This window comes from Sorex araneus, chromosome 2, assembly GCF_027595985.1.
Source record: "Sorex araneus isolate mSorAra2 chromosome 2, mSorAra2.pri, whole genome shotgun sequence".
Lineage (NCBI taxonomy): Eukaryota > Metazoa > Chordata > Mammalia > Eulipotyphla > Soricidae > Sorex > Sorex araneus.
In genome coordinates this window covers 317,222,991-317,331,445 of record NC_073303.1, presented here as the reverse complement: position 1 = coordinate 317,331,445, position 108,455 = coordinate 317,222,991, and the positions used below count along the sequence as shown (strand labels likewise).

At 59.7% G+C, this 108,455-nt stretch overlaps 7 protein-coding genes across 17 annotated transcripts; 3 read left to right on the top strand and 4 right to left on the bottom strand.

The window, feature by feature from the left end:
- Positions 1-9,539: 9,539 nt before the first annotated feature.
- IRF6 (interferon regulatory factor 6) lies at positions 9,540-19,060 on the top strand. Its single transcript, XM_004616186.2, has 8 exons — positions 9,540-9,690; positions 13,069-13,245; positions 14,411-14,615; positions 15,070-15,198; positions 16,860-17,003; positions 17,586-17,978; positions 18,271-18,389; positions 18,677-19,060. Exons 2-8 carry the CDS (start codon positions 13,072-13,074, stop codon positions 18,899-18,901), a joined length of 1,389 nt encoding a protein of 462 aa, XP_004616243.1. The 5' UTR covers positions 9,540-9,690; positions 13,069-13,071; the 3' UTR covers positions 18,902-19,060.
- A 1,939-nt stretch (positions 19,061-20,999) lies between these two features.
- C2H1orf74 (chromosome 2 C1orf74 homolog) lies at positions 21,000-22,391 on the top strand. The gene is made up of 2 exons (XM_055127303.1): positions 21,000-21,174; positions 21,299-22,391. The coding sequence occupies exon 2, from the start codon at positions 21,323-21,325 to the stop codon at positions 22,154-22,156; it is 834 nt and encodes a 277-aa protein (XP_054983278.1). The 5' UTR covers positions 21,000-21,174; positions 21,299-21,322; the 3' UTR covers positions 22,157-22,391.
- A 90-nt stretch (positions 22,392-22,481) lies between these two features.
- Positions 22,482-33,651, bottom strand: TRAF3IP3 (TRAF3 interacting protein 3). 2 transcript variants are annotated; one of them, XM_055128951.1, is made up of 10 exons: positions 33,574-33,651; positions 29,712-30,020; positions 29,239-29,341; positions 29,022-29,085; positions 28,844-28,868; positions 28,664-28,693; positions 28,503-28,598; positions 27,486-27,557; positions 25,825-25,965; positions 22,482-25,731 (listed from the first exon to the last, which is right to left on the bottom strand). In XM_055128951.1, exons 2-10 carry the CDS (start codon positions 29,970-29,972, stop codon positions 25,489-25,491), a joined length of 1,035 nt encoding a protein of 344 aa, XP_054984926.1. In that variant the 5' UTR covers positions 29,973-30,020; positions 33,574-33,651; the 3' UTR covers positions 22,482-25,488. The 2 variants fall into 2 exon arrangements, with proteins under 2 accessions (XP_054984926.1, XP_054984925.1); XM_055128950.1 differs by lacking the exon at positions 33,574-33,651 and adding an exon at positions 31,715-31,899.
- A 281-nt stretch (positions 33,652-33,932) lies between these two features.
- On the bottom strand, positions 33,933-47,433 carry HSD11B1 (hydroxysteroid 11-beta dehydrogenase 1). 2 transcript variants are annotated; one of them, XM_004616213.2, is made up of 7 exons: positions 47,379-47,433; positions 41,034-41,191; positions 40,369-40,499; positions 39,432-39,543; positions 39,130-39,315; positions 34,495-34,638; positions 33,933-34,183 (listed from the first exon to the last, which is right to left on the bottom strand). In XM_004616213.2, the coding sequence occupies exons 2-7, from the start codon at positions 41,119-41,121 to the stop codon at positions 33,954-33,956; spliced, it is 891 nt and encodes a 296-aa protein (XP_004616270.2). In that variant the 5' UTR covers positions 41,122-41,191; positions 47,379-47,433; the 3' UTR covers positions 33,933-33,953. The 2 variants fall into 2 exon arrangements, with proteins under 2 accessions (XP_004616270.2, XP_054984927.1); XM_055128952.1 differs by lacking the exon at positions 34,495-34,638.
- A 3,149-nt stretch (positions 47,434-50,582) lies between these two features.
- G0S2 (G0/G1 switch 2) lies at positions 50,583-51,002 on the bottom strand. Its single transcript, XM_004616214.2, has one exon. It carries the CDS (start codon positions 51,000-51,002, stop codon positions 50,724-50,726), a length of 279 nt encoding a protein of 92 aa, XP_004616271.2. The 3' UTR covers positions 50,583-50,723.
- Positions 51,003-59,523: 8,521 nt separating this feature from the next.
- On the top strand, positions 59,524-74,126 carry LAMB3 (laminin subunit beta 3). Of its 4 annotated transcripts, none has more exons than XM_004616215.2 (23): positions 59,524-59,652; positions 60,522-60,575; positions 60,893-61,047; positions 64,473-64,587; positions 64,707-64,780; positions 64,976-65,167; positions 65,747-65,810; positions 65,903-66,096; positions 66,490-66,610; positions 66,946-67,134; positions 67,323-67,478; positions 67,590-67,786; positions 67,943-68,054; positions 68,405-68,783; positions 69,367-69,527; positions 70,185-70,405; positions 70,646-70,843; positions 70,969-71,113; positions 71,722-71,929; positions 72,098-72,239; positions 72,415-72,591; positions 72,930-73,083; positions 73,909-74,126. In XM_004616215.2, exons 2-23 carry the CDS (start codon positions 60,536-60,538, stop codon positions 74,043-74,045), a joined length of 3,531 nt encoding a protein of 1,176 aa, XP_004616272.2. In that variant the 5' UTR covers positions 59,524-59,652; positions 60,522-60,535; the 3' UTR covers positions 74,046-74,126. The 4 variants fall into 4 exon arrangements, with proteins under 4 accessions (XP_004616272.2, XP_054983317.1, XP_054983318.1 ...); XM_055127342.1 differs by having other exon boundaries at positions 59,529-59,589; XM_055127343.1 differs by lacking the exons at positions 59,524-59,652; positions 60,522-60,575; positions 60,893-61,047 and adding an exon at positions 61,948-62,230.
- Positions 74,127-75,078: 952 nt separating this feature from the next.
- CAMK1G (calcium/calmodulin dependent protein kinase IG) lies at positions 75,079-82,636 on the bottom strand. Of its 6 annotated transcripts, none has more exons than XM_055126295.1 (13): positions 82,499-82,636; positions 82,107-82,281; positions 80,881-81,010; positions 80,637-80,765; positions 79,885-79,959; positions 79,675-79,813; positions 79,342-79,465; positions 78,875-78,950; positions 78,043-78,155; positions 77,628-77,706; positions 76,794-76,884; positions 76,032-76,435; positions 75,079-75,708 (listed from the first exon to the last, which is right to left on the bottom strand). In XM_055126295.1, the coding sequence occupies exons 2-13, from the start codon at positions 82,156-82,158 to the stop codon at positions 75,624-75,626; spliced, it is 1,497 nt and encodes a 498-aa protein (XP_054982270.1). In that variant the 5' UTR covers positions 82,159-82,281; positions 82,499-82,636; the 3' UTR covers positions 75,079-75,623. The 6 variants fall into 6 exon arrangements, with proteins under 6 accessions (XP_054982270.1, XP_054982271.1, XP_054982272.1 ...); XM_055126296.1 differs by having other exon boundaries at positions 76,794-76,881; XM_055126297.1 differs by having other exon boundaries at positions 80,881-81,007.
- Positions 82,637-108,455: the final 25,819 nt, after the last annotated feature.

Sequence of the window (108,455 nt, the reverse complement as noted above, 5' to 3'; positions counted from 1 at the left end):
TAAAAACTACCCTTCTATGTGGGACTTGTGACTGAAAACTCCAGGTTCAATGGAAGCTGGAATGGGTGACCTCACCCCATGTCCCCCTGTTTCTGGCAACTTGGCAGCCACCCCACAAGCCACTTCTGGCTGGCACCAGATTATCTCATCACGGCTATGGTCCAGACTCATTGTCCTTCTCTCCTGAAAGAGAGCATAAACACACTCGCCATAGTCATGCCGCTGGACCTTGCACCAGCTGTTAAATTCGGGGCACCCTGGAGAGAGGGGTGGTGTGTGAGGTCCCTCCTTGCCCCAAGGGATCCAGCCCTGGCAGCTGAAAACCTCCAGAACTCAACCGCCAACATGCTCATGGCCACTCTCCACAAGCTCAGGCCGAGCATCACCCATGAGGGAACCTATCCCTGGACATCTCATACCTCACTCCACTCATACTCTAGTAGCACACCACATTTGATGGGGTTCAAAGTAGAGGGCAACCAATCTTAGGGAGAAATATGTTTTTACAGATATACGTATATATGTATGTATTATTTGTGTGTGTGTGTACACAAGGCTCAACCCTTAACATATTAGTAATCTCTTATAGAAGGGCTTAATAGCCCCTGGGTGAAATACAACAATCTTCACACAGTCTCCTCTAAGGAAAGTTTTTTGGAGCATTTTCAGCGCTTTATTCATAAACAATACAAAATAAATTATTTCGGTTCTGCTTTTAGGGCAGGGGTTGGTGTTCAGGATGGAAACATTCAAAATATGGTGTGGGAAGGTATAGTGGTGATGGGATTGTTTGAATATTAAATGTAATCAAATCCTCTGAACTATTTTATAAAAATAAAATTAAATTAGAAAAAAACACTACCCTGCTTCACACACACAAAGAATCACTCCAAACGTGGAGTGAGATCCGCGGTTGCATGACATCCCTGCCAAGGGCCTGGATCTGTGGGCCTTTTTTGGGAGGGATGTTTTTGGCAGTGCTGGGGTGCAAACCCAGGGCCTTTGACATAGAGAGCCTGCTTTATAGCATGGAGCCGCAACCCTGGTGTGACATGGGAAGGGGTGTCTGGTGTAAAGGTCCTAGCTGGTCACTTTCTGATTCGATCTGAACTTCCCTGGGAGAGGTGAGATATGACAGCAGGGAGGGGTGCTTAGTACCCCATTGCCTAGTTCTTGGGGGCAGGGCTGGGGGTGCTGGTCACCAGGAGACTGAGTTTGGGGATGTGTGATCTGATGCTCTTTGATGCTCTTTGGCATTGGCCCACACTCAATGTGGGATTCAGGGCGCTCTGGGCCTGGGGTGTGGTAATGGAAGGCATGTGGAAGGCCGTGGGGAGAGAGGCAGGGGTGGGTGCTTTGGGGAAGGGAGCAAATGTCAGATGAGGAGGTCACATCTGAGACCAGAACAGCAGCCCAGCATGCTTCCCACATGCCTGTGTGTCCCCTCCTGACCTTGAACAAAGAGGACTCTTTGTGACCATCCTGCCTACCTTGTACCTCAGGAAGGACCCAGCATCATGCAAGACCTGGCGTGTCCTGACATGAAAGAAGCACATTGATTTCCTCGTTTACCAGACATTGATGATGCTGGGTCTACTGTCAGTGAAGTCTGGTCTGATTCTCCTAGAAACTAACCACATAGATGGAGCCAGGGCTGGGTGGGGAGGGCGAGGTGCCCGTTAGTGGACAGTGGAATGCTGCAGGCAGGAGGCCTCAGGACTGTTGGCCTTTGGGGCCCTGAGCTGTGCCTGGTAGTGAGCAGCAGCACATGGTCCATTCAGGGCTTGGGTGGGGTGGGGGCTGTCACTTATGGGGGGCCTTCTGTGATGTGGGGGGTCTCTGTAAAGGAGGGGCTCTGTCCATGATGAGGGCTCTGTCAGTGGTGGGGTCTCTGTCGGTGATGGGGACTCTGTTGGTGATGGGGGCTCTGTTGGTGATGAGGGCTCTGTCAGTGGTGGGGTCTCTGTCAGTGCTGGGGGCTCTGTCGGTGACGGGGACTCTGTCGGTGACGGGGACTCTGTCAGTGGTGGGGTCTCTGTCGGTGATGGGGTCTCTGTCGGTGACGAGGGCTCTGTCAGTGGTGGGGTCTCTGTCGGTGATGGGGACTCTGTCGGTGACGGGGTCTCTGTCGGTGGTGGGGGCTCTGTCGGTGACGGGGACTCTGTTGGTGATGGGGTCTCTGTCAGTTTGGGGAAGCTCTGTCGGTGATGGGGTCTCTGTCGGTGACAGGGTCTCTGTCGGTGACGGGGTCTCTGTCGGTGATGGGGACTCTGTCGGTGATGGGGGCTCTATCGGTGGTGGGGGCTCTGTCGGTGATGGGGTCTCTGTCGGTGGTGGGGGCTCTGTTGGTTTGGGGAAGCTCTGTCAGTGACGGGGACTCTGTCGGTGACGGGGACTCTGTCGGTGATGGGGTCTCTGTCGGTGGTGGGGGCTCTGTCAGTTTGGGGAAGCTCTGTCAGTGACGGGGACTCTGTCGGTGGTGGGGGCTCTGTCGGTGACGGGGGCTCTGTCGGTGATGGGGGTCTCTGCCGGTGATGGGGGCTCTGTCGGTGATGGGGACTCTGTCGGTGATGGGGTCTCTGTCGGTGGTGGGGGCTCTGTTGGTTTGGGGAAGCTCTGTCGGTGACGGGGACTCTGTCGGTAATGGGGGCTCTGTCGGTGGTGGGGGCTCTGTCGGTGACGGGGACTCTGTCGGTAATGGGGGCTCTGTCGGTGGTGGGGGCTCTGTCGGTGATGGGGGTCTCTGCCGGTGATGGGGGCTCTGTCGGTGGTGGGGGCTCTGTCGGTGGTGGGGGCTCTGTTGGTGATGGGGGTCTCTGCCAGTGATGCAGCGGGACTGTCAATGATGTGAGGGGTTCTGTTGGTGAGGGGGAGAGTCTCTGTCAGTAATATGGGGCCTTCGTGTACTGGGTCATTTCGAGTGAAAGTAGGCATTCGCAGGAAGAAGAGCATGAAACTTCTAGGAACGAGATGACAGACCCACGATGTCTGGGCTGACCTGTTTGTACAGTGCAGGCCTGCTCTCTGCAGTGTTTCTGCCCTGAGATAGGAACTTCTCCAGGGTCGGGCATGGGGAGGGGGCCGTCCCCCTCTCCGAGCGCCCACAGGCAGGGTACTCCAGTCCCCACGGATTCCTGCAGGAGAGGGGTGAGCCTTGTTCTGAGGGTGCTAATTAGGTGAGTTACAGTGAGTCTGCCCCCCACCATGGCACCCCCAGCTCAGAGTGGATGGCTTTCATCTCTATAATTACAGCCCTATTCAGAACAGTGCCCTGCCTTCACAGGGGCTCTGGCAGGGCAGGCTGGCATCAAAATCTCAGTCTCGGGACCAACATTGGGAACCTCACTGGACCCAGAGCAGATGCCCACGTTGCTCTCTGGCTCAAGACTGATGTAGGCCCCAACAGGGGCACAGAGGGTGCAGTACCCTCAGACAAATGAGCCTCACACAGCAGTGAGTACTCAGGCACAGAAGACAGTGGGGCTCTCCTCGCACACAAGAGCCACACCTGCTGCCTGCCCACCCTTGTCCCCAAGCACCCACCATCACGCATACTCATATAGTCTTTTTTTTCTCTGCTTTTTGGGTCACACCCGGCAATGCTTCGGGGTTACTCCTGGCTTTGCACTCAGGAATTACTCCTGGCAGTGCCCAGGGGACCATATGGGATGCTGGGAATCAAATCCAGGTTGGCTGCATGTGCTATCTCACCAGCCCCACTCATATAGTCTTCACCTATGCACACACCCCACACACATGTACACATATGCTCATATATGCAGGCACATACACACATGCTTGCTGCACACACATACATGGGAACACATGCTTATCATCATGTATGCATGCTCCCCACCTGCACACAGGCACAATACTTGCACACAGTTGCATACAATCACACATGAATACACATGTGCACACACAGGTTACCTGCAATCACACACAAACACATGTGTGTGCATATAAGTTTGCACACATGATGACACAGAGCGCACATTTGCGAACATGGGATTATGCAAACAGGTTGCTTAGCCCATCTGACAGGTCCCAGCTGAGAGGGCAACAAGGGGATGGGCCCCAGCCCAGGACAGCCCTTCTCAAATCTGCTGAGACCCACCTTTCCCCACCCATGGGAACGTGGGACTTGGCAGCTACCTTACTCCTTTGCTACCTTGGGTTTGGCAGCAAACCAGCCTCAGGAAGGGCCCACCTGACTGTCCCTCTCCCCCTATGCTGGGCTGTCCACACTGCTGCCAGAATCCATAGACACAGCTGGAGAGGGCAAGAACAGTCGGACCCAGCCAGCACTTGGTGGAGGTGTGGAATCCGGGCAGCCGGGACAGGACGGGCCTGGGCCTGACCATCTGTGCGCTGGCTCCTGGCAGGCGGGAGGGAACAAGCCAGCGCCTGCATGCAGGGCTGAGCCAGAGCGAAACTCGACCTGCTGCAGAGTGAGGTTCCCAGGGGCCAGCAGAGGGGTGCCTGCATCCTGATCTGGGACTGCCCTGTGGCTGTGGGCGCAGAGACATTCCAGAGCTGCCTCCCACTCAGGGCCAAGGAGGCTGGCGGCTGCTCAGCCTGGCCAGGCCCAGGGCACGATTCCCCATAGAAGGTCCATGCCCATGTTGAAATATGGAACGTAATCAAGGTAAAGAGAAAATGAAGTGAAATTCATCAGTTATACAGTTGGGGGTGGGGGGCGGGGGCAGGGGGCATACTGGGGATTTTGGTGGTGGAATATGGGCACTGGTGAAGGGATGGTATTTGGACGGTATTGTATAACTGAGACATAAACCTGAGAACTTTGTAACTTTCCACATGGTGATAAAATTTAAAAAAATAAATAAATAATTAAAAAATATTTAGACATAGAAAAAAAAAAAAGGTCCATGCCCAGCGCATAGTGCCCTTGCTGGGAACTGGAGGTGTTTAAGAGGCCTGCCTGATGGACATGGGGCTCCTGGTGCCCAGCTGTGACTGTCCCTCCTTCCTGCAGACTGGAAGGTTCCAGAAGAGTTACTGTAGTTGCTTCCTCTGAGAATCTTGAGGACAGTAGCAATTGCTAGTGTGAATGTATGAATCCCAGTAGCTGGGCGAAGTCCCTCTCCCTCTCTTCCTACAGGACTCGAGTCGGTGTGGTGAACTCAACTCTCAGCACCCGTGACTCAAACATCACCTGCCCGGCCCAGGGCAGAGAGCACAGGAGTTTGTTGCTGCCCATCGACTGAGGAACAGACCTACTGTCTGAGTTGAGGGGAGGGAGGGAGGCGAAAGGAGAGGGGTCTCTGCTATGGCCCCTTAACACCTCTCCTGCCTGCAGGGGCCAGATAGAGGGAAGTGAGGGTCCTGGCCCTCCAAACTGCTGGTTTCCCCAGAGCACGGGTGGTGCCATGGGGAAACTGAGTCAGACTGGAGATGTGGGGTGGTGGGGATTGTCCCAGACTAGGGACAATGGGCACAGTGGGGACTGTGGAGACTGACCCTGTGTCTGGGAGAAAGGGCCCTTGGAGTGGCACCCAGGGATAGTCTAGCTTCTCTCACTTCAGAAAAGCAGCAGGGGTCCTCTCTGGCATCCTGCAAACCTGACCGTGCCCCAGCAGCCCCCACCTGTCCTGGTGCTCTACTTGTTGCTCAGACCTGCTCTCCCTCCTGCTCTGGCCACATGAGTCTGCCTTTATTTTGTCTTCAGGACAGTGTTGGCCTGAAGACACCATCCGGTCAACAATCTCTTCAGCAGAAGCCCAGTTCCTGCTTCCCCTCGTTCTGCACCCCACACATGTCTGGAGGAGGGAGCCAATTCTGCACACTAACTTGTGTCAGGAGGGCACAGCTGGATGCACACTGCTTGCCTGTCCTTGAGCCTGGGTGGATCTGAGCTGGGAATGCAGAAAGAAAATGCATTCTCTGCCAGCACTCAGGGTAGGGGAGTGAGGATGAGACCCAAGCACTTTCCCACGGGCTAGGAACCTCCAAGACAAATCCTGGCCTAGATGGAACATGAGGACCCCTGAGGGCTGAGTTCTGAGGCAGTGGTGATGCCTGGACTGGAGCATGGCTCCCCTGGCAGGGGCCGGGGCTGACCTCACACAACCCAAGGCCAGAGGAGAATCAGTGGACCCCTCAGCCCAGCCCTGGCTCACGGCTTAGAGCTGGGTGGTGGAGGCAGGGATGGGAGCGGCTATACTTGCTTTGAGAGTATCTGAGGGGCTGGGGCTGGAAGTAGCTGAGGTCTCTGGGGGGCATCTGGGAGATCACACTGTGGGGCGTCTAGTGGGATGGGCCTGGGAGTGGACATGTCTGCTGTGGGGTGTCAGGGGGATGGACCCTCATTCTAGCCAGGGAAGCTCCCACAGCCATGACTCAGACCGCTGAGCTGCAGCACCGCCTGAAACTAGTCAGGCTGAGTCAGTCTTTGCTGTGCAGGGGGACCGTGGGGGCAGGAGTGGGGAGCACTCAGGGGCCCCACCCCTCAACCCCACCTGCAGGCATGTGAGATCCTGGGGACTCAGGAGGTACTTTCTCAGGAGCCCAAGGGGATCCCTGGCTCCCAGCCACACAGGTGGCACCTCCAGTGGACACGTGTGCCCACTGGCAGGGCCCTTACTGCAGAACCCTAACGCCTATTGCAGACCCCAACCCGTACTGCGGGACCCCAGCCCCTACTACTACTGTGGGACCCTAACCCCTACTGAGGGACCCCAACCCCTACTGAGGGACCCCAACCCCTACTGCAGAATCCCAACCCCTACTGAGGGACCCTAACCCCTACTGTGGGACCCCAGTCCCTACTGATGGACCCTAACCCTACTGATGGACCCTAACCCCTACTGTGGGACCCTAACCCCTACTGAGGGACCCCAACCCCTACTGAGGGACCCCAACCCCTACTGCAGAATCCCAACCCCTACTGAGGGACCCTAACCCCTACTGTGGGACCCCAGTCCCTACTGATGGACCCTAACCCTACTGATGGACCCTAACCCCTACTGCGGGACCCTAACCCCTACTGATGGACCCTAACCCCTACTGCGGGACCCTAACCCCTACTGCGGGGCTCCCTGGTCTCCAGAGCCATGTGCCACAGGGACCTTCAAAGGCAACTTAAAGTCTCTAGTCTCTCTCAGGAGCAGAGAGAGAGCCCCAAAGAGGGGTCGAGTTGCAGGTCTTGCATAGGGTCAACCAGGTTTGTTTCCCCCACACCCCATATGTCCCAAGCTCCACCAGTTAGTGGTCCATGGGCTCAGAACCAGGAGTCAGCCCTGATCATCTCCAGGTGTGGCCCCAAACAGAAGAAAACATTTTCTCTGCAAAGGGGCAGCACAGTCTCATGGGATGCTGCCTGGGGCCAGACTTTGTGTTGTGGCTTCTTTGCTGTGTGACCTCCAGATAATCACTCACCCTCTCTGGGCCTTGTTCGGTGAGAGAGGATTTCTTGGGCCTGATCTCTCCCTCAGACCAGGCCATTGGATTCACCTTCTCTTCTTGTTTTGCTTTTGGTTATTTTGGGCCACACCCACAGGATTCAGGGATTACTCCTGACTCTGCACTCAGGCCATATGGGTGCTGATCGTGCAGCGAGCACTTCTGTGCTCTCGCTCCAGGCCCACCTCCAGTCTGTCGCACAGCGCACAGGGATACAGTGCCCTTAGTCACCCGCCCATCCCTGAACATGGCCTAGCTACAATTTCTCATTCTAAAATGTGCATCTTACTGAACTACACTCCTAGGTATGGCCCAGGTGGTCCCCAAACACCATCAAGCCTGTGCCATGGGGCAAACACCACAGGGAGGTCACAGGCCCTCTGGCACAGCAAGGTTTGGCCCCTAGAAAAAAGAAAGTGTCTTGTTTGAGGGCCAGGAACTGACTTGATAGACTGAGTGCAGGCCCTGAACTTGGTTCCTGGCACCCCATTGCCCCCAGGCAGCACTGGGTGAGGGGGGAGAACCCAGGCTCCAGCACCAGGGACAGCCCCTGAGCTCTTCTGGGTGGGTCGTTAACAAATCATAAATACACACAAGTGAAAAATAAAGGAAGCGTCACCTTCCAGAACAGGCAAGTAATTCCCTCCTCCTTGGCTCAGTCCCTGCCAAGTGAAGTGGGGGGTTGCTGGCCCATGTGCCTCTTAGCTGTCCCCTGGTCCCACTTACCCAGCCAGGCCTCTGCACAGCTACAGTAGCTGAGGCTGAGCCCGTTGGGGGTGGGAGGTGCTGCCTGTCTGTTGGTCTGGCTGAGGGGAGCCCCTGGGAGAAGAGCTTGGGGGACAGCTGCAGTCTATGTGGTGCAGTGGCCTTCTGGTAGCCACACCCCCTAAGTTCAATGGGCACTTACAAGCAGCCTTTACCCACTGGGAGCTCCCAGCATGGGAGAATGTTCCAGAACTCCCTCCAGAGCTCCCCACTGTGTCCTCACCTGTGCCCTCTGCTGATGCTATTGTGACAAACTTGGGGTACACATGGCTGATGACTGGAGGCAGGGAATGGGGTCCCCACGATGCTGGCCCATGCCCCATACCTTGAGCAGGCAGCAAGTCACCCCCTTCACCACACACAGCAGTCAGGGATACACACAGGTGTGTGTGGAGGGCGGACAGCTGAGCCGCCTGCAGCAATGCTGGGGCCCAGCCCTGGGCCATACACTCGCAAGGCAGTGCTCTGAGCCACAGCACCCTGTGTGATTTTTATAAGGACGTGTCACAAGGCAGACCCACTTCAGGGTCTACACTCCATCCTTATGTGCAGATGCATCTTGACAAGCACATGCTGAGACTTGGGCTTGGGGGCCCACGTCTAAGCTGAGACCCAGGGCTTGGGGAAGCCATGTCTGAGTCTGGGAACACAATGTCCCCCTCAGCTCTACTCTTTGGAGGTCTTGCTAGAGGCTTTGCACCACAGCCCCAAAGGCCTTCCCAGTTTTTCTGGGCTGTACCAGCTGGGGATGGAGGGGTCGAGGTGCACTGGCCCCTGTGTGCAGGGGACAGCGAGGGTCCCTCGCAGCATGATCCTGTGGGCTGGTGTGGTCGGCACTAGGCCCAATAGAGAGTGCTTGCCTGTGCACCATGGGGTACACATGGCTGATCACTGGGGGCAGGGAATGGGGTCCTGCTAAAGCCCAGTCCGCTGTAGCGCCTCCTGAAGGTGGCAAAGGGGGACCCAGGCCGTCGAGTTAGCTAGTGGATGGGGACTGAACGCCAGACCTTGGTCGAGTGACCCAGCAGGCAGCCTCACTTTCCTCTTGGTTGGTGAAGGTGAAGGAGCCCAGCACCCCAAGGGTCGGGCAAGAGGCCACTGGAGAGGCGGCGGACGGGGAGCGACCTCTTGCCCAGGAGATTGCAGGCGCCCGTGCCCGCGACCCATTTGCCAGCAGTGGGCAGCAGGGTGACGGCTGGCCTGTCCCGCGGGGTGCAGAGAAGCCCGGGTGGGCGGGACCGGCCCCTGCGCTGGCCGCGCGTTCCGGGCGGGGCCTCGGGGGTCCGGTTTCCCGCCGACAGCCAATGGCGCGCGGGGGCGGGGCCGCGGGGGCGGGGCCTGCGGCACTGGGCGCGGCGCTGACGTGAGCCCGGCTCACCTGGGCCGGGCAGGTAAGGCCTGGGCGCGGCGGAGCGGAGCCCGCGGCCCGACGTGAGCGCGGCCGGGGGCAGCCAGCCGGGACGTGGTGGTGGGCCGCCGCTCCGGGGAGCCGAGCGCGAAAAGGTGGGTCTCCGGCTGCCGTGGACGCAGGGTCCCGGCCGCAGTGTGGGGACCGCTCGTGGGGGACCCGGCGCGGGCGGGACCGGCCGCCCTGCCCTGGTGCCTTTGCAGAGGGCGCCCTCCCGACCCTTTTCCTCGCTCCTGCTCCGACGGCGGCTGCGGCTGGGAGCTGCCCCGTCGTTCAGGAGCCCCCGCGCCGCTGGCCCCTAGGCCCGCAGTTCTAGTGGGTGTTTGGAAATCGGGGTGTGCCGGGGGCCCGCGCCTGAGTTAGATTCCTCTCCCCCAGGGCTTGGGCCCTCCCCTGAGAGACACCCGGGGCTTCCCGGGGAGTCGAGCTGGGTGTGGGGCAGTGGCCCTAGGCGTGGCTGCCCGCGGGGGGGGGGTGTGGGGGGGTGGGAGGCCTCATCTTGGGGGCAGGAGCACGCGGGGGACCCGGCTCCCCGCAGGCCGTCTGGAAGCAGTCTGGAGTGCCTCTGCCCCGAGGCTGCCCATGGACAAGGGGTCACCCCAACTGCTCCAAGAGCAAGGAGGGCAGCTGACGCAGAGAGGGGCTGTGGAGGGGCACCCGGACGAGTGTGGGGGCCAGGGGCTGCCATGGGAAAAGGATGTGGGGGTGAGGGCTGGAGGCCTGGGCGGGGCCCCCGGAAGGGAGGAAAGGCCAGGGAGGAGCGGCTCAGAGGCTTCTAGGGGCCAACCTGGCCTCCCACCCCTTACCGGCCGCCAGGGCCAAGTCCTCGATCCATTCCTGGGCCGGAAGGGACACTGCAGCCCTGCGCCAGTCTGGGTCCACTTGCCTCTGTGGCTCAGCAGGTGAGGGTCTCAGTCGAGCCCCAAGTTTGAGGTGTTGGAGGTGGGTGCCGGCAGCCCCGGACTATCCTCGCAGTCCCATCTTGATGTTTTTGCCTGTCCTGGAGGAAGGAGGGAGGGTTTGGGAGGGCCTGCAGGTTCTGGGCACCACATTCCCTGGGGGCTGGGACTGGATCCGGGAACATGAACTGCTCTCAGCCTCAGTTTTCCCAACTGGAGAGTGGGGAGATCTGCAGGAAAGAAATCCACCCGCATCTGCAGACAGAAAGATTTAAATGCTTCCACTGCCTGTGACTGCAGAAATGCTTGTTGTACTTTATTTGAAAGGTGACTTTGTAGCTGCCTGGGCTTTGCCTCTTTCCGAAGCCCCTTTACTTGGTTCCTCCCACCAAGGGCAGATCATGAATCCACACGAGTCCTTTCCTTAAAACACAAGTGGAAGAATCCCAGCTCTGCTACTGGGCCTGAGGTCCCCAGTATCCAGCACTGTTCTGGGCCTGCTGGCGCCTGAGGCAGATCCACGCCTGCCTGTACCCAGTGCTGAACCCCCAGCTCCCTAGTGTCTGTCCTTTTGTTTTGGTCAGGGGGTGGGAGTCCCAGCCCGTGTACTTCCTTTGGCAGGACCCGTGGATTTGCAGGTTTGGGAGCATATGCTGCCCTCCTGGCACAGAGCCCTCTGGGTATTGTATGCTGACGGGCCCTTCCTCTTATAAATGTTTCCCCTAAAGATGTGGGTCCTTGCCCCCTCGCCCTGTCCCACAGGAGCTCCATGGCGCAGCGGGTCTGGGCAGGAACCCGTGACTGTTGGTTTCCTCGCTGCCCAGTCAGCATCAGCGCCAGTGCAGTTGGGGGATCTGGCGATTGGCAGAGGGTGAAGAGGTCCCAGGCCCCCCAAAGGCTACGAGCCCCCCACCCAAAGGAGGGTGATGGGCCTGCCTGAGAGCCCAGGGTCAACCAGGGCCAATGCGGGCTCTTGTAGGCACAGAGGCTCCCCAACCCTCAGTGACACCCCGAGTCCGTCCTCCTGTTCCTCGGGCTGGGACTTGCCCCGGAGTGTGCTGGCCTCTCTGTCGGCCAGGCCCACCTGACCCCACAGGGCTCAGGCCAGGGCGCCCCCCCCGACACACACCGGGGTGCTCCCTGGGGAGGCTCCCGTTGCACACCTGGTATCTGGGTCAGTGCAGGCGCCAGCAGGCTCTACTCTCGGGGAGCAAGGCTGTAGGCGGGGATCCCCACAGTGGGGAGTCTGACCCTGGAGGCATGGCATTGTGGGTAGCCTCAACTCAGCTCCTCTGGGCAGGGGGGTTCTGGGGGCTGAGGGGGGGTCCCTGAGAGATGAAGATTGTCTCTGGGACCCAAGGAAGTCTCTGGGGGACTGAGGGGCTCTCTAGGGGCTGAGGAGATCTCTGGGGGCTGAGGGGGTCTTTGGGAGCTGAGGGTTCTTGGAGACTGAGGGTCTCTCTAGAGGCTGAGGAGATCTATGGGGACTGAGGGGGGTCTCTGGGGGCTGAAGGGGTCTCTGGCCTGGGTAGAGCACTGTACTCAGGCGAATGAGCTCTCGTGTTGGGGACAGCATTGCACTGACCTCACAGGAGCCTCTGAAGGGTGCTGTGGGCTTGTTGTTTCTGAGGCGACTCTCTCACCCATGTCAGGGACTGGCACCTCCCCCAGCCAGCCTATGGGCCCAGTTTTACACCAGGTGATGGGCACACAGGAACCGCCCAAGGACCACACCCCTTTTCTGCAACTGGAACCCTGGGCCAGACCCCTTCCCATGGTCCCAGAAGGAAAACTGGGTCCATAGGCTGGCTGGGGGAGGGGCCTGTCCCTGACATGGGTGAGAGAGTCGCCTCAGAAATGGGAAGGGGTCTGGCCCAGGGTTCCAGTTGCAGGAAAGGGGTGTGGGCCTTGGGCAGTCCCTGTGTGCCCATCACCTGGCGTAGGACTGTGGACGGCACAGAGGAAGAGGCCCTGGAGCCCAGCGCCAAGCTGTCTGCTTGTCTGTGCAAGGGAGGCCCTTGCTGCCACCCCCACCTCCGGCACTGGCTCCCTGCAGATGGGGAACTGCTCTGGAGGGCAAACAGCATGGCCCTCCCTGCCCTCCCCTCTCTCCTCCCTTCCCTTAACTCCTTTCCTCTCTCTTCACCCTCCTCTTCTCTCTCCTCCCCTCTCACTCTTCCTCTCTTCCTCCTCGCCTCCCCCTCTCCTTTCTCCTCCTTTTCCTCCCCCTCTCCCTCCTCCTCTTCCTCCCTCCCCTCCTTTCTCTTCTCCCTCCCTCTCTCCTTCTCTCCCTCCTCTTCCTTCCCCATTACCTTTCCAGACCCCCTCCTCTCCCTAGCACCCCCCCCCCTGCCGCTTTATGCGGAAACATGTTCCAGCTTGGTGACATCATCTTTCTATTTTTCTGCTCAGATTTAACTGGGAGAAATGTGATCTGCTTCCCTGATAACTCTGGTTTGGCTGGAGCCAGGGTGGAAATGGCATCAGAGCAGGAATCAAAGATTCTTTCCAGCTCTTTTTTCCCCGCCCACCTGGCACAGTGCATCTGTGACTCAGTTTCTCCCCTCTCCCCAGGTCATGGCACTGCACCCGCGCAGAGTGCGCCTGAAACCCTGGCTGGTGGCCCAGGTGGACAGTGGCCTATACCCAGGCCTCATCTGGCTGCACCGTGACTCCAAGCGCTTCCAGATCCCATGGAAGCACGCCACGCGCCATAGCCCGCAGCAGGAGGAGGAGAACACCATCTTTAAGGTGCGGGCGGGCCTCCTCTGGAGCTGCTCACTCACTGCATGACACTGCTGCAGACCCAAGATGGGCTGGGGCTTCACCCACTGTGTGGGTTGGGCTCCTGGGTGAAACTACAGGGAAGTGGGGGCGGTAAGGTCCCCACACACCGGTTCCCGGGGCTCACTTGAAGCCCTGCAAGCTGATACCACCCTCTGTCACCAGCTGAATGGCCCAAAGGACAGCCACTGGGCTCTCAGAGGCCACCTTGTCCCCCATTTCAGTCCTAACAAACACAAGGCACCCCCCGCACCCCCACAAAACCCCGGAATCAGGCCCCAGAGTCCCAGGAACATTTTGGTGTAGCCAGGCCACTTTCAGACCAGAGCCTTCGTTCCAGCAGTGATGCTTTCCTCCCAGGGTCTGCATGTGTACATGTCAGCATGTGATCTGTGTGTGTGTGTGTGTGTGTGTGCGGTCGTTGTGTGTACATGTGTGTGGTCTGCATGTGTGTAGTGTACACATGTGGTCTCCATGTGTGTGGTCTGTATGTGCTATTTGCGTCTCTGGCTCCCTTCTCTGCCTGGAGGCTGGATATGGCACACAGGAAGGGGTGTATATATATGAAGAGATGTGTAACAATATGTGGTATACGATGGTATGTGTGGTGTGTGTGATAATGTATGATTTGTTTATGATGATGTGTTTGGTGTGTGATGGTATGTGACTGTGTATCTGGTATGTGTGACTTGTGTTTATGATGATGTGTCTGGTGTGGCTGATGAGTATGATGGTGTGTATGTGTAGTGTGTGGTGTGTGATGGTGTGTATGATGGTGTATGTGATGGTGTGTGATGTGTGTAATGGTATGTGATGGTGTGTGATGGTATGTATGGTATGTATGATGGTATGTGATGTTGTGATGTGTGTGATGATGTGTGATTTGTGTTTATGACAATGTGTGTGGTGTCTGTGTGGTATGTGTGATGGTGTATGATGTGTGTTTATGATGATGTGTTTGGTATGTGTGGTGTATGTGATGGTATGTGATGGTGTGTGTGTGGTGTATATGATTTATGTTTCTGATGTTTGTTATGTCTGGTGTGAGGTGTGCTTGCATCTGTGTGATGCCCATGGCAGAGACTGGGCATGCTCTGGGTAGTTGCAGCATGCACTGGTGCTCTGCCCACAGGCCTGGGCAGTGGAAACGGGCAAGTACCAGGAGGGTGTGGATGAGCCGGACCCTGCCAAGTGGAAGGCTCAGCTCCGCTGTGCCCTCAACAAGAGCCGCGAGTTCACCCTTATGTATGATGGCACCAAGGAGGTGCCCATGAACCCTGTGAAGATCTACCAAGTGTGCGACATCCCCCAACCCCAGGGCTCTATTGTCAACCCAGGTGAGAGTCCTTGAGGCTGGGGCCATCAGTAGGGTGGGGGAAGCCAAGGTAGAGGAGGGGGGCAAGGGAGGGAAGAGGACAGGAAGGGAATAGAACAGGGGAGGGAGGATATGGACAGGGGAGGGAGGAGGAAGACAGAGGATGAGGAGAACATGGCTCTGTGGTCAAGCGCTTGCCCGGAGCCCTGGTTGGAACCCTGGCCAGCAATGAGAGGAAAATTGAAATATATATTCAGAGGGGGTGGGAGGAAAGCTGAGGGACTCAGGCAAGTGCCCACTAACTGTCCAGTTCTCCCACTCAGGGTCCAGTGCCCACCAGTGCCCTCTGCACTGGGCCCAGCTGTGACACCCAGGGTGTGAGGGCCCTGGGGGAAGGTACTGTCCATGAAGGGGGCTCTCTCCGGGGAGCGGTGGGGGCCCAGCTCGGTCATGACCTAGGTTGGTATGTGGGACAGGTTCCACTGGGTCTGCCCCCTGGGACGAGAAGGACAACGAACTGGACGATGAGGATGAGGAGGACGAGCTGGACCAGTCTCAGCACCATGTCCCCATCCAGGACACCTTCCACTTCCTGAATATCAGCGGTGAGTGGGGCAGGGCACAGGGGGCAGTGTAAGCCCATCCATGATGGCATGTGGGCACAGACACTCAAAACAGGGATGGGGAGCTGCCACCTGCTGCCAAGTTTGACACTGTTCTCTGCAGCTCATGGGTACCCTGTGCAGGAACAGCCTGCTCTAGGGCATGTCTAGGGATACTTGGTCCCCTCTGGCATATTGGCCTGGGCTCCACCTACTGCTACCCCTATCCTTCATGAGTCCATGGCCAGCATTGTTGGAGGAAAGGGTCAGGGACTGGGGGGCTCCTTCTGCACCCACCACTTCTTTCCACACTCCCCACTCCACACAGCCAGCTGAGGAGTAGCCCACCCCACTCCTGGTCCCCTGGTCAGTAGGCCCCTCCTGTTCCCTTGCAGCCTGAGCCTTGCCCTCCATCTGCAATTTGTTTTCTATGTTTGGTTTTTGAGCCACAACTGGCACTGCTCGGGGCTTACTTCTGGCTCTGTGGTCACTCCTAGTGGAGCTGAGAGGACCCTCTGGGGTGCTGGGGATTGAACCTGGGCCAGTGTGTGGAAGGACCCTCCAAGCAGTCCTAGACCGGACCCACTCAGGCCATTCACTTGGCCCCAGGCCAGCACAGCACTAACTGGGGGCCCATTTGCCATTTCTTCACGGGAGGGAATGTCATGGACTGTCTTGTGCCTGCTGATGCCACCCAGCGGGCAGCCTTGGGAGGTGGCAGGAATGTGGCGGTGATGTGGTAAAGCTGTGTCAGCACAGGGAGAGTGTGCTGGAGACCCAGTCTATGATTCTGAGCACTGGGCAGAGCTCCAGGCCAGAGAGGCTGGCCCAGAGGAAGTTCTCCAACTTCTCATATTTCCTTTTTTGTTTTTTTTTTTGTGTCATACTCACTGATGCTCAGGGCTTGCTCCTGGCTCCTGGTGCTGCTCAGGGAACCAAATGGGATGATGGGGATCAAAACCTGGTCAGGGGCTGGAGCGATAGCACAGCAGGTAGGGCATTTGCCTTGCACGCGGTCAACCCAGATTCGATTCCCAGCATCCCATATGGTCCCTTGAGCACCACCAGGGGTAGTTTCTGAGTGCAGAGCCAGGAGTACCCTGTGCATCGCCAGGTGTGACCCAAAAAGAAAAAACAAACAAACAAACAAAAAAACCTGGTCAGGCAAGGCAAACACCCTCCCACTGTGCTATTGCTCCAGCCCTCATCTTTCTTTAGAACTTTCCCTGGGGGTGGGTGGAGTGAACAGTATGGTTCCCATGGTTTGAATTTCTTAGTGGTATGAAGGAGATTTTCTTCCCCCTTTCAGCTCCTAATCCTTTCTGGGGCCTGGATCTTTCTAGGTCACCATGGATGGCTCTGTCTCGGATTGAGTGCTGGCCTGCTCGCACTCACTGACTTAGCAGAGTCCATCTGGTTGAGTCAACCCAGTGCCTGATTGAGTCACCAGAGCCCAGTTTGGGGGTACCCGATTCATGTCCTTTTCATGTGAATCTCCGAGAAAGCCCCCATGTCTGCCCCTCTTCAGAAGAGGCCTCTTCCAGGACACTGTGAACCTGGGGCTGGCCCTGACCGGACTCTGCCCCATCTGTGGGCACACGCATGAGCTTGGAGCATGAGTGCAGTGCCCTGCCTGCTCCCGTCACCTACCTCGTGTCTTCTAGGGTCCCCCATGGCACCAGCCAGCGTGGGCAACTGCAGCCCTGAAGCAGCATGGCCCAAGTCGGAGCCCCTGGAGATGGAAGTGCCACCTGCCCCCATGCAGCCCTTCTACAGCTCCCCAGAACTGTGGATCAGCTCCCTGCCCAGTGCGTGCACCCTTGGGCCTCTGCTTGACCCCAGGCCTGGCTGATGAGTCACTGGGGTAGAAGCTGCCTGCTGAGGGCAGCTCTGATTGGTGGCAGCGGGAGTGGGAAGGAAGCCGGGTCCCTGGTTTGGCCTGCCAGGTGGGGACCAGGCCAGGGGCCAGGGAGGGAAGCAGCCATAATTTGTCTGAGGGAGTGCTTGGGAGTGTGAGGGTTTGGGGCCCTGGGAGAACTTTCTGGATTGGGCATGGATTGGTCTCATCTTCCCTTCATGCTACATGTGGAGGACTGGCAGATGTGTGAGGGGCCGGGCGGACGCATGGGTGTCACCTTTGTCAGATGGGACAGTTGCGGCCTATAGAGGTTCCTTTTGGGGAGCAGGGGGGGCTGGCATGGGCTCTTGTTCCTAAGTTGGGAGCCACTGGTTCTGGTCTCAGTTCCTGAGGGGCGCTGTGCCTGGGGTGTGGCATGTACAGGCCTTGGACTGTTGGCTTCAGGTGGCCTTGTACAGGCTGTGTGGATGCCCCCCCCAGTCTCTGTGCCTGGTGATGGCCCTGGCTGGTGCTTACTGAGCTCTCCCCACAGTGACGGACCTGGACATCAAATTCCAGTACCGTGGGAAGGAGTATGGGCAGACGATGACGGTGAGCAACCCGCAGGGCTGCCGCCTTTTCTACGGGGACCTGGGCCCCATGCCCGACCAGGAGGAGCTCTTTGGGCCTGTGAGCCTGGAGCAGGTCCGCTTCCCTGGCCCAGAGCACATCAGCAACGAGAAGCAGAAGCTGTTCACCAGCAAACTGCTGGACGTCATGGACCGGGGGCTGATCCTGGAGGTCAGCGGCCACGCCATCTATGCTGTGCGTCTGTGCCAGTGCAAGGTGTACTGGTCTGGGCCCTGCGCCCCTTCACCTGCTGTGCCCAACCTCATCGAGAGGCAGAAGAAGGTCAAACTCTTCTGCCTGGAGACGTTCCTCAGCGGTGGGTCTCCTCAAGCGCTGACTGGGTTCTGGGCTGCCCTCGAATCCGGGGGCTGGGGTGGCAGCCCCTGTAGCAGAAGGCTAAGTCTCAGGTGAACTGGATATATCTAAGAGGTAGGAGTGGATCTGTGGTAGGGTCTGAACCCCTTGTCTGACAGTGTGATAGACCTGATGGGGGGTCTAGGCTTGGTGTTGGTGGTGGATGCTGTGAGTGTGGGCCGCAGGGGACCGTGTCCTGGCTGTGTGTGCAGCCGGTACTCCTGGTGCTCACATGCAGACTCTCACTCCCCCAGAGCTCATCGCCCACCAGAAGGGGCAGATCGAGAAACAGCCGCCATTTGAGATTCACCTGTGCTTCGGGGAGGAATGGCCGGATGGGAAGCCCCCAGAGAGGAAGCTCATTCTGGTCCAGGTAGGTGCAGGAGTCCTAGAGCCCACGTCCCCACCTCCAAGGTCAGATTTGTGCCCCTTCACCTGGGCAGATGCAAAATGAAGTGCAGTGGCTCAGCATCTGCTTGTGAGCACTTTCCCGGCCCGGACCCTACTCAGCCCTGTCTCAATGCCCTGCGCTCTGTCCTGTCTCCAGCCTCATCTCACCGCATCCCCTCCCCACCCACACACACCCTGCTCTGTTTCCCTGTCTCCACTACCTGTGCTCTGTCCTGGTCTCAACCCCCTCTCCCCCGCACTGTCCCACAGGTCATCCCCGTGGTGGCCCGCATGATCTACGAGATGTTTTCTGGCGACTTCACACGCTCCTTTGACAGTGGCAGTGTGCGTCTGCAGATCTCCACTCCCGACATCAAAGACAACATTGTCGCTCAGCTGAAGCAGCTGTACCGCATCCTGCAGACCCAGGATGGCTGGCAGCCCGTGCCAGCCACCCCCAACATGCAGCTGCCCCCTGCACTGCCCGCCCAGTAGTCAGGCCTCAGTGCCCCCTGACCCTGCACATTGCTGCCCCTAGCCAGGCAGGCAAGCCTTTTGCTGTTTTTATAGATGAGATTGTACATACTGGTGTTTTTTTGGGTTTTTTTTTAATGCAGATTGAACCAGCTTTGCCCCCTTCTTCCTAATGTGTTGGTCTTCTCTGATCCTGCAACTCTGCCAAGGCTTGAAAGTTGATTTAATTTATGGAAAAGTCACCCTTCAGACTCTTCTTCTCTCTGGGTGAAATGGCATGAAGTGACAATTAAGGGGCTGGCTGGGTAGTCAGGACCGGGTTCCTGTGGCACTTTTGCTGCCAGTTGCATATGACCTCGGACCAATCTGAGTAACTTGGTGGAGCACCTGGGTCCAGTTTGCACCCCCACTCCCTTGTCTGGCCTCCTCTCCCCACCAGCTTCCAGAACATGCTGGCATCATTCTGTGTCCTCTTCCCCTTGCTCCCTTGATCCTCCGTTTGACCTGTTCTGCGAGTACTGTGAGTGACCCCTCCCAGGAAGTGAGCAGGCGGGGAGACTGGTTGCCTAGGAACAGACTTGGTATCTAAATAGAAAGAGGTGCCAAAGTCTGAAAGGCGTGCCTGTGCCTGCACTCATGGCCATGGAGGGGGAGGGACAGTGCAGGCCCTGGTGTCAGAAGAGGAGCCGGGGGAGGCCCCCTGGAGGATGGGGGCTCCCTCTCCCTGAGGTATATCAGGAGTGGGTCTTCTGTGCTGGTGCCTGTGTGGGCTCAGTGCAGGAGGGCCCCAGCCTGGTGGAGGTGCAAACTACTGCCAGCATACATTTCTCCTTGCTTCATCTCTGAAACTGAGGCCTTTAAAAGTTTTCAAATGAGGTGGAGCTAAATAAACCTAGGCCCTCACAGGTTCCTCTGCTGTGGCCTCGCCCACCTAGGAAGCCTATCTAGGAAGCGGAGACCTTTCTTCCTCAGGCTGCCGCACCCCCCCCCCCCCCCCCCGCCCCAAGCTGCACCTGCAACAGTGGCTGTGGGTGGTTCAAACCCAGAAGTCAGGAGGAGGAGGGGGCGTGTCCCCAGTGTGGCTGAGGAAGAGATAGGTCCTGGTGGAATGCTCACTGACCAGCCCACTCCCCTTCTGGGGATCTGGGGATCTGCAAGGATCTGGGTGTGGGAGCAGGATGTGCAACAGGACAGGAGCTGGTGGTGCCTCCCCAGGCCGACACCAGCCGAGCTCCAAGCAACAACTGGTGGGTGGGGGCTTGCTCCAGGGCAGGACTGAGATGGGGTCCAAGGCGGCAAGTTCCTTGGGAGGGTAGGTTCTCAGTGCAGGCGGGCAAAGGACCCTCCCAGTCTGCAGTGCTTTCCATGTGCAGGGGCTGAACTGGCCAGAGGCGGCATTTCCGGGGCTCAACACTAAGCACCCTGGAAGGAAACAGCAGGCTCTGCCCACGCCCCGCTAGTCAGAGGCGCCTGCAAGCGGCTGACCGGCTTCTCTGATCCTCGCCGAATCAGGAACCACATTGGCGGGGGTGCAGGGGTGTGAGCAGAGGGACAACCCCGTCGGGCAGGCGCAGCGATTTTCTTTTCTACCGTCCCGCCCGTCTGTCCACTCCTGTGCTGCTGGGTGTGGGCGCTCGGCACCCAGAGCGGGGACCGTCCGCCCGATGCACCCCCTGCAATCCAGGGAGTTGTCAAGTGCCAGCGAGAGGGTGGAGGGGTGCAACCCTAGCCAGCACCGCCGTCGGCACGTTCCACCCTACGAAAAACTTCTCCGTAGTCCTGGACCGCCTTCCGCCCGCTCTCCACACCCCGCGCGGCGCGCCTCTTCCCCTCCTCCTTCCGGCGCTGCCAACAGAGTCGCTGGCCAGGTGCCCTCCTCCCGCTTTCTCCTAGATCCAGGCTTTCCCTCCCCTGGGCTCCGCCCTCTGCCCCGCCTTCTTTCGACTATTTTTGCCAATCCCCGTTTCCTCCGCTCAGTTCCGCTCTCAAGACCCCGCCTCCTCGAGCCCAAGCGGCTCTCCCGGTTCCTACGCTGGGCCGGAAGGGGCGGGCCGCGGGGAACTCACTTCCGGCGTCGGCGGCGCCCGCCCGGCCCGTGAGCTTCACCGGGGCGCGCGAACAAGCCGCCTGACGTCAGGGGTCTCGGGGCATGCGCAATAGTCGGACCTCGCGGCCGGGCGGGGTCGGCTGGCCGGCTGCTTGCCCTCGAGCTAACGCCCCGGGCCGGAGGAAGTCCTTAGTCGGCGGTGCCGGCGGGGACCGTGGGGCCGCCCGCTCGGCGCGCTCGGTGCAGGGTGCGGTTGCCGGCGGGCCGGGCGAGGGGTCAGCCCCTGTGGGGGGCTCGCGGGTCTGGCCCCGGACGGCCGCGCGCCGAGGGTCTGCGTGACTCCACGCTCAGCCCGCCCCGCTCTGTTGCAGGCCCGCCGGGGAGCGCAGCTGCGGATGGATGAGGCCGGGCGCCGTGACGCTCGCGGGCCCGCGCGCGTGCCTAGTGCCCTGCAGCTGGTGGCGGCGGCGCGGCGGAGCCTGGGCTCGGGCCGCCGGCGGGGCCACGGGCCACCGCGGGCCGCCTGCTTGCACCTGGCCGGGGAAGTGCTGGCCGTGGCCCGGGGGCTGAAGCCGGCGCTGCTCTACGATCGCGGCGGGGCGGGTGAGGCCGAACTGAGAGGCTACCTGGAGGCACTGCGGGGCCTGGGGCTGCTCACCCAGCGGCTGCACGTCCTGGACCTCGGCGATCACCTCTTGGTGCTCAGCCCCGAACGCGCGTGGCAGCACTTAGAGCTGGTGCTGGGCGGCGGCGTGGCCTTCGTGGACGTGTCGGGAGAGCAGCCGCACCCCACTCTCTGCTCCTTGGACCAGCGGCCGGACTTGCGGGCGCTGGTGGCTGAGGTGGGCGCGCACCTGCGGGAGCTGCAAGGGAGCGCAAGCCCCGCCGTGTCTAGCAGCCGCCTGCAGCCGGCGGACTGGAGCCTGTGCGCCCTGTTCGGGATCCTGCTGGGCTACCCCACACCCTACACCTTCCGCCAGGGCCGGACCGAGCCCAGCTGCTTGGAGCTGGCGCCGCTGCGCGTGTTCTCGGTGCGGCTCTCCTGGCGGCCGGCGGGGCTTGCGTTCCCGCTCTATTCCTTCAGCGTCCCGGAGTGCCTGCTGCCGGCGCTGGGCAGCGTGCTGGGCAGCTGGGAGCGTGAGCTCAGGGCGCGGTGGCGGGCGCAGAGCGACTTCGCCGACCTCAGCATCTCATCAGAGGTGGTCACACTCCCCGTTGTGGCCCTCTGACGCCAGGCATGTGGGGAGCCCCCAGGAGTGCCTGCCTTTTCCCTTCCCGGGCCCTGGCCTCAGCAAGCACTAGACATGAGGTAGTCGCGTTGCCCACCTGACCCTGTGGGCAGTGAATGCAGAGAAGAAAAGGGGTGACCCGGGACTCCCCACGCCCTTGTCTCCCCTGTTCTGATTGGCTGAGGGAGGCTCAGGTTGTTCTGAGTCCTTCGCTAATAAACAGGGTCTTGAGGTATGGGGCTAGTGAAGTTACATTTGTGTGAGTGTGTGTGTGTGTGTGTGTGTGTGTGTGTGTGTGTGTGTGTGTGTGTGTGTGTGTGTAATATTTTTTGACAGCAGGCTGCATTAAGGTTCTTCCCATCTCTCTCAGACTGCTGCCCTTATTGGCCAGGATGGCGGCCAGGTCCACCACTGGCCACACTGCCTCTATGGGGTTGGGGAGGCCCAGGGCTGTCCTGTAGAACCTGGTGGGGCTAACACTCACTCATAATCATCTCCCTCGGGATAAAGCCTCTAACTGGTGGCCCGCAAGCCTGGTGGTGGCTTCCAATAGGATGGAAAAGCTCTGCAATGCCAGTGATGGTTGAGTTCTGCACCCCTTTGCTCTTCTTTCTGGAACCTGCCTGGGGGTGTAGACGTTCAGGCTCTGCTGTGGGCCAGGAGGCAGCAGCTGGAACGGGACCTTGTTGTGGACTCATACCCACTCACATGCGCCTGTGGTTGGGCAGCAGGGGTGGAGGGTGCTCGCGGTGCTGGGCTGATCCTGGCAGCACTGCAGCTTCTGCAGGCAGGTGTCAGGGCGGAACACCAAGGCTGTCTGGCTCTGCTCACGCACAGGTCCCTGTACAAACCTGCCGACCTGGGTATGCCTGAGGGGCTCTCGCTTCACTGCATGTTCATGTGCTAACAGGCCAGTGATCTAACATGCCTGTGCATGTAGATGGTATGTGTGTGAGTGATATGCGCACTTGTGAGCCAGCAGGCACATGTATGTGGTTGGTAATGTGTTCATGCATGAACTTTCAGGTGCTTGGGTGTAGATTGTAACATTCATGTATGAAATGAGGGACACTGCATATGCACTTGAGTGGTGGCTCATGCTCATGTATGATCGCGGAGGTGCACCGTGTGTGCACATGAATGGTGATGTGTATATGAACCGGGAGGTGCACTGGTGTGTGAATGGTGATGCGTGTTCATGTATTATCCAGGAGATACACTGTGTGTGAATGGTGATGCGTGTTCATGTATGGTCTGAGAGGTGTACTGTGTGTGCACGGTGACACATGTTCATGTGTGATCCAAGAGATGTACTATGTGTGAATGGTGATGAATGTTTATATATGATCCAGGAGGCATGCTGTGAGCATGTGAATCGTGATGCATGTTTTTGTATGATCTGGAGGTACATTGTTTACATTGTGTGAATGGTGGTGTATTCATATATGATCCAGGAGGTGCATGTGAATGGTTGTGTGTGTTCATGGATGATCTGGGTGGTACGCTCTGTGTATATGTGGTTGGTAAATGCATACTCGTGTGAGAGTCAGGGTATAGCTGGGGGTCTGCGGGGAGCTACATGTTTAAAGACATGGGGAGGTTCTAGGATGGTTAATGCATGTGTCTCTAGTTGCCTCTCTCGGGGGTGACTGTCCCCTAAGAACGTGGCGGGGGTCCTGGAGAGAGGGACCTGAGCTGCCCTGCATTGCTGTCCCACTGCTGGCCCTGTTCACCACCCCATCCTTTGCTGCCTCCTTGGCCCAAGGCAGAGCCACCTCCTGCAGCTGCTCTCACATTCCTGGCTGCCCCGGGCTCCAGCACGATCTACAAAGGCAAGCCTGGCTGGCCGTGTCTGAGGGTCACCACCCCACCGGGAGGTGAGGGGGATGCTCTGGTTTCTGCAGTGTGTCCAGAGCAGGGGCTCAGGCCATTGTAGGCTGGCTTCTTACTGAGTCCCCTGTCCCTTGCAGCACCTTCTACAGGGCAGAACAGTTTCTGTGACTGACCGAGGTCCGCATATTTAGTTGTCTATGTGCTGGAGGCCCACTTGGCTTCAGTCTGTGCCCAGGGGTAGGGTGGGGGCAGGCAGGACCCAGGCAGGGGTTTCCCTGCAGCTCATCTATGAGAAGACATGCAGTCCTGAATTCAAACGGCCTTTATTGGATGAGGTGCACACAGGGCCTTTCCCAGAGGGAGGCCAGACTCCCCCTTTCTGCTCCTGTCTGACCATGGCACAAGACCTGGGTGCATCAGATGGTGACACCAAACTCTGGTGTCAGAGTTCGTGGGGGCAGGCAGGCGCTGTCTGGTGCTGGGGCTGGTGGGTGGCATCTGCAGCAGACCTGCTGGAAACGGGTCTGCCTCAACTCTGCCCGAAGGGTGTCTGCACAGGGCTTCACAAGTAGGGGTGATGCTATGGGCTCTGCCCCCCAGGTCAGACTAGAGCACATTGGGACTCAGGCTGACGCCTGGGGTTTGAGCAGGGATTCAGGAGACAGCTGAGGGCCTGGAGAAGGTCATGCGCCCCAGTGCAGTACTATGAGGAGCAGGGACTGGTGGCACGTATCTGGCTGGGGTGTGCTTAGGCCCCCAGTTCTGTGGGGCAAGGGGCACAAGAGCCACCCCTCATGCTATCTCCTACTTGCTCCTGTCCACAACTCCTCTTTCCTGGCTGTCTTCCAGGCCAGCTCCATGTGGGAAAGGTGAGTTGGCCACCTCATTCCAGCTCAGTTGGGGGCCTGGCATCCTATGTGTGTCCTGACACCAGTGTGTCCTAACACCCTGCTTCTCCCTCCCCGCCCCCCCCCCCACACTCCTGCTTCCCCTGCTCTGAAAAGGTGGTTTTCAGGTTGAAGTGGAGGGGTGAGGGGAGGAGCGTGAGGGAGGATGTCTTGGCCCTCTGCCCCCTTGGCAGGTGGTCTGTGCCTATGTGGGGCTGCTCTGAGACGTGGGTGGACAGGAGCCCTGGGCCATCCAGGGAGAACTCACCCTACTGGTCACTCTGCAGCACGGGGACACGCCTACGGCTGCTGCAGCTGGGCTGGAAGGAAGCACAGGGCCCTGTATAGTCACGGGGTAATTTGGGCTCAGGCGTGGCCAGTGCCAGTGAAGGGTGCTGGGGGGCCCTGGGTTCTGGGAGGGTGGCCAGGTTTAGAGTTCTCAGGGCCTGGTCTGGAATTTACCTGGGCAGGTTGTGGTACATGGACCATGTGGGCCTCTGTCCCTCTGTGGGCCTGCTGCTGCCTCCAGGCCGTTGCTCTGCTCTGTACCCTGTCAGAGGAGGGTGAGGGGATGTGGGCAGTGGGAGGCTGGTCCCCTTCTGGCCCACAGCCTCATGGACTCAGGGTCCAGTCCCGTTCTGATTCTCCTGCCCTCCAGGCCTGTGAGGAGCTCTGCACTTGCTGGGATGATGCGTCATCTTGAGCACCCCCGGCATCCCCCCTCCACTGAGCAGCCCTGCTGACCTGCGGCCTGCAGCTGCTCTGGCGTCCCTGCGGGCTGCTCCCTCCTGCCTGGAGGGCCTTGCAGCGGGCCCTCCACTCCGCGCACTGCTGCTCGGCCAGAGCCAGGGACCGCTGCGGGTAGAGCAGGGTGCGGGCAGGCTCAGGGCTGCTGTCCTGCCCGGCCCCCGGCCCCCGGCCCTGTCAGCCTCGCCTGCACCTGCTCACCTGTGTGCTCCGCAGCTGCTGTTCGGCCGCCCTCTTTTCCTCCAGCACCTTCCACAGCAGCTCCTTGGCCTGCAGCTCATAGCTGCTCCGCCTCTGCTCCGTCTCCAGCAGGGCCTTCTTCAGGCCCCACGGGGGGGCTTTCTGCAGTAAGATGTGGCACACACACATGCTCATACACACGCACACACATGTGCATGCGCACAACTGCTGGGTGCTGGGCGTCACCCTGGGAAGAGACGCCTGGAAGCAGGACTGTCCCTTGAGGGGATAGGGGTCTGGGGGCTTCCCCAAGTGGCAGAAGCCCTAGACATACCAGAAGCTTATATGGTTCACTGCTGCACCTGCTTCCTTTCCCCTTCCCTGTTCCCGTCCGTCCCTTGCCTGCCACCCATGTCCATCCTGCCTGATCAGGTCAGCCTGGACTGCTCCTGCCTACACGTCTGAGGGGTCTCCGCTATTCTTAGGGGTCGCTGGCTCTCCAGCCTGTCCCTGACTTTCCAGGACTGTCTCCCGGGGAGCAGCTACTCCTTCAGGAGCAGGGCCCAGGTTCCCAGCATATTCTGGCCCCCAAGGTGATGGTGCAGATATAGAACTGTCGCTTGTGCCTGGGGGAGGCAGCAGCCTTGGGGCCTTCAAGAAGGCCAAGCCTACCAGGTCAGTCCTGGATGGCCGGTGGGCAGGTGGGGCTAGGCAGTGGAGGGGCTGCAGAAGGTAGATCAGGGTTCCATAGCATTTGAGAGCCCATGGAGTGGCCCCATCTGACTCTGGAAGTATCGGGGGTTCATAGAGGTGGCCTGTGTGTCTCAGCCTTGTCATGGGACCCAGGTATAAGGGTTACGAAGCCACTGAAGTGGGGGCAGGGGGCTGGCAACGCATTTCTTGGGGTGTACTAATAAAAAAAAATAAGATGTGACCTAAAGTTGTCACCAGCCCTGAAGGGGCCCCAGAGTGCAGAGGCTTGACCCCAGAGGGGCCACTCAGGGTAAGAAGTCCCAGTCAGAGCAAAGATGGCACCTGAGTGAGGCTTCCCTCATGGAAGTTCCCAAGTCAGTTAGGGCAGAGACCTATAAGTCCAGCTTTGCAGAGGTGAGTCCGACTCTTCCCCCCACTCTTGGGGCCTCAGCCTTGTCTGTGTTGTGCCACTCTGCTCCCCCAGGAGGCCTACCTCCCACCTGATCTCTGAATAAAACCTTTGAATTCTTTGTTGGCCTGATCTTTCCTGCCTGGGCAGATGTGCTGAGGGTAGGGCTGTTCCTCTTGTCCCTCAGTGGGCATTTGCTCTGGGTACCTGTCCCTGCACTGCCTGTCAGCTGTCCAGCGTGTCCCTCCTTGCACTTCCACACCGCATCCCTGGGGACCTCTTCAGCGGTATCAGTCATCTCTTGCGTGAATGCAGGGACCATGGGGTATGCAAGCCTCTGGGATCCCCATGAAGCCTGGCCCTGAGCCAAGACAAACATTCAGCAGATGAAGCTCTTGCCTGGCAGTCCCTTTTCTTCTGAGTCTGAACTCAGGCTTCCTGCACCCTACTGTGCCTGGCCACCTGCCCCGTTCAAAACCCTCTCTAGGTGGTCAGCTCATGGCTCTGCCCTGGGCTCAGGATCCCAGGGTCAGCGCCCTGGTTTCCTCCCTAGGCAGGGCTGCGGGATGGTGGGGCTCACCTGCATACAGGTGCGGAGCTGGCTCTCCAGGGTATGCAGTCGGCTCCTCAGCTTGTCTTCGTTCAGCTGCCCCTGGTGAGGGCACACAGGTGAGTACCAGCCACACCAGATGTGCAGGAAGCTTGGTGCCATGTTCTGGCCCCAGGCACAGCTTGAGGTCTCAACTCCCAGGAGGAGGTGGGAGATGGTGTGGCTCCTTGTGCTCGGCACAGGGACAGTCTGCCTGCCCCCTGCCCCCCGCCCCAAGCTCCTAGCCTGGCCAAGGCTCAGTGGTCAGTGACTCCTATCTGCACTTCTTCCCAGACTTGGACCTTCTGCTTGACAGATAGGAAGACACGGGCATACACACACATGGGCATACAAACACATGGCACACAGGGGCACAGAAACAGGCATAGACATACATGGGCACGCACATATATAGACATGGCACAGAGATGTAGGCACCCACAGACAGACACAGACATGGCACACAGATAAGGGTACACAGACACACATGGACCCAGACATGGCACACGGGCACATACAGACACAGCATACAGATATGGGTACACAGAGGCACGGTACACAGATGTAGGCACACACAGTACACAGATTTGGGCACATATTGGCACAGTCATGGCACACATACGGGCACATACAGATACATGGTACATAGATACAGGCACATACAGATACGTGGTACACAGATACAGGCAAACACATGGGCACACAGGCACACATGGACATCCAGCACATGGGTACACTCACAGATCCAGCACACGGGTACACTCACAGATCCACATGAGCACACAGACACACGGGGATATACATGGGTACACGTAGGCACATATGGGCACACAGGTATACACAGATGCACAAGCAAACATGGCCATATGACAGACACAGGCACACACGGACCCACATGGGTGCATGCAGACACAAAAGCACACAATATGCAAGACAGGTACACACAGACAGTCCTGAAGGTGAACAGGGTCAGCCCTCCTTTGTTCCCTGGACTGAGACCCCTCGTACTGTCCAGTAGTTGTGTGAGGTACGGAGCAGTGTGGCCAGCAGGTCCTGGAGCAGTACCATCTTCTGCTTCAGCACCAGTTCCCTCTGCAGTGCCTCCTGTGGGGACACAGGTGTGAGACCCCTGGGTGGTGGTGGGTGGGCCAGGGGGTTCCGGGCCTTACCTTCAGGTACTCGGAGAGCTGCACAATTTCCTGGAGAGAAAGGTCGGGGTGAGGCAGGCTGCTCTCGAAGGGGCCTAGATGGCATCATTGAGGCAGGACCCACCCCATCGTTGGCAGAGCTGGAGGTGGGCGGTCCAGTGTGTGTGTGTTGGGGGGGGGGGGTTGGGGAGCACCTCCTACCTGATCCAGCACTGCCACACCACAGCTGCAAGGCAAAGAGAGTTGCTGCCCTTAAGCAGGCCCCAAGAGGGCACAGCGGGCCCCAAACCAGTGTGGCAGGTGGGGGCTCTGTTCTCAGGCATTTCTGGGGTCCCCCTCCCTGGAACAGGATGCAGGAGGACCAGTGAGGTGGGCTCACTTGGTTTGTTGGCTCGTGTCTCTCCTGTCAGGGGGCTTGGCTACTTCTGCCAGTGTCTGGGTGCCTGGGAGAGACAAGTAGCAGTGGAGGGTCAGGAGGGCTAGAGGACAGGGGTGGGGACAGGGTGGATAATGGGGGGTGGGGAAGGGGACAGAGGTGGGCATGGCACAGGGACTTCCTTGGGGCCCTATCCACCTTCTAGCATGTCTGCTCTTACCGAAGTGCAGCTTGTGGGGCTGGGGGGCAGCCAGCTCTCCTGGGACACCCGTAGGAGGTGAGTGCTGGGGCAGGGCACAGAGTCCAGAGTTGGTTCCTGGCAGCTGGAAATGGGTTTTGCTGATGGTGGGGCTCTTCACCCTGACCTGTGGCCTCTGACCTGTTCTTTCTGTTTCCACTTCATGTGGCAGAAGTGCCCCTCTCTCTGCAGGGCTCAGGTGATGGCACATGCATGCACACATGCACACATGTGATGAGTGTGCCTGTGTTGGTGCACACATGTGCTGGAGTGCCAAGACTGCACAGGTATGCACATGCTTGTGCAGTGTGGGGCAGTGGTGGGTACCCATGCCAAGCCGACAGGAGGGTGGCACTGGGGACCAGTGGCCCAGGGCCACCTGCACTTCGGATGACTTTTCCAGTGACTTCCTCCTTGAGAACATGATGGGCCCAGCACATCCCGGACATGCTCACCTGCTTTCTCAGCAAGGACTTGCCGCTGACCACGTCGGGTCCATCCAGACGCCTCCTGAGGAGGAGCTGGCGCTGCCTGGCACCCTGCAGCTGCTGCTCCTGGAGCCGTTTGCGTACCACCTTCTCTGCTGGACGGCAGGTGGTCACATTGGGGCGCCAGCGCCGACTCTCCCGGGCCTCCTGCCGCCGCTCACACTTGGCCTCGTAGGTCTCAGGGCGGCGGACACAGCGGGGGACGGGCCTGGGACCTGGGCCAGGCATGGAGGCCTCTGAGCAGCTGCCCGGCCGGTCTTCCTGGTCCTGAAGTTGCTGCAACACCCACAGGGGCCCAGGGGGGTCAAATGGGATCCTCGAGTCTGGGTGTGGGATGGGGTATTGGGGTATCACTCCTTTCTGGACTGGGACCCTTGGAATCCCTCAGAGACTCAGCAGGGGGGACTGCTTCCTTCTCCAAGGCCAGAGTGGGGTGCCAGAGTGGTGAAGGACCCCTCTCTGGACCCATGGGCAGCAGGATCTTTACAATAAGTCCTGCTCTCCTGCACGGTACCCACTCCCTGTCCACCTGGACACTGCACAGGTCTACCTGCCTTATGGATCATGGGGCCGTGTGGATACGGCCTTTCTACCCACACCCCTGCCCTTCCCATGCTGGGAGCATGTCTGGCCCCAGTACTCCGACTGCCTGAGCTGGTGCGGGAGTCTGTGGCCACCTTCTCCTCCATGGACTGGAACCAGCCCAGTGCTGGCAAGTGTGGGGCCTGCAGCTTCTGTGTCTATCCACGCACAGAGAGCCGCCTGCCAGCCCTGCCTTCCTGTCTCCCCTCAGACCCCAGCCCGGCACTGCCAGCACTCTGCACAGTCCCCGCCCCGCCCCACTGCTCCCCAAGGGGTCCCTGCCTGATCCACTCACACCCCAGAGAAGGGCAGAGGCCTGTCCTAGTTTTTCAGGGGGCTGGAACTGAGTGCTGGTCCTAGCAGGGCCTTGTGAGTCCCGGGGAGCTCCAGCTCCCAAAGACTTGTGCCCGTGGGGAGCCTAGGCCCAGAACCACCTCGCACATCTCACATTGCCCCGAGAGACCCTGCCCCAGGAGCTGAGCCTGGGGCCAAGGATATCCCCCTGCCAACATTTTTTTTTTCTTTTTTGGGTCACACCTGGCTATGCACAGGGGTTACTCCTGGCTCTTCACTCAGGAATCACTCCTGGCGGTGCTCAGGGGACCATATGGAATGCTGGGAATCAAAACTGGGTTGGCCGCATGCAAGGCAAATGCCCTACCCACTGTGCTATCACTCCAGACCCCCCCCCGCCCCCACCAACTTTTGAAACCCACAAGACACTTGGGGTGTGTCCAAGTGGGCTCAGGCAGCTGAGACTGGTGAGCAGGGGTCCACCTGCTGCCTCCCACTTACTAGAATGGGGTGCTAGGTCCCCACGTGTGGCTCCTGGCCTGGACAGGGGCCTTCTGCCCCTGAGGATCCCAGGGAGCGTCAGTCTCGCCCCGCTAGGCCCTCTGTGTGTGTCCCAGCTTCCGGGTGGCTGGAGGTGGCAGTGACTGGGGGTGGAGGGGCAGCTGCTATACTTCCCAGTGTCCTAGGAGTTGGCCTTGTCCCTTCCCACTTGCCCGAAGGGCCAGGCTGGGCCAGAGACTGAGAATGGGCTCTGTGGGCCCTGGGGGTCATGGAAAGGTCATTCTGACCCGGGCACCCCAGAGTCTGGGGTAGCTGGAAAGAGGGACACTGACTGGGGCCCCTCCGGCCTTGGTGAGCAGTAGTGAGAGTCCCAGCCCATTGTCCTGGGGCCTCTGCTCCAGCCTCCACGTGTGAGCTGTGGTGCGTGGACAGGTGTCTGTCCATGGGGAGAGCAGAGGAGGGATCTGGGGTCCCCGCTGTGGGTCTGAATACTGCACCAGACACCCCTGGTGTGCATGAGGGGCTGCCCGGAATCCCCCCACATTCTCACTGCCAGAGATCCCCGAGTTGGCCTACCCGACTGGACCCATTACCTGGGCTCCCGCTGCTGGCTCCCGGGGAAGCATCGCACACCGCTGGCTCGTCCCTACCTCAGTGGCTACCGCTAAGCCCTGGCCGCTTAGCCCCGAGCCCTCCAACGGCGCCCGCCTTGGCCTCACAAAACAGGAAGCCGGCCCAGCCGCAGGCTGCACTCAAGTTCCTCTCAGCAGCACCTTGGAAGGGGCCTCCCCAGCCAGGCTCCTCCCCTCACCCACACGCAGCTCCTCCACCTGCACCCAATTCCCCCACCCACCCCTACTCACTCACCATACTCAGCTCCCTCACCCACTCCCAGCTCCCTCACCCACTTCCAGCTCCCTCATCCACTCCCAGCTCCCTCACCCACTCCCAGCAACCTGACCCAGCTCCCCCACCCAACCCCAAGCCTGGGCCTGAAGCCTCTGAGCTAGCATCTGGTGGGGTGGAGACCACCCCCCACCTGGGGGTCTCCTTGTCCTGTGCAGAAGCTTCTGCTCCTCTTGAGTTCTGGTCAGGATTTGGGGAAGCGAAGGCAATGGGGTCAGCAAAGTACACCACAGCCCTGGACAGGGACTGGGACATCCCATGGTGCTGCTGGGACACCAGGAGTCAGCTCATACTTCTCTGAGTATGGGGACAGGGACAAAGGCTGGGCACACGAAGACCTCTGGGGGTCAGGGTGGGATTTGTAATGGCTGGCACGGAGTCCTACTCTGCTCCTGGCCCAAGTCAGGAAACCCCCAGTTCCTTGTCAGGGATGGAGTGTCTGTCTGGGTCCTCACACAGGCACTCAACTCTGTGACCCTTCCAAGGGCCAATGGCACTGAGAGCTCGCATGCCTGGGTTTACCTGTGCCCCACATCTGGTCTCTAGCAATAGAGGAGAGAGGGATAGAGAGGAGGGTCTCTAGGGAACTGGGGGCTGCAGAGCTGAGGAGATGGATGGCAGGCGTAGGTGGGCAGGAGGCTGCTTTCCTGGGGGAAGGAAGGAGCTGTCCTGGCGTGGCAGACGCCGGAGGTGTCCCACAGACCAGCCACTTCATACCCTCGACCTCAGGGCCTGTGCTGTGCGGGGTGGATGTGTCCTGCATGTTGTTCTGGGACCGTGACTTTCCCAAGCCCCTCAGAACAGGCCTGGGTCAGCCTCCACCTAAGCTTGACATCAGCCTTTGCCTTTGACCTTGACTTGGCTTCCGGGCAAGCTCAGGTCTTGCCCATGATGACCACTAGATGTCGCTCTAGAGCGGCCCCTGGTGACCCAGGCACCACACTGGCTGGGGTTGGCACGTCCACCTGGGCACACGTGTGCCCGTGGACCACTACCAGGCGTTGCTGGAGACTGTGTGCAGATAGGACCCAAAACCATGCCCCAATCCCTATAGCTGCAAAGACCCCAGCCCATCCCGTCCCTGCCTGGGCACAGGTCCTCCATGGTCCCTCCACAGGGACGGCAGGCAGCCAGGGCTCCCCTGTGCTCTGCGGGTGTCTGGGTCTCATGGTGCTATAGTGAGCTTAGTGTAGCATCCACTCGGGCCATCCACTGAGTCCCTCCCCTCCCCTTCCCACCCCCCTGCATGGGGCCCCCGCAGCTCTGTCCTGATTCTCCTTCCCTCGCCTAGTGGAGCGCGTGGCGAGGTCTGCTGTCTGCCCTCTTGGCCCACACTTTTTCCTGTGTTGCTATGGGCATGCTTGCTGTTTGCACACCTCCAGGCTGAGGCAGGAATGCCTTGGACTTCCTCAGCCTTGCCTGGGCCCTGTCAGACCCTGTAAGATCTGGCGAGGCAGAGGCGTTGGGGATGATTATGCTGGGCACCCTGGCCGGAGCCTCAGCTCCTCATCTCTGCCAGCCATCCTGGCAGCAACGGACCACAGACCTGATGGGGAGGGCTGAGCCCCTGGCAACTCCTAGTGGTCTTTCCTGGGGTGCACCCTGCAACAACCAAGAACAGACTGGGCTGGGGTGTCTGCACGTACACCTGGACACTGAGCCCGATGTGCTCAGTGTGCAGGGTGGCACCAGTAGCCTGAGAGTCGTGTGAGGCAGGAACCGAGAGATTAGAGCAGCCTGAGGTGTTTATTCCCCTGGCGTCCTGTTACTGAGGTCTGTGGGGTCCCAGCAAGCCCTGGCCGGGGGTGGCACTGACGCCCTCCAGATGTGGGCCCTGAGCTGTACTGAGCCGAGGCAGGCTTGAGCGGGACCCCCAGGGACACTTCCTCGTTCTGGGGAGCCACCGCTGCCCCCATGAGCCTGGTGCTAGGGCCAGGCCTCGGGCTTGGTGAGCTTGTCGAGATTGTAGTGGTGCAGCGAGAACAGCTCCAGCACCCTTCTCCCGGGGTTGAGCAGCAGCAGCTGGACCCAGCTGGGCCTCCCGTAGAATATCTCCTCCCTGCGCAGTGCGCCTGCCTTGATGATCTCCAGGGCACACTCCTGCTTGGGGGCCGCCTCTGCGCTCAGGATGCCGGCCACCGCTTCCATGGCTGTGTCTGCGGGACCCAACACAGGCGTGTCTGCCACCTTCCTCCATGGGGGACCCCCGAGCAGGCAAGTAGGCTCCCTCACTGGACCATGTCACCCCACCTGCGGTGCGCTGGACCACATGCCTATCCCCGCTCTTGGGCATGTCCTCAGTTCTGTCCTGCTCGTGACTCCAGGAACAAGGGCGCCTTCCCAAGGCAGCCTGTTCTGTTCTGGGGTGCCCCTGAGCTAGGGGAAGGTTCAGGGTCTGTGGGGGTGGGGTGCTGTCTGTCCGGAGCCGAGCACCTCCACTCCTCCATGGGAAGCCCCCGCACCTCACCCGTGTCAATGAGGCCGAGGACACAGAGTGTAATGGACACGTTCACGCCCATCATCTGATTCTCCAGCCTGATGGAGGAGAAGAAGCCATCCAGAGCGAACTTGCTGGCCGCGTAGGGGGCGAGGAGCGGGGTTGGGACTTTCCCTGTGGGGTACAGAGAGACTTGGGACCCATGCTCATGGAAGCTTCCAGAGTCATGGAGTCAGGGTTGCTGCAGGGCTGGACCCTGGGCATCAGGGTGATCTCAAGGGGCTACGAGAGAGTGGAGAGAGCTGTGCCCTCCCACCGCCACGCACGCAGGGAGCAGGCACGCGCTCTGCCACAACGGCTGCAGTGGTCACCTTTGCCCATGAAGCTCTCGCGACTGTCACCAGCTTTCCGTGAACCTTGGTCACTCATTAGCTCACTCAGCTCACATGAGGAGGCAGCCTGAGGGGGGCAGCTTAGGTACAGCCACACGCAGCCCCACACAGCACCCCCAGCCTTGTGGAGTACCTGGAAATCGGCTCGTCCCTCCAGCAGATGCTCTGTGTTTGCTCTCATTGCAGGCCACCAGTGCCTGGCTGGACTCCGTGTCTGCATCCGCTGGGCCAGGCCTCACCCATCGAGTCTCTGCCTCCACCCTGCGTCTCTGCCACACCAGCGAACCCTCCTCGTCACTGGGCCTGTCTTTGTTGCGGGCTCCCAGACCATGCTTAGAAGACCTGGGATTTCCTGCCAGTGAGTCATAGCTGCTCAGGCCCTCCTGTGCTGGATATGCCCAGACCATACCTTGGGCCACACCTGGGTATGCTCAGGCCACACCTAGGCCCCCTGGGCTATACCTGGGAGTACCTGGGCCACACCTGGGGATGTTCGGGGGAAGGGGGCCTGGTCTTAGACCCAGGTCAGAGCACACTGGCTGTACCCGTGCCTTGTGTCCCCTCCCATCAGGGTCAGAGACCAGGGACTGGGAGGTGTTTGCTGAGCCTCTCCCTCTGCGGCTCCTCCCTAGGAGACCCTCCACTCCCTCCAGCAGTTGCAGAAGCGTCACCCTGTTCCTCCGGGGTCTGCAAGCCTAGAGCTCCTGAGAGCAGCAGCTGGGATAGCCACCCGTCCCCGCCACTCTGCCGCCCTCTCTCCACACTCGTGGTGAATCTCTCCTCAGCTCCACAGTGGGCACTGCCTTGAGGGACCTCTGAGCCCATAGACGAAGGTCAACAGAGCCAGGACAGCTCATCCAGGGGTGCTGGTAAGTGGGAGGAAAAGTTGCTGGTCCCTTACTGTGTTGCATCTCTCTGAAAGCTGCCCATGGACAGCTGCGGCTGGGCTTGTTCAGCCTCTGGGCGCGGAGTGCCCTCGCTCACATAGTGCCATGTCCAATGTAGACACTCAGCCTCAGTTTCCTCTGGACGCAGGAATGCGGGATCCAGCTCTGCTGGTGAGAAACCCAGGGGAAGGGTATCTGGGAAAGAGCAGCTCCCAATCTATTGCACAGCTGGTCCCTGGGCAGGCAGCTGGACTTCCTGTTGCTTGGACCTGGACATCAGAAGGGATGGCTGGAATGGCAGCAGCCACGGGAACATGAAGAGATGCTCCATGTTCCAGATTATTGGTCAGAGAGAAGCAGCTATGACCAAGGAGCATGTGGGATGCCATCATGGTCATCACACGGACTCCAGAGCCTCTCTCTGCCCCCATCTCTGTCCCTCCATCCTGAGAGACCATGCTCTCATGCTCTGGGACCTGTCCAGTCACTGATGGGGAGGACAGGAGGAAATGACAGGCCGCCACCCCAGGATGCCCCTTGTTCCCAGAGCCCACTCACGACAGCTCCCTGCAGGCACACCCAGGGCCATGATGCAGACTTGGGGAGGGAGTGGTCTGGGCCGCTCCCAGGAACAGACACATCCTCCCAGGGTGGATGGTGCCCACACCAGCCCAGAAGGCCTGATGTTTTTTCTCCCATGCTGCTTGCAGCGCCCTCCCCCCGACTCTAACTGGCTTGCTCTCTACCCAGCCCCCCTGCAGACCTTGAGGACCCCCAGAATGGTCTGTGCCAGCCCTTCACACAGCTGAGCCCGAATCAACTCTTATTTCTGCCTCCCCACTGTCCCTTGAGTCACTGGCCTTTCAGCACCTGGACTCGGGCTCTTTCACAGGCTGAACAGGGTGTCCTGGGCACAGGGAAGTCCCCACCCCAAGCCAGACTGAGCTCACAGCTAAGAACTGTGGGCGGAGGCGGTGTCAGCGAGGGACGGTGGCAGAAAGTGGCCGCGTCACAGTTGCGGCTAGGAAGGCTCCTGGGTGCCTGGTGAACAAGGATCCCATCACCACATTGCACCTGTGTCCTTCCAGCTGGTAATTCCAGGCTGGATCCTGGGGACCTGTGGCCCAGGATGTACCTGGTCAGGTTGGGCTGGCTGGTCACAAGGGGCCAAGAGGCCAGTGGGTATCAGGAAGGTGGTTGGGAAACCAACCCCATGCCCCCTCCCCGGGACAGATCACCCAGCACCCTTCCCCACTGCTGGTTTCCTGGTTCTGCTTCCTTTGGTGACCATGGCTGAGATCCTGGAGCCAGACACCGGTCATCTTGCCCCTTCCTCAGACCATGTGCCAAGGCTTGAGAAGTCTCAAGAGATGGGTCCTGCTGTCTTGGGCGGGGAAGCTCAGGGCCAGGGTTCCCTGTGGCCTTCTCACTCTCTAGGTCTGTGTGGTGGCATTGCCATGTCATGTGAGTGCGCAGGCACCTTCTCCTAGTCCCTCCAGTGGTGTGGCTGTGTGGGACCCCCACAACCCACACAGTTAAGTCACCTCAGCCAGCTCAGGGCCACTTCTGGGTCTGGACCACACTTTGCTGAATGAGGAGGGGCTGGGGCCCCAGGGAAGTGGGGCTCAGTGGAGACGCAGCACTAGAGGCTAGGCCTGGCAGAGCCTTTGCCCTGTGTGGGCTGTGAGTGGGGGGCAGCCACTGGGATGGGGTGAGCTCCCTGTCCTCCTCAGGCTCAGGCTCTGTTCCAGGAGGAGCTGGAGAGCTGGGCCCAGCTGGCAGCCCCGACCAGGAGGGCGAAAGGGGGTCTCAGCCTTTGTTTGGGCTAGATGGTCGCCATAATTTCCATGTCAAAGGCGAGCTCAGGCGCTCTAATGAGGGCTGGAAGCCAGTGCTGGTCATTGAAAAGCTCTTCCTGCCCCCCACTGCCCAGCGCTGCATCTGGGCAGTGACCAAGCCAGGTCATCGCGCCCCGGTGCCTGCAAGCCTGGCACCCGTCCCGGTGCTGCCTGCAAACCTGGCACCCGTCCCGGTGCCTGGCTCCTGTCCTTCTGCCATGTTTTCATAGCTGGGTCTGAAGACAAGCTTCCACGCCTAGCTGCGGCCCTCCCAAAGCATCCACATGTACCCTGAGGTGCCTGGGAATGGCCAGTCAAAGATGTGAAGGAAGGCAGAGGCCAGGGAAGGAGACATGGAGAGCACTGTGGGGTGGCCCTGGGAGCCAGCTAGCAAAGCGAGCACTGCAGAGCTGGGCCAGGAGCTAGGGTGGGTCTGTGGGAGACTCTGCAACTCGGGGCCTCACCAGGTGCGGGCAGGCCACAGTCCCCCCTCTTGAGCAGCAGCTCCCCCAAGGAACAAGCCAAGAAAACACAGTCCCACCCCATGACCTTTGGGCCCAACTTATGCTTCCCAGGTGTGGCTGCCTTTCTCTGCAAATCCAGGTCCAGAGAGGGCAGGGCAGGGTCCCTGCAGACCTCTGGGGTCCCCTGGAGTTCAGAGTTGGCACTAACACCCCAGAGTCTGGTGGTAGGGGCTGGGCTTAGTGCAGGTGGTAGGAACCAGCCCTGCGGAGCACACCTGACAGGGATGGTGCCAGGTCCAGAAGGCTGGCGCTGACCCAGTGCAGAGGGGCCTGAAGGAGGAGCTGGAGAAGACAGTCGGGGAAGACACACTGGCACAAACATCACCATCACCATCACCACTGTCACAGTCATCATCACCCTCACCCTGACTCCTGTCATCGTGCCACTCCTTACCCCCAGGGCTGGTGGTAATGGGAAAACTGGACCAGTGGCTCATCACCTGAGTGCAGTATGGACAGGGTGGGGCCATTCTGGGGGAGAAGACAGGTGGGTCTCTGCAGGGTCAATCTCTCGGGGGGATTCTGCTGGGGGTGAGGAGAGTCATGTGTCTGGAGGTGATGGCAGGGGAAGCACACTGACCCTCGGTGAGGCCTGTCTATACACGCTCTTAGTGGAGCATGCCCCACTGTGGGGCAGATGTCCAGCCAGATCCCTGCAACCCATGTGGTGGCTGTCTGCCTGGTGTGGGGATCAGGGGCTTAGTTGTTGGCATCCCCAGAAACCAAGTGCTGGTCTCTCTCTGTCCATTCTGTGGGGCTGACCAGCCAGTGGGTCTGATGCCCTGTGTTCTTGCTGCAGGGGCCCTTCAGAGACAGGTCCTGCCCCTTGCTTGCTCCCTGGGCTGGGGGTCCCCGAATTTCACCCCATACACATGTCATTCCCAAGTGCCAGCCCCTGGCCTCCCACCCTTGTCACTGAGTGAGCACAGCCCTTGGTTCCCCTGGAACCAGGACAGACATAAGAGGCAGACGAGCCCTGCCCTCCCTGACAGCTCTGAATTGGCATGAGCTCTGGGGCACTCACCAGCCATTGAGGACACCACCACCACACTGCCATTGCGGGGCCTCAGCAGGGGTTGGGCAGCCACGCTCAGGACCACGTAGCTCAGGAAATTCACCTCCAGAGTCCTGCGCACACTCAGCACGTCTGCCCCGAACAGCTCGAGGCTTGAGGCCATGATGTGGTTGAGGATAAGCATGTCCAGCCCGCCTGTGGCATGAGGTGAATGGCGGTGTTGAGAGACCCTGGGGTGGGACCCTGAGCTTCCCCACCCGCTTCCCTGGGGACACCAGCCAGGCCCTGAGGGGAGGACGCCATGGGCTCACCCAGGAGCCGGGCAGCTGTGTCCACGAAGGTCTCTGCGAAGGTTGTGTCCTCCATGGAGCCAGGGACCGAGTGGGCAGAAGCTGCGCCCAGCTCCAGGCAGCGGGACACCACCTGTGGCCAGGGGTACCTTCAGCACAGGCACACACCGAACCTGGTCCCGAACAAGAGCTGCCAAGTGGGTGCTGGGGAGCCATGGACTGGGGGTGCAGGAGTTGTGATCACTCGCTCTGCTACTGGGTCTGTAGGGCAGGGTGTCTGGGTGCCCATATCTGGGTGCCTGTATCTGGGTACCTGTGTCTGGATGCCTGTGTCTGGTGCCCGTGCCTGGGTGCCCACATCTGGTATCCGTGTCTGGGTGCCCGTATCTGGGTGCTCATGTCTGGGTGCCCGTGTCTGGTGCCTGTATCTGGGAGGATGTCTCCACGCTGCCTGGAGCTAGACTTATGAATGTGCTGCTGTATCTGTCAATGCCAATAAACACTGAACACAGTGACTTGTATGTGTGTGCACACGTGTGTGCATGTATATGCACTGGCATTCTACCATGGTGTTTGAAGCTATGTGTCCCTGTGGTTCTCAAAAATCTGTATATACACATTTGTGTGATTCATGTGTGAGCACGTCTGTGTTCAGGCATCTGAGGCTGTTTGGGCACACATGTGCACATGTAGACACACTTGTGATGCATGAACACATCCCCACGTGCTATGTGACAGAGTGTATGAGATGTGCATGTAGGGGCACATGAGCGTAGTGTGAACACATGTGCATACATGCAAAGATAGGAATACATGTACATGTGTATGCTCATAATTGTGTGCCTTCACTGTGTGCATATATGTATACAACCAAGTGAACACTATGCATGCATATGAGTACATTCACTGCATACTTGTGTTCCCATGTGCTGTGTGCACACGTGTGCTCAGCCCTCACCTTCTGCAGTGCGCCCTCAGAGCGCGCTGTCAGCACCACGTGGGCGCCCATTCGGGCTAGGTGGTAGGCCACTTCCTCCCCGATGCCCTTGCTGGCCCCAGTGACGATGACACGCTTCCCTCGAAGCATCTCTGGAGATGCAGAAAGGGAATGTGGTAAATTCCCAGATGGGGTAGGGGCCCACCCCGCCACTGTGCCCATGGCACCCCCAGGGAAAGCAAAGGAGCATGTTTTGCAGTGGGGCATTTATTACAGTGGGCAGACCCATTGCTTGCTCAACCCCAAAGACCAGAGGCCAAAGGTCAGGGTGGGAAAAGTCAGCAGATTTTGCTCTTCTGGAAGCATTTGAGCTGGCTGCACTAGGAGAGTGCAGCCTCAGATATGTGTGGTCCCCTTACTGCCACATAGCCCGCCCCAGGGGATCCCACTCCACCTCCCCCACAAGTGCAAGAGTGTCTGCTCTGCACCCTTTGCTATCAACACTCCTGTCTGTGTGGGAGCCTGGACAGATGTCCAAGAAAGCAAGGTCTGCTGGCTGAGCTCCTGGCTCCCGTAATCCCTGCTGCAGCCGGCCAGAGGCCAGAAGCAGCATCCCAGGGGAATTCTGGCCCGGCCAGTAACGGGATGGGCTGGGCTCATCCTGCCCCGTGCTGCCCTGCACTCACCTGGCCTGAATTCATCGCGAGCCGAGTAGTAGTAGGAGGCCAGGACCAGGACCAGGATGGGTAGCAGCTGTTTCCTGGGAAGAGCCATCAGATGGAGAGCTGGCTGCCCGGCCTGGGGAACACGGGCGAGGAGCCTCCGGGCTGCTGCACGGAGGAGCCTGGGGGTTGTAACACTGGGGATGGTGACTGGAGGAGTGGCGTGGCGCTGCCAGCTCTCAGCAGAGCAGCTATTGGCCTTGGGTGCGATCCCACCCGCCTGGCAGTGTGTGCAGCTTTTGTACTGGGCACTGTTTACTCCCTTTCATTGAGGGAGAGGCCACTTCCAGATGGCCACGCTCGGCCTGATTGTGACAGGGCTCTTGCCTGTCCTTGCCCCAGTCCTTTGCCCACTGTGGGAGTACCCATTTTGTTTGCATCACAGCCTTTGGGTGTCCACACGAGTGGGGGGGAGCGCACAAGGGGCTTTGGTGGAGATGTGGGGAGCTATAGCTAAAGCCAGACCCCACTAGCTGCCGTAACCCCAGCTCCATCAGAGACAAGGGAAAAAAGGAGCCGGAGAAGTGGGAGAATGGAAGAAGAGGCAGAAGTGCGTGTGGGTGGGTGGGAGTGGGGGGTCGGCTGGTCCCGGGCGGTGGGAAGCACCAGCACTCCTGGTTTGCAGGTGGGATGCACTCTGGGGAGAGGGTTCGAGGGCCAGAAGGGAATAGATACATGAAGTTACTCACTGCCCTGAGAAGGTTTTGGAGCTAAGCCAGGGCGGGGCTGTGGTGACGGGGTGGCAGTGACAGGGTGGGCAGGAGGCCACGGGCATCCTGGGGCCTGCGACTTAAGAAGGCAGGACAGGAGGTGAACTCACGAGAACAGATGCGGGATGGGGGCCCTGCAGCAGCAGCGTGGGAGGGCGGGTGGGCGGCAGGCAGGTTTCCTAAGGCTCACTGGCCTCTGTGGCAGAGGTGATGGTCGGGAGCCCCGGGCCCCGCTTAAGGCTGCTGGCAGGGTCACGGGATCCCCCACCTCCTGGGGCTGATACTCGACCTTCACAGACCTCGTGATTGACACAGGGGCACGGAGGCCACGTGAGGTGGCTCAGGGCCCAGAAGCTGCAGCCTAGGAAGGCCCGTGGGACAACTGGGATCTCATGCAGCTCAGCAGAGCAGACACGCCTTGGTGGCACCGTCCATTGTAGCTGGCCCGAGTGAAGTGCCATTGTGCTGGCATACACAGGCCCTGGAAAGTGACTCATCGCCTCATGACCATGCCGTGGACTGGGCTGTGTCTGGGAGAGGGCAGGGCTGGGGCCCCAGTGGCGGGTTCTCGGGCTGCACATCTCCCGGGTTGTTCCTGGGGTGCCCCACAAGGGCAGAACATGGATGAGACACTCAGGGATGGCGGAGGCCAGGGCTGCTGTGTTACCGCTCGACTTGCCCTAGAAACCAAGGCGGGAACTAGGGAGGCCCAGTGGGGCTGACACAGGAGGGCAGCCCCCAAGCGTGAAGCCCGTGGTGGCTCTGAAAACATGGTGGTGGAGTGCTGGTGGCCGCCAAGGCCCCCACACAACGGAGCTTCTCCTTTCACTCTGCACCTTCTGGAAACGTCCTGCCATCACGGAGAGGAGAGGGCTCAGGTCTGGGTAAGGGGGTGGGTGGGGTTCCATGCGCATCTGCTTCTCACCTTTGCTGGGGGTGCCTCCCCTTCTCCCCCACCCTGCTGGGGTGTTTCCCGGTGTTGCAGGGATGTGCTCTCTCGCCTCTCAGAGGTCCCACCTGACAAGTGGGCCCTGGGGCACCTGCAGGGCTCTCAGTTCTCAGGCAGAGAGGTGCGGGTGGGGTAAGCTCTGTCCACTGCAGTGATCGAATACCAGAGCAGATGGGGATGCACAAGCCCAGGGCAGGGACCCACTACTGGCCTGCTGGACAACTGCACCCCAAGGGGGCAGGAAAGAGGAGAGTCAGGAAGGGCTGGGTGCTGGGGAGGTGTCCCCTCTCTGTCCTAGCCTTCCACCTTCCTGGGGACAGGCAGAAAAGGCCTTAGACCCACATGGAAAATGACTGTGGGAGATGGGTGGGTGCCACCTTAATGGCTGGTGCCGCTCTGCACCCGAGGCCATGGTCACATGCTCTGAGTAGGGCCCGGGATGACTCCCGAGCCTTCCTGAGGACAGACAGGGCACAAAGGGGCCCTTGACACCCAGTCTTGGAGCACACTGGGCAGGCTAGATCCTTACACCGTCACCACCTCTTCACCCAGCCCTCATGGAGCCCGCCACAGCCAGGCAGGCTGGGAACAAGCACAGACCTTACGGTGAACAGTCTCTAGGACGAGTGAGCACAGACCTCACAGCGACCTCTGTGGAACAGGGGCTCAACACTGGCTGACATTCCCATCCTCGTCCACACCCCTGAACAGTCATCTGGAACTTGGTGTGGCCTTGGAATGCCACCCAGTGGACGGCAGGTCCAGTTCTTCCCCCCACTCTGCTCCCGTGCTCCCTTGGAAAAAGGTCCTGGGCAGGGATGTGGCTGGGCTGCTCTCATGGCACCTGCATCTGGTGTGTCTCAGCTCTCGGCAGTGGCTGGGCAGGGGCTGCTCCACGTGGGCTGATGGCACAGACCTTGGCATGTCTGACACCCTCTTCGTAATACTGGCAAGAGCTCACCAAGGTGCCCTGGCTCTGGAGCCTTATGCCTTGATACTAGCAGAGCACCAGGCCCCCCCAGTCTCCATGGTGCCCACCACACCCCACGTCTTCAGGTCTCACTTGTTTTGGTTTTGGTGCCACACCCGGCTGTGCTCAGGGCTTACTCCTGGCTCTGGGCTCAGAAATCATGCCTGGCAGTGCTCAGGGGACCCTATGGAATGATGGGGATGGAACCCAGGCTGGCAGCATGCCAGGTGAGCGCCCTCCCTGCTGTGCTCTCACCCTGGGCCTGGGTCTAATTCGAGTGTCCCTTCAGTCTGGTGGAGACAGTCTGTTGCAGTTCTGCACACAGCTGTCACTAGGTCCTCGTAACTACCTGTCGCCATGTCGGGGCCCTTCCTTGCTCCCCAAGGGCACCTCCCAAGACTGTCAGTCCTGGACTCCAGTGCCCTCAGACCCAGAAATTTCCCCCTCCCCTTCATCCTCTGGGCCAGGCCTGTGGAGTCTCTGCAGTGCAGACGAATCTGCAGCTCAGGCCCAGCTCCCAGCAGCTATAAGCACTGAGTAGCTGCTGCCTGGGAGCTAGGGGAGGAGGAGACAGAGATGTGCCCCTGCAAGACACAGACCAGCACCATGGCCAGAGGGTGGGGCCTAGTTCTGGGCTGCTGGGTGCTGGAGTTTGTTTTTCTGAGTCCTGTTCACTGTCCCTGTGGGACCTGGTCTCTTTCCCTTTGGGTGTTGGTCCTAATCTGTCTGCCTCTACTATGGTGGGACACATAGAAAGACATCTCTGGTGGGGTCAGAGGTTTCAGGGTGCCCTGTCCACAGGAATGATGCGAACCAGCAGAGGGAGCCAAGGAGCAGGACAAGGAGCCAGGGAGCAGGGCAGAGAACCCAGGAAGGTGGGGGCCGTGGAAATTGCCAGGGTGGGTCTAGTCTCAGGCTTCTTGGTGCCCATAGTGGTCAGAGGCAAGTGCCCAGGAAAGAGGCAGGAGAAGGGAGGGGATAGGACACACGGTGTCCAGGCAGGATGGTCACCTATTCCACAACTAAGCCCTAACCTGCTTCCACAGCCCACACTCACACCTGCTCACACAGACACATCAGAACACACATGTACATATACGTTCTGGGGTGCATTGGTGCTGAGTCTGACTCAGACCGGGGCGCATAGGTGCTGAGTCTGACTCAGACTGGGGTGCATAGGTGCTGAGTCTGACTCAGACCGGGGCGCATAGGTGCTGAGTCTGACTCAGACCCCCGGGGCACATAGGGACTGAGTCTGACTCAGACCGGGGCGCATAGGTGCTGAGTCTGACTCAGACTGGGGCGCATAGGTGCTGAGTCTGACTCAGACTGGGGTGCATAGGTGCTGAGCTGACTCAGACTGGGGCGCATAGGTGCTGAGTCTGACTCAGACTGGGGTGCATAGGTGCTGAGTCTGACTCAGACCGGGGCGCATAGGTGCTGAGTCTGACTCAGACTGGGGCGCATAGGTGCTGAGTCTGACTCAGACTGGGGTGCATAGGTGCTGAGCTGACTCAGACTGGGGTGCATAGGTGCTGAGTCTGACTCAGACTGGGGTGCATAGGTGCTGAGTCTGACTCAGACTGGGGTGCATAGGTGCTGAGTCTGACTCAGACTGGGGCGCATAGGTGCTGAGTCTGACTCAGACTGGGGCGCATAGGTGCTGAGTCTGACTCATACTGGGGTGCATAGGTGCTGAGTCTGACTCACACTAGGTGCATTGGTGCTGAGTCTGACTCAGACTGGGGTGCATAGGTGCTGAGTCTGACTCAGACCGGGGCGCATAGGTGCTGAGTCTGACTCAGACTGGGGCGCATAGGTGCTGAGTCTGACTCATACTGGGGTGCATAGGTGCTGAGTCTGACTCACACTAGGTGCATTGGTGCTGAGTCTGACTCATACTGGGGTGCATAGGTGCTGAGTCTGACTCACACTGGGCTGCATAGGTGCTGAGTCTGACTCACACTGGGTGCATTGGTGCTGAGTCTGACTCACAATGGGTGCATTGGTGCTGAGTCTGACTCAGACCGGGGCGCATAGGTGCTGAGTCTGACTCAGACCAGGGTGCATTGGTGCTGAGTCTGACTCATACTGGGGTGCATAGGTGACACATGATTTGGGGGCAATGTGTTAGCATAGATCAGGTCTCCAAACCCACTGCGACTATAGAAAAGTCTTTTGGGAGTGACAGCCCAAGGTCAGGATTATGGAAATGAAAATTGCACTAGCAGAGGCCAGGGACCCAGGCTCCATGCGGCTGGACACAGTCCCGGGGGGCTTGCCTATGAGGGGCACATGCAGAGCCATGAATCCTTGAACCACATGCCCACCTTCTGTCCTAAGCAAGCAGAGCAGACGCAGACGCTGCCACCAGCAGGACAAGGTGCTCGAGAGTGGATGGAGGCTGCAATGGTCCTCACCCCTTGTGGTGGCATGGCACATGCCTGTTGCTTACCCCAGTCTACGCCCTCTGACCCTGACGCTCACTCGGTCAGCTCCTGGGAGAGCCTGTCCCAGTCCCACCATCCAGTCCCCGGGAGAGACTTTTGCATCACCCAGCTGCCGACAGCTTCCTTCAGGAGTTCTCGAACCCAATGATTCTGTTGAGGTGAGTCTCCTGCCACTGGATCCCCTGATAAGTCTGGGTGTCTTCTGCAGGCCAGGATCAAGGCAGGGTTGGAGCAGGAGCAGGGCACATCCTTGTGCTCGCTCCCTGCTGGACACTGACCAAGACTTGCCCTTCCCTGTTTTGGTGTCATCTGCTTGCTGAGCAATTGAGAAGATTCAGCTAGAACCTTTTCGATTTGTTCCAGCCCATGCAGGCAGCGGGGAGCCCATTTGGACTGTGCTCCCGACCTCAACTGCACCCCACATCCCATGCCCTTACTCTGCGACTGTCTGATCTCCTCACTGTTTCCCACCAGGAGGAAAACCACGGTGAGGACTCACACCTGGGGTAATCCAGGAATCTGGGGAGGGGTGGGGGGCATTGCTCCTGGAAACCACTGTTTGGAAAACAGCCTCTTGTCCCAGGGTGTCCTGTCTGGGCTGGCTGCCTTGCTGGGAGCTGTCTCTGTCAGCCCGGTATGCTCCTGGTGTTGCCTGAGGCCTGGGGTGAGGGTGGTGAGTGTGGGGGTGGTGAATGGCATTTCCTGCCCCGCTGGGTCTTCTCCAGCTGACCCAGAGCCTGGTCTGAGGCTCCGGAGGGTGCCAGAAGAGGTTCTGAACAGGGCTGGAGAAGGATCCAGGGAGCACAGGGCTGCCCTCGACCTCTCCTGCTGAGTCCAGCCAGACTTGGGGAAGCCAGATGAGCCTTCCCCAAAGCTCGATGGCCAGGCAGTCCCTATTTGTCCCGCTGGTGGTGGCTGCACCTCAATTTCCAGCTTTTCCAGAAACTCCAATAACCCCCAATCCTGTTTGATGCCGGAAGAACAGGCCAATATTCTATATCCTATTTTTCGGTGCCACTTATGGGTTCCTGCTTAACAGGGTGACCCCAAACAATCCTGAGGTGTCCAGCGCCAGACACAGCCCACAGGCCCGTCAGATCTTTTCTTCCCTCCCACGGGCTCTGAAGCCCTTGGCGGCACTTTACTTACTGGGGTGCCACCCCCCCTGGAAGCCAGCCCTCCCATGGAGTCCCCTAAGTGCCTTTGTCCTGGCCCTGGGGGCGGTCTTACCTGAGGGTCCTGGGAGCTGCCTCGTCCAGCTTGCACGCCCGCTGCTCAACCCTCCTGCTCAGCCACTTACTCCCTGGTTCCCACTAATTGGGGAGGAGCAGGATTTCCTGCTCCAGACTCAGTCGGTTTCTGGGAGGAGTTGGGAGACCCGATTCGGGCTGGAACCAGCTGCTTGGCACCTGGCTCCAGAAGCCCCCCCTTGGGAAGAGGCTCTGGGCTGGTGGCCAGGAGGTGCTGGAGGGTACTCCCCGCTCCCTGCCCCAGCTGCACTCCAAAGGCCAGGGCCCAGGCCCAGGGCTGGAATGCTTGGGCGTGGTGCCCTGCAGTCTCTAGGGCTATTGTTGGCGCCCCAGCGGCCACAGGGGGAGAGCTGCCCCCTGCTGAGCAGAAACCCTTCCTGTCAGTCCCTCAGTTCTAGCGACTAGGCAGGGTTGGAGCAGGAGCAGGGCGGGCTGCGTTCCTCTCCCCACCCAGAGCCCAGCCCCTACCCTCCTGGAGGGGTTGTCTCAGTGTGCAGCTCTGGTGGATAGGGGGCGCTACAGACCCTCAGGCCTGCGTGGCGGGAGGATTGGGGATAGGATGGCAGGGAGGCAGCCTCAGATCCTGAGGACAGCACCCAGCCCACATGCTGGTGGTGGCTCAGAGACTCAGGGTTGTGGGTGGTCTGTGCCCAGGGGTAGCACTGCCCAGAGGCGTTTCTGCACCCAGTGGACCCACAGACCCATGCAGGCTGCGGCTGGCTTCCCGCCTCACCTCCATGCTCCCAGTTCTGAGGTCTTCCTCCCTGCTTTTCTTTCCAGAAGGAATTGTTTTTTCTCAAAGTGCAGCTTCAATTGCTTTCACGTCATCTAAACTCGGAGGTCTCCTCAAATCGGTGGCTATCAGGGCTCCTTCTCTGGGCCAGCACCTTCCAGTGAGACCCCAATTTAGAGATGCCCCAGAGGGGAGAAAAGACCTTTGCTTCACTGTTGGTCAGCTGCCCCCTGCTGAGCAGAAACCCTTCCTGTCAGTCCCTCAGGAAAGACTCTCCTGAGGTCACCTCATGCTCAGCTCTGTCATGACTCCAATTTTTGCCCATTGTCCCTGTAATAAAATCCAAAATAAAATCAGTTCAGGTGCCTCCCCTTACAGCGACTCTACAGACTCCTCCCCCCCTCCCGCCACCCCCTGCCCTTAGGATAGGGGTTGTGGAGTCCCTGTAAGGGGAGGCACCTGAATTGATTTTGTGTTGGATTTCATTCTTTTATCTTGGCCACCTAGCCCCTCCCAGCCCCCTCCCTGTGATCTGTGTTTTCCCTCTCACTCTTACTTTCTCCAAATGGAAGACCTGCACGGGCTGGATGGGTGGTCCCAACGCACAGAGACCACCAGCATGCGCCCTGAGGCACTGTCTGCTACATTCCTGCACTCAGGACTGCCAGTGTGTCCGGCTTTCTGCAGGGAGTTGGAGTACCTTGCGCTCAGCCCTTTCACCACTTTTGGGCGCCAAGGATATTGAGACTGGAGAATCCACACGTGCATGTGTTCCTCTGTGTGTGTGTGTGGTGGAGGGGTGCATGTGTTCCTCTGTGTGTGTGTGTGGTGGAGGGGCAACCCGTGGGCCAACAGCAACCCTGGATTCTTCCTATCAGACACCGTCATGGCCCTGGGTCCCTGCTGTACCGCAAGAGTCCGGGCCTGTGGGGCACAGGGGGGCTCTTTCCTGATGTGGTGGTGTTCCTGTGAGCCTCTGGCAGGCTCCACCTCTGGAATATCAGTCACAACTGGGGAGTCATTTCCACCCCCACGAGCTGGAGTAAAGGTCTCTCCTGAGACATCATGGATGAGGCCAGTACAATGCCTTGCGGGTGCTCTGGATTGAAAAGGCTGCAGTGGTATCTCTAGGCTGGACTGTGGGGCGTCTCAGGGCTGGAACATGGGGCATCTCCAGGCTAGACAGACCATGGAGTGTCTCCAGGCTAGACCGTGGGGCTGAGGAACCTGCCTGTGGGGTGTCTCCAAGCTAAACCATGGGGCTGGGCAGCCTGCCTGTGGGGCAAGTGGGGCGAGCTGGCAGCACGGGCCATCTGCACAGCACAGCACTGTGCACACTCAGACCTAAAGCAGAGGGGGGACTTTCGGTGCCCACACGGGAGCCTGCTGGGCACTGCCCAGCCCTGCACCGGGGGAGTCTGGGGTCTCTGGCGCAGGGCTCATGGGAGGGAGGCTGTGAAACCAGGTGGTGTGCTGGATTGAGGGGCGGGGGCTGGAGGATGCGGGTGAGACAAGGGGGGCAGCCAACCCCCTTGGCGAGTTTGGGGCTCCTGTGTCAATGGGGAGGTAGTTTCGGCTGCTGGCAGAAGGTGCCTGTGGTAAAGTGTGGGGCTGGGCTGGGGGATGAACGGATCATGGTTCTAAACATAGGGGTTCCTCCCTCCCCACCCCGCCTCATCCCTGCCCCAGCCCTTGTATTGGCAGGGGGAGGACAGGTCTTGAGAGGGTACCAGACAGGGGACAGGAATGGAATGAAAGGGGGGGCAGGGGGTTAAGGGGTTCAGGGACACACCAGCATGTGAACCCACCAGGACTGAGAAGGAGCTTGTAGGGACAGGACAGGGCACACATGGACTGGTCACGGGCAGGGCATGATGTGCAGGGCCCTGGTGTGATCCCTGTCTACTTTCATCCCCTGGCATGCTGGGAATCTCCTCTAACAGCTGATGAGAGTAGTGGGTCCCACTGGACAGGGCAGAGCTGCTGAGCTGGTTCTCAATAGGAGCCCAGCGCCCCAGGGAGGGAGGCTAGTTGGTGCCATCAGAAACCCTTCCCTTCCCCTCCCCCCTCCCCATACCCTTCCTTCTTCCTCCTCCTCATAACCTTTCCCTCTTCCTCCTCCCTGACTCCCTCCAGCTGACTCTCCAGCCACGGGTCTTTTCTGCAGGAGCCTGGCCAAATCCCCAGAATGCTTCCCTCCACAAGAGCCACCACCCCAACACACACAGGACCCCAAGGGATCAGTGTTCCAAGGGGCCCTGTCGTCTTGAGAGACTGACCACATCTCCCAATCCTGAGGGTAGCTGGGCCTTTCAGAACCCCAAGGGCAGGGGTAGTAGAAAACATTTTTATTTCACAGTGCAAAATGCTGGTACTGGTAATAACAATAATATGAAAAGCACTTCTCCCGCTTTTCTGCCAGATGGTATCTGCAGGGTGGTTCTGGGTCGTTCTAGACTGGACGTCTCTGCAGTGCACTGCATGATGGGGACGGCGGGGGCACGGAGGCTGGATCCTAGGCTGAAGCCTAGCCTTCTCCTGGTCTGTGCCCTTGGAACCACGCTGCCGCCTCGCCCGACCCAGCATGCTGCCTTAGGATGCATACTGTTGGTGGGCCAGGGCCCTGCTGCCCCGGCTGCTGTCCGGCTGGCTCTTGGCGACCGTCTGCGGGTCAGGGGTCTGGTGGCTGGCCCTCAGCTTGCACAGGGCAGCTTCCCGCTCATGCAAGCGGCTGGCGGCAGAGAAGGGGCTGCACATGGTGTCCACCAGGGCCAGCACGCTGCCCAGCACGTACAACTTTAGCCGCTTGTGGCTGCGCCTCCAGGCCCCCATCTGCTTGGCCAGCGGCATCAGCTCCCGTGCAGTCTCCATTGCAGGGCTGTGGGGCGGCACCTGCGGGCAGCCCCTCAGCGGCAGGAGGACTGACTCCTGCACCTCGCCAGCAGCCCCCTCCCAGGGGCCCTGCTTCCTTCTGGGACTCACCTCGGTCACTACACGAGCGGAGGCACAGTGCAGTGACAGGCCAGTGTCAGGCCGAGGTCTCTGCATGACCTCTTCCTTTGAGTGTCTGCAGCTGGCCAGGCCAGCAGGGCTGAGTGGCTTTTATCTATGGTGCCACCCCGCCTCCCTGGCCACTAGCCCTGGTCCTGCCCAAGTTGGGAGGGGAGGGGCTGAGGGGAGGGAAGGGGAGGCCATGAGCCTAGCACTTCCACACCTTGTGCCTGGCCAGGCCCTATAGGTGCTAGGAACTCAGCAGGTGCCCCTGGGCTGTTGCAGGTGAGCACACAGGAACATGCCCCCAGCCCCCCGGCCCCACCCCCATTGCTTAGTGCTGTGGCTGGAGCAGCTTCCTCCTCCAGCAGCCTGAGCAGGAACTTGTGAGGGCAGGGGCGGGGGGAGGGGCCGACGCTGGGGTGTTGCTGGCTCTGAGCAGAAAGGGGTCTTGTCCAACAGATATGGGCACAGATGGATTGAGCAAGGATAAGGCCCTCCACTCTTCAGGATGCAGGTCTTGGAAGAACCAACTCAGCTCTCCACTGGTCTTTGCTGACAATGTCCCCTTTCTGCTAGCTTGACCCACAGCCATAGACCTTAGCATGGCCAGCTGACAGATACCAGTTAGATAGACACCTGCCCCTGATGGACGCCTGCCCCTGATGGACGCCTGCCCCTGTTGGACACCTGCCCATGATGGACGCCTGCTCCTGATGGAGGCCTGCTCCTGATGGAGGCCTGCCCCTGATGGACGCCTGCTCCTGATGGACGCCTGTTCCTGATGGATGCCTGACTCTGATGGACGCCTTCCCCTGATGGACCCTGCCCCTGATGGATGCCTGACCCTGTTGGACACCTGCCCCTGATGGACACCTGCCCCTGATGGACGCCTGCTCCTGATGGACGCCTGTTCCTGATGGACACCTGCCCCTGATGGACGCCTGCTCCTGATGGACGCCTGTTCCTGATGGACGCCTGCTCCTGATGGACGCCTGTTCCTGATGGACGCCTGCCCCTGATGGACGCCTGCTCCTGATGGACGCCTGCCCCTGATGGACACCTGCCCCTGATGGACTCCTGCCCCTGATGGACTCCTGCTCCTGATGGATGCCTGACTCTGATGGATGCTTTCCCCTGATGGACCCTGCCCCTGATGGATGCCTGACCCTGATGGACGCCTACCCCTGATGGACACCTGCTCCTGATGGACACCTGACCCTGATGGACTCCTGCTTCTGATGGATGCCTGACTCTGATGGACTACTGCTCCTGATGGATGCCTGACTCTGATGGATGCTTTCCCCTGATGGACCCTGCCCCTGATGGATGCCTGACCCTGATGGACGCCTACCCCTGATGGACACCTGCCCCTGATGGACACCTGCCCCTGAAGGAGTCCTCCCATGCACATGGGGATTTGTAAAATGATTTTTGACACATCCTTTGAGCCCTCAGTTTTCCTGTGTTTCGGGGAACAGCCTTAAACTGAACTTGTTCCCCCCTTACTTTTGTGAAGTTGGAGTTGTGGGGTAGTGAGTGAATATTTCTTTAGGTCTGGAGGCAAATATTTCATGTTGTCCTCAACAGCTCTGTCCTCCTTCCCCGAGTTGGGCGACCTGAGACAAGGCCCCACAAGGCCCCTTCAGCTCCTCAAAGAAAGCCTCTGGAGGAGGGAAAGTGGAGGATGGGGCTCCGCCAGAGTACACGGGAGTGTGTCCTGAATTACTGCTGCTTGTCCATGCCGCTGGGCAGTTCATGAGTTGGGAGAACAGAGCAGGAGGTCAAAGAGGAAGGGAACGGGTAGGGGGAGCCCCAGCAGATCTGCCGGCTTTGAAGTCACAAAGGTTAGTGACTAGACTAGTGACTAGTCTAGGCCAGACTGCCCCTGTCATTGGACTGAGTGTGGGGAGGGACAGGAAAGGGGCACTTTGGGGCACTGGAGGCACGAGTTGCTGGAAACATAGACAGAACCCCTCCTTTGTGATCTTGGGCATCTTCCCAGAAGGCCTGAAAGAGGCAGCAGGGATCCCTGAAGCATTTGAGGTTCAGGAAGGAGAATTTGTGGGACGAGGCAGACTGGATCCCTTAGTGGCCCACAGGCCCGAAGTGTCCTGGGCACATGTCTCTGGTTCAGTGTTGTCTGCCCTGAGCATACTGTACTGTCTGAGGGTGTCAGCAGAATGAAGCTACAAATCTTCAGGAAAATACCAGAGCTGTCTCCCGAAGGGGCTTGGGGAGCCCCTGAGCTCCTCGGGTCATCCTGTCAGAGGGCCCTGTCTGCTGCATGAATCAGCCTGTAGCATAGACCCCAGGACTGCTCAGAGGGAACATTTTGTTTTGGTAACACAAGGATGCAAACAGTTTCCTGTGGTCAGTGGCTATGTTACCTGGGCTCCCATCAGTGGGAGGCACCTGGGAACCACTCACCCGTGACATACTGACTCTGCCCCAGCCTGCCAGGATGAAGCAGATGTCCACCCCGGAACCTCATTTCCAGGTCTCAGGGACTGTCCTGTTTTCAGTCTGCTGCTGCTGTGGCTTCTTCTGAAGTTTTCTGCAAGAAGGTTGAGGCACTAGCGGTTTTACCCTGGCCCCTCTCTGCCCTCTGCCCCCCCCTGCCTCCCTGCTTCTCTCTGCACTCAGCTCCTCATACCTCCTTGCTCCCTCCCTCCCCCCCCCCCCATGTATGGGGCATATGGGTAGGGGGCATGAGGGGTTTTGTGGGACATGTGTGGAGTGTATTTGAGGGTTGTGTGATGTCTGTACACATGTGGGGGGCATGTGGAGGTATGTGGGCCATGGTGGTTCCCAGCAGGGTGTGGTGGGGTCACTGATGCTGCTCCCCTCCAGCCCTTCTCTCTGACTCCACAACCAAAATCGTCCTTCTGGGGATGTGGACCTCAGCCTGCCTATCTCCCGAGGTTCTCTGCGTGGCCTGGAAAGCTGCCCACGCTGAACTTCCAGGAGGTGGAGGACCCCCTTCCTTCTCTCTCCCAGTGTGCACAGCTCCTAGCTCCAGGGAGCCTTCCTGCATTTTGGTGAATTCCAGCTGCCCACGGCTGTGTTCCAGAGCCACTCATTTTCCAGAGTCATTCATTGTGTGTGTGTGTGTATGTGTCTCTGTGTGTGTCTGTGTGAATGAGTGTGTATATGTGTCTGTGTGTGTCTGTGTGAGTGAGTGTGTATGTGTCTGTGTGTGTGTCTGTGTGAATGAGTGTCTGTGTGTGTCTGTGTGAATGAGTGTGTGTATGTATCTCTCTGTGTGTGTCTGTGTGTCTGTGTGAGTGAGTGTATGTGTATGTGTCTCTGTGTGTCTCTGGTGTGTCTGTGTGAGTGTGTGTGTGTGTGTGTGTGTGTATGTTTGTCTGGGAGCCTTGTCCTCTCAGGGTTGTGTGGAGCCCAGTCCATAGTGTCACATTGACCCCAGAAGTCCCCCGAGGCCCCTCTGGCAAAGAAGGAGCTCCCCAGAGGCTGCTTCAGATGCTGAGGCCGGCCCTCGACTCGGTGCCTGGGGCTGTGCTCCCTGGGCTGGCTGTTTCCTCGCCTTCTGCCTTCTCCCCCACCCAGATTGATTCCATGTCTGACATGGCAGCCCAGACTTGAGCCGGGGGCCAGACTCTTGGGTACCCCATGGGTGTTGGCCAAGCAGAGCCTTGAGCTGAAGGGCCGGAGGAGGTGCCACGTGTGCCTCCCTGCTGGGAATGCCTGGAGGCCTGTGGGAAGGGCTGCTCACAGGCCTTTGGCCTTCTCTGCCTCCTCATCAGTCCAGTGCCCTGGACTCATGTGTCCCTACTGTGACCTTGCACTTCTAGTCTAGGTATTCCCTCTAGCCAGAACCACAAAATCGAAGCCTGGGGACCCCCCCTTGCCCTCGCACCACACGTCCCATGGGAACAAGCACCAAGACCTACTCTACCTCTCCGGTCAGCTCTGTGTTTCCTCCCCTGCCCTGGGCAGCTGCACCCTGGTCTGGATCACAGAGCCCCTGGGTGGCACATACATGTCTCTGAGTGTCCACGGGAGAGAGAAGGTTCTGAGCTGCCCGTCTGGCTTCCATCTGCTGCCACGCAGGCAGGCATGGGCAAGACCGAGAGACTGCCTCAGCCAGAGTCCATGCTGAGGTGATTCATGGTCTAGCCAGGATGAGGCGGTGGAGAACCTGTGCACATGGGCAGATGCAGATCCCTGCCACCTGCCTGGCTGGCACAGAGCTCGTGTGTGGGAGCTGCAGGGAGGTCAGGAATGCATGTGTCCCCAGCTCTGGAGGTCACCGAAGCGGTTGACTCTGCACTCAGGCCAGAGGCAGCAGAGAGTGGGCAGAGGCAGGCCCACAGCAGCACGTAGGAGGAGGAGGGGGAAGGGCACAGGCATGTGCTTGCACACGTACCCACGGATCTGTGCATTTCTGTGAGTGGTGCATGACTGTGCCTGCATGTGTGCATGTTCTCACGTGAGCAAGTGTGTGCAGGCATGTGCCTCTGCCTGCATTCTGTGTCTGTGCACAGAATGCACAGCTGGCCTCTGTGTCCACATCTCGAGGTGAACAGAGCTGAGGTGAGCCTATCTACTGTGATTGTTCCACCAGAATGGAGAAGGAAAACCTCTGTCCAGGTGGCTCCAAATGGAGAGTCTGGGAACACTCCCTTCACTCCTGCAGATGGGAGCAGGGTGGGGGGAGAGAATCTCAGGAACAGCAGGTGGGGCAGTCCAGGAGGGGCTGCCATACCTTGTAATGGGTACCACAGGGAAGCTTCTGGAATTCATTACCTGTATGTGTGTGCAAGCATATGCATATGTGTCCATGTGTGTCCATGCATGTGCATGTGCATGTGTGTGTGTGTGTGTGTGTATACTTCCACCTCTTCTCACACTTGGCCCTGTGCCCAATGAAATAGGTCTTGTCTGCGTGCTGGGGTGCCCCTGAGGTGGGTATCTATGGAAGAGCCTGAGTACTGGGGACCCCGTGGCTCATGCATGGGGTTTGCACATCTAAAGGCAGGGCCTGGGCACACTGCAAGGAACATGCTAGAACCTTGTTTTGTTTTGATTTTGGGTCACACCGGTGAAGCTTAGGGCTTACTTGTGGCTCTGTGCTCAGGAACTACTCCTGGCAGTGCTCAGGGGACCATATGAAATGCCGGGGATTAAATCCAGGTAGGCTGTGTGCAAGGGAAGCACCATCCCCACTGTTATCGCTCCTACCCCAAAACAACCTTCTTCTGGAAATCATCCAGCATGAATTTTTGTTGGGACTGTAGGTGGGGCCATGGCCCCGGGCTATTTCCAGGGTTGCTGTGTTATTGGACACTTGGAGGCACTCGGAAGGGAAAGGTAGCCAGGTTGTGGGGACCAGGCACTGTCAGACCAGGCGTTCCACAGAGCAAATAGATTTTGCTCACCTACAGCCTTGCCTCAGGGCCTCAGGGTCATTGCAGACCAACAGACAGCCCAGTGGCTGTCCCTACCCCAGAGGCAGGTAGGGCATGAGCCCAGGGCGGAGAGACAGGGGGAAGAATGAAGTGCCTTTTCTCTTTGTCTTGCTGGCTGGGGCCCCGCATGTCTAGACTGCTCAGCCCTTATCAGCATGGCCCTGACTTCCTGTGCAGACTCTCCCTAGGGGCCACGGGCTCCCTGACTCTTGCTGTGTGGACTCTCCTTGCAGGCCATGGAGACGTGTCCTGTCCTGGGCCTGGCCAGGGGGAGTTTGTAGCTTCCCAGGTGCATGTGGTGCCTGAATCCTCTCAGGGTGCATTGGGGGGGCTCGCTGGCATCCCTGAGAGCAGTGAGTCTTGCATCCCTCCCACCCCACCCCCCGACTAGGGCATGTTCTGGACCCCCAGACAGGGGTTCTGCCTCTTTGAAGAACATCTGGGGCTGGGGCCTTCGGGGGTTGGACAGAGCTCACTGTTGGGCCGTCTGGATCGGTGTAGACCGTCTGGGTGCTGTGTGTCACTGTGGGGGCTGGGGGTCAGCGGATGGGCCCTGTCCCTGGCTCTGGGATGAGGCCTGAGTGCAGCAGAGCCAAGCAGGTCAGGGTCAGAGGCTGAAGTCCAGTCTCTGGCCTGACTGTGGGAGTCAGACATTCTTCCCTCCCACAGGTCCCCCACTGGCCCCCACAGCCCACACAGGCCCCTTCAGCCCCCCGCAGCTCCCCACAGGCTCCCACAGGCCCCTGCAGGCCCTCACAGCCCCCACAGGCCCATCCCTCTCCAAACCCACCTGGTTTCTGTGGAGAGTGGGGTGAGGTGGGGTGAATCTGCAGCTCTGGTGGGGCTGGGGTAGAGGCCAGCCTGTCTAGTCCCTGCCTGACCTCAGATCCCTCCCTGGCACTGCTGTCTGCCCTCCTGGGGCCTGCAAAGGTGCTAGTAATTGGGCTTGGTTCCCAGAGCTGACCCAGGAGGCTGTAGCTGCTGCAGAGATTGCAGGGGGTGGGGGAGGGGCGTGGCCAGCCTGTCTGGTCAAGTAGGGTGAAGGTTGGGGATGGGGGTCAGTCATGCCAAATATCTTTTCTCTGAGCCAGTAGACTGTGCTGGTGACACCCTCAGCAGGACAGGGGACACTCGGGTTCCCCCAGGGAGCAAGAGTTGCTGCCCTGGGTCCTGGCTCCTCCCTCCCACTCAGAGAACTCTCAGCTCGCTGGAGGCCTTCTGGGAAGGGGACTCTGGGCAATGCCTCCCAGCCTGGGCCGTACCAGGATGCTGCCACTGCAGAGATGGGCATGGGACACCTCCTGCTGTGTTCCAGAAGCCTCTAGGGCCCCAGTGTCCACCAGGAGCCTCTAAGCGGGAATTTCAGCTCAGGGTCTGGTGAAGGTCCAAGCAGGCTGACTGGAGGGCCGAGGAGATGCACCCTGGGAAGGAAGGGCCTGCCAGCCCCAGACTCCCTCCCTAGGTCCCCTCCCCGGCTGGGACCCAGCAACAGGAGTCCCCCAAGGCTAACTGCAAGTGTGTGTATGTTAGGGTCTGGCATCCCAGGAGTGGATGAGAGGGGTGGTCCTGCTGGCCCCTGCTTTCTGGGTCTGGGGAGACACTGACTGACTGTGGTCTGCAGTGCCACGCCAGCCTGAGTCATGTGCACACCCCATGTCTGGGGCCCCCAGACAGGACTCAATGTGCGTCAAGTGCCCAGGATGTGTCCCTGACTCACCAGGAAACCTACAGGGCCTTTAGAGTTGGCACCAGCAGCTGCCATACGCTGGTGCCCTGACCCCTGGTCCCTGGCCCCTTAAGCCCCTGATCTCTGATCCTGAACCCCTGGTCCCCAATCTCTGATCCCCTGGTCCCCCAGCCCCCTGGGCCCCATTCATGACAGATAGGTCAGTGATTGGACAGCAGAGTGGGGGCTGTGCCGAGTACCACCCAGAGGCAGGGTCCATAGGTCATCCACCAGTGTGGCCTCAAGTCTAGAACATCAGAGTGCAGATATTGGGGTGATGGACCCAGTCAGGGATGTCAATGCACAACAGGATTATGAGCAGGAGCCCAGGATATGGGCTAGAGCAAAGGGGTTTGGTGTCTCGAGGGGTGTAGGGGAAGGACACAGGGACTAGAACAATTTTGGCTGGTGTCTGGAGGGGTGCGGCTAAGGTTCCTAATGAGTCTGGGGGAGACCTGATGGCCCTTGGCTGAGTGCCCACAGTCAATGTCAAGTCTGAGGCCTGAGGAACAGAGTGGGTACAGGGTGGGTACAGAGCAGGGGGCTCACACACCCTGCCCCCGTCCACCTCTGTCCCTCTTACTGTAAGAACCTTCAGGAGACCCCCAGTGCAGGCTGTCTTTCTGTCCCCCTGAGGGGAGCATTAGTGGCTTCTGTGGGGGTCAGGGTAGGGGGCTCAGTCTCGAGTTGGGGACACTCTGGTGGGTACCACTGGGGGCCTCAGGGCCCTGGGGGTGGTGGCACTTAGAGGCTGATTTCGAGGGAAGTGGTGGGAACAGGCCTTCCCCACACCCTCTTGAACCCAGAGCCCCACATTTGCTCCTGAAGGCTCTTATAGTGGTGCAGCCTCTCTCTGGATCTCTCCAGATTGTTCCAGAAGCCCAGATCCTCACCTGGGGTGCTGCCCTCCTCATCTGGCTGCGGTCAGGCCTTCCGCCGGCCCTGCAGACACACATTCCTGCAGGCAGGCGCTGACTCACAGGCCTTTACCTGCCCGCCAGCCTCCTGCCGCCCCCGTGGCCGGCTCTCTTCAGGGCCTCTTCCTGATGAGGTAGCCTGGCTCCGCCTGCCCCATGGGGCTTTCCACAGGAGGGGCTTTCCAGCCCAGCACTGGAGGACCAGACCCAGACTCTAGGTCTGTGTCCACTGGACCCCCGTCTCCAGCCGGCAGCTCCTGCAGGCTTGCCTGAGCTCACCGGGCGGGGGGGGGGGGGGGGGCATCCTGTCTGGTGTGGGGTGCAGCGGCGCCTAGGGTGTGCCCCTGGATTCCTGGCCCGCCCTGCCTGGGAGACGCCCAGCGGGATCCCAGGTGAGCTGTGCTTAAAGGCAGAGAGGAGCCCGCAGTCCAGGGGAGGAGCAGGGCAGAAGTCAGGTAAGGACCCCGGGCTGGGGCTACGTCCCTGGAGGCCTGGCCCCGGGCCCAGCCCCAGCCCTCTGCTCTCTCACTCTGCTTTACCCCAGTAAACTGCAGCTGAGAAGCAGTTCCCTCAGGGGAAGCGGGTTGAAGTGTGGTGCCCAGCACTGCTGGGGACAGAACGGGCAGCAGGCAGGGCACAGACTGCCTATGGAGCTGCACGTGCCCTCCTGGGGCAGGGCTGTGGTTCTGGGGTCGAGGAAACTCAGGCCCACTGTGCCCTGGCAGTGGGCATGATTGCCTTGGGCAGGGCTCCTCACAGAGGAATGTCTCTTTCATTACTCTTGTTCTGGGGGCTCCGAGGGACGTGTAGTGGGCCCAGGGCCCTCCTGGAAGCTCAAGCTCAGGGCAGAACCCCCTAATCAGGTGTCAAGCTGGGTTTGCAGTGTGCAGAGCTCTGGACCCCTGCACTCTCTCCAGCTCCATTTGACTGTTTTGTGACTCTTTGGAGCCCCCCCATGATGTGCTCGGTTCTGGGTCCTCAGTCAGCCTGGTAGGTCAGTATTTAGCCCTCGGGTGCTGGGGACTGCCAGGGCCAGCAGGGGTGCTTGGGGATCCCCCACTTCTGATGCTTGCTAACCTGGAGCTGGGTGCAACACCATGTCACAGTCTCTGGGGCTCTCTTGGGGTTGTGGCCAGTCCTAAGAGGGCCCAGGCCTGAGTCTCTATCCTCTGCAGGGCTCCCGCTCCCCCACTGTCCTGCAGGAATCAGAGGAGAGAGCCAGCACAGCCTTTCCTGGGGTCCAGACAGGGACCCTGGCACCTGCTGGCTGGAGCAGGGTTGGCTCAGGCATGTCACATGTGACTGGGTCACTCTGTCCTCTTAGGTGATGTCCACTGGATGGAGCTCAGGATGAGGCCATTTCTCCTGCTGTGCCTGTGTGAGTGTCCCCAGCCCTTCCTGGGGGACACTTGCCCAGTCCCCCAGTGGCACTTGGGGCCCCCGTCCCTGCCCAAACTCTGAGGCCACCTTGCCTCTGATGTGAGGTTTAGGCCCCTGCCAAGCCCTATTTCCCAAGATTTGCAGGCAGGTGTGGGAATCAGTGTGGGGCCATGCCTTAGTCCTGCATACCCCTCTGTGTCCTGGTTCTCAGGATGCACCACCCAAAATCAGCCCACCACTGAGAGGGGTGGTGATGGAGTGATAGGGCCTGGCCCACACTCTGAGCTGTGCCTTGACCTGGCCCCATGATTCCAGTGCTCCCCACTGCCCGGGCCACGCAGCAGGCTTGTTCGCGTGGGGCCTGCTACCCGCCCGCTGGGGATCTGCTGGTCGGGAGAACACGCCTCCTCCGCGCCTCGTCCACCTGCGGACTGAGCAAGCCGGAGACCTACTGCACCCGGTACAGCGAGGTAGGCCAGGGTTCCCATGAGCTCGCCCAGGGCAGGCCTCTACTGTATCTGGAGGCATGGAAGCTTTGTGGATAAGGCTGCGGGATGCAGGCCACTGTCCTGGCCATGATCTGGCCTTGGAGCTACGAAGGTGCTGTACCTGCTCAGGACCTGCCTCTGTGCCAGGCTGGCCACAAACAACCGGCCCAGCAAACAACCTATTGAAGGTTGTTTGGACTTCAGCATCGATTTCTGGGCTCCCAGAATTGTGGGGCCGGAACCTGGGGTGCCTTGGGAGGCATGTCTGTGTGAGGACCAAGGGAATTTGGGCTCCAGCTCGTCTGGCTGAGTCCTGCCTGACACTTTGATGCGTTTCATTGCTCAATGCGGGCAGAAGCCACGATGTGCACGAAGGCATCAGCATACAGGGCAGGGGCTGGACTCTGCAACCCGCTGTTTTAACTTCCTTAAAGCCAACCCTGTCTGCTCTCTAATTCTTTCTGACCTTCCTCACCCTCCGTTTCTGGGGGGCCTGGCATTCCCAGCCGCTCTAATGACAGCCTTGGGTACACCAGGGTGGAGCTGTGTCCACTGAGCTGCTCCCTGCCCCTGCAGATGGGCTGATGTGCAGGGGAAGGGCACAGAAAACACCCAGCCGAGGCTTTGCAGAGCCCCAAAGTAGGCTTCGAGGGGTTACAAGAACGAGAGCGGGGTGGCGGGGGAGGTGCGGATATGGAGGGTGGAATTTCTGTAGACATCCCCAGGTCTAGGACGGGTGTGCGGAAGGCCAGGACACAAGGGCACGCCCCCACTGGCTGCTCCTTTGCTCCAATCCTGGACGCCCAGGCGGGGTCTTCAGGCCTAGGGCGCTGGCTTCGCCAAGGCTCGGGTTGCCCCAGGGGAGCGAGAAACCCTGCCAAGTGATCAGCTGTTCCCGAACCATGACAGGAAGCGCAGTCTGGGGCAGAAAGCACGGGTGGCTCTGGGGCCCCCGGGGTCCGCGAGCGGCCTCGGGAACAGACGCGGGTGACGCGGTCGCACTCGGACCCGGAGTCTGCTGCTGAGATGGGTCTGAGGTTAGTCCCTCGGCCGCCTCGGAGCGGGTCATGCTACCGAGCCGAGCGGGCCGAGGAGGGCCGATCTGGGCTGAGCCTAGCCGAACGGGGCCGAGTCTAGCCGAACGGGGCCGAGCGGGGCCGAGCAGGTATGAGCGTGACCGAGCGGGGCGGGGCTGAGCCGAGCCGAGCCGAGCGGGACCGAGCGGGGCCGAGCGGGGCCGAGCGGGACCGAGCGGGGCCGAGCGGGGCCGAGCGGGGCCGAGCGGGGCCGAGCGGGGCCGAGCGGGGCCGAGCGGGGCCGAGCGGGACCGAGCGGGGCCGAGTGGGGCCGAGCGGGGCCGAGAGGGGCCGAGAGGGGCCGAGAGGGGCCGAGCGGGGCCGAGCGGGGCCGAGCGGGGCCGAGCGGGGCCGAGCGGGGCGGGGCCGAATCGGGCCGAGCCTCTCCGCGGCCGGGCGGGAAGGGCGCGCTCCGTACCCCTGTTCTGCCAGCGGCCCATGCCTTGGTGCACTGGCGGGCGCGCGGGCAGCTGGACGTGCCTGGCGTTGGCTGCGTTTCTCCCGGGCCTGGCCGGCAGCCACGACCTTGACCATGCTCCTGGCTCGATGCAGGCATTCTGGCGGGCTCACGGAAGTGACAGGGGCCTCCAGGCCCGCGCAGACTTCCTGTGTCCCCGGAATTCGCTGGGGCATGGCAGAGCACTGATCCCGCTCTGCTCCTGGCTGTGTTACCTGCCCGCTCCCAGCTCCGGGCAGGCTCTCCAGGCCAGGCTGCGAGCTGGTAGAACGCCCCAGGGTAGGGAAAGAGACTTTCATGGAGTGAGAGCAGGGCCCGCCCAGCCTGCCAGAGGGGCTCTGGGTACGGAGCTCCAGTTCCTTCCAGTATCGGGAGAGATACTCAGGTGCCACCTGAGCGGATGGGCCCCTGCTCACACCACACATGTGCTCACACACAGCACATACATACGCATGATCCACACACTGTACCCTCAATGCACGCATGCACATGTATCTGTACACAACACATACGCATGCAGTTCACCTACACATTACACGCATGTGTACACAAACGCACATGTATACACACAGTGCATCCTCATGGTACACACAGGCACACCAACTCACATTCACATATAATGCACCCACATACGTGTACACAACCGACTCAGACATTCACATATAATGCACCCACATGGCACACATGCTCACACTGACTCATGCACCCACATACAATGCACCCACATGGTACACACATATACACGCTGATTCACAAGCATTCACATGCAATGCACACATGGCAAACACGCACACACTGACTCACAGGCATCCACATACAATGCACCCACATGCCACACATTTGTGCGCACTCACATGCATTCACATACGATGTAAACACACAGACCATACATGTGCATGCATACTGCACATGATGCCACACACACACACAACACACACACAAGTATCCCCAAATTCCCATAGGAGACTAGTCACTGTGTGTTGCTGTGTCCAGGCCCGTGTTGAGTTTCCAGGAACATTTGCCAGAGTGCGGGTTGGAGCTGACAAAGGGCCTGTGAGTGCTAGTGCCAGAACAGGATCTGGAAGCAGAGCCCAGCTGCATCGTCGCTTAGGCTGCCTCAGTCTCTGGCAACTGACACAGCTGCAGGATCCCTGTCATGGGCGGGGGAGTCAGGAAGCAGCTCTCTTCCGAGTGCTCTTAGCTCAGCCAGTCACCTGCTAGGAAAGAGTCCAGGGTGTGTGGGCCAGGGAGCCAGACGTGCGCGCGCGCACGCACGCACGCACACACACACACACACACACACACACACACTCAAAATGAAAGGGAATTAGAGGGATGAAGTAGTAGACACACACAGCTGGAATAAGAGATAGAGACAGAGGAATTAGACTCAGCAAGACGGCACACGTGTTCATGCATATGCACATGCATGCAGCATACTCATGCACTTGGGATAATGTGTGTGACATGGCTTGTTGTGTGCATGACTGCATACAGACACTTGCATGTGCTACCTGTGCACACAAGCAATGCAGGTGTGTGCCCTTGCACACGTGACCATGGAGGTGTGTGCACACAAGCATGGTTTAGACAGGTGTGGGAGTGTAACCTCTCTGTGTTTCGGATGGGAGTCTCCTTTGCCAGAAACCACGTCTCACTCCAGGGCAGGTGACCTTTGTGGCTGGCCCTCTCTTGGTCCAGGCCCTGGGAAAGAGCTCAGGGCCCCTCCCCTCCAGACTGGCCTTGTTATCTTACTCTGGGGTCACAGTTGCCGTCTTCGGGTGGGGTTGCTGAGTGAAGCGGGGCTCCCCAACAAGATCCCCATTCCCTGCTTGCTGCGGACTGGCCCTGCCTGTCTCTCTCCTGCCCCCTAGTGGCAGATGAAGTGCTGCAAGTGTGACTCCAGGCTGCCCCATGGCTATAACAGTCACCGCGTGGAGAATGTGGCTGTGTCCTCAGGCCCCGGTCGCTGGTGGCAGTCCCAGAATGGTGAGGCCAGCTCCCAGGGTCTCTTGTCCACTGGGGCAGGTGGGCCCTCGGCCCCAGCACTGTGCTGGGAGGCAGAGCCAGGGCGCCCTGAATGTCCAACTCTGCCCGTCCGCCTCCAGATGTGAGTCCTGTCTCGCTGCAGTTGGACCTGGACGAGAAGCTCCAGCTGCATAACATTGGGATGCACTTCAAGGTAATTGCTGGGGGGCGCCCTACCTCTGCATCCTGTCCCTGCCCTTTTGCCCTGCTGTCATGGGCACTCTGTGGGGGCACTTGTGGGCCAGAGCCCAGGGCCCTGGAGGTCCAGAGTGTGGGGCCCAGCTTCCTGCCTCTTTCCTGGAACCCCGAGGGTGCCACCTGCTCTCAGCTCGCTCACCTCTCCCTGCAGGGGCCGCTGCCAGCCGGGCTGCTGATCGAGCGCTCATCAGACTTCGGCAGGACGTGGCGGGTGTACCAGTACCTGGCCACTGACTGTGCTGCTGCCTTTCCGCGTGTGCGCCAGGGCCGGCCACAGAGCTGGGGTGATGCACGGTGCCAGGCACTGCCCCCTCTGCCCCCCGGGCACCCCGACATGGGACAGGTAGGTGGGTGGGCTCCTTCACATTTCTCACACCAGATTCCCAAGGGGAGGCAGACAGGGCAGCACCTGGCACCCTGGGTATGAAGGAACAAGCATCTGTTCATGTCCACTAGGGACAGGGATGTCTGCTTTCAGTGCAGGACTGTAAAGTCAGGCACATATGCACCCATATGTGCACACACATGCACACATAATATGCATGCACGCATGAACACACACATGCACACAAGTACAACACACATGCATGTACACATGCACTCATTTGTACACACACTACTGCCACACACACGTACAACTGTGTATGCATGTACGTGTGCACATATGCATACACACTACTGTAGCAGATAAGTGCACATGCATGCATATACATGTGTAACACAATACACATACATTGCACACACATACACACGCAATACATGCACACATGTGTAACCACACACGCACACATATTCGTGTTTGTGAACAGGGTCCTCTGGACTGGGAGCATGGGCCCCACCCACCACCCACAGACCCTCTTCTGAGGTGAACCTGGGCCTGCTGACTGGCTAGTGCTACACCCCAGCTCCCTCTTGCCCTCAGGTCCAGCTCAACCTCCTAGACTTGGCTGCTGGGATTCCTGCGACTCAGAGTCAGAAGCTGCGTGGTGAGTGAGGCTGCTTGCCCACCTGATCACTTGTGAGTTAGCAGGGGTGTGGGGGTTGGGGGCGGGCCACTGACACTCTCCTCTGTCCTCAGAGCTGGGTACCATCACCAACCTGAGGGTGAACTTCACCAAGCTGGCACCAGTGCCCCAGCGTGGCTACCACCCCCCCAGCTCCTACTATGCCCTGTCCCAGCTACGCCTGCACGGTACCTGCTTCTGCCATGGCCACGCAGACCGCTGTGCACCTCCACCTGCAGCCCCCGCTGGCCCGTCCAGCGCTGTGCAGGTGACAGGCTGGGGACACAGGGACTGCTGGGGGAGGCCAGTACAGGGTGCTGACACATGGAAGGGCCACACAGACTCAGCACATACACAGTACACACAACACAGACACACACAGACACTCAGATACACACAGCACAGACACACGCAGCACACACACAGACACACAGACACACAGCACAGACACACACAGAAATACAGACACACACAGAAACAGACACACACAGAAACAGGCGCACACGGCATAGCACAGCACAACACAGACACACAGAGCACACACTGCACAGACAAATGCAGGCACAGACACTGCCCGTGCTCCCCCGGGTGCACACATGCAGCAGCAGCTGGGTTGTGAGAGCTGGGCGGGCTCGGGAGCGCCTGACTGGTGGCCCTGCAGGTGCATGGCGTGTGCGTCTGCCAGCACCACACGGCTGGGCCCCACTGTGAGCGCTGCGCACCTCTGTTCAACAATCGGCCCTGGAGCCCCGCTGATGACCGGGACCCCCACGAGTGCCAGAGTGAGCCGAGCCCCTGATGCAGGGCTGCCCCTGCCTGCCACCTCTGTCCCCTGTCGTCACCATCTCCTGACCTTTGTGCTCTGTCCTCCTTCCTGCTGTCCTCTGTCCCTGCCCTCTCTCCTGTCCCCTGTCCTCTGTCCCCCTGTCTTCCCGCGCATCTTCCCCGGCCCTGCCTCTCCAAAGGCAAGGGCAACTGTTTGTGCACCCGGCCTGCCGTGGCTCTCCCTGTGGGGTGGATCCAGACCCAGCCAGTCCCTCCTGGGCCCTCTGTGGAAATGGGGGCCCGGGGTTCCCACCACGGACAGCGGCTGGTCCTCAGCTCCTACTTCTCTCAGGGTGTGAGTGCCACGGGCACTCAGAGAGCTGTCACTTTGACCCGGATGTGTTCACTGCCAGTGGTGGCACCGAGGGGGGCGTGTGCGACAACTGTGAACACCACACTGAGGGGCGCTACTGCGAGCGCTGCCAGCTGCACTTCTTCAGGAACCAGCGCCCTGGCGCACCCCCACAAGAGGCCTGCATCCGTGAGTGGGCGAGGGATGGGCAGGGTCCTGCATCTGTGAGTGGGCGCCGAGATCCGGGGACAGGACAGTCTGGGTTCTGAGTCTCCTCTCTGGGATGCTGGGGAAGTGTGACTCACCCCTGCAGCGGGCACGGCCTGGGCCCAGCAGGGCTCTCAGGCATTGTCTTTCCTCTCCGCCTCTGTTCCCAGCCTGTGAGTGTGACCCCGATGGAGCTGTGCCGGGGGCTCCCTGTGACCCCCTGACAGGCCACTGTGTGTGCAAGGAGCATGTGCAGGGGGAGCGCTGTCACCAGTGCCGGCCAGGCTTCACCGGGCTCAGTGGCTCCAACCCGCAGGGCTGTCAGCGTGAGTGGGCAGAGCTGGGGGCACAGTGCTGGGACAGTGCTGGGGTCCGGGCTCCCTGAAGCTGGTGCTGTGAGGTGTGGGACACCCTACTCAGCAGCTCTCCCCCACCAGCCTGTGACTGTGACGCCCTGGGCTCCCGGCGGGATCTGCCGTGTGACGAGGAGAGTGGACGCTGCCTGTGCCTTCCCCATGTGCTGGGCCCCCGCTGTGACCAGTGTGCCCCCAATCACTGGAAGCTGGCCAGTGGCCAGGGATGTGAGCCATGTGCCTGTGACCCCCGGCACTCTCTGAGCGCCCAGTGCCATCAGGTCAGTTTCCCTCTGGGTGACAGCCAGGTGGTGCTCTGACCCCAAGTGTCCCCTCGCTGGTCCTGGGCTGGGCCTCTTCCTCAGGCCCCTCTGGTCTGGGTGTGCTCTGGTGTCAGGGGCTGGTCTGGGCCCTACTGAGGCTCCCTCTGGCCTCAGTTTACAGGACAGTGTCACTGTCGCGAGGGCTTTGAGGGCCGGACGTGCAGTGTTATGGCTGCCCGCCAGTGTCCAGACCGAACCTACGGGGACGTGGTCTCTGGATGCCAAGGTAGGTACACCCCAGCGGGTGCGGGTGGGGCTGCTGGGTGGCTCTTGACGGGGCCGAGCTCAGCCACTGCCTAGGCTGTGCTGGTTCCACCTCCAGGACCCTGTGGCCCCATGTCCCTGGGCCCTGTTTCCATACGGCCACTTTCTCTCTGGGCCCCTGGAGGTGTTTTCTGGTCCAGCCCCAGGTGTGGGTGGGGGAGGCTGAGGTCAGGGAGCTGTGACACTGAAACACATAGTGTCGGCAGCACCTGTCCCCCAGTGTGGACATGGGACCTCGCCGTGGCCTTCCCTGGCTCTGGACCTGTGTGCGCCCTGGCCTCCCTGACCTGGCCCTGCTTTTTTGTTTTCCAGACTGTGACTGTGACTTCAGGGCCACCGAGGGCCCTGGGTGTGACAAGGCCTCGGGCCACTGCCTGTGCCGCCCGGGTGTGACCGGGCCCCGCTGTGACCAGTGCCAGCGTGGCCGCTGTGACGGCTACCCAGGGTGCCCGGCCTGCCACCCCTGCTTCCACACCCATGATGCCGAGCTCCAGGCCCAGGCTCGGCGACTCAGTGGCCTCCACAATGCCACTGCCAGCCTGGGTGCTGGCTCAGGCGTGGGGGACCATGGCCTCACTGCCCGCATCCAGGCTGCCCAGAGCCAGCTGGAGCAGCTGCAGACCATGCTGGGCCGCGCCAGCGTCACTGAGCAAGAGGTGACCCAGCTGGCCGGCACCATCTTCACCTTCAGGTACCACCGGGTTCAGTGCTGCAGCCCATTAGTGGGAGGGGACTTCATGGATCACAGGACACTCTCTGAACTCCATGGGCTGGACCCTCCACCCCCCACCCACGGGACTCCACTCAGCAGCCCAGAGGGTTCTAGATGAGTCTGCACCCAGCTCTTTGGGGCCTGGGCTCAGGGAGTCACAGGGTGCAGGGGACAGGCAGTGGGGACAGACAGACTGCGGGGACAGACAGCAGGAACAGACAGACAGTTAGGGCAGACAGACTGCGGGGACACACAGACTGTGGTGGGGACACAGAGAGTGGGGACAGACAGGGGGACAGACAGACTGTGGGAACAGACAGATTGCGTGGATAGACAGACCGTGGGGACAGATTGTGGGGACAGACAGACAGCGAGGACAGACAGCGGGGACAGACAGACAGGGGGACAGACTGAGGCACAGTGGGCAGGGAGCAGCCCCCAACCCTCAGGAAGGCTGAGGCAGTGCAGCCCCCAACCCTCAGGGAGGCTGAGGCAGTGGGAAGTCAGTGGGCGTTTTTCTGGTCTGTGACTGACGGGGTCCTGGGCCCCCACCCTGTCTCAGGGAGACCCTGCAGACCCTGCAGCTGGAAGCCCCCCTGGAGGAGGAGAGTCTGAATCTTTGGGGACAGCTGAATGGCCTAGACCGCAGTTTCCACAGCCTCCTCCGCCTCTATCAGGACAAGCGGCAGCAGTTCGAGCGGCTCGGCAGCGGTGACCCCTCAGGTCAGGGACCCCCACACATGGCCCGCAGACACCCCTCTCTCACTTGTCTGTCCCCGTTGTTTGTCTGTCCCCACTGTCTGTCCCTGCTGTCTGTCTGTCCTCACTGTCTGTCTCTCCCCACTGCCTGTCTGTCTGTCCCCGCTGTCTCTTTATCCCCACTGTCTGTCTGTCTTGTCCCCGCTATTACCACTGCCTGTCTGTCCCTGGTGTCTGTCTATCCCTGCTGTCTGTCTGTCCTTCCTGTCTGTCCCTCCTGTCTGTCTGTCCTTGCTGTCTGTCTGTCCCCGCTATTACCACTGCCTGTCTGTCCCTGCTGTCTGTCCCCACTGTCTCTCTGTCCTTGCTGTCTATCCCTGCTGTCTGTCCCCGCTGTCTGTCTGTCCCCGCTGTCTGTCTGTCCCCGCTGTCTGTCTGTCTCCACTGTCTGTCTGTCCACGCTGTCTGTACCTGCTATTACAACTGTCTGTCTGTCCCTGCTGTTTGTCCCTGATGTCTGTCTGTCCCCACTGTCTGTCTGTCCACGCTGTCTGTCTGTCCACACAGACTGTCTGTTCCTGCTGTCTGTCTCTCCCCACTGCCTGTCTGTCTTTCCCCGATGTCTGTTTGTCCCTGCTTCCCCCTCCCCATCTCCCGTTTCCCTTTCCTGCTCTCTCCCAGGTGCCCTCCGTGTGCTGGCTGAGGCTCACGTCCGCTCCACGAAGGCCGCCGAGCAGGTGGCTGGTAGCTCCCTCCAGCTGCTGCGCATTAGGGACAGCCACCGGGAGGCTGAAGCACTGCAGAGACAGATGGGGGGTGCTGCGGGCACTGGGGGTCCCCAGCTCGCTTCCCTGCGGCTGCAGATAGCAACCCTGCCCAATCTCACACCCACTATCAACCAGGTGAGGCTACAGGTGCCCCCCAGCCCCTGCCTACAGCTGTTTTCTTGTTCACCTTCTCAGTCGCCCTCCTCCCGTGGCTTCTGAGGCCACTGGGGTCTAACCCCCACCTGACCCCATCCTTCTGACCTGCGCTGTTGCCAAGAAGACTGGTTGCTGGGTTGGTTGCCATGGAGACACAGGCTAATACCCACAGGTGTGGGGTAGGAAGTGGATGCAGATCGGGGCCCCCTCTTCTTGCAGCTCTGTGGGGGCTCAAGGCAGATGACCTGCACCCCTGGGGCATGCCCCGGCCAGCTCTGTCTCCGAGACAACGGCACAGACTGTGGCTCTGGCTGCCAAGGTGCCCTCCCCAGGGCAGACGGCGCCTTTCGCTTGGCGACAAGAATGGCCGCACGACTGCAAGAATTGGACTCTCAGCTCCAGCAGACGCGGCACATGGTGGGTCAGCCAGTGGGTCTGCGAGGGCTGTGTGGGGGCCGTGTGGGGACAGGGAGCACTAGGATGGGAGCATGGGGCATTGTGGGGTTCTGACTGCCCTCATGACTGACTGGTTCTTGGGACAGATCCAGGCCACCGAGGAGGCTGCCCTGCAGGTGCAGTTGGATGCGCGGCGCTTGGAGACACAGGTGAGCACCAGCCATGCACACATGGAGGAGGACTCCCGGCGAACGCAGCAGCTCATCCAGTGGGTGAGAGACTTCCTCACAGGTATGGCGGCCCAGCCTGGTGCGCTCTCCCTCGGTCTCCCTGTCCCTGGTATCTCCCAGCTCCTCCTCACACTCTCACTCCCAGTGTATCTTTGGGATATTACTCCCTGAAAGTGCTCTCCTAGAGTCCTAATAGTGCTCCCCGATAAGTTTTCTCCTAGACTCTTTCTGGCAGTCCTGGAAGGGCTCCCTAGTCAGTGCTTTCCTGACTCTGTGTTCTCTGAGGTGGGGGGGTCTTTCAGGGTGAAGCTCTCTGGGACAAGTGCCTTTCCAGTCTGGTTTGGGAGGTCGGTGGCTCGCTGAGGTGGTCTCAGAGGTCTCCAACATGGAATGACCCTTGAGCAGTGGCGGGACTTCGCTCACATGCCCTCTGGGTGGGCAGGAGGTCTGTGGCCGTAGGGGGCAGCCAGGTGGCAGCTCCTGCTGGAGCCTCTCACTTCCCTATTCTGCTTCACCTCAGCTTCATCCTGAACGCTGCCCACTGCCCCCTCAGGTCCCCCAGGATTCCTGAAGGCACCCCGCTGTGCTGGGGCAAGTGCAGAGCGCAGAGGTGCCACCGGTGGGACTGGGGGTGCAGCCTGGGCTGCCCATCATGGCTCTGCCTTTCAGACCCTGCCACGGACATGGGCAGCATTGAGCGGGTGAGCGGGGCAGTGCTTGCCTTGCGGCTGCCCCCTACCTTGACAGCTGTGCAGCAGAAGATGGAGGAGGTGCGGGCCCTGGCGGCCCGGCTCCCCAACGTGGGCCTGGTGCTGGCGCAGACCCAGCGGGACATTGAACGTGCCCGCAGGCTGCAGGCTGAGGCTGAGCAGGCCAGGTAGCCTCAGGGCTGGGCAGTGGGGGGGCGGATGTGGAGGGTCACGGTGGGGGCTCCCCCATTGCCGGGATGGTCCTCCTGGTGTGGGACTAGGAGCTGTGGCAGGGTTGCCCCTGAGGGGCGGGGTGGGCTGGTGGGTGCTGCCCCCTCACAGGCTGGTGCTCCCAGGGGCCGGGCCCAGGCCGTGGAGGGCCGGGTGGCAGACGTCCAGGGCAGCTTGCGGCAGGGTGGCGTGGCACTGCAGGAAGCTCAGGAGAGCATGCGGGGCACCAGCCGCTACCTGGGGCTCATCCAGGAGCGAGTGGCCGAGGTGAGCGACTGGGCTGGAACAGAGGAGGGTGGCGGGCACAGTGCAGGAGAAGGGCCCATGTGGCAGGGCCTGGTGGCTGCAGCAGGAAGACCCAGTGGGGGTCCCGGGAAGCTCGGGCAGACTGTGGTGCTGGCACAAAACGAGTGCAAAGCTGGTGTCCATGGGCTCTTCCCAGGTCCAGCAGGTGCTGGGTCCAGCGGGACGGCAGGTAACAGGCATGGCGGAGCAGCTGAGAAGCTTCCGGACACAGCTGGAGGAACTGGGCTACCAGGCTGGGCAGCAGCGGGCCCAGGCTGCCGAGGCTCAGCAGCTTGCTGTGGAGGCCAGGCAGCAGGCTCTGGGTGCCCAGGAGGTACGGAGGTGGCGGGTCTGTGGGAGGTGGGGAGGGCATCTCTGCTCCCTGAGACACTGGGCAGCAGGGAGAGGGCCGGCAAGGCGCCTATCTTGGGTGCCGGCAGCGAGGATGGGGGCTGGGCACCAAGCGCCTTCCCAGCCCCAGCACGGCCAGCTCTGCTACTGCAGGCACTGGGATCTTGTCAGGACCCAGCCTGGGCACAGACTCAGCGAGGTGGTGCCCAGAAGCAGAGCTGGACCCGAGACTTGCTTCTGCTACCTGTTGCTTTGGGTGAACTTGAGGTTTCCAACACTTTGGGGCTCGATGCCGGTGACCCCAAGTACCCCCGTGCACAGGGATTTGAGAGAGTCAAGGGCAAGTATGCGGAGCTGCAGGAGCGGCGAGGCGGGGCAGGCCTGCTGGGGGAGCAGGGGAGCCGGATCCTGAGCGTGAAGATGGAGGCTGAGGAGCTTTTCGAGGAGACAGTGGAGATGATGGAACGGATGAGAGGTGAGGCAGGGGCCTTGGGTCCTTCAGCGCAGGATGGGCAGGACCGAGGAAACAGCTGCACGGGCCATCCTGCCACAGACGTGCGGGCAGTGAGCACAGGAGACTCTCTGCTCAGAATTTGGCTTCACAGGTTCCCTAACATCCCGGATCCTTACCATCCTGTGGTCATTTACACCTCAGGGTCTCCCACTTCCTAGGTCCCCTAATATCTGGGATCCCTAACATCTCAGGGTCCCTTCTATCTGGGGTCCCTAATGTTCTGGGGTCCCTCACACCCTGGAGTCCTTCATGTCCCGGGGTCCCTAAAGTTTGGGATCCTAAACATCCGGGGTCTCTAACGTATGGTCCTCCATATCCTACGGTCCCTAATCCACCAGGGTCCCTAACGTCCTGGGCCCCAGGGCTCTCACAGCTCAGGGGTCCGTGCTCTGATACCCTCACCTCTAGGTAGGGTGAGTGTCAGACAAAGTATGTGGGTGACCTGGGGTGATCCTGGGAGGCTAGAGAGTCAGGCAGGACCCAGGACAGCGCTGAGCGGCCATGATGTCCTGCATGGAGGGACCCTGCTCCCCAGACGAAGAGGGCCTCAGGAAACAGGCTTAGCTTTGAGAGGTGACTGCAGTGTCCCTGCACTGGCTGGCCCATGGATGCACAGACCCTGTCCTGGAATCTGGCGCAGGCCCAGGACTGCCAGGGGAGGATGAGGTTTTCTGAATCTTCCAGAGTCCTGTGGGTCCTGGGGCGGGAACAGGCTCAGGACAGCTCCAGGAGGGAGGTGGGGAGACTTGAGGTGACCTCAGCTGCCCTTCTCTTCTGCCCCATCAGACATGGAGTCAGAGCTGCTGCGGGGCAGCCAGGCCATCCTACAGCGCTCGGCCGACCTTTCCGGACTGGAAAGGCGTGTGGAGCAACTCCGGGACCACATCAGCGGGCGTGTGCTCTACTACGCCAGCTGCAAGTGACCACATGGGGATGGATGTGCCCTTGGCCAGCCTCCCAGCCCCCCAAACAAGAGATGCTGTACCAAAGAAAAACCCAATAAAGTGCGGCGCAGGAAAAGTGTCTGTCGTCTGTCCACGAGCAGCCCTTTGCGACTGTGTCTGCTTCCCACTGAGAGGCCAGCAGGGGCCAAGGGCTGATAGGCCACCTCTGCTTTACCCACTGCCTGATGACCATGTGCCACTCACCCTCAGTCCTTTCAGAAGCTCCAGCCTGAAGGAGTCAAAAGACAAGGAAAGAGCACCAGGGGTTGGTATGTCCGTGTGCACATGTGCCTGTGTGTGTTTGTTTGTGTGTGGATACGTGTTTGTGTATACACACATGTGTGCATGTGTCCACATGTCTGGTACACCCACATGTACTGCACCCATGTACATGTGTCCTCAGTCTGTGCATATGTGCATACACTTCTATGTGCCTGTACATTCATGTGTTCATGGGTCTCTGTGCAAACGTATCTGTACACACAGAAACCTGTGCCTACACATGTGTGTATGCATACATGTGTGCACGTGTCTATGTATGTGTGTCTCTGCATATGTGTATGCACATGCACATAGATGAATCTGAGCCTGTACATGTGTCCACATATATATGTGCACACATCTGTGTGTGCATATGCATCTTTGTGCCTTACATGCATGTGTTCCTGTGTGTGTATCTGCAGGTGTGAGCACATGTGGGATGAAGGAAGTGCACCGTCTGTGTGCTGTGCTCCCACTTTCTCCCCCATGACCTCACTGTCCTGCACTGCCTCCTGGACGCTGCTTTCCCACTCCTGTGCCACAGATGGTCTGGCTGTCCCAAAGCTGAGAGGGTCAGGTAGAGGGGGCTGAACATGGGTTGTGCCCCTCTGCCCTTCACGTGGCTGGGTGCCAGCACTCGTGTCTGCGACCCACAGTGCTGCCAAGGGCACATGGAATCATCGAGGCTCTAGATGGCCCCAGGACCTCCTGCATGCAAGCCCAGGGGCCTCAACAAGAACTAGGTCCCTCATAGAGAAAATAAGTCCACTTTATTGACTACAACACTGACTGCAGGAGGCGGAGGGTCTCACCCAGCGGGATGGGAGTGGGGGCTCTGAGGGGCTCCTGGTCAGGAGTTGGGGTGTCTTCTTGGCAGGAGGTGCTGCTGTGTTGGAGGGAGGGTGAAGGGTCCCACAGTGCCAGGAGCTGACCTGGGTTGGAGCGGGGACTGTAGGTAGTGCCCAGGGATGCTGGGCATGAGGCAGGTGGCAGGGACAGGGTGAGCCTGGGCAGCAGTGACTCCATATGGCTTTGCCAACAGCAGGGACACACCTGGTTAGCTGTGAGCTTCTCACAGTCAATGACACAGACCTGGTGGCAGTGGCCTGGGGCAGGGCAAGGGGCGCAGAGTGGCAGGTTGGGGGCCCTGGGGTGCTGTGTGCCTTTGGCCCGAGGAGCCCCCATATCCTCCTGCCTGTCTGGGAGAACAGAGAAGCGGCTGGTGGTCTGCAGAGGAGGGTCTGGGCAGCCCTGTCCTGGCCCCCTCCACCAGAGCGTCACCTGACAGTCACTGCGTCACATGATCACACATACCCCCGCAGGCCCCACCCTGTAGTGGGCACCAGTCTTCACAGGCGCGGTGACTTCAGATTTGAAGTTCCTGCAGTGGACAAAGCTGTTGGGACAAGGCCTGGAGGAAGCTCCATGGGCATGCCTCCCCCCATTCCTGTCCTGGGGAGCTCAGCGGCTCTGCTGGAGCAGAAAAGACTTCCCAAGCCCACGGGCCTGGAAATGGAACCTCTGCGCTCGGCTGGAGGGTCCCCACGAGGCTTTCAGTGTCCTCACCGCCCCCAAAACCACGCACCACTTCATTGAGCAGTGGCCAGCCCAGAGGACCCCATCCCACTGAAGGCCGGCGGGGGTCAGGGCCAGGTACCCCCAGCTCGCGAGCCCCCTCCTCCCTGGGGCGGCTCCGCCACGTACTGTTTCTTGGTTTTCCGCAGGAGTGCGGGCTCCGAGCCGTAAGCTGAGGGGCCTTTGCTGCCCACACCCAGGCAGCTGGTGCAGCAGCCGCAGGGCGCAGTGGCGAGGGGCCCATGCCGCATGGGCACCAGGCTGCTGCTGATGCGGATCGAGCCGCTGACCAGGCAGCCTAGGGACCGGCCGTGGGAGCGACCCCGGTGCGGGCAGTGCGTCCGGGCTGGGTTGGGGCGGGCGGCGCTGCTGCAGGCCGGGGAGGGAGCCTGCGTGACGGAGATCTCGGGGGAGCCACGGCCCGACGCGGGGACGGCGGGAGGCCGCGAGTCCAGCGCAGGGAGGCCCGGGCTGTGCAGGGTCCGCTGCAGCTTCCGCATGTGGTGTACCACCGCCGCGGCGTTGAAGGCTTGCTGGAGGGCAGCAGCTTGGCTCAGCCTTGGACCCTCGGCCCGCAGCCCGGAGCCGCGGCTATGCCTCGCCCCAAGTCCCCGCCTGCCCCAGCCCCGCCGCTCCTCGAGGCCTCGCCCACCCAGCCCCACCCCTCCGCGAGGCCCTGCCCATCCCGAGCACCGCCCCTCCGCAAGGCCCCGTCCCTCCGCGAGGCCCCGCCCCTCCTCGAGGCCCCGCCCGCCAAAGCCCCGCCCCTCCTCGAGCTTCCGCCCACCCCAGGTCCGGTTCCACCTCGTCCCCGCCCCCACCACCACTCCCCGTCCACCACCGCCCTGATCGAGTCCCTCACATCCCCATACCCCGCCCCCTCCTACCTACCCTCCACTTGCTCTTGGCAAAGTTCTTCTGGATCTGGAGGCTGACAGAGGGGTAGATGTCCCTGAGCAGGGCTGTGTTTCCGTCAATCCTGCTGGGACAAGGGACAGTGGTGCTGGGTACTGGGCAGAGAGTTGGTAGGATTGGGCAGCTCCTGGGCTCCGCTGTGGTGACACCTGAGTGGCCAGGACTCAGGCTGCTGTGGGCAGTCCTGAGAGCGGGTCTGTCTGGTCCCACCCTGTGTGGTCATTCCCCTGAGGTGGACAGAGAGCAGGAGAGCCTGTCACTTTCAGGGAGACACAGGCCCTCACGGCCAGGGCTGCTCTCGTTCTTAGCTCAAGACTCTGCTGCCACCTCGAAGCCTTCCCACATGCAAAGCCCTGCTCCGTCCCTCAGCCCTCGTGCACCCTCTGTGTCCTCTGAACTCAGTGAGTACAGGACCTATTGGGTGCACAGGACCCAAAGACATGCCAAGGGGTCCCCACCCATGCAGTGAGACAGTGAGGGCTCTGGGGGAAAAGGGGGGGGGGGCGGAGCACAGGCACAGTCCTGGAGCCTGGCTGCCTCCCCGCCCTCCCCAAGTTGGAGCAGGGCCCTGGGGGTGTGGGACCTATCTGGCCCAATCTGGGACAGTTCTGGGCAGGGACCACCCAACCAGCCTCTGGCCTCCTGCTGGGGAGGAAAGGACTGGAGACCTGGGGTGGCAGCTGGACAGTGGGGTCAGTCCAGAGGAATTGGGGGCCACAGGGCCACCGTGATGGGAGTGGGGGCAGTGGATTTGGAGGCCGACATGCATGGGGGGGGGCTGGGGACCAGTCCTGTCCAATGCCCGTGTACCAGGGGTGCCGCAGGGCCTTGTCACACGTGTACCGCTCCTCTGGGTCCTTCTCCAGAAGGTGGCAGATGAAGTCCTTAGCTGCGGGAGCAGCAGAGAAGCCCTCAAAACCACAACTCAGAATCTCACAAAGACGCCAGGAGCCATGGGGCAGAGTGGCCCAGTCCCCCCGCAGAGCCCTGCAATACTGCCTGGGAGTGGTGTCCCCAGCTGCTGCGCCCAGCCCTCCTTCCCCTGTCCCTCTGCAGGCTGCCCCGGGCTACGCTGCCTCTTCACTTGCTGGGTCAGCTTGCAATCAGTCAGGGCACAGGGACAATGCCGGATCTGCCCCAGCCGGGGACTCTGGGTGAACACTGCTTAGCTGAGCCCCTCCCACACTACAACCCACTGGGCACTGGGTCCCCCAGCCTGACTTACCTGACTCAGAAATATCATCCCAGAAAGGTGACTCGAACTCGTAGTAGCCCTCCTTGATCTTCTCGAAGAGCTTGGATTCAGTTTCCTCGTAGAAAGGGGGGTACCCACACAGCCTGCGGGGAGGCCAGTACTGGCCCAGTGGGCCCTGCCTCCCTGCTCCCGCAGACTGGCTGGCGGTGACTCGGAGGGCTCTGCGGGTGTAGGCATGCTATCCCTCCCCCACCCCCGACTGCTTTCTTAGCGCTCCCGTGACTAACTGGGTACCGAGAGGCCATGGGTGACCACTGGAAGGGGCCTGGAGCCTTGAGGTGTGCAGGTGCTGACCATGGCACCTGCAGCAACACTCAGGCAGGTGAGCAAAGCCAAGTGTGGACATCCCCCATCCTCCAGGAGCTACTCCGGCTGCCCACCTGGCTCAGAGCGGCCTCAGGACCTTCCCTTTGCCTTGGCCCACGTTTCCAGAGGCCTGGGTGGTGTCATGTGTACCAACTCTGCCTCCTGCTGGGGCTGTGCTCACAGGGGCTCCACCCCGGCCCCCAGAGCTGCCACACAGTCTGCCCTTGGAGCTGTACATTGGGTGTGAGAGTGGGGTGTGAGTGTGTGTGCATGTGTACACATGTGAGTGTACAAATGCACATGCACTAGTGTTTGTAAGTATGGGGGCCTGTGGCAGCCATAGTGTATGTGTGGGGACAGCATAAGTCAGCACACGCATGTGTCCATGTGTGCATGTGCATGGGGAGGATGTGCTTGCATTTGTGTTCACACATGGGCACGTGCAGAAGCTTGGCAGGAGGGAGGTGGCAGGGGGTTGGGGACCTGGCTCACTCACAGGATGTAGGTGATGACTCCAATGGACCAGCAGTCCACTGCTTTGCTGTAAGGCTTCTGGGCCAGCACTTCTGGGGCTGTAGGGAGCAGAGAGTGATACAAGGGTATGGTAGGCCAGGGTCAGGGAGCCCCCACATCCGGGGGCCGGGGTCGGGCATTTCCCCCATTGGGCCTGGTTGCAGGTGCCCAATTGGAGTTCTGGGGACCAAGATCATGACTAAAATACCTAATTGGGGGCTTCCTCCCGAGGGAGACCATCTCCCCTAGTTAGGGCTCTGCACCCCACTTCTCCACCCAGCAGCTAGAGGCAGAGTTAGGGGAGAAGGAGGTTGGGTGAAGCCTTGTCTGTCTGCCTCCCTCAGCTCCGGGTCTGACCAACAGACTTGGGTGCTGAGGAGAGTTAGGGACAGACAGACCAGATGGCCCACATGCAAGTGAATCCCACCCACCCAGCCCAGAGCTGCTCACCCACGTAGCCGGGGGTGCCACAGGCAGTGGACATGACCCCACTCTGCTCCATCTTGGATAGGCCGAAGTCCGTGATCATAATCCTGGAGTTCTCCTCAGGGGTAAGGTACAGCAGGTTCTCAGGCTGTGGGAGAGGCCCCTGAGGTGACACCAGGCCGCCACACTGCCTCTCTGGCTCTCCCCGCCCCGCCATCACTGGAGGAGGTGGTGCCTGTCTTTGGCCTGGAATAGCTCCCCTTGGAAGCATGTGGGGTTCCCTGTGCTGACCTGCTACTCTGCATGAGGCCTGAGACACAGGGGCAGAGCGCTGGGTCCCCTCACAGCCCCACTTGCCTTCAGGTCCCGGTGCACAATGCCGTTCTCGTGTAGGTACTGGACAGCGGACAGCACCTGGCGGATCACCAGGCTGGCATCGTGCTCCGTGTACACACCGCGCTCCAGGATACGGTCGAAGAGCTCCCCGCCCGAGACCCTGTGGGCACACACTGCTGGACACTGGCCCAGGACACAGGGTAGGCCTGGGGGACTCCCAGGGACACTCACAGCTGCATGACCAGGTAGTAGTGTGTGGAGCTCTCGTAAATGTCCTCCAGTGTCACAATGTTCTCATGCTTGATCCTGGGGAAGTACAGGCTGGGACACACAGCACATGTGCCCCGCAGAGCTAGGGTACACAGGGACCCCCACAAAACAGAGCTGGGGTACACAGACACATCCAGACGGCACACAGCTGATGTTCACAGAGACCCCCACAACACAGAGCTGGGGTACACAGAGACCCTAAAATCACACAGATCTGGGTACACAGAGACCCCCCAGCACAGAGCTGGGATACACAGGGACCCCATACGGCAAACAGAGAAACCCCCTTGAGAAGATGCTATGCTGGAGGCCTGGGAAGGTTTCCTAGGGTATCCCGCCCCAAATTCACCCAGAGAAAGTCTGGAGAGTCATGGTTTCTCAACAGACAGAAACTTCTTCCTGCCTTCCTGCCCCTCCTGAGGGCAGCTGGCAGCACTGGGTACTGTACCCCACAGCCCTCAACAACCAAATTGCATAGAAGTTGATGCACCATTAACCTCGAGCCACAGAGGGGTGGGGCATGGGGCCTGAGCTCTGGACAGGCTTCTGCCCTCCTGCAGGCTTTCCCCGAATCCCCTAGTTCTCAGGTGCTCCCAAGGGATCAGGACCACATACTGGAGGCTGGCGTCCCATTGCTCCTCAGAGCTGCTGGTGGAGCTGAGCTGGGAGGGACCCCTGTCAGGGACTTGGGGACTCTGGGGCGGGGGGCACACCTCCTCAGCACCGCGATCTCATTCTCCAGGTTGCTGTCACGGAAGGCCGGAGACTTCTTGATGCATTTCAGGGCAAAGAGCTTCCCAGTCACCCGCTGCCTCACCAGGAAGACCTCTGAGAAGGCCCCTCTGTGGGGACAGGGGGCTGGGGAATGCCGACGGCGACAGGGTCTCCTGGGGCACCCTGGCCCTTCCAGCCCTCCCGAGCCCCCTCCTGCACCCCACGAGGCCCTTCTTCACTCACGAGCCCAGCACCTCCATGAAGGTGAAGGTCTTGCGGATATTTGCTGTCTGCTTCTTCCAGGATGCGCCGCCCCCCTCCCTGTCTTCCTGCTGCACGGGGACCTCCTGGGCTGGCAATTCTGGGGCCTCTGCTGGGGGACAGGAGAACAGAACCAGGCTGAAAGCGGGTATGAAGTCTGGAAGAGGGGAGGTAGGCGTGGCCGAGCCTGGGGGCTCCAGGCAGGGCTGCCGCCTGCGATCTCTCAGGGACCAGCCCCTGCCCTCTCACACTCCCACAGCAGGTCAGGGCAGAGGTCGAGGCATGGTGGGGGACACTCACTCCAGCTGCCCCAGGGAAGCTGAGCCCCCCACGCTCAGCACCAGCCCGAGTTTCCCCCAAGCACGGGGGAGGAAATGGGCTGGCCTGTCTGAACTCCAGGCCCCAGCATGTGGGGTGGGATGCCTCTTGCGACCCTTGGGCAGTGGGGCCCTGTCACTGCTCACAGGGTCTCTCCGCCGGGCGCCTGCCCACCAGCAGGGCTGCTCCAGCCCCCGCCCTATACGGGTGAGTAGGTGCTCCTGGGCCCTACAACCACAGAGGTGCCCATCCTGGTCCTGGTGTCGGCTTACTGCAGCCCCTCCCTCCCCCCCACCCGTGCCTGGTGCTGTGAGTCACAAGCGCCAATGCTGTCTTGCCACCCACTGCAGCCCTGGGGAGAGCAGGTGCCACGGGGCCCCACCCCCACCCCATTCAGTGGCTCATTCAAGGCTCAGCTCTGCCCGCCTCATTCCTACTGCTGCCGTGAATGGGAGGCGGACGTGGATGTCTGCTCCTCCAGGGCACTGCCAGGGGCGGGACCTCAGGGACTCCCCCTAGTCCCCCCGGGGGCACCACGGTCTCCTGCCATTGCCGAGATGCCACACGTCCCTGCTCACGGCGGTCTCGTCCCTGCTGCTAACCTGTTGGATGTCCCCGTCCTGGGAGGGGCCCCACAGTCCCATCCCCATCCTGGGAGGTGGTTCCGTGGCCAGGGCTGAGTCTGCCTGCAGGAGCATCCTGTGCAGCTGAGGACAAGGTCGCGGGTCTCTCCAGTGCCCCCAGCTCCCCTGCAGCCTGGAGTCGCTTGTGCCCTGAGAGGTGGAACCTCATGTGCAGCCCAAGCCAGTGGTCAGCAGAGGTGTGGAGGGCTGTGCTGTACCACCTGAGCCCATGCCCACCTGTCAGCAGCTCCGGGGAGACCCTCTTACCTGTGGAGGAGCCTTCCTGGCCCCCGGGTGCCTCCTCATCTTCCATCCTCATGGCGGTCCATGGGGGGCTGCTGGCCTCCTGCTGCCCAGCCAGGCTGCCCGCAGCTCTGCTTGGGGCCTGGCTCAGGCTGTGAGCCAGTCACGCAGCCCAGGCTGGGCTGGTGGGCGGCAGGACCTGCAAGGGAGGGGAGTTTTAGGGACCTCATGTCCCTCCTACCCATGGGGGCAGCACAAGAGGCGGGACCCAGGCCCCCCCAGTCCCCCTTGCCGGGGGTGCGACAGGGAGGTGTCAGCCCCACAGGGTCTGCTGGAGGTGGCAGGGCAGACACCCCCTCCCGGCCCAGCATGTAGGCTCCTGGGAAGCCCCCAGACCCACCTCTGCCTCCACTTACCCCGGCTCTGGGATCTGGGAAGCCAGTGGGCACAGACCCTCCTCCTTGCGATGGGCTGCAAGCTCCCAGTGCTGGGGCCCCCTCCAGCTCCCACAGGTCCCAGCCCTGGCTTCTCCTATCACAGTGCAGGGAATTAAAGGGGAGGCGGGCTGGACTTTTCCTCTGCAGACGGTAACCAGGCAGCCTTAAAGGGGAGGCAGCAGCTGCAGCTGGTTGCTCTGTGTTGTTCTGTGTCCTTCTCTCCTGTTGGGGTCTGGGCTGTGTGTGTGGAGGGAGAGGGCAGGAGAGAGTCACAAGTGGCCCAGCTCCGCCCTCTGCCCTCCGCCTCTGTGGCTTCCCGACTTTCTCTCCAGGGGCCCTGGAACACTCCCTCATTTGCCTCTCGTGCTGTCCCCCGGCTGGCTGGACTAGCAGCAGTCCCCACGTGCACCTCATCTGCCGAGACCTCGGAGATCCCTGGCCTTCTTGGACATGCTGTGGGTCCCTGCAGAGGGACCGCCCATCTCTGCTCCAGGCCATGAGACAGGCAGCCCCCAACTGTCTCGGTGCTTCCTCTCCCCAGCCTGTCTCACCACCAGAGATGCTGCCTCCACATAATAAACGTGGGGTCCGGCACACACCCTCCCACATAAAACACTCATTTCCGTCTGGCCACTTGGGTTCAAAGCTCCTGGCCTTTGCACCTGCAGACCCACCCACAGGCAATACCTTTCCTTTTTTTTTTTTGCCATGAAAATTGTGGTGATTTAACAACCTCTGCAGAAGCCACCTCCTCCAGGGAGTCTTCCTTGGCTTCCCCACCCCCAGGCAGTTTCTCCTTCCTCTGTGCTGCTCGCAAGCTTGTGGTCTGCAGCTGGCCTGGCCTCTCCCCCATCTCTGTCTCTCTCCTTGCCACCAGAGTTCTCTCTGTGCGCAAGGAGGAGGAGCCCAGTAAGTGATGGAGAGACAGAGCCTCGGGTGACCAAGATGCACCAGGACGAGGGTGGTGCAAGCTCACTCTGACATTGCTCCCTCCCATGGATCTGATCTGTCAGGGGTGACAGATACCCCAGATACCGGCCTCAGAGACACTCAAGGTCCATGGAGCAGATGATGCACTAGCGCCCTCTGCTGGCTAAGATGGGGCACCGTCGCACTCCAGCCGGCTGTGGACTCTAGTCTTGGGGTCCTCCCACCCCGTTTCCTGGATCCACCCCATTTCCTGGGAGGGGAGGAGGAGTGGTCAGGAAACTGGGAGTGTCGATACCAGGACCACAGCGTCCCACCCAGCTGCCTTCCCTGTGGACGAGCCACTTGCTAGTCGTCTCGGCCACCACTGACTGTGCTGGGCAAGAGCACTTGGTGGCAGACTGGGCTGGGACACTCAGGGACAGTGCTGTGACGCTGAATCGAGCCTCCCCTCAGTTCTGCTCAGGACTAGGCCCTCCCTGCTGCCTGGGGGGTGCTGGGCCGTCAGTGCTCAGGCTGGGGTTTTGCCCCGGGGGTGCTTCTCCTGCCCAAGTACGTCTCCCTCGGGGCTCTTGTCCATCCCAGGCGTGTTTCTCTGGGGGGGGGGGTGTGCTTGTCCTGCCCAGGTGCGTCTCCCTCGGAGGTGCTTGTCCTTCCCAGGTGCGTCTTCCTTGGGGGCACTTCTCCTGTCCAGGTGTGTCTCCCTCGGGGGCGCTTCTCCTTAGCAGGGCAGGGCTGTGGGAAGGGGACCCTGGCTCTAGGGAGCAGCACATGATCTGGGAAGACCTGTCCTGTGACTGGGAAGCCTGTCTTCCTCGGGGGAAGCCCATCACCACAGCTGCCCCAGTCTCCTCTGCTCTGCAGATGGGGTGCCGTGAGAGGCGGGTCACTCAGAGAACACTCAGATCAGACACAACAGTTGTTGTCTGTCAGCATCAGCCCCTCACTCCTTAACCCCACATCTCCACCGCTAGCACCCCCACCATTGTCCCCCTCATCATCATCACTCCATGCCCACGTTCAAGGGGCTGAGCAGGTCACCACCAGCATTGCACACCACTCAGTCGCATGCTTGTGAGAGAAAGGCCCTGAGTGGTGGTGTGCATGGGACACATCTCCACACACTGTAGGGAGAAGGGGCCTGGGCAGGGGCCTGGAGAATCCTCTGAGCTGAGCTGCTCGCCAGCCCTGGCAGACACGGCTAGAGTGAGACACAGAGGCTGCGGCGACGTGAGGCCAGGGAGCCCGGGACTTGCACATGGCTCTTGGTCTGACCCGTCGCCCGGTTTCCCCCTCCTCAGGGCCTTGCCACTGGCTCCCAGGCTACAAGCCCAGACTGAAGCAGAGCTGACGGTGGGCGACCACGGGGTATCTTGCCCCCAGTGGTGTGGGCTCAGGCATGTCTGGGAGCTGCAGTGGAGCGTGTGGGAGGCTCAAGAACCAGCCCTGGAGACCTCCCCTGCCCTCAGATCCCGGGTTTGCCCTGGAGGTGGCCTGGAGATGTGTGTGGGGCGGCAATTCTATTCAGGTCTCTGTGTCAGGGGCAAATCACTGTCTGCAGGGCCCTGTTAGCCTAGGCCAGAGCCCCGAGTACCAGGCAGGAGCACGAGCCTCCCCACAGCCCCACATGGGCCTTTGCCCCCAGACTAGCCTGCCTTAGACCCTCTGGGAATATTCTAGAAAGAAGATGCCAAGATACTGGCAGGATGACCACCCTCCTCCATGGGCTTCTCAGGTCAGTTCAGCTGCCAGCGCTGGGCCTGGCTCTGTCAGCCTGGGGGGAGGTGACGAGTGCCCTCGGAGCTGCTGAACAGGGAGTGGCCAGCAGGGGGCAGTGCTGCCCTAGCAACCTTGGGACTGGGGCCTGGAGGTAGGTCCCGCCGGGGGTGCCCAGAGAGGTGGGAGCTCTGGTGTGTTGTGTCCCCTATCCTGCCCGTGCCCCCATTCCAGCCCTTGTTCCCATTCCAGCCGGTGCCCCCATTCCATCTCGTGTACCCCATTCCAGCCTGTGTCCCCATTCCAGCCTGTGTCCCCATTCCAGCCCGTGTCCCCATTCCAGCCCATGTCCCTTATCCTGCCCGTGTCCCCATTTCATCTTGTGTTCCCATTCCATCTCATGTCCCCATTCCAGCCCGTGTTCCCTATCCTGCCTGTGTCCCCATTTCATCTCGTATTCTCATTCCATCTCGTGTCCCCATTCCATTTCGTGTCCCCATTCCATCTCGTGTCCCCATTCCATCTCGTGTCCCCATTCCAGCCCATGTCCCCATTCCAGCCCATGTCCCCTATATTGCCCATGTCCCCATTCCATCTCGTGTCCCCCATTCTAGCCCATGTCCCCATTCCAGCCCTTGTCCCCTATTTTGCCCGTGTCCCCATTCCATCTCGTGTCCCCCATTCCAGCCCGTGTCCCTATTCCAGCCCGTGTCCCCATTCCAGGCTGCGTTTCCCATTTGAGATCTGTGTCCTCACTCCAGCCAGTGCCTGGTGTCCAGGGTTGGGGTGCAAGATGCAGGGGTATAGGGGTGTGTGTGGTAGCCCCATAGACCTGTGTGTGGGGGGCTTTGGGCAGCAAGAAGCCGCAGCTTACCTTGGAGGAGAGGAAGTGGGGGTCCCAATATCTGGGCCCTGCTGTGGGACATGTGAGCCTGACATAGCACACCACCTATTGTTGTCAAGAAACTTCTGGAACTTTCCAGCATATCTCCAAACACCAACTGGCATTTCAAGGTCCCTCTAGCCCATCTCGGTGCCCAGGAAGGAAGCGGGCCCCACTCCTCAGCTTGGGAGTGGAGGGTGGGGGCCAGGGCCAGAGGACCACTTGGCTGGACTCACCAGAACCTATCGTTCTTTTGGTAGGGTGCCTTGACTCTGGAGTGCAGAAACCAGAGATGTATTGGGCTCACCAGGTCCTGTCCCCACCTCAGTCTGTGGGGAGGCTGCTCTTCTCTCCCAGAGATGCCCCCAGGAACTCTGGAGGTAAAAAACCTTCCCAAGGAGGCACGTGCCCCCATCCGCCTACCTTGGAGCAGGACTTTGGGTCAGGGGTACACCTGAGGGCAGATGCCACGTCCAGACCCGCAGCCACACCTCCTGCAGTAGCTGGAGCCAGCCCTGACTGGCCACGGCCCTCCAGGAGATCCCTGTCTGCCCCAGGCCCCGAGAACTACAGTGAGACCCTCCCGAGGGCAGGGTGGCGCCCAGAGGGCTGGCACTGGGGAGCACAGCCCATGCTGAGCCACGCCAGACCACACGGCCAGCCTCCTCCCCTCCCCGCCTCGGATTGGGTGCCTGCATATCTCCAAATGGAAATGGGAGACTCGCTGATGCCAGCTCAGAATGCTGCCACCAGAACGTTCTTGGCACACAAAATACTGCTATCTACTTCCTCCTTGGCCACCAGTGTGGTCACCTGGGCCATGCACCCAGCTGTCTGTGAGGGACCAGATGGGCCACTGGCAACTTTGCTTCCTCTGGGTGCCTGGTGTCCCTTGGACACCACTCAGTGATGACTTCAATGAATAAGCAGCAGTAACCCCCAGCCCGGTGCTGTGCGCCTCCACATCTGCTCCTGAAGGGTCTGGAGACAGAGGGGCTGCGCTTTGCTGTGAGCTGTTGGGACTCTGCTGCCTCCCTCCAGCCTGAGCAGGGCACAGAGCAGGGGCCGCTGTGACTGTGAGGGGTGCCTGGTCAGGTCCCCTCCCACCGGCCTGTCTGGCATGCATGCCCACCCGAGTCTGCGCCATGTATCACCCACCCACCCGTCTGGCTCTCTTCCCCCCTCCCTTCTTTTCTAAACTTGCAACTGGGGCCAGGGAAACAACACAGGGTGGCGGGACAGGCCTCATGATATACGCTCCTGAGCTTGGCTGGGGTGACCCAACTGGCCCCTGACTGCACAGTGTCCTAAGGCCCCTGCATTGACTCACCGGGCCGGTGGGACACTGACAGAGGATTGTAGCACTACTAAGGAGCCCGCCTGGCCCGCCACTCCCCTCCCGTCACCAAACCCTCACAGCCCTTCTGAGCTGGGACTCCTGGGAGGCAGGCATGCACGTGGCCCTAGTGTGTGGGCACAGGCACCTTGCCCCTCCCTGTGCCCTGCCCTCGTCTTGTTCACACTCAGGAACATTACCTCCCAGGGTTCTGGAGCTCTCCAGGGGTACTTTTCAGGGGTAAGGCCAACTTCCAGTTAGCCAGGGCTGGTCCAGAACCCTGTGCAGAAGGGTTTGTCTCATTTTGGTTTCCCCGGGACCCTGCAGCATGGGAGGGGGGGGCTTGGATGAGCAGAGCCTCTGCACAGACCAGGCTGTGAGCTGCACAGAGGGTTAGAAGCCAATTAAGTGGAAACTGCAGGTGCCTGGCAGCCCCAGTGGGCCCGAGAGTCCTCACAGCTGCTCTTGTAGCCTGTTCAGGCTCTGGAGGAGAGACAGCTTTTGACTGCAGTCTCAGTGCTCACATGCAGCCTGGGGTGTCCTATTTGTCCAGCCCAGTCCCAAAAGAACTGAGCCTGGGGGCTGGCCTTCTCCCTAGTTCGGATGTTTGTGTGCATGTCTGTAGCCTCAGTAATCTGAAACACGTCACTGCATGCCATGGCCAGAGGAGCAGAGATGCACAAAGGTCCCAGGAGTAGCCACGAAAGCACAGGGTTCACTGCCCAGTCACTCGAGCGTCAGCCTTGTGCTGTGGAGTCAATTCACACGTGTGATCAGAGATTTCAGGGTTTAAATGTGCCCATTGGGTTCCAAATACCACAGTCATCTCTCCTTGAGCTGCCATAGTGTCTGCCTGCACACATAATCAGAACAGCATGAACTAGCTGATGTGTCGACACTGGGGTCAGAAGGATGCCCATTGCTTCCAAATGTGACGAGGCCAGTGTGTCCGGGGCCGTGCGGCCAGAGTGTGAGGGAAGAGGCCGATTTGGCCATAAATATTCTGAGGATATCAGGAAGAGAAACCACTTTTGTTGCTGTTTTTGGGTCACACCTGGTGGCGCTCAGGGTTTCCTCCTGGCTCTGTGCTCAGGAATCCCTCCTGGTGGGCTCAGGGGGCCCATTTGGGATGTGGGGACGGAAGCCCTGCCATCCCTGCAATGCTGCTGCTCAGGCCCAGAGGCCCATCTTCATGAGGAGATGAAAACGAGGAGATCTCATTTCCCTGCTTTCCTGTGAAGAATGTTTTCATGTGACATACACAAGTGCTGTGAACACGGAACAGGAAACATGTTGGCGTGGAACTTCATTAATCAGCTCACCTCTTTCAGTACCCATGTTGGAGTTCAGTACCCAAGTCAGTGTTTCTTGGCTGTTCCCACTGTGGCCCATTCTGACCTCTCTTCCTTCCTGCACACTGCCCCATCCTACTGGTTGGTTACTTTTGTGCTGTGTCCCCCACTTATGTGGGTGCATGATCCTTGGAATGTCTGAGGTTGAGAAGCGCTGCCCAAAATCTCACAGTGACTCGCCAATCAAACCATATTTTTGGCAATGGTACAAAAGTTTGGATACATTCCTGGCCTGCTGGACCCCTGCCCACCTCTGCACGGTCCAGCCGGTACCACCGGGTGTGCCCCCCAAACACCAATTTTCTTCTTCAGTTTTGTTGAAAGAAAGAGATCTTGGAGAGAGCTGGGCTCGGTCCTTAGGCCCTTCGCAGTCTCTGTTTCTGTGAGTGCTCAAAAGGGCCCTCACTTCTGAGCCGTTCTCAGGGGCTCTTGGTTACAGAGAAGGCTCTTTCATTTGGTTTTGTCCCATTCATTAGAAAGGGAAGGAAGATGAAAATACTCTCATGTCAGTATGCTTTTCCAAATGCAATTAAAAATGAGATGCTTTTATTTTCTAAAGTGCTCAGTTTCGGCTCACTCAACTTTGGGACCGGCCTCTGGCACGTGGTCACACCAAGGGAATTTCCACGAGGGCCAACCTGCAGCCCCTTGCCCCCAGCCCACCACCATCTGCCTCAGCACACACACATGGGCTGGGGGCGATGGGAGAAGGCGGGAGAGGGATTACTTCCCGTCTTGTAAAATGGATTAGCAAAAGCCATTGAGATTAAGATCGTGAGGGATATAACATCATTTCATGAGAAGTTATAAAAACAGGAATAAATCTCTGTGCCTTTGCTCATTACTTAGTTTGCCATTACTCAATGTCGCATAGCCCAGGGTGTCAGTGATTTGTGACACAGCAGCTGGCAAAGCGTGGCTTCTTGCCCACTGTGTGGGGCCTGAACAGGGTGTGGGAGAGGGCAGGAATCCACGAAATACACTGTGACTCCATGAACGTTGAGATTCTCAGGCCGCACAGAAAGGAGATGGGCAGGACTGCTGGGAAGGTCCCTCAGCAGCTGGGCTCAATTTTCTTTCTTTTGATTAACAAGAAGTGTAGAAGGGGGAAAATTTAAGCATTCTATATGATGAAAGATCCCAAGGATTGATGGTAATTGGAATGTGTATTTCATTACATTCCGTGATAAAGTAGATTCTAACTATGGAGTGAATAATGCACGCTACATGAGGAAGAAATCACACATGGCTTTCATCTGGGGCTTCCGTGAGCATGAGGTCGACTTTGGTGCAGCAGGACAGCTAGTGGTGCTGGACAGTCCAGAGTCCAAGTGCCACTGGCAACTCAAGCTCATCCTGTCTTCCCACTGCTCCTCCTGGGGGATAGAGAGTGGAAGGGGCGTGTACAGGGCGCAGCGTGTGTGGTGTGATATGTGTGATGTGTGTGGGGTGTGCAATATGTGTATGTGTCATGTGTGTCTGATGTGTGTGACGTCTGTTTGGTGGGTGACTCCAGGCTCTGCAGAGTTGAGTGCTCAGGCTGGGGCAGAGACTCATCACCCCCAGAGTGACCATCCTGGGGGGCTCGGTTGCAGGTACTGGGACTGGCCTGGGGCCTGGGCTGAGCCCGATGCCCTGCCTGAGCCTCTCTCCTGGTTGGCCCGCCCCACTGGCCCAGAGGGAACAATTTTATTGCTTATCCAACCCTCAGCCACTTTGCTGGCAGTTGATTTCTCACGGCCAGCATTTGGGAAGCTGTTATGTGCAGGATCCTGCTGGGGTGGATGAGGGGTCTGATGGCAGGGGAAGGCTGAGCATCAAACTCAGGGCTTGGCGTGTGGCGGGATCGGCCTGCTGGGAACTTGGACCCCTACTTCTGTAGGAAGTGAGGGCCCAGGATCCGTGCAGCCTGTCCCCCACCCAGAGCTCTGGGGACTGGAGGCCCCCACTTCAGGCCATGACACTCCCAGTCTGCAGGACTCATGCCCGTGCTCTCCACGGCACCACATACTCAGCACACGTACACCATGCACATGCATGCTCAGTATACACATATGCTCACACACTCTCAGTACATGCACACACATATACCCCCAGCACAACATGTTCAGTACACACATGCACACACATGCACACAACACACTCACAAACATGCACACACAGTACATGCACACCACGTACACATAGCACACATACATATAGTACACATATAGCAATATATACATACATTACACATGCATGCAACACACACAGAAACACATATACAATAAAAACATGCGCACACAGAAACACATCACACAGAGCAACACATACATACAGTACACACACATGCACACACATGTATATAGTACACACACATGCACTCACATACACACAGCAATCGCTTGCACACCCATGGCACATAATGTACACTCACAGCATACAGACAGACTAGCGTTCACACACATGTGCAGAGTCTCAGCACACATGTCTCAGTCTCAGCACACATATATCACGTTTGTATGTTCGGGAGTTTATGTCCTGTGGAAGGGCACCTTTCACTGCAGACAGACCAGCTGCCTGAGTACTTACTCTCTGTCTGCTCTGATAACCAAGCACTATGGCCATGGCCTCGACTGCCAGTCTCAGTCTCAGGGTTAATTAGATATTTCCAAATAACTGCCAAACGCCTGCTTTGTCCTGGGGTTCAACCTTTCCCTTCCCACTCCCCAACATGGATTTCTCCTGAGAGTTCTTGTTGTAGAATTAACTGGAGCGAATTATTCCAGGTAATTAAGATCGTTAACCAAAGCAATTTAATTCTTTCTACTTCTCTCTTTCATTTTTGGAGAGACGCTAATGCCCGCCTAGCGTTCGTCAATAAAAGCCTTTTAAAAGGTTAAGTTGGCCAAGCGCAATGTGGGCGGAGAGCGCTGGAGTCCAGGGAGAGACTCAGCAGAGAAATAAGGTTTGCTCAGGGACAGCGGCTGTTTCTTTCTTATCGGAGTAGGCCCTGACAGCAGACGGCAATTTGGGGGCAGGACGACCCCACGGACCAGGATTAGATAAGGGGCACTGGTCTCTGTGACCTTGGCTCACTCCAACATCAGCCCCAACAATACCGTGCCCCCTCCCCGCCCCCACCGTGATGCTCCTCTTCCTCTTCAGAGCTCCTGGGAAGCAGTGCCAAGACAGCACTGAGGGTTCGGGCTGTCCACCTGGCAAAGCACAGCCTGGCCATGTGAACGACACAGGCAGGCCGGGAGAGCCGAGGGGCAGCTCTCGCACCCAGCTGCAGCCCCTCGCTCCCGCCCATTAGGCGCTCCACCATGTCTGAAGGCTCGTTCCACCTCCCTCCCCGAAGCACCCTAATGAGCTTCTCTCTTCTCCAAGGGCCTGTAATCACACAGCCAGAAAGCGATCACCTTAAAGTGATCTGTTTACTGTGCCTGAGTGGCTGGACCAGCCAGGGGACCTCATCTTTCCAAATCCCAACATGAGGTAAGGGGGTGAGGAAGTTCCCGGGGGGCGGGTGGTGGGCGCCTCCCAACTGGCTTTGCTCTCAGAGGATGAACCACTCCAACACCAGCTTTGGTAGAGCCACTTCTGGCTCCTGGCCAAGGATGGTGGGTGGTGCCTAGTGGGTGGTGCCCCTGAAACTTCTCCTGGGGGCTGGCTCTCTGGGCATCGGGGTAAGCATGGGCCCATGGCCATGCCCATGAGGTCACCAATCCACAGCAGCACAGTCTGCTCCTGCCTATTGCCTGGCATGGCTGAAGCTGAACTGCATGGGCTCGCCCCCTCGCGCCCGCTGCCCATGCCCCTTTGTGCTCGCCACCTGTGCCCCCTCACACCTGACACCTGTGCCCCCTTCATGCCCGCTATCTGTGCCCCCTCGTGCCTGCTGCCCGTGCCCCCTCATGCCCACTGCCCGTGCTCTTTTGCGCCCACTGCCTGTGATCCTTTGCGCCCTCCACCCCTGCTTGCTAGTGCCTACCACGTGTGCTCCCTTCAGCCCCTTGCCTGGTGTCCAGGTGGGGGAACTGTCACCCTGAAGGATGAGGCTGTGGTCGTGAGCTCAAGCTGGGAAGAGCGATGGCACTCACGTCACGCCTCAGAGCATCTCCAAAGGGGGCAGCCACAAGGCACAGTGCACTGTGCAGGTGGCAGGAATGGTCATCTCCAGACCCTCAGCTGCAGCGGCATCCACAGGCTGGACCCAGAGGGGGTGCTGGGCCTTCAGGCAGGGCGGGGTCTGATGGTCCACGTAGACCCTACTCTGGGCTGGGAGGAAAGAGCCCTTGGATGGTTGTGAGACGTGAAGCTGTGACAGGGAGTCGCCATGCTGGGAGGTTCAGGCAAGCTGTGCTGGCCACGCATGAGGCTGGCCATCATGCAGAAGAGCCAGGGGCAGCAGCTGCGGGGGGTGGGCCCCACAGAGTTTCCAAAGGGGTCAAAGTGTGGGCTTAGGGGGCCTGAAAACTGGGCCAGGATCTGGGAGCTACAGAGCACAGGGGCTGGGCTGGGGTGGCAGCCTGCCCACGGGTGGAGGGAGAGACCCAAGACCATGTCCCTGAAGGTCCTAAGCAGGTCCTGACTGCAGTAAGGAGGCCAGGCCACTAGATGGCGACACAGCCACCTCCTGCTCTCTCCCCTCCCTTCCTCTTCCCCTCCTCGATGGGCCTCGGGCTCATACACGCCTCTGCTCACATACATGAATGTGCTTGTGCTGGCATGCACACACCTGAGTGCACTGTGAGTTCCTCATGTAACTTCCCAACAGCCCCAGCTCTCAGGGAAGGTTTGGGGGCCATCCACACTGGGGACTCCTGGGAAGATTCGGGATGCTCATCCTGGGATGGACATGGGGTGTATCCAGGCTCGCTCACCTCCCGACAAAGATGGAAAGTTTCCACTGTTGTTCTGCCCAGGGGGTGGACAGGGTGTGTCATGCAGGGCAGTGTAGATGGGGCCTGGAGGCGTGTTCGACACAGGATGATGGTGCAGAGAGTGGGGCCTGACAGATCCTACATCTCCTGTCACAGACCTGCCCAGGTGGGGGCGGGGTGTGGCTGCAGTGTGAGAGTGGCACCGGTCAGTGCACCCAGGACAAATGCAGATAAAAGGCTCATCCAGGGCACACTAGCTGCTGGCCTTGAGTGGCCCCTCTGCGGGGACGGCTGCCCCGCATGCTCCCAGCTCCTCATGGAGGGCGTCTCCACCACCTGAGTACAGCTGAGTCAGGCACCTATTACAGCTTTCTGAGGTGTGGCTTAGGGCCCAGGGCCTGTCCAGTGACCACACTGACCAGCTGGGGTTCCAGACTGAGCTCCCAGGAGCTGCCCCTGAGTGGCCCCTTCCCTCCAGTGACCCTTCCAGAGCCCTGAGAGCCCACCAGGCCAAAAGCTGGGGGAGGTTGGGGGAGGGAGTGTGTGTCCACAGAGAAGTATGAACACAAAACATGCACACGCCACACCACACAGGTTCATGTGTACACCTTCATGGAATGCTTTGTGTCATGCTGAAACACAGCAGTCAATGCACACACATGTAAACAGACGTGTGCAGACTCAAGTATGTAATACAGGTCCACATTCACTCATACACACAGAGATACACATGCATACACATCACATATTACACACTACACACAATGCACATGTACACACATAGTCACAGGCCATACTATGATAGTCACGTGTGTATAGATGCAGACACACACCCGTGTAACAGACATGCATGCACAGTCATGTGGCCGGGCGGTGCGTCTGCTGCCTGAGTCTGGGCTGGCCCTGGGGACCCGCTCCCCGTGCCAGCTCAGTGGGGGCTGTGGGAGAACGGCCGCTCTGCTGTTCTCGGCTTCTGCAGAGAGAAAACAGGCTGCTCCCCTCTGCGCTTCATTCACTGCTGGAGCAGACGGGGGCCGGGGACAGTGTCTGAGAAAAAGAGGCTGGACAGGTTGCCCAGCGCCTCTGTGCATGGAGGGAGAGGCTGAGACAGCACTAAAATTAGCTGCAGGCCTCCTGACTCCACTGTGTCCCTCCAGGAAACAAATCTCCCGTCTCCAGAACATCGACATACAAGAGTTATTAAAAAAATCTATCACAAAACAATCACGTTAACTGCGAATCCCTATTCACCGCTCCATCTGATAGGTAAATTACGGAACTTGTGATTTATGTGACTCATTATCCGCGAGCCGCGGTGCCTAGCTCCCGAGTGTCTCTGGATCATCACTTGCCTCTGTCCTGAGTGCCAGACCTTAGTAACAGGCAGCAAGGGCAATGCAGTCAGCAAGACACCAGCATTGTGACCGCCTGTGTGTGTCATGTATGTGTGCATGTGCGCATACGTGTGTATCCATATAGTGCATGCATATGTATGTGCATGCACGTCCATACAGCATATGCGCATGTATGTGCACGTGTATAAGCAGATATGCATATCCATATAATGTTGTGCATGTATGAGTGTGCAGGTCCATACAGTGTGTGCATGTCCATGCAGCATGTACGCATGTGCATACGCATGTGTGTGTATCCAGATGACATGTATGTGCATGCATGTTCACACATATATACACTATATATGCATGTCTTTTCATGTGCATGTGTATGCATGTGCGTGTATGCATGTCCATACAGCATTGTGCATGTATGTGTGCATGTCCATACAGCATGCATATAGTGCATGTTCACACAGCATGTGTGTGCATGCATGTGTGTGCAGGACATGCATGCATGTAGCCACTGTGGAGCACATGAAATTCGAGGAGTGAGATTCCCCTGAGGACCAGGGCCCCTTTGCTCCTTGTGTGGGGTCAGGGTGAGGGCTATAAGGGAAGGCGGGGACTGGTGGTCTGAGAGGGCACAGGGACTATTCTCTTGTTGCCTCTGTGGCTGTGCCAGGGGACTTTCTGCTCTTTCTCGGGGACCAGTTCATTGGGGGCAGGGACTCCCCAAGGCCACCCGTCAGCTTCTGGTTTTCTGTTAACACAGGCCGCCCTGGGCTCTCTGTCCACTCTGCCAAGGGAAGGGCGGTGTGGTTCCCTAGCCCCCAAGGCCTTCCCGCCCACAGCCAAGGATTCGGTAAAGGGAACCTGCTGTGTGGCCCTGACAGTATGGGGGAGGCAGCTCAGGCTCTCACCAGGACACAGGCCTCAGGGAGCAGCACCCTTCCCAGCACCCAGCCTGCCATCAGTTCAGAGAAAGGCTAGAGCAAAGAGAGGGGCTGGGGCTGGGGTGCAGAGCATGGGTGGGCATGGGCGTGGGGACTGCCATCCCTCCCCAGCTGGTTCTGTTCTCTCCTCTTTTAGGCAGCCCAGACAAGTCGCTCTTAATTGTTCCACTAACGGAGATGTTGAGATGTAACTAATCGTCAAATGCAATTAAGTGTAGCAACATGTCAAGGTAAATTAATGAGAAGCAGTGCTAGGGGTGGGTGCCAGGTGTGGGGGTGGCAGTGTGGGTTGATGGTTCTCAGGGGAGCGTGATCCAACCTCCAGCAGGCTACGCCATCCACCTTGAGCCTGAAGGGATACAGTGGGGGGCACCCGGGGCCTCATGCTGACCTGGACGGGAACCCCGGGCGCCCACAGCACAGGCCCTCAGCGCATAGTCCTGCTACGGCTGTCTTTCACCAAGTCACTGGGCATCGCTGGGCAGGGTCAGGCAGGGCAGGGCAGGGCTGCCCGCTGTGTCCAGGGCGCAGGCTTTGCACTGCCATGCCACCCTGTGCTGAAGTCTTGTCCCTTCTGCTCATGGTCTTGAATCCCCTCTCCTCCTGCTGCCCACGACCCCACCTCACCTGGCTCTGTGACATACTGGACATTCTCTGAGATGAGTAGGATGGGCACTGTCTGATTGGGGACTGGCCCTGCTCTCTCTAAGCTGGTCTTGGCACTGGGGGTGGTGGGGGCAACATCTGTCCAGCCGTCTGCTCAGGCTGGTCATAGCGCCTGGTGACCTGTTTTCATCTTGGAGTCAAACATGCTGGTGGGGCAACACCAGGCCCAAGACCAGCCTCTCAGCGTCAGCATCAGGATTGCCCGAGGTCCGCCCCAGGGCAAGGAAGGTCCAGGGGACAAGAGGCTGAGAGGACAGTGGGGGTGTGTCTCCGCCTTCCAGAGCGCTCAAGGCCATGGGGAGTGGGACCAGTTACTTGGCTCTCTCTGTGCTGAGAGGACATGGGGTCTGGCCGTTTACTCTCCAGAGGCCACCCCACCCCCGACATATTATCCCCTCTGCAGGTCTGCAGTCGCCACAGCTGGGGACACAGGTCTGGTCGGTGGGTGCTGGTCCAAGCTGAGGGCCTGGAGGGAATCAGGCGGGGGCGGTGCTGGGCATGGAGGGTCTGGGCCGCACCGGCCACTCGACACTCCCGCCCCTCACTGCCACAGGACGTGGAGCTGCACAGAGGACCGCCAGCGTGGGCCGACAGGACTCTCTCTCCCTGCCCCCCTCCCTGTGTCTCACCCTGTGTCCCCGAGTTGCCTCCTGAGTCCGGGGCCGGAGTCTGGGGCCGACCAAGGGTGTGGCGAGGCTGACTCTTACTCAGGAGGACCCTCGCCCCCTCCCACCCTCAACCAGCCTTTGTCCCCACTGCCCCTCCGCCCTGCTCTGCCACCCAACCCCTGCCCCCTGGGGCTCTTCCCCCCTAGGAAGACCTGGGGCTCTTGTTCCACTGGAGGCCCCACCTGAGGTGCCCTGGAGCTCAGGACCATTCCCCCGCCCCCGCCACATCCTCCACATCTGCTCCTGCCTCAGGAAAGAGGCAATTTGGAGCCTGGAGACTGGGACTTGGAACGTTCCAGAAGAAACATCTTCTCCAGGCAGGAAGCAGCCCTGAACAGCTGTAGGGGTGGGGTGTCGGGCGTGGGGTCCTGTAGGGAGGGGGAGCAGCTGGTGTGGAACTGAACTTGGAGTGGGCATGCTCGAGGGCTCTGCCCATGTGCTGCCCACATGCCCAGCTTTCACCATTAGGGGCCCTTTGCCTTTTTCTCTTGAACTGGGGTTGCAGAGCTGGGATGCCATGTATTATTGATAGGGTTGTAATTCACTTCTCTCGGCTTGTGTCTACACTGCATACCATTAGCACCAAATATTAAATTACCTTAGGGTGCATGTATTTGTCTGTTCAGGTTTGGTTCAGCGGTATTTGCCTTTCTCCTCAACAAAAGATCATGAATAAAGCAAGCAGGGCAATATTATTTTGTTGTTGCTGTTGCAGGGAATTTTGATGAAATAATTTTCTCTGTTGATTCTGGCTCTGCCAGGATGGTCTGAGGCACAAACAGTGGGGGTTGGACGGGAAGATGGATGGGGCTGGCAGCAGCTGGCACAGCCCTTCCTGCGCAGGACCAGCCATCAGCTCCGAGGAGGGCAGCAAAGCCCAGAGCTCCTGTCTCTGTGTGGAAAGACCTTGGGGGACCTGGGGTAGGACCCCAACTTCTGGGGCAGTCCTTTGTGGTCACACACATGCACACAGATTGTCAGAATGTCCCCATGTGCAAACACATCACACATTTGTATTACTCACACAAATCCATGTGTGTAGCTATTGCACCTGCAGATATCCTGCACTCAGGCCTGCACACGCTACACACGTGCAGACTCGCACAGTCTCTATACCTGTGCCAGCACACATCACCCACGCAAGCACATCTACATAGATCAGGGCACACATGACACACACGCCCTGTGCAGGCATGTGGCTCAGGACACTATGTGCGGGCGCCCATCACACATCCACTCAGACACACTCAGGCACATGGGCTAGCCAGAACCCAGCCCTGCCCTGTGCTGAGTCCTAGGTGCTGGTCAGTGGCCTCTGCAGCCCCCAGCTGTTGGGGTTCAGGATGAGCTGTTTGTGGGAGCGGCTTCTCCTGAGTCTTGGGGCCCGAGGCCTGACTCCTCAGGTACCAGTCCTGGGGACCAGGTGGACTCCAGAGGTCCTGGCTGGATGGTCTTAGACCCAGGGCCTGAGGGCTGGGCCTTGGCTCACAGAGCTGGAACCTTCCTGACCCTTCCCCCATCTCCTGTGAGGGGGCAGGCTGGGGCCTGGGGCTCTGCTGCCTGGGGCACTGGGCTCAGAAACGGGTTTTCTGGAACCATCAGCACCTGGGCCATGCCTCGCTATGCCTGTCTGTGTCTGTCTGTCTGTGTCTGTCTGTCTGTCTGCTTCTGTCTGTGTTTGTCTGTCTGTCTGTGTCTGTGTGTCTATGTGTGTCTTTGTGTGTCTGTGTCTGTCTGTCTGTCTGCATATGTCTGTCTGTGTCTGTGTCTGTCTGTCTGTCTGTGTCTGTCTGGGCCTGGCCGTGGGCTCTCACTCTTCACTACCATCTGACTGGGTTTCCAGAGGCCTTCCTGAGCTGAGGTGTTGCCGGGATCCTGGCGTCTTCCCAGTGATCAGGTATGTTTTCCTCCTCTTCTGGGGCTCCTTTCTAACTTGCAGGGAGAGATGCAGATGGTGTGGTGGGACCAAGCTGGGGGTTGTCTCCAGAGGGGATTTCCAATGCGTTCGTGAGTGGTAGATGCACACCCGCCCACTGTGCATGTCTGTGTGTCCCATGTGCCTGGGGACCGGGCCAGTCTCAGCCTCCGCATTCGTGCAGCCGTGTTTGTGTGTTTTATTACAGAGAAGTCCGTGTACCTGACAACACCTGAGCTCCTGTGGGCTCCCGGCTAACTGCAGAGGTGGCCCCAGCACGGGGATCCTGCACCTCTCGTGGGGTGGAGCCCCGAGGGAGGGGTGGGGATTGAGGCCTGTGGACAGAACCGCGTTCCAGTAACCCGCAGGGGCACGCTGCCCACAGGGCCGCCTCTGTTGTGCCTCTAGATCTGTCCCACGTGCCCCAGCCTGTCCCCAGCTCACCTGCTGAGCTCTGCTGCCCATGTCCAGCTACCGCCGTCCGCTCCACGCCTCCTGCTCTTCACTCCACTGAAATCTGGTTGTGCAGAGACAGACTCCGGTGGAATGAAGGACAGGAGCCACGTGGATGGGTCCCCTCTCTGGGTGCTGGGGGTATCAAGGCCCACCTTCCAGCTCAGTGGCAGGACCAGTGACCCGAGTCCGCTCTGTCTGCAGCTCCACGAGGGGACGGGCAGGCTGCATGTCCCCAGAGGCAGCTGTGTGTGCATGTCGCTAGGGTCCCTGGCCACATGTGGGGGTCCTGTCTGGAGAAGTCGGGATTCTGAGTGGCTCTGTGTGTGCTGACCATGTCGGGAACAGGAGCACTAGGGAAGTCGGAGGGTGAGGAGGTGGAGCATGGGGAAGTGGGGTGAGCAGGAACAGAGATACCTCTGGCTTTGTCACAGACTTTTCTGGGGTGTCCGCTATGCAGCAGCACTCCTCTGACCAAGAGGCCTGGAAATAGACCATGGACATGGCAGGCACGAGGAGGGGCGGTGGACAGTGACCTGGGATGTGGTGGGCATGAGTGGGGGCGGGGTGATCTTACCTGGCAGGAGGGGGTGGAGCCCCGCAGCCCCAGGCTCCCTCCCCTGCTGAGACTTGCCTGCGGCCATAGAGGCTGCTTGGCGCCAAGAGGGGGAGGGCAGCAGGCAGGTCCGGGCACTGCGGCACCGTTTCTTCCAGGACTTGTCTGGACTCGACAGCGAGGCAGCATCGGCATGGCCCCTCCCCTGCAGTGGGGCTTGCTTCTGAACAAGGCCTGGGGGTCCCGCCTGCCCGCCCAAGCCAGAGCCCTCCCAGGAGGGCTGGGGTCCTCAGCCTCTTCCTGGCTGGTGGGGCCTCAGCTGGACATGGCAGGCCCTGGACGCACCACATTCCACCTGGCTGGGGCTTCGCTGTTCCTCCAAGATCTCCAAACTCCCCCAACTTCCTCCAGACTGGAGCCTCACGCCTACTTGGTGGCCAGCACTGGGCTCTATGTGGGAGTAGAGTGGACCCCATGGCCTTCTGGGTCTGCATGGAAGAGGCATGGACCCAACGGCTTCCTGATCACCTGTGCTGCAGCTTTGCCCTGCAGGGTTGAGGCAAGCCCCTGCTCGAGGGGCCCTGGGCTGTGAGTGACCAAGACTCGGTCCAGGGCCCTCGGGGCTGTTAATGAGTGACTCCAGCAAGTAATCCCCTCTCCCAGCCTCTGTCCTCCCACTGGGCTGGCTCTGGGTTCAGCCCGAAGCAGCTGGGACTCACCTGGAGGGCAGGAGGTATCCGTCGTGCAGTCCTGGGCCAGACTCGTGTGTTCCGCGTCTTCCTAAGAGAACTTGGAACAGAGGGAAAGGGACGAGGATGAGGCGAAAGGACCCCGGCAGCTCTGTGGCGCGGAGTCACGCTGGCTGTGCAGGGCCTCACCTGGTCTCTGAGCAAGCGCAGAAGTTGGGCTGGAAGCAAGAGACGGCGAAGGAGCCAGGGGGCTGAGACTGGCTGGGGCTGTGGAGAAGGGTAAGGAGAGAAGGCTGGGGCCAAGGTGGGCTGCTTCTCTCTATTTATGTGCCTCCAGCCCAGCCTCTGCTTACCTGCCGCTGGGCCAATGGGAGCAGGTGGCTGTGGCCCCACCCCCAGAGCCTGCCTGGGCCGGCCAGGCCTCCCCACAGTGCCCATTGTCTGCAGCACCTGAGGGCTGAGGGTCCCAGGGGGCTGCAGGGTTCCTGTGGTGGCCTAGAAGAAGCCAGGAATGCACATGTGTGTGCACACACGTGCATGAGTGTAAGCACAGGTCTTCATGCCTCTAACATGTGCATGTTCAGAAGTATAGACTGTATATTCATATGGAATACATGCATGACTATAGATGCATGTACTGATGTGTAACACATGCATGTGTGTATTAGCATGCATGCAGGTATATACATGTTCATGAGCATAGATGCATGTATTCGCATGTAGCATGTGCATGGTTTTAGATGCATGGATTTACATGTAACATGCACATAGTATAGATTAATATATTCACCTATAACACATGTATACATGTAGATGCATGTTTCATGTGTAATATGTGCATTAGTGGAGAAGCATGTCTTCATGTGTAACATAGTCATGAGTGTAGATGTATATCTTTGTGTTCAACACGTGCATCACTGTAGATGTATGTATTTATGCTAAACATGTGCATGTGTCAATACATGCATGCAGGTGTACACACATGCTTGAGAGTAGATGCATGGACCAGTGTGCAACACCTGCACTAGTGTAGATGTATCTCTTCAAGTGTGCAATGCAGACTCACGTGCGTTCACATACATGCTCACATGCACACACACATACGCAGGCATGTCTATATGTACGTGTGGCCACGTGGATGTTTACATGTGTTTACAGGCAGGTGTGTCTACATGTGTTTATGTGTAGGTGGGTGCCTGAGTGAGCATGCAGGTGTGTCAGGACACATGTTGATGGTCACACTATGCTGCATATTGCACATATACCTGTGGGTGTGCTGCATATGTCCTTGCTGCACTGTGTGCTGCACATGTGCTGTGTGTACGTGTGTGTATGTGTATGTGTGTGCATGTGCGTGGGGATCTGAAAATCCAGGGAAGCTGCAGAGACTGCTCTGAGGGGTGCGTAGAGTGGGCGGGGTAGGAGGCAACAAGGACCACAAGAACTGACCGGCAGACTCAGCTCTTCTGGGCCATGCCTGGCTCCCAGTCACCGCAGCTTCCCTGCTGGAAGAGCCCGGTGGGAAGCAGCGTCTCTGTAGGACAGCAGTGGACAGCACTGGTGCTGGCTGGAAGCCCCTGAGTGTCAGTGCTGACCATCTGACCCTGAGCGTCAGAGCCAACCCCAACTCTGCCCCAGGGAGCCAGCCTGAGGTGCAGCTCCAAGGAGAGCCCCGGGCCAGTATCTGGGAAGGACTGGGCTCTGCCACATGAGCATGCAGGTGTGTCAGGACACACGAGCTCACAACACACACACATGGTGACACACATAGTAACACAGTGAACACAATGCATACACGGTGCACACATGCATACACAGCACCCATAGTGCACACATGTGCACACATGTACACACATAGCACACACAGCAATACAGTGCACACACAGCAACAGTGCACACACAAGCACACACAGTACATATACATGCATCTCACAGCACACATGAACACACAGTGCACATGTGGGTGCATGCTATAATGTATATACATCTCACACAGGAGCACATGATGCATACATGCAATCTAAGGCACACAAATACACAGCACACACTCCAATGTACCACATGAGCACATGTGTACACACACCATAGTACATGGGCAGCCTCATGCACACACACACTTAAGTATGTACATGCTGGGTCCTGACTCTGAGGCCACATCCTGTCGGGTCTTAATGGCCCTTCCTTGAGACCTACTATCTCCTGGTGGTGTGACTGTTTGTCCCCAAAACCCAGATGTGGGGACGTGTGGCAGGAAGGGACATGAAATCAGGATCCCCAAAAAGAACAGGGACCCCCAAGAGGACCCAGGACCCCCCAGAGGAAGCAGGGACTCCAAAAGGAGTAGGACCCCCAAAGAGAGAGCTCTGCTGGGACGGGCAGCTCACGGTGAGCACGAGGTTGCCGCATGAAAGCCAGTCATCGCCTGTCCTACCATCATATCCTGGGCTCTGGTCCTCAGTGGAGGCCAGATCAGGCCCTGGGGGTCCTTCCCATACCTCAGGTCAGAGACTCTCAGGTGGGCCCTAGAGGTCACCCTTGGGGCTGCATGCTGCTTCCTTGCTTTGGGCTTCTCTAGATGACGCTGTCCCAGGGTGCACTTGGTCCCCTGCACCCACCCTATGCAGCTCAGCCCAGCCCTCCCTGCTCCTCCAGGGATACCTTCTTGGAGCCGAAGAGTGATCAGGGTCTGGGCAGCCTCTTTCCTCCTCATGGCTGGAGCCTGTGCTGGAGGTCAGGGGGGAGGGATGGCCCTCAGACCAGAGTGGGATGGAGGTGGGGTGCCAGCAGGCCACCAGAAATCCTCCCCTTCGGGAATGGAGCGGAAACGAGCAACCCCATCCTCTGGGAAGTGGGAAGTGACGCAGCTGGCATAGACATGCTGCAGGGCATGGCTGACACCAGCTGCTGGCCGCCCCGCACACCTGTTCCAAGAGACACATTCAAATCCGCTGGAGGAAGAGGGAGGCTGGCAGGAGAGGGTAGACTCTTGTGGAACAAAGTGACATGAGCTGGGAAAGGCAGCCGGGCAGGTGCTGGCTCAGCACTGGCAGGAAGGGCCTGCATGTGTGTGTATGTCTGCATACATGTTTATATGTTTGTATGTGCACCTGTGTTTTGTATTAGCTTGTGTATGTGTATGCACACTTGTTTGTTCCCATGTGCACATGTCAGCTAGCACGTGTGTGCATGTACTCCCCTATGTGGGTGCACATGCAGAAGCACATGCGGCTCAAGTCAGCACTGGGGGCTGCAGCCCAGGGAGCCCAAAGGAGCAATGGGAGGGCTCGTAGCTCACAGATGGAGGGCCTGTCTGCATGTCTGTGCGTGTGTGTGGGCGGGCGACCTCATGCTTTGTGAGGGGAACACTGTGCGAGAGAGAGATACTATGTGAGTAGGACACCGTGGGATTGACACTGGGTGTGTGAGGAGGATACCATGTATGAGTGGGACACTGTATGAGGGGGACAAACTATGTGTGTGACAGTATGTGGTGGGACATTATGTGAGGGGGACACTTCGAGGGGACAGTGTGTGGGGGACACTGCGTGCGGGATACTTTGGGGGGACACTGTGAGGGGACACTGTGAGGGGGACACTGTGAGGGGACACTGTGAGGGGACACTGTGAGGGGGATACTGTGAGGGGACACTGTGAGGGGACGCTGTGAGGGGGACATTGTGAGGGGACAATGTGAGGGGGACTCTGTGAGGGGGACATTGTGAGGGGACACTGTGAGGGGACACTGTGAGGGGGACACTATGGGGGGACACTGTGAGGGGACACTGTGGGGACACTGTGAGGGGACACTGTGAGGGGGACATTGTGAGGGGACACTGTGAGGGGGACACTATGGGGACACTGTGAGGGGACACTGTGGGGGGCACTGTGAGGGAGACACTGTGAGGGGACACTGTGAGGGGACACTGAGGGGGGACACTGTGTGGGGGACACTGTGAGGGGGACACTCCGGGGGGACACTGTGAGGGGACGCTGAGGGGACACTGAGGGGGGACACTGTGAGGGGACACTGAAGGGACACTGAGAGGGGGACACTGTGAGGAGGGGACACTGTGTGGGGGACACTGTGGGGGGTGCCACTGTGTGAGGGCCTGTCTGCACGTGTTGTGAGTGTGGATCCCTGTGTGCACTACATGAGGAGGGGGTTCATTTTCACATTTGCACGTGGAGGCTCGGTTCCTGCTCCTGTTTGGCAGGAGAGGCAGCGATGCATCTCCCTTGTCACACCCACAAGTGTTAGAGGAGAGCAAGAGACCAAGCCCGAGTCTGGAGCCTGTGCTGTCCTCCTGGTGCCCCTCCTGACTCTCAGGTCCGCGCCCTTGCTGCCCCCCTGCTGGACCTTCTTCTCTGCCACGGCCCTCCTCTTTCCTCTCTCCCCTGTCTAGGCTGTCCTCCCTGCCAGCGCCATCTCCCTGGCATTGGTCAGCTGTTCCTGACATTCCTTGTGTTCCCTGGGGCTGTTTACACCCTCTCAACATCTCCCAGACACGGGCCGTGACCCTGTGTGTTCCTTTCCTTGAGCGTCCCCGGCCTGACTAAGCCTATGGGCCTGTGTCTGGCTTCCCCTGCCGCCTAGCTCGGCACAGGCCCTGCTCTTCCCTGAGAGCACCCCCTCCGTTCCCTCCCTTCAGAGCTGCCCTGGCATGCCCACCTGGAGGTGTGAAGAGAGCTGCCTATGACTCAGGCTCCTCCCTGCAGACAGGAATCCTGGTCTTGCAGGCACACGCCTGCCCCTCCTCTGAGAAGACTCCTGTAAAAGGCTCGTTCTGCAGGAGCCCATGCTGCCCTGACTTGTCTGTGTGGAGGGCAGAGCAGCCGAAGCACCAGCCCAGGGTTGCCGGCTGCCCGCCACTGAGTGTGTGGGGCTCTGACTGTGTGGCATGGGGTGTGACTTCAAGGGCCCGATTCAGGGGTGAGGGGAGCCCTGACCCGCCACTCCAGCTCCTTGCTGACTCTTCCCTGTACCCCAAGTGCTACCCACAAGACCTCACCTGCAGAGGGAAGTTCCTGGGGACCCTTGGAGGCAGACAAAGGAATGCAGTCCTTGAGTGTGACGCTGCCAGGTGTGAGTGTGGGGGTGGGGTCAGGCTATGTGCCCTGAACAGAGACCGAGAACCTTCCACTGGCCCTCCAAGGCTCTCTGGGGTACTGCATTGGGGGGGTCCCCTTTCTCGCTCTGTAGAGGAAGGGTAGGGTGTGGAGGGGTCCCTTCCCATGACGAAACTCTGCTCGTGGGACCCAGCCTCTTTTTTGGAGGGGTCACACCCAGCAATGCTCAGGGCTTACTCCTGGCTTTGCACTCAGAAATTGGTCAGCTGTGCCCCTGGTACTCCTTTCGGTTCCTAGGGCTGCTTACATCCACCCAACCTCCGCCAGACACGGGACCAGTGACCTTGTGTGTTCCTTTGCTCCAATGTCCCCCGACCTGGCCAGCCTGCAGTGTTGAGGGAACCTTATGAGTGCTGGGATGGAACCCAGCCGGCTGTGTGACGGGAACACCCTCCTGCTGTCCTCTCTCCTGTCCCTCGTGCAGCTTCTTCCTCGGGAATCATCCTGGTGATGACTGTTCCCTAAGTCCTGTGGGATTTTCACGGGGTTCTTCTCTTGGAGGCTGGAAAACACCCCGTGCTGTTGTGCCACCTAGGTTATCGGACTGGCCTGGAGTGCCGAGTCCTGGTGCCCGCCCCAGCTCCGTGTGTGCCATCCCTGGCTTGCTCCTCGACTGCCTTCTCTCAGAAGAACCGTCTCCCTCCCCTGCTCCCAGCTGTGACCACAGCCACCTGTGGGGCACCCTCTCACTCAGCTAGGGGCTCTGTGGATCCTCGTCGACTCTTCCTTCTGTCAGGGTGCTGTCGGGCCCTCACCCCTCCCGTCTGCTCCCGTGTCCCAGGTACAGCGCCATCAGGGAGCAGCCTCTGGGTGAAGTCTGGCTTGAGTGGCGGCCCTGGAGCTGCTCTGTGCCTGGTGCTGGGCAGAGACAGGTCTGCCTATCTCAGCCCCCTGCCTGTTTCTGCCCGCCTCTGTGCAGCCCAGACCTGGCTGCCAGTCCTCACTTCCCCGGGGCAGGGTCAGGGGTAGGAGTGGGCAGCGTCAGGATCCGCTGAGAGGCATGCTGGCACTTGCTCTGCCGGCCTCACTGTGCCTATTTTTCCGGGACGCTCCCCTGCATGGTCTCCAGCTCCCCGAGTCAGAGAAGTCTGGCTGGGGCCAAGTTGTCTTCTCAGGCGGCTGCCCGGCTGTGGGCAGGACCGGGCGTGGACAGGTGCCCAGGGCCAGGAGGAATGAAATCCCCCTGGCGGGCCCATGCTGACCGACTGCACTGTCGGCTCTAGGGCAGCAGTGCTGGGGGTGGGCAGGGGTCTCGTTGGGCCCAGGCACCATGGAGAGAAGAAAGGCCGGGCTACCCTGACTAGAAAGACAGCTCTGTGCCCTGGACTCTGTGTTCCAACCATGGCGTGGCCGTGCCGCTGCTGCTGCCTGTTACTGAGAGGCCGAGCAGAACGCATGTCTCTGGTGCTGCGCAGACGACCGCCAGCCAGCGCGCTTAAAGTGAGAACTGAGGAGGAGCAGCAATGGCTTTGAGGGCGGGCCAGTGGCCAGGGGCCATGTCGGGTCAGGGTGCCATGTGGATCCAGGCCAGAATCGAGGCCGGCAGGGGGCGGCGTGTGCAAACCAACTGCACAAGGATCCCAGTCCTTGTTCTTGTCATGATAGATGAAGCATCCTCAGAGTACAGGAGCTGGAAGCATTACATCTGCTGGTGTGGGTTCTATTGGGAGCAGCAGTACCCCACACTCAGTGCTCACTGAACAAGACTCACAGCTCAGTGCTTGCTGGAACTAGACTCACAGCTCAGTGCTCACTCCAACAAGACTCACAATTCAGTGACATGCTTTCAGTGACATGCTTGCAGCAGTACTGGCCCTGCAGGTGCTTCCTCCCCCTCCCCACCGTCCTGAGGCCTCCCCGCTCCTTCAGGGACCCTGGGAGAAGTTGGTGGCTGGGCCAGCACAGAGAGGGATTCCCGGGAATCCCTGGGGGCCTCGGAAGCCAGTGTGTTGGGGGGAGTCTGCAGCAGCTGCTCGGTGACCCTCGCTCCCTGTGGCCGGTTCCTGCCTGTTGTGGGCCCCTGTAGCCTGTCAGGCTCTCGAGGACCCATGTGCTGGTCGCTCTCCTCTGCGGGTGCATAAGGACCTGCATTCCAGGCCTAGGACTTGCCTGGGTGGGGCCCCAACAGACTTGGCCTGGGGCCCTGTATTTCATCCCCTGGGGAACTGGGTCCTGTGGTCTGGTGAGAAGCCCCCTCAGCCCAGGAGTGGGGCTGCCTGTGGCGCCTGTGCACAGAGGCGGGAGGCTGCTCCCAGCCCGTGGCCGTGCAGGTGCAGACAAGCTTTCCGAGATGCAGCATGGGAGGACAGTGCAGGGGCGCGGCTTTGTCTATGCCAGGCTGAGTCTGAGCCCAGGCACTGTGGGTTCCTTAGACACGGCTGGGTGGCTCCCACCTGGGTGTGAGCAAGAGACTCTGGCCTGCTTGGCTGAAAGCCACTGGGGTTTCCCCAAACCTCAAGCCTGCAGGAGAGAAAATGGGCCTGGAGAAAA

What these genes read in the sequence shown, in the direction of transcription:
- IRF6 (XM_004616186.2), top strand. Translation starts at nt 13,072, where the DNA reads ATGGCACTGCACCCGCGCAGAGTGCGCCTGAAACCCTGGCTGGTGGCC. An exon ending in AGGAGAACACCATCTTTAAG is followed by an intron (nt 13,246 to 14,410) that starts GTGCGGGCGGGC and finishes CTCTGCCCACAG; the next exon opens with GCCTGGGCAGTGGAAACGGG. An exon ending in CCTGGAGACGTTCCTCAGCG is followed by an intron (nt 17,979 to 18,270) that starts GTGGGTCTCCTC and finishes TCACTCCCCCAG; the next exon opens with AGCTCATCGCCCACCAGAAG.
- C2H1orf74 (XM_055127303.1), top strand. Translation starts at nt 21,323, where the DNA reads ATGGATGAGGCCGGGCGCCGTGACGCTCGCGGGCCCGCGCGCGTGCCT.
- TRAF3IP3 (XM_055128950.1), bottom strand. Translation starts at nt 31,747, where the DNA reads ATGCTTCCCCGGGAGCCAGCAGCGGGAGCCCAG. An exon ending in CCTCACACAACTACTGGACA is followed by an intron (nt 27,558 to 28,502) that starts GTACGAGGGGTC and finishes TGCCCTCACCAG; the next exon opens with GGGCAGCTGAACGAAGACAA. An exon ending in AGCAGCTGCGGAGCACACAG is followed by an intron (nt 25,732 to 25,824) that starts GTGAGCAGGTGC and finishes CTCTACCCGCAG; the next exon opens with CGGTCCCTGGCTCTGGCCGA.
- HSD11B1 (XM_004616213.2), bottom strand. Translation starts at nt 41,121, where the DNA reads ATGGCTCTTCCCAGGAAACAGCTGCTACCCATCCTGGTCCTGGTCCTG. An exon ending in TCGCGATGAATTCAGGCCAG is followed by an intron (nt 40,500 to 41,033) that starts GTGAGTGCAGGG and finishes CTGCATCTCCAG; the next exon opens with AGATGCTTCGAGGGAAGCGT. An exon ending in CACAGCTGCCCGGCTCCTGG is followed by an intron (nt 39,316 to 39,431) that starts GTGAGCCCATGG and finishes CTCATGCCACAG; the next exon opens with GCGGGCTGGACATGCTTATC.
- G0S2 (XM_004616214.2), bottom strand. Translation starts at nt 51,002, where the DNA reads ATGGAGACTGCACGGGAGCTGATGCCGCTGGCCAAGCAGATGGGGGCC.
- LAMB3 (XM_004616215.2), top strand. Translation starts at nt 60,536, where the DNA reads ATGGAGCTCAGGATGAGGCCATTTCTCCTGCTGTGCCTGT. An exon ending in ACTGCACCCGGTACAGCGAG is followed by an intron (nt 61,048 to 64,472) that starts GTAGGCCAGGGT and finishes CCTGCCCCCTAG; the next exon opens with TGGCAGATGAAGTGCTGCAA. An exon ending in CAACCCGCAGGGCTGTCAGC is followed by an intron (nt 67,479 to 67,589) that starts GTGAGTGGGCAG and finishes CTCCCCCACCAG; the next exon opens with CCTGTGACTGTGACGCCCTG.
- CAMK1G (XM_055126295.1), bottom strand. Translation starts at nt 82,158, where the DNA reads ATGAGGATGGAAGATGAGGAGGCACCCGGGGGCCAGGAAGGCTCCTCC. An exon ending in TTGCCAAGAGCAAGTGGAGG is followed by an intron (nt 76,436 to 76,793) that starts GTAGGTAGGAGG and finishes GCTGCCCTCCAG; the next exon opens with CAAGCCTTCAACGCCGCGGC. An exon ending in CTGCGGAAAACCAAGAAACA is followed by an intron (nt 75,709 to 76,031) that starts GTACGTGGCGGA and finishes TGTCCACTGCAG; the next exon opens with GAACTTCAAATCTGAAGTCA.